The following is a 119816-nucleotide window of genomic DNA, read 5'->3' as shown; positions in this document are numbered from 1 at the left end:
AGCAAATATTTGATAGTGATATCGACTCAATCCTTTTGCACATTTCGAACAGTGAGACAAAATATTCACTTATCTTTTACAAATTTTTTTTTGTGAATGAGGATAAAATGGCGTCACCATCCTTATGTTCAAAGGGTAAGTAAAACGATGGCATATTTGATAAATGAAATGTTTTAAAACTGCACTTAGTGTCAAAACAGAGTGTTGTAAGTATTTTTGTCTAAAGACAAACTCCTTTCTTCAGATAAAAGATTTGAAATATTTTTAAAATACTTGTATCTCTGCAATGTACTGGTAAAAAAACTTAGTAGTATTGCTGGTTTACATTAAAGTTAGTAATACAATAATAACCTTATCTAGATATTATTTTCATTCTAAAAATTGGCTTAAATATAAACTTATTATAAGTATTAATTGTTCTTTTGATCAATGTTAAAAAATGGGAAATAGCCGAATATGACCAGTAAATGAGTTATAGAAACCCTATTGGCTTTATCAAATAGCCCAGTAAAGTGGCATAACAGCATAAAGTCATCAATAAATGGTAACATATTTGAGAACAATAAAGTTGGAAAGCAAAATGGGGTTATACGTGACGTTAAATCAATACTGTCTTATCTAATAATTCAAGTACATGCACATTGAAAGAATCATATATCCTTTATTGGTCGTTGAAACTAATTTGAAGGCGCGTTTGCACAAATGATATACCCAAACACATAACATTCATCTCTTTGCGACATGTTATCAAGACAAGATGTCATATTTCATATACAATAGTTTTCAATTTCTATAAAGGATTTTATTGTTTATTTCTCGGTTCTATTTTTTATTTAAAAACTAGTTATTTCTAGAAGCATATATAGAATAAAGAACACAAAACAAACGTTCAACATAGTCAATAAACATTAATAAGACAAACATTCCTATTTTTTCCTTTTGTTGGGAATTCTGTAATACTTCAATTTAAGAGCATGGAATGAATGTTTTCTTAGTCTAGTGGAAGTTAATATCACATGTTGACGAAGTGTTGTCTTTAAACAGTAAAGTGTAGCAAATGCAATGGCCAGAAGTCCACAATAGCGTTATTTGTTTGTTTTATTACATTTGGCAATATTACTTAAAACGTTTTTTGAGTTTTTCCAATTACAGTGTGATTTTAATTGTTTATTAAATCCATCTGATATAACATCCTCAACGAAAAATGGCACACATGCAGTCATCTGGAGACCTTATATATAAAAGTGCTACATATTTGCAATATTTACTGCCTACGCATGTTTCGAAGAAAGCTTCCATTTTATTAACTGTCAAATTTAGTTTTGGCAGTCACATATCTGAATGAGTTCATGCTTATGACATTTTCCTGAAGCGTATCCTTTAAAGTAATATATCCGGAACTATATGCATCTACAGTTATACAAAATGCATCCACCAACAGTTTGTGAAACTTACCTAAATGATCATTAATCATGATTGGTCATTGATACTTAAAGTAATATGCTTAACAATATGAATATCTTACGTAGTATTAAAAGTATTTACGTCTTATTAATAACATGTTTTGTAGGCTTTTAAGAGGTATACATGTGTGTATTGTGTCGCCATTTTTAATACAATGTTAGGCTTCATGGGTCTATGCCATTTTGGTTAATAACTGTTCAGTTCTGTTTAAGATGAAGCAAAGGAACAGAATGAACAAGAAATACGAGCAGAAAGTAAGAAACTACTCGAAACAGTGATCCAATACCGCAAACTTGAAAGCAGAAGAAAACCCGAGACAATTCTACTGATTGGGCTTCCGGGCTCAGGGAAAACATCCGTCATTAACACTATTTACCAGGAACTTACTGGGTTAGACGGATCTTTCGCTGCGACAGGTTCTGGAAGTACCCAGACAAAAACTCTGGCGTTCAAATGGTATGTTTTGCAACCTCTTACATAACTGCTTTTTTTAAACAATTTTTAGTTTCAATCTATATGTCCGCTATACAATAATAGTCATTAGATATGAAAAGGAACACAGATATAATTTGTATCAATACTTTATCAATACTTGATTGTCTCATAACAAACAATACCATGAGGATATCAATGTAAAGTTTAAAACAGTATTTGAACCCAAAAGTTCGAAAATCAAACAAGCACGAACTTACATTCGTTTAGAAACTTTCTGAAATACAATTTGCCTGTCATATAAGATTTATTTTGAGCTTTCGCGCTTGGTATTAAATTCATATTTCCAAATAAAAATGAAGATAATTTGCCCGATACTGGTGTCATACTCAAAATAAAGGTATAGATAGGTCAGCCTTTACCGGTGACATACTCAGAATCAAGGTGTAGATAGGTTAGCCTTTACCGGTGTCATACTCAGAATCAAGGTGTTTATAATCGCCCATGACTGGTGACACATTCAGAATCAATGGTAGAGAATTCGCCATGTACTGGTGCCAAACACAAACTCAAGGGGACGCCCAGTTTTGGTGACATATTCAGAATCAATAGTAGAATAGTCACCCACTACTGTCGACATACACAGAATCAATGTGTAGATTGTCGCCCAATACGAAGAATCGAGGTGAAGATATGTTGCCCACTATTGGTGACATAATCAGAATCAAGGTGTAAATAAGTCTTCCAATATTGGTTACATATTCAGAATGAAGGTGTTGATACGTCGCCCAATACTGGTAACATATGCAGAATCAAGATGAAGAAGGTGTAGTTAAGTCGCCGACTACTGGTGATATACTTAGAATGAATCAAGTCAAAATCAAGGGGTAGATAAGTCGCCCACTTCTAGTGACTAACTAAGATTTAAGGTGTATATAATGCTCCTACAAATAGTGAAAAACTCAGAATTAAGTTGAAGATTAGTCGCCCACGACATGTGACATGCACAGAATCAAGGTGTAGATTAGACGCCCACTACTGTTGACATACTCAGAATCAAGGGGAAGATAAGTCGTCAACTACTTGGGATATACTGAAAATCAAGGTATACATAAGTCGCCAACTACTCAACATAGAATCAAGGTGTATACAACTCACCAACCACTGGTGATATACTTAGAATGAAGGTGTAGATAAGTCGCCCACCACTGGTAATATACTGTCAAATAATCATGGTGAAGATAATCACCGACGACAGTGGCATACTCAGAATCAAGGTGTAAATAAGTCGCCAACTACTGGTGACATACTCAGAATCATGCTGTAGATAATCAATGACGACTGGAAACATAATTAGAATCAAAGTGTATAAGGTCGCCTTCTACTGGTGACATCCTTAGCATCAGGGTGTAGATAAGTCGCCAACTAATGGTGACATACTCAGAACCATGCTGTAGATAATCAATGACGGCTGAAGACATAATCAGAATCAAAGTGTATAAGGTCGCCCACTACTGGTGACATACTAGAATCGACGTGTATATAATTACCTTGTAATGGTAGTATGTTCACTACCAAGGTGTATATGGAACATCAACTATTGTTGACAAACTCAGAACCAAGATGTACATTATCGCCCACTAAGAGTTACATACCACTATAGTACTTGGTTGTTTGTAAGTTGTCTTTTAAGACTGCGTTAGTTAACAACACGTCGTGGCGGGTTCGATACTTTTACTCAACTATCATATATACAAAACAATGGAAGTGACGTCGACGTTAAGTCATAACGCCGCGACGTCACGTTACGTAAGTTCGCGCGTAATTCTATACAAATACAATTCATGACACTCCGGGGCGGCGAATGAAATAGTCTCTTGCACTGTCAGTGCCACACAGCACTTCTAGCGAATACAGCTTTACGATAGGGTGGGAAGTGAGATGTTCATTTTGTGTCCGAATCCGCGCTGCACGAACCAACCCACCATTTCCGGTAATAGTCTCCTCCACAACTGCTAGTTTCTATGAGGTCCTCGGTGTCTTGTTATGGACCTGGACAACGTCGCCAACCTTGATTGTCTGCTGGGTTTTGCCGGAAACACGGTGGTGCTCCCTTAAAGCGCTTAGATATTCAGTCTTCCATCGTACGAGGATATTGTCAATTAACTTTTTCTGGGTCCTCGCTTGCCTCGTCATGTTTTCAAAATTACTCGCACGGGGTCCCGGACGTTCAATGTCTTCGAATAAGGCAACTTTGTAAGTCGTCTTCCATACAGCAAGTGCGATGGCGTCCATAGCTCCGTTTCGACCTGTCCGGAAGTGACGTAAGTTAGTGGACGGTCATTGATAACGGCATCCACTTCTTTGATGATAGTGAATAACGTCTCTAAGTCCACATACGATCGACCGAGTTCCTTCTTAACGGCAGTTTTGGACAACCCAATCAGGCGCTCCCACCATCCTCCGTTCCACGGAGCACGTTTTACGATAGAGCACCATTCTGTTCCTTTGTTGTTGAGCTCTTCCTATAATGCATTTGATTGCATGAGTTGCCGTTAACTCGGCTGCATATAACGCAGGCCTGTAACACAGACTGCATGCAACATCGGATAACCGGTATCCAGTATGTCTGTCTGAGGTAAGTAATGGTTGAACTTGACCCAGAATGAAGTAACCTTTCGTGGGCATTTATTACAACCAGACGTGTGAATGTGTGTTTCGGAGATAGTTAGTATGGACATTGTTGTTTTCTGATAGCGGCGCATTGTGAATACACCAACCACAACGAACGAAGCCGGTGGCATCAAGGAACAGTCTCAAATGCTTAACCAATGGAAGGCGATTTTATATTTGAACTCAGATTCTTGATTTCTTTTTAAGCTCGCTGTCAGGTCTTCAAGTCTTCTTGCTGAAAGTTTTGTGCAAACCGTAATACGTAGGCGGTGTCGCGTAGCAGCTTCCCGAGAGTGTTGTGTCTGGTCACATCTATGATATGGATTCCAGCAATGGTGTTTCTCGAAGATTCTGACGATGACTGTGGCTCAGGCTCAGGCTCGTCACAGTGGTGTGTTCCTGTAATGCACACGGTAGTTGACTGGTAATCCCATGTCGGCCACTTGTTTGTTTCGGCGATACATTGTGTTCCTTTAAACCACAGTGTGTTGTCACTGAACTGTACAACCGATATACCACGTGTTATTAAGACCGCTGGCTTTTCTTTTGTAGGACAATACGTCCACTTCCGGTTGCCCGTCATTTGATGGATTTCTTCTACACGATTTCTCACAAAACTTGGTAATGACTTCATTGTTTGTAACCAATGTTATGTGATTTGGCTGTCTGACCACATTTCCATCTTGGCAATGTTGAGTTGTTGTTGCACGTGTCTACCAAGTCGTGCACCGATCACTGCGGCCATTAACTATTACCAAGGTAGGAAAAGTTTCTCCAATGGTGCAACACGGGTATTAGCCATTACTAGCACTGATTGGTTGACTCTGCAGATGTATACAGCTGCGCCATATGACGTCATTCTAGCGTCTTAAAACACGTGCAATATTGTTTCATCTACTGCGTTGACGGTATCGTCTGTTTCAAAGTTGAATATGCATCTGTTGAATAAACAGGATGAAGCACTATTCGTGCCTCGCGCTATTTCATGCCATTTCTGTTGTAGCTCGCGTTGAAGTGGTGAGTCCCAGGCATATTTTTCACCAACAATGCTTGTAATATGATCTTAGCACGAATGGTGACTGGGATGAGGAGTCCAAGCGGATCATAAATTCTGGATATGTGCTGCACAATGGCACGCTTTGTAGCAATCTAAGCCACAAGAATCAAACCCTCTGGAAACAATATAGTGTCCTTGACTGCGTCCCATCGAATCCCAAGAATTTTCGAAGATTCATCGTTGTCAAGTACATGGTCAAATTTGACCATTTCACGCACGATACTGCTGTTGGAATTCCAGGAGCATTGTTTTAAATTGGCGGCAGTCATCAACGCACGTGTATCGCTGAAGAAGTCAACGACGTCTCGTTCCTGCAAAAAGCTAGATATTATGTTATCAACATATCTCTCAGTAAATGGTAACTCACCCAGTTGCCACTGTTCTTTTATAGATGCTGCATGATGGTTGCGCACAGGATGAATGGAGAACACGTAGCCCCAAACAGCATGGCCTTGAACCTGTATGTGGTCAACGAGGAGTCGGGGTCACTTGGGTCACTCAGCCATAATAATCTCGTGACGTCCCGGTCATTCTCATCCATCGAAACGGAAGAAATGCCTTCTCGATGTCTGTGGTAATCGCATATATATTCAACCGGAAACGCATAAGTATACCGGCTAAGTCGTTCAGTTCCTGGTGCTGTTGATTGTAGGCAGTCATTTTGGCTAGGCTTATCAGCAGATTGGCGACAACTACAATCGTACACAATAAGTACTGGAGTGGTGATTGAGTCATTTTTTACTCCATGGTGGGAAATAAAGTGAATGGGATGATCGTTTTTGACGTTTGTGTCCACTTCTTCAATAAATCCCCGATCTCTTTGTTCACGAATAATTTCACTGTATTTTTACAATATGAATGATTCTTATCGCAACCGCCTGATCAAATTTTCTGTACGTCTTTCGCTAACGTCATAATTGGTCGGTAACGGCAAATGGTCATCTTTCCATGGGAGCTTGCCGATGTAGTGACCCTCGTCGTATGATATGGTAGATTCCATGCAAGTCTTCAGGTTACCGTCTCCTTTCGGTGTGATTCCAATGGACTCAAGCTTCCGAAAGCGCTCCAAGTCCAGGGTCGTCGGCGGAGTTGTGATGACATTCAACATGAACTGAGCGGATGGTTGTGTTTTGCCTGGTAACGGACAGGAAAGCAGATATCCAATTTTCGACTTCATGGCAGTAGGTGCGTTGCCCGTTGATTCTACACTATTTTCTAGTATGAATTCGCAACAATCATTAATGAAATGTCAAAACTTTTAGCGTTAGTCACTGGGTGTGCCAACTTAAGTCCCCGGAGATAACTCAATGACGTCACTTCCTTTTGAATGTTTGATAACGCCAATGCAATAGTTGGTACTATTAAAACATCGATTTCGATTTTTTTTATGTCTATCTGTATGTAGATTCACTGTCGCCGTCGCCATTTGTCGCACGTTCTGTGTGCTGTCGCCGAATGGAAACTAAGGGGATTGTCTCAATTCAAGTCTGTCTTAGCTGAGTTGGGTTACCAATTTTTCAGTAATAAATTACCTCTGTGCCCCTTCGTCAAACAAAATGTTGGCATCTTGTATATTGTTCGGAAATCACGCTAGCAATGGCAGTTTTGAGAAGAACATTTGGAAGGTGTCGTGTCGTTGATTGCAGTATGGCATGGTCCGGTTGCCTGTCTGTCTTTGACTGACACAGCACCGCTGCTTCGGGGTTCAGTTTGCCAATGGTCTTCTGCTGTTCGCATGTTGTGTCTGTTTACGGAGTGTCGGCATTTTCAATTTATCGTCGATAGAGTATTCCTCACCCTCAACAAGCTCCGACTCCAAGTCAGCAATGTTTCCATGACTGACGATTTATTCTCACTTAAGGTTTTGATGGTTTCGGCCTTCCCCGCTAGCATTTCCAGCAACTTGATATGCTTGAAATTAGGTAATTCCTCCTCAAACTTTAAAAGTAGGTTTTCGACAACTTTCCTGTAGCATTGAAGTTAGCTTTGTTAGATGCATGTTGGCTTTTCGCATAAGTATTTGTCATGGCACCAAAATTTCTTTGTAAGACTGAGTAATTAAACAACACGTCATATCGGGTTCGATCCTTTTACTCAACTATCATATATACAAAACAACGGAAGTGACGTCGACAGTAAGTCATAACGCCGCGACGTCACGTTACGTAAGTTCGTGCGTAATACTATACAAATACAATTCATGACATAAGTATTTCAATGGCAGAACATATGTTCCACCCCTTTTGAATCAGTTTTAATTCAAAGTTTGAGTATGTGTAGTTAAGTAAAATCAGTATGCTATACTTAACGCTTGAAAATATGTATTCAAAATAAATAAATGTAGTGATGCTTTCAGTGTTCTATTTTTGTTTTCAGTGTTGTGATTAGCATTCCAAGTGTTTTAGTATTATGTTTTTATCTCAAAGGTACAAAAATTGTGGCATCGTCAAGGCTAACATTGTTGACCCAGATCTTCGACGGAAAATTGGCCCAATCGTTAACAAGCTTCCAAACATCATTGACTGTGCTGGAAAGGGTGATGTAAATGATGAAGACTCAAAAGAAATTTTGCGACTTACATTGGAAGGTACAATTAAAAATAAATACCTACTGCATTTCATTCGTTATCTGCAAAACATCACTTAATATTTCCCGTTCATCTTCATCCTGTTTGTGTTATTACATTTCATTTCTAATTTTAAAAAGTCATTTATATACCATATTGGAACGATTGTCTTGTAAAGGAATCCTTTTTATGTGTTTTGATATATAGCATATGCAACATTACCGATAATTATAAGCATTACATTTATCTTTATTTTGACAATGTGTAAAATGTGGTTGATTTGTTTTCGTTAATGTAAAATAATTTGAAAATACAACTAACGTTAATGCAACTAACGTTCATACGCATTGATTCAATAAAACAACGGAAATTACGCAGACAGGCCCAGTAGCATCAACCTGAATGGAAATATTGTTTGATGGAACAAGTACCAAGGCCCTAATCCTATATTAATATGATGTAACACTTAAGCTAGAGTTATGTTTTGACGAAATGAAGCACAAAAACAAATATATCTAATAAAAAAGGAAATGATATCATTATATGATTTTCGAATTCTATATTAATTAGTTTTTGAAAGCACAAGGGAAATTGTTTCCAGGACAGAGTCCACCTGATACAAAAATTAGCGATACCTTAAAGGGAAAAGGGAAGCCTAATCGAGATTGGATGGTAACAAAGATCATATTTGTCCAGCCAACAAACGTTAGGATTCCAGAGCAATTGCTTGAGATGCTGAATGAAGTGCTAAAGGAAACGAACACATATGGACAAATGAAATGTAAATAATCTTCAAATATATATGTAAATATAGTTTATATATGGATTACTACAGTCAAAACGGAATTTGTAAGATGTTATAAAGTTCATTATTAATTGTATTAAGGTATTGATTGTATAAATACAATGTATTAATCCTTAGATCAGCAGGTCAAATGAATGTTGCATTTATCTCACAAATTGTGCGTCATTTAGAATGCAAATCGAATACTGGACCTAAATTCACTGTCTTGAGTCTGTTTTTAACGTAGCAACCATTATTTTGTATAATATTTTTTTTATAAAGTATCTGCTGATAGCAGTTTAACTTGTTAACTTTAGCATTTACAGCATTGTTTTCATCAGCAATGGTTTAGAAAATTTAGAGCCAATTTATAGGAAACTACATATTTTAGTTGTATGTCTGAAATTCTGACTCCGAACGTTAGAAGTATACTGGCCCTGAAATGTATTGCAATTGTGAGTGGACTTTTTTTTGATAGATGCAACAACCGTGTTCACGTTATTTTCCAAGTTCGATCGTGTTGAAACCGGAGTTGTCACAGAAGAAGAGTTTGGAAAGAAAAGAATGAAGTTAGCAAAACTTTTGTGTATTGAAAATAATCTTAAAGAAAATTCCATACCATGGAAAAACTACTGCGACACAATTTCTAGACCATCGTTGACAATTCAAAACTCTGTCTTGAAATTAATTAAACAAATTCAATGCCCCCAGCCGCAGACAGAGTCCATGTCAGATTCAAATTATCTTGGAATATGCGCTCAATGTGCTTGTTTTTTTTGCGTTCGTAAGCTTGCTGATACCGATTTGGATGGCGATGGAAGGATATCGTAGGACTTATTATTAAGGTATTATAAAAAGATAATTTAAGATACCAGTCCTGTGCCTTGTGAAATTAATTCACAGTTGAATTAAAAGGCAAATTGAATAAAAAGCCCTGTTTTTCGTTCTTGCACATTGTCGTTGTCTAATTTCCTCGTCAAGTAGTGATTTGTGCATATTATTTCACGATGGTATGTAGCCAGTTACTTTATCTTGGAATTTTTTTATTTGTAATTGTAAGTTGTAGGAGTGTTATTGGTATTAATAACCTTTGAATAGTTTTACAAGCCAGACAACAAGGTTGCCACTAGAAGGAGACAGCGTTTAGTTATTTAATGGGAAATACCATCTTTGCATTCTCCACTTCCAGTTAATTGTCATTGTCGCTGTGCCACATTTTAACTTTTAAAAATGCACTCTTACTCCCAAATACGATTTACCACAATCAAAATTAATAATATTGTTTTAGTGTTCAAAATATGATGAATAAATGTCAAAAACAGTGGTTCTTATGAAGAATACCGATTTAATTTGAAGGAAATACGCATAAAATACGGTATTTCTACCTTATGAGTCTAAAGTAGACTACAGTAAATCTTTTAGCATTCACCAATCATTTAATATTGTTGTGCTTTCTGCTATTAATACACGATTACAATCTTGTTATCAGTAATCATTTATTCCATAAATGCATTATCAAGTAAGTACTTAAAGGTTGATCAGTCAAAATGTATATCTGTTATACATGTGTATGTATTGATTTTGAATAAGAGTTTCACTTTAAAAAAAATATGAAAACCTCATCGTAATTTCTCCGCTCCCTTTAAAATGTCATACGATTCAAACAATGTTCCTTCTATCGACAGCTGTTGAGAGTTCGACCTAAACATTGTCAATCTATAATAGGACATTTCTACATTCTTCGTATAACCTTTTTCAGTTTGAATGCTATGAACATTTCGAATATGCTTATGTACCAATGAGTAAACTAAGCAATACACGTACATTATCATGTCTCTTAGAAATGCATTTAAAACTGGGAAACTTGAATTGTTATTCATACTTATATGTCTTAAGAAGAATAACAAATGTTAATCTACTATCTATCCACATAAATGAAATATTCATATCGGTCTTATTTGTTCATACTTATTTTGAGAAAAATGACAATTCTTGGGCATGCCTGATCTTGAATTGTATGCCTTGTTGGTCGTTGAAAATGACAAAATTATCTCCCGACTTGCACACGAGTTATATGATTTATATGTATGACCGATTATCTTCTTCCCACTACGTAAACCAAATATTTAAGGCATGTCAAACTAAAGACTAAAATATCATTTCACCTTTCCCGTATAAAAGCAAACATATCTTGCACTTTTGAAACTAGTAACAAGACTGATTTTGATGCAAAGCATTAAAGACGGCGCGAGTGTTTTTGGAAAATGAAGCAAATGCAGTTTTCCAGCATACCCAGTTTGAGGTACAAGCATTTTTAAGTATTTGAACGAAATCGGATTTTCATATCAAGGTCACCACGACCTTGACCTTTAACGAACTGACGAGGTCAAAATAGAAAGGGTACTATTCAAGTTAAGGAGACCGCTACCATGTAAGAGGTCAAAGCGTTTCCAATGATCGATAGGAAACTGCCTTTTTTCAACTTATGGTCACAACGACCTTGACCTTTGACCTAGTGACCTCAAAAGCAAACGGGTTCATTTGCTGATTAATCTGCATACAATTTTTGAGGTCCCTGGTTCATAGAGAAATTTAGATATTGATTCGAAACCGATTTTCAGCTTAAAGTCGCCACCAACTTGATCTTTGATCCACTAACCTCACAATGTATGCTTCATCTGCTGTCATGACCAATCATACTACCAAGTTTAAGGTGCCTGTACCTAAACGTTCTTCTTGAATATAAACCGATTTTCAACTGAAGGTCACCAAATCCTTGACCTTTGGCCCACTTACCACGAACCAATAGAGTGCACAGTATGGTCATGACCTACATACACAGACAGTTTAAGATCCCTGAGCCTAAGCGTTTTTAATACATTCATCGGAATACGATATTCAGCTGAAGTTAATTTTAAGGTCACCACGACATTGACCTTTGACCAACTGAATTCCACATCTAAAGGCTTTATCTGCTGGCCATGACCAATCTGCCTCCAAGATTAAGATTAAGTGTTCGTCAGATATTGATCGGAAACCGTGGGGATAGACAAATGGACGGACAGACGATCAGATAACTATTGTCACATTAATACATTAAAAGCCTACTTGCTGTACTACTAACACTTTTACAAAAACAAAACTTCTGGTTTAATGCGTTTAGTTATAAGTTAAGTGTGACACAAGCTTTTGATCGACAAAGGGAAATTCTATGCGCTTTAAGCTTATAATGGGGTATGATTATAAAAATAGGTTAAATGGTATTTCTTAACAAAAATAAGAAGTAATGATATTTAAATAAAATTCTTATGATTGTGTACAATCAGCAGAAATAAAATGACCTTTATACACAAGCTGTATTTTATTGATGGGGAATGTTAGAAGTACAACAAGGGCCATATTACAGGAGCATCTTGAGTCAATTTGGATATGTTCAATTTATAATAAAAATAAAAGAAATAATATATTATAAATTTCTGAACCAAATTACAACTTCAAGATGTTAAAACTGCTTTAGCCAAAAAATAAATAGGAACAGTAATTTATTTATCTATAATTAGCCACAAATAAACTTTATGTTTAAGGTCCCTGCCCCAGTATCTTTTAGTAATATTAACCTATCGAAATGTTAATAAAACCAAACGATTTATCTTAACCTTTTTGACATTTTAATCCTCAGCTTGAAAACAAATGCATTCAGCGCAATAACAAAGAGGCCTTAAAAATCGAGTTATGTCTAAAATTTGACGCCCACAAGGTCACTACGAAATTTGCATATCACATGACTTTCTTTATGAAAACAATAAAATATAATGTCGGCTGTTCTATTTTGATCATTTGATCCTCAATGGTACAACATTGAAACCTATTCAAAATTGACGTCGCGTTTTTCATATGTCATTAAAATTGCTGTTTTGCAAGAATGCCACGATGGCACAACGAAACATTCGTAACGCTACCAAGAAACAGCTCATAACAGCAGCGTACCATTTGGCTGGCTCAGAAGTGTATTATCGAGAACAGCAATGCTAGCTACAGCTGTAAATTTATAGCTACAGCTGTATTCGAGCATAGCTATAGCTGTATAAGTTAAAGTACAGCTGCAGCTATGAATACAATACTGCAACAGGCATGCATTGCACTTTATCAATAATTCTAGCACACGCTATAATTTGTTCCCTGTTTAATATGTGTAATATACATGAAGAAATATCAAATAGCACATCTGTAAACAATTGTATTGGAAACAATATTAGCCTTATTAGTACTATCCCAGCAAGTCATACGTTTATTTCTTATTCTGTTGGTATGATTTAGATTTATTTGAATAAAGGAGTGTTTTTTTTTTCATTTAAACAAAAAAAAAGAACGTGATATTTCCTCTTGAAATAACAAACAAAATTCTTAAAACCTTAAAACCTATGTATGCAGACATAAAATTACGTCATGGACAATATTGAAAGATTAAGACTTTATCTGACCAGTTAAAAGCAAGCAAATTCCGTTTAAAAGTAGAGTGTTTATGTTGAGATTCACGCTGGATATATTCACAGAGGTCATTCGGCTTATAGCCAGAATGAAAAATATATACATTTGTGGTAAAAATATTTTTTGGTACTACTTTCTACCCGGAAAATTGTTTAGTCAGTGTGTGGTATTAGGCTAATCTTAAGCGCAGTTGAAACGGTATGGTCTTTGCTGTTTTCTTTATTACCGGAAAATGAAATGTAATAACTAATACTCCACAATTTCATGCAATTCGTCTAAAAAATATGAAAGGCTCGTTAACTTACAAATTGCATGAACTTGTTAAATAAAATTGTGTATTATATGACAACTCGTGACAGATCCTATATGTAACTATAGCTATAAATATGTGGATGGGAACGCGATTTTGATCATTGTGGCGCTAACGTGAATAACGAGAAAAAGCGAGAATCAAATCGCGCACTCTTTTCCCCTTGATGTTTCATGGTATTTTCGAGCTTAAAACTTAGTTATTTGTTGTCAACATAAAAAACACGTCAATTTCAGCAATAAACCCTCTGCAACACTATTTATTGACGTTTAGTTGATCATAACCTTTTAACGTGTGTTTAATATACCGAAAGAGTTGGTCAGCTGTTCAGCTTTTGGACTTTGGTAACTACGTCTGTATGACGGTAAGGTGCAAACATTTCTGGTCGATGATGTGAGACGTTTTTGAAATAAAAACAGTATTATTTTATTTTTTTGAAACGAAAGAACATTGATCAGAATATGCTTGATCATGAAATGGTTGTTTATAACCGATATTTGTTCACATTCTGACAAACAACGCAGTAACCGAGACACCGTTTCCCAGTTATCACGAGGAACATCCGGTGTTAAACTTCAACGTTTCTGGGTTCAAATTGTGGAATTACAAGTGGTAAGTGCAAATAAAATGTTATTTAATCATTTATTGATTATGTTTAATCAGTATAACACAATTTGTAAGCTTGATAATGCAATTTGACAGTACTTTCACATGGCAATCAAAGTGATTGACAAAACCCGGAAGTGAATTCTGCGACACCTATTGGAAAATATTTTTTGTTGTTAGCAACCGATAATGACCGCCAAGGTTAAATGTTAAATAAACTATGAGTCAGTTCACGTTGTCACAGGCCTCGACGGTACCTTATGATATAGAATATATTCAAAATGATGATCCAGATTTTGCAAATGAACTACTTAAACTTGACAATCTTTATTTCAATGAACTTGTGCAGTCATCTCAAAGTCAAAATATAAAAGATTCAGATGAAAGGTCAATTTTATCATGTTTTATAAATAATGATGATTCTGATTGTGAAATAAACAATGAACAAGAGTCTGATAGTGAACATGATGTTTCTGAAACTAGTTTCAACGATGATGTACTTACTCTGTCAAATGATTATGATGGTACTTCAAGACCTGAAGATGTCAAAGAGATTCATAATGTAAACAAACTGCGAGCAGAAACATGTGGATGTAAAGGATTATATAATGGGAAACCATGCTCATCAGTAGTTGATTTTGAAAAACTGTTAGCTTACAGACAAAACTGCATGGACCTTTCAAATGATGAAAGAGAACTTGTTATTAAGAGTCTTTTGCTTGCCCATAGAGTTACCACTGGCAACATATTGTGCAATAAGAAATCACAAAAGACCCGTGTGAAACCATCGCAGATGTATTATTTTATGGGACACAAAATCTGTAAAACCACATTTATTTTTGCACATGCAACATCTTACTGCAGTTTGCAAAGAATGGCAAAATCACTGGATTCTGAGGGGATAAAGCCCAGAATTCATGGGAATAAGCACAAGGCCCCAGCTAACGCCCTTAGCTTTACAGACCGAAGCAGGTTGAAAACCTTTATTGAAAATTATGCAACAGACAATGCTTTGCCATTGCCAGGTCGGCTCCCTAATTGCCCAAATCAGACTGTTCTTTTATTGCCATCTGATGTTAACATTTCTGAAATTCATGAAATATATCAGGAAAGTGCTGTTGAGACTGGCTATAGACAAGTGTGTCTTAAAACATTTCGAAACATTTGGAATGAACTTTGCCCTCACATAGCCTTGGCAAAGCCAACGACAGACCTTTGTTTTAAATGCCAAAAATTTGGTGTAAAATTGGGAAAGTCGGGTCAGCTAAGTGATGAAGATAAAAATGAACTTGTAAGTGAGTACGAGGCTCATCTAAGCACTGCAAAAAAAACAAAGAGAGCAGTACAAGGAGTTAACTGCTGCAAGCAAAGATGTTCATAGCAGTGAAATTCTTTCACAAGGTTAGAGCCATTCCAAAACCAAAATAAGATTTATATGTTATTATATTGATCAAAAATATTTGTTCTGAGTACACTTGTCTGTGCCACAATTAATTATTATTTACCCTAACATTTTCTGATACAGTGTATATTACTATCATTTGAAAGTTACTGAATAGCGGTCGAATCACCTGTTTTCATAAATTACAATACTATTTGATTTTTTTTAAATGCTATAATTATTGTCTTAAAGGTGCTGAACCATGTAGCCAAGATGTGCACTACCACTACTCATGGGATTTTGCCCAGCAAGTTCACTATCCACATCATGCACAACAAGTTGGGCCGATATATTTCGCCACCCCACGAAAGTGTCAAGTGTTTGGCATGTGCGCCGAATGTTCAGGTAAATTTTTATGGTTAGATGTCACTTGGAATTAAACAAGGAGTAACAGAATAAGACAGTTAAAACTAACTGAAGTACTACATAGTTTACAAATAATTTATTTTTCACAGTTTTTCCGTATTTTCCCATTAAGAAAGATTACTAGGTATACCTAGTAGAATTCATTTTTATGCGTGATTGGCTTGTCGATGTTATCACGTGATATTACCAAGTTGGGTATGTAGCTTAAATGTTCCAAAGGTTTAGAGTAAGCCTTCGTAGCACAGTGAATACAACACTGGACTGCAATTTTGGCAACTACGGATCGAACATTAACATTTTGGTATTTTTTTTTACAATTTTGATATCAAAAAGTAAAACATTTTATTAAATAATTGTCCTGAGATTCATTACAGAAAAAACATTTTTTGATGCCAATCTGGTGTAAAGTCCCTTTAACAATTAATATTTATTAACAGGAAAACAGACATTTTATCTTGTGGACGAGGCCGAATTGCCAGGGAAAGGAAGCGACAGTGTCGTGAGCATGGCCCACCACTACTTTCAGCACTTTGGCGTTGGTGAAAAACATGCTGAGGTATTTAGTGCTTCAAAACGATTACCCATTAAAATTATCTATAGAATAAATATGGATTAAAGGTTCTAACAGCCTATGCAAAGTTCATCCTTATTGCTGAGAAGAGATTATGAGAATCAATAGTGAATATAATAGATGATGAAACTTAACATATAGTACACCATGAAACACATTCTTACTCAGATTTTTTTCCATTTCACATTCGATGCTTGATAACAATTGGATATTTAGTTTCAACTATGGCTTATGAAATATGTCCCTCATTGTAACATTGTACTGCATAAATCTCAAATATGAAAAAAGATTGTATTAAATTTTCCAGGTTCATTTTGATAATGCCGTTGGCCAAAACAAGAACCACACTGTGCTTTGGTATGCCATGTGGCGTGTTATGACAGGTCAGTTTTCTAATCTGTTAATAATTGTTTGTCCGTTTTTTAAGGACGTGTGCATTGAGCTGTCTTTTGAAATCAAGCACATCATTGATACCTGCAAGCAGTGCTCTAATTTAATAGAATGCTGAACTGGATGAAGTTAAAGCATAGTTGGCAGTAATTTTATATAAGGGATATGTTATAACTAAATAAACATATATGTAAACACTCCATTATTGTAAGATGTATATGTCTTATTATACCATAGCTAAAATAATATCCTTAGTTTTATTTTTTTTTGAATATAGATACGTTTTATTTACACTAAACAGATCTTCCTACAATTTTCAGGACTGCATGAGAGTGTAACACTAAACACTATGTTGGCTGGGCACACCAAATTTGCTCCTGACTGTCACTTCGGCATCTGGAAGGTCAAGTGGCGATGCTGTAATGCCGAGAATCTTCAAGAAATTGCCCACACAGTATCCGCCTCTTCAAAGTCTGACCACAACACCCCACAGCTGGTTAATGACCCTCAGCAGCCAGTCACATTTCACAGTTGGAAATCATTCCGAAATACATATTTCAAAACTCTAAAGAATATCACCAAATACCACCATTTCTATGTATCAAAACAGAAACCAGGTGTTGTAGTTTGCAAAGAGTTTGTAGATTCATCAGAAAGTGAATTTAATCTTTTGAGGATGAATCCAGAATGTGGTATTTTGCCTGAACTAAAGCACGCACCGTGCCTAGATGCTGCACGTCAATGGTACCTTCACGATTCCATAGGTCCATTCTTTAGATCTGAGTCATCAAGATCTGCAGTATGCCCTAAACCAACTATGGGGAAAGTCAAAGTTGATATTGGCAAAAATGACACACCGAAAGGCAGTAAACGCAAACATAGCCTTCTGTGTTAATTTAATGTGGACTGGTTAAATGTAGTGCTGCATAGATATGTTTGTCAAACCAGCCAGGAAGTATACTTATGTCATAAATGGCATTTTAAGCAAGTGTAATTAATTGTAACATGACATCATAATAATGAATAGTGTTGAAAATGTGAACGCTTTGTAGTATCGATGTGTTTAGGACTTTAAATACTCACATTAGTAGGTTTGATATGAATATGAGAGGAAATGAAAAATAACTTATTGGATTGTTTACTTAGATTGTTATAGGCTTGCAAAGTCCCTTTATATTCGTTGGACAGAAAACACTTGTTTAATCAACTTTGTATTGAACAACTTGAGAAATATCCTCTACATCTAAAGACTAACGCAATTAAGTTATATGTATCTCTGCCATTTGAAGCACGAGAAAGAATATTTGCTTTTTTTTGTGTATTACTAATATCATTGGTTGGTTGCATTGCATTGTGGAAGTGTTTTTTTATTACAAAATCATTGCAAACTACAACTCTGTTTTTTTGCAAATGAAAGAGAATGTGCAGATTTTTCCTTAATCACTTGCTAGGCCTTTAGCATTAATTACAGAAATGTGACTTGACAATTTAAGAAGATGCATTTTTTAGAATTAATACTTCAGTTGAAAATGACATCTCAATGAATTAAGTATTGTCATTTACTCATTTGTTGATGAAATTTTGATTGTAGATCAAATGTTTGTGGCAAATGTGAAAAAATGATCAAAAAATGGCATTATCACATGTAACCATAGCAACAGACTGTTGTTTCCATAGTTCTTTTTGTCATTTTGTACATAAATGAGCAATGTGTACTCTTTGTCTCTATGAATTAGTTAATGTGTTAGCTATAACATACAGTAAAGTTAGTATTTCGACATTGATAGTGCATTTAAAGTAAGAACATTTTTAATGGACATTGTTTTCAAACTGTTTATCAATGTGTAACAGAATGATCCATATCTTTTGATTTCTTTGTACAAAAATGACTTAAACTAAAGGTTTTTATATCTTACAGACTTGGTATCATTTAGATGCCAAGAACTTAAAAGGCATTGTATATTAGGAACACATCTTTTTGTGGCAGACTTCAAAAATGATTGGAATTAGCATTTTCATTAGTAACCATAGCAACAGATTTTTGCTTTGACCGTTGTGGCCAATTTCTATGTCATTATGGACATTAGCAATGTGTACTTGCTATTTTAATTTTGAAGTTTATGTAACACTAGTAAAGATAAGTTAAAAATTTAAATATCTTGACATGGATATTGTATTCAAAATTAGAACAGTTTTGTTAAAATTGTTTTTTTAGCGCTGTGTTTCAAAATGTTTCATATGTTGTTTGAACTTTTGTGAAATTTAACTTGAAACTTCAGTTTTAATTTCTGAAAATACTTAGTATCATAAAGAAGTCAATAACTATAAATAATTTAACTAAGATATAATTCTTTGTTATGCAGACTTTCAAAAATGATTGGTAATAGCATTTTCATAAGTAACCATAGCAACTGAATTTTGCTATGACGTTTGTTGTAAGTTTCTTTAACACTATGGACATTAGCGATGTATACTTGTTATTTTCCTTTTGCAGTTTATGTGATTCTAGTAAAGATACATAGTTTTATATTTTAATATTTTGACTTTTATACTTCATTCAAAATAAGAACAGATTTAGCCAACATTTAGTTCAAATTGTGTTTAATCCCTCTGTTACAAAATGTTCTATATCCATTGTTTTTTTTAATATTTGACTTGCAACTTCAGATTTTATTTCTGCAATTGCTTGGTATCATAAAAAAGTCAATTACTTAAAACACAACTTTATGAATAACATTATTTTTTGGTAAACATGTAGAAAATGAGTGAAAATGGCTTTATCAATAGTTACCATAGCAACCAAATGCAGTTTTGAACTTTTTATTAACTTTTGTAATCAAACAATGAGTGCTTATTATTTCTATGATAAAACTTATATGTAACATGTTAATAGTCCTTGACATGATATTAATGTGACATGGATATTTCATTCTAAATAAACACATTAGACCATACATTTTGTTCATTTCAATTTCTACACCCGTGTTACGAAAAGTACTATATTTTTTTAGGTTTTGTGAATTTTGTCTTGAAACTTTGGATTTTTGTTCTAGAAATACTTGGCATCATAAAGGTTACAATATCTCAAAATGTCATTTTTGGGCCAGAATGATCATATTCCCGTTCCCATCCACATATAAAGCTGGTTATTTGACGCCAAATTTATAGCTACAGCTGAATTTTATAGTTGAAGCTGTCTCGCTAACTACGGCTGTAGCTATAAAAGACAGTAACAGCTATGAACAGTAACAGCTATGCATATTAAGCTGCAGATATATCTGACTCTTATCGTATTCTTTAAACTCAACTCAACTTTATTTAGTACATAAAGGCATCCGGCCCAAAATAAATACTGTTATATATACATCATTAATTACAATTCAGTGGTGTCATTGGTTAAAACAAATTGTATACAAATTTCAATATTAATCCACCATTTTTAACATGTAAAAAATAAATATTGCCACTTTTCTAATAACAAAACTATTATCTGACTGCAGGAGTCTGTAAAAGGAATGTAGGTCAGATCGACCGATGTACCAGCTATAAAAAAACTAATTTCCATACAGAAGAGAACTTCGGGCATATGAAAAACCCATGAAATTCATCTTCTAATAAAAGCCTGGTCTCGTTGATTAAGCAGGACGCGCATATTCTGTCATTTCTTCCTATATTAAATGGCGGCAAACTTCGATATTTAACCTATAACTTGAAAACCTAAATCGTGCGAGCGCACTAACACATTTATGTGACAAGTTGATGGAAAGATATTTTTCCGGATTGAGTAAGGATTTTACATGTTTATAGAGATCGCATCTTGAAGATGTATTTATAGTGTCGTGCCGTCCCTGAGTCATACTATCGATAAAGCGATGTTTAAAATTTGCATTTCTGTTGTAAGTCAGATTTTGTCATATACCACAGAAATGGAATTTACTATCGTTGAAAGCTGCACAATTTCCAGAATTTGCGGGTGGGGTAAGATTTTCACATCATATGTAGATTTCCTGGTCGGTTATTTTACCAGTGTATTATACAGAGTGATGGAACTTTATGGGCGAGTGATTGGGTGAGGTCGGTTGTTGGCGGACTATTGATATGATACTGAAACATTATTTGTGTGATATTTCAGAATTGAAAAGAAGTCCGTTTTCGCGGTCACATGACCAACTGACTTTAGAATGCCTTCTCTCATCAAACAAGTGAACAGTTTTGGGTGAACTTACGAATCAAATGCCTTTTTACAGTCGACAAACAATACTTAAAACCTCCCAATAGGCTTTGATTTATATTTTGTTATCATTGACTGCAAACAGAAAATATTATCTATAGTAGAATACCCGCGCAAAAACTCGCCCGCTCAACGTCAATTACGTCGAACTTCTCCGCCCAACGTGTAAGCCGATAATTGATTATACCAGAAAATATTTTGGTTATGACATGAGAGAAATGTCCCTATAATTAGATGGATCGTTTCTCGAGCCTGACTTAAACAAGAGCTGTCACAGAGACAGCGCGCTCAACTATTTCGCCGCTTTTCAGTGTAAGGATTGAAAGGTTTTTTTAACCAGAATTTCTAAGTCTAATAATAAAGGGCCATTATTTGCAAAATACAGTTATCTAACTTGGTTATTCATTTAGGATGGGTGGTTAATACCATTGTATAAAGTCTCAATGCAATACATCAAGTAGTTGCTGAGATAGTATCCTATGTGTGCTAACATGCAAGACCGTAACCAAAAATTTTAAGCCGCATTCTAAAGGGGCAAAAATTATATAATATGAAAGATAGAGTTATATTACTTGATAAAATAAGAAGGCTAAATGATTGGGAGCCTGTGTGTAAAGTTTCAATACAATACATGATGTATTCGCTGAGGTATTGACTTAAAGTGGTTACATGCAAAACCTTAACCAGAACGTCTATGCCGAATAAAAAAGCCATTATTTGAATTTAATGCAAAATAGAGTTATCTTACTTTGTTATTTAGGCAGATTGGATGGTTGAGTACGATTGTATAAAGTCTCAATGCAATATATCAAGTAGTTGCTGAGATATTAACCTATATGTGCTTACATGCAAAACCTTAACCAGAATTTCAAAGTCAAATAATAAAGGCCCATAATTTGCATTATATTCAAAAAAGTGTTATCTTACTTCATTAATTTAGTAGGTTTGATAGTTGGGAATACATATCCAAAGTTTCAATGCAATAAATGATGTATTTACTGAGATAATGACTTAAATGTGCTTACATGCAAATCCTTTACCAAGGTGTGACGCCGACGCCGACGCCACCGCCGCCGACGCCGACGCCAGAATGAGTAGTATAGCTCTTCTTATTCTTTGAATAGTCGAGCAAAAAATCACGAAAATGCTTTCTCACCAAGCATCTGGGAATGACCCTGTATCTAAAACATTATTAAAAAGTATCAATAATATGGGTGCTATTTGGCAACACGTGTGCTTATAAAACCCTATTCCATTAGCGCCACATGCATTGTCCGTTTTAAGATTACCGATACTCCGAAACACTTTTTTTGTTAGTAATGGGACAATTCAATACTGAATCCATGTCATGGTTAGGTATACCATCCGTGATTAAACTGACCATCTTTAAAAAAATAGGTCTTTAAAATACCTAAACCACTCTTCATTTTTAATATTGCAAGGAATTGAATTAGTTTGGCGTGCGCTAGACTACAATAATGACCCAAACTGTTTTGGATTATTGCTAGCTCGTAACAGGACATTTTTACGGTCAATTCGATGCAAAATCGGATTAGATCTGCAAAGTGATTTAAACCTGTTACGACTTGCTTTATATGTAGTCAAGTCCTGCTCATTATCTGTATACCTAAAGCGACGTAAAAGTGAATACGTGTTGCACTTCATCCGTTATTCCACCAAACGGGCTGTAATTGCATAGTAGACTTGAATTCTTGATTGAGCGTATATTAAATGCAGACGATTTATAAACATGTGATATGAGCGCGACCGCCTCGTTTACGTTTTCGTCAATATCAGTTTGAATACGTTCGAGGCTTAACTCAAGGTGTATGCCAAATAAGTTTAAAAAAAACAACCTCATAGTCGACACATTTTGTATTCATTTATAAGTATCGTATGTTATATTCGTGTGTTGGGCCTGATTGTTCTGCGCCCGGTATGGAACATCGCTTCGTGCATCGTGGTACCTTATATGAGAGACGATGGGAAAGTGGTCCGATTCTTTTCGATTCATGACGCCAAAGTATGAAATATACGGAAACAGTTCTGAGGCAACACTATGATAGTCAACAACACTCTGTCCATCATTTGCTAAACATGTTATATCACCTGAAGTATCATCATGTAACCTACCATTTAACAAATTTACATTGTGAATACAACATAAATTAATTAATGACCTACCAAAATTATTTACTCGACCAAGATCTTTATTTTTACGCTGTTGTTCAAACGTATCGCCAACGCAATCTTCATGATATCCATACACATGATCTAAGTTATCTGAAGAGATGTAGTCCCGCAAATCCTTAGTTTTGCGTTAAAGTCGCCCGCTATATAAATGTAGCAATCTTAAAATTGATTATTAATTAATTTTAACCTTATTTCTAGCAATATATTGCCATTTTTATCAATGTATATATCATATAAAGGTGAACTTTCTGGCGAAACATATACAATGTAGAGAATCACGTCTTTCATTAAATCATACATGCTTGATTTTATATTGAGAACTACACAATCTTCAAAATCACTACATATTTGACCCGAATCAACTAAGCCCGATTGAACAAAAACACTATTGCCCCCATTATCTCGAAAACAATTAGATTGATTTGTTCTGATATGGTCAAAGTGACAATAATTGTGCAGAATATATCAGATTCACTTTTAAAATTACTCGATGTTTCAACTAATCCTATTATGTCACAGCTGTGTAAATATTAATGAATTTCACGGTCCTTGGTGAATTTATGTAATCCACATATATTCCATGTACAAAAAGACAAGATTGTATCGTCATTTGTTGTCACTTGGCTTCGGCCGCGTCCCTTGTTTATTGATTCACCCCCGATGGACCCAAGAGTGGTTTCATCCGATGATTCATCGTCGTCCCGCGAAGTTCGACTCCCATCTCGGTATCGTGGCTCGTCGCCTCTAATTTTAATCGGTCGTGTATCCGGAGCCCGGTTTATCGGCCGCCCACGAACAGCGCCGATGCGCACTATTTGCTTACTTCCTCGTCATATGTATAAACGCTGTCACCAACGATCAGTTTGTTTAAAGCTAAGCCTTGCGAACCAAACTTCATTGCGCTCAGATACCTAACCTTTTGAAAGTTCTCGCCTTTGGCGCATCACACGTTCTTTTAAGTCATCGTGCACAGCGTATCCTGAAAATCGGTTGAGTTAAATTCTGGCCTTGTATAAAATGATATCTTTGTCCTTGTACTTTCCGAACTTCACAATAATACTGCACTTATTTCTATCCATCCCTTTGACCATATGAGCCCTTTCAATCTCAGCAGTTTTAGCTCAGGCAAAGATAAATCATTTTTGTTAAAGTTTCTGACTTTGCCTCTGCTTTTATGGTACATAGAAAATACATTACATCCTCATTATCATTTCACGCCTTGGCCTGACGGGCCTTGTGCGCTTTTCCTTACCCCAAATACCAAATACCAGATAACAGCGGCATAAACGAGTAAATGCATAGTTACATTTATCCGTCTACGTTGAATGATCCCCATAAAAACCCTGATAATCCATATATTAAAAGATCCATTGTATTTTAAACAATAGGCCTCTAGGGAGAAACTAAAAGGAAATGTGGTAATTTAAGTTCAAGGGTGTTGATTAAACTGTTCTTTAAGATATATTCTCACCTTTATCAGTAATATCGAAACAGGCCATAAATTGTGTGGAATACCACCTACGAGCCTTTTAAAGCGAATAATGAAGGATATATAAAAAGAAAATGGTAGTTTTGAAGTTATTTTAGGATTGCTCATCCGGCATATAGTCCATCAAGGATCATTATTCTTAACCTGCAATTCATTTCATAAACAAGTATTTATTATTTGATGTAGAGAGACAAAGAGATAGAGAGTTATCAGTCAAAATGAATAGATATAAACAAGGAAGTTTATTGTCTGATTCATAATACTTTCGATTTGCATATCCAAGCAAGAGGTGAAATGGATATTAAGGAGCAGTCTTAAACTGAGAATATTATACAAGTAAGTGCTATCACCTCATTGAGATTAATGGATTTATTCCATGCATTGTGTCAATGTCATTAGGTACAAATTTTCCAAATTGTGTTGAGGCTTCTTTTTTTCTATTATTCAGTTGTTTCCTTTAAGTACAAATATTTCAGTTTGATTGCAAATTCTAAAATTAAGATTCATACTTTTTAATGCAATATATATATGCACATTAAATTAAGTTTGACATATCAATAGTGATTTATCATGTACATAATGTATATATATAAACTTGCAAATGCACGCCTACTAAACGTAAGCTCAACCCCTTATCGGTCGTGCAATAAAAATAAGCAAGCTATGAACACGATGTTCCTTTTATTTATTTATAGAACTAGCGCCACAATATTGATCAATATTTTAAGAGAAGTTGGTAAGTTATAATGCGTGCCGGTGTTACTACTATGCATATCAATTTCATTTTCATCCGCTAGAATGTTTTTACATTTGTCTGTTCACCGAAGAATAGTTCAAAGCTAGCTAGCAGTCAAAATCGGAAGAAAAGCTCCTGACAACACATATTGAAACAAAATCGTAACCAACTAGTTCTAAAAGTATTTTTGCACGCTACCACATTCTCCGATTTCCCAAATATTTTGTTTTCAGAAAAGCATTAGATATAATACTCAAATGTGTACAAATAAATGAAAGATACAGCTGCAGCACGAAAGTGTCAGCAACTCATTTATATGTGCACCACTGATGGCGTTTCATATGCGTGTAATGCGTATTTATGGAATATTTTGTGTTCGTATTAGATTGACGACTGAAACAAAATCAGCCAGGAAAACGTGGCAAATTGCAAGCAAAGGTTGTTCATAATGTCAGCTGTTTTGGGAATCATGTAAGTATTGCTACGATGATTTGTTTTCCCTATCATAAAATGCGCCATACTGGTATGTAAACTGGACTATTTTTTGTTTAAATTTGACTATGTCTCATTGTTTGGAAAGTAGCATCTTTGTTGAGAATTAGGGGTGGTATTCAATATTGATCTTAAATGGATCTAAGAACGATGTAGCTAATCCGATTACTTGTTATTTATAACTGACCAATAGAGTGAATGAAGTCAATCATGTATGACCATAAGATTTACTTAAGTTGAATATTGAATACCACCCCAGGGAATTTTAATTGATTGTCAATATGCTGAAAACTAGTGATTATGTGTTATTGTGTTTACATCTTTGTGAAAGTGTTTGAATTAATAGGTTCTTATGCAAAAACTTATAACGTCATTTAATTAGATGATTAGTGTACATACCAATACATTTTTTTCGATGGTGTGATCAATGGCGATATTTAATTTTTGCGGATTTGTAAATGTTTATTTTAATGAATACACAACAGTAAGGCAGTTCTTCGTTCATGATTTTGTTTGGTGCACTTTTCATTGTCGTTTGCATTGTTCGTTTTACGATTCAACGGGGAAAAATTGTGTGTGTGTTTTACTTATTGTAATTCAACCTTTTTAAGATTGACGATGAGAGGGATTACTTACCTGAACAGATATGTATGTAACCAAATGAAGTACAAGTAAGCCAAGCTCTGATTGATTTCAATAGAAAATGTTTTTGTTTCAGACTGATGTCAGCCGCTATTGTTTTTGTTGCGGTTCTTTTGCAGTTTCGGTTCGAGTCGCAGTATACTGATATTCAAAAACAATTTAACGAACTTAAAGATACAGTTGATAAACTATCTGTTCATATACAGCTGATTGGTAATGATACCGAAGCTCTTAAATCTGACTTCCATAATAGCCTCGTAAAGATCAATAGTTTTCAAGAGTCATTAGACAAAGTTGGTGAAAATGTGCAAGATGTAAGCAATATTGCTGAAAAGGCGAAAGAGATGAATGATCACTCCATCGCTACACTAAAACTCCTGGAACAAAATATATATAACAAAAGTAGTATGATGACAAATGAAAGATCAGAAATACTTGCAATTGTCGCAAATAATACAGGTGATATTGCGATGTTATCCGGACATGTTAAGCAGATGGATGCGGAAACAATTGATCTCAAATCAAAATTTCACGAGCATGAAGGTAAAGTGAAGGCAATGGAAGAATCTTTGGGAAAAGTAGATGGGAAGTTTAAAGAGGTTAAAAACATTGCGGCGATAGCTCAAAACATGAATGATCAATCAACAGTGAAACTGAAGCTCGTGGAAGGATATCTGTTTAACAAAGGTACTGTCGTTCTTTTGAAATCTTTATTTCAATACGTAGCTAACAAAAATGTTCAGTAAATTTCCTATGTTTATGTGAATAGATTAAAACAAGTCAGGGCAAGTCTAATTAAATGTTAGTTGTAAACAAAGACCTCCGGCCCAAAATTCAACATATACGTAACAAAATCATACCGTCTTTAGAGCTGTATTTCTTATTGACAGTTATTCGTCGTTTTCGATTTGTTTTATGATAACATTTACCAAGAATGCTTTATCTTTTTTTCTGTCATCGTTTAGACTTTTCATACGAAAATGAAGTTTTGGAAGTGTTGACGAAAAGATAAGCGATTGCCATTCTTGTCTGAGTTGGTTACATTGAAAGAACACATGAAATTCATCTTCTAATATAAAACTTTATTAAGCAATATCTACACACTAGATTTTCCCTTCAAATACCCAAATGTCGATCAGTTATGAAAAGGAGTTCATGGCTCGAATATCGAAATCACGCTGACGGTTAAACTGGTTAATAAATACAGAATAATTCTTTGGGTTTAACAATGTTTTTAAAATGATTGTATGTGTCATATCGTGTTGTGTTTTTCACATTTTCAAGCAAGTTTTGTCTTTACAATCAACTAACCATAACATAAGTACAAATCTACTGATGGGTCTGTGCAGCTGGTTTTGATTTTGCCATTGTCCGTGGTAATTCAGGTGTGAATATAAGTCCCATGTACTTATGTACTGATGGGACATTTACCGAGATGCCATTTTAAAGATCGATACTCGTATTACTGCAGAAGCTCTGTAATTTCTTTTTCTCCTGAGTAATAGTCATGCCAGTGTTTTCATCAAATACAAAACATAATTGATTTTGTTTTAAATTGTAATCGTACTTTAAAAGCAGTTTCAGCGCAGTTAGTCATGTCATCTGTTAAAAGAATGCATATGATATTCGCGATTTTCTGTAATTACAAAATTCGTGTATCAATTTGACCGTTGGGAGGAGAATTACTCATTAAAATATAGATAATCAAGTATTGTTCTGATAACGTCCTCGTATCTCGTGCCAATGTTATAACTAAGTCGTCGCCAGCACGCACACATTCGCGTATAGACGATAATACACTGGACAGCTTTCATTGAACACATATTTTATGCAAATTAGCCTAGACGTTCTGGTTCATCAATTCGTCGTACACCTATTTGAAAAATCGACGTAAAATACATACAGTCTTCCCCCGGGCTTTCTGATATATTTCTTAGCAATATATATGCAAAAAGCTTAGCGAAGTAAACGAATTATCAGTTGTCAAATAACCATTCGGATAACCAGCCTGTGCCTCATGAATTTTGTCAAACTATTTTGCCAAAGTACATAATCTATCATGTTTTATATTTGAAATTATTTTTACCCGTTTTCAAAACCCTATTAAATAATTGACGTAGGAAAATTATGTTATGGTTTGTCTTATAAAATTAAGCTCACTTCCATCAGGTCCATGATATTTACCCTTCTTAAAGTTTGAAATACTTGCCCGTCAACCTCCACGTCAAGAATGTCATCATTTAAGTAAGCGAACGTTTTGATCACTTTAAATAATCGTGAAAATGTATATATAAAAGGTTTGGTTTATTATTATTAAACATTTTTCCTCGAAAATAGTTCTGCCATGTAACAGAGTCCACGCGCAGAGGTTTTGCAATAACGTTTTGATAAAAAGGAACTTTTGTAACACGTAATTCAAAAAGTCTACGTATTGATATAAAGTTTTGAAAGTCTAATAACCCACAAGTACATCAAAATCGTTGCAATGTAGCGCAGATAATTTGTTTAGCAAAAACACCATCTCGGTCAAACCAAGAATGATTATAGTTTGTGTCATCCCGATGTGTTTTCTTAACGTTATTTAAGTGCATGAAAGCAGCTGGCTCCCGATAAAGTCCAATTATTTTCTCAACCACGCCATTTATTTGTACAGGTGTATGTATTTCAAGTGCAGTATGAGCGGCGAGCGAATTGTACTTATGAACAAATAACGTTTAAGAGTTCACCTATGCACGCGTTTCCCTTTTAAACTTTTCAAAACGTGCAAAACGTTCGTCGTTTTGTGAACCCGCTATATTTACATAAGTATGTTCTTTTTATGTAGGAAGCTTGTCAGTTTAAAACAACCTTGTAAATGATCTAACTCATCGCGAAATGCGAAATTTGAAAAAGTTAATGTGAGAAAAAACTCAGAAGACATGATATAATAATCGGCAACACAGGCACCATTGTATGTTTTACATGTTAAATTTCCGAAACCGTCGTCATAAATACAGCCATTTGATATATGCATGTTGTGAGTACAACAAAGCTCAATATGACATTTCTCAAATTTATAAAATCATCCTTAGTCTTCTTATTTGCGAGGCTGAATAATATTTAACTCCAGTATTAAAATGTTATGTTATGCAGATTGGAATATAATCTTACATCCTTTTGTGCGGGCATTAAAATCCCCAGCTAGATAAAATATGCACCAGGATACCTATTTTGTAATATCGAATTATTATTAACAATATATTTAATTTCAATTTTTATTATCTCTATTGTTATAAATGATCGAGCCCTCGCGTGAGAAATAAGCAACATATTATTTTATATCGTGCATAGAACGAAATACAGTACTGTCGATATAAAACACATCGCAACCCGTATAATAATGACTTACTAGTAAAACAGTGATAAAATCATTTTCATACAATCATTCTTAATGTAAAGAGCTATTCTTCCACTATAACATAAGAAGTTTTAGAATTTAAATCTTATATGATCAAAATATGTTCACTTATCAAGCAGGTGCTTAAATTCAATGTTTCGAGTTCCAGCCTGGGAGCATGTGAGTTTAGTTTGTGACCACCAAGCCAGACAAGTTGGTTTCTTCCGGGTACTCCGGTTTCCCCCACAACAGACCACACTCTCGCGTAAACTCGTGCCTACGAGATTATTATACTGTTGTAATAACTTGTTTTAGAATCGTTGTAAAATAAATAAGTTTAAACAAACTAAATTCATTATTAAAATCACTCCACGTTTCGATCAAACCAATAATGTCAAACGGTTGTATAAAGTGTGTAACATGATTAACATATTGATTTGCGTGCTTTTCATTTTTGTGGTATTTTTCAGATGCGCTGACAGCTACTATCCTGATTTTATTCTTTTTGATAATGGGACTGTGGATATACGTGCTAAAAATTAAGTAGAAGCGCTGAAAAAGGTCGTTAATCTATATCAAATGAAACTCCAAACCAAGGAGATAATTCCAAGTTTTTGTGTGCTCAATAAATATACGTACTCTAGAGGCCTTGGACGGTAAAAGTTGCTTGCCCCACGAACATTTTCATTTCGATTTCACCGACTATTTTTTCAGCGTAGTCGCATAATCTGATGCCGTTGCTGTGTATGTGACGGCGGAAAAACTTTCATTTGCATTTTTTATTCAATTTACAGTTGAGAACATACATCCTTAAATGTTTATTTTATTGTACTATTATGAATAGTTAACGGTATATATTTGTTTATAAAATCCACTGTATCTCTTGAGACTTTTTATAATAATGGCTATATTTATTTTATAGTATTGCATGAAATGAACGTTTGAGTCGGTCATATATTTTTAACTGGCATTAAGCCGGCGCAAACGATGGACAATCTGCAATATTTAGAAATTCACCCGCTGTTAACGACCAACATTTTGTTTCAGGCTCAATTTCAATCGTTGACTTCAATTTATAAACAGCCTGTCCAACATGAAAATAATCAATCACAAACAAAAGTCTCGATAAATGATCTCATTTGTGAAAACATTTACACCTAGCAGATCAATTAAAATCTTTATCAACCAGTATACGTTGTTGTTTTTATTTTACTACTTAGCAATCAACACTTTTCTCAGATCAAATCAATTAGTTTAAATTTAAACAAAATCAGTACATCAAAGTCAAATCACTGATATGAAATAACCACTGCTATTTTTACTTTTTGTTAATGATTTGCATAGTGTTTTTTTAAATTGTAATATAGTAATTTTGTCAAAACATAATAATGTAGTACGTTTAATTTCTTTATTTAAATTGTTTGCATTGCTATATGCTGATAATACCGTTTATTTGTCAGAATCATATTTAGATTTGCAAAATGCTCTTCATATAGATGGCAACTTTTGTAATATATAGCAACTAACTGGGAACACTACAAAAACAAAGATTCTAATATTTCTAACGAAAACCATATGAAATATGAATTCTTTTTATGCAGCGGTAGATAACATGTATTTAACGAATATAAATATTAATGTGTTTATTTACTAGAAGAAGTGGTTCGTTTTTTCTAAAGCAAAAGAGCATATTGCAAAACAAACTATGTTTTGTTTGTTGAAAAAAGCAAGATTATAAGTATCTTCCATGGCCGAGAGTGTAAGGTTCATTCCGACCCGAGCGTACGGTGTTTTGCGGAAACGAGGTTTACCGAGCGAGCGGCTATGGTAGATGCTTTTTCTTCCACCTCAGTTAAACAAAATTAAGTAAAAATGTATTTTTTGCCGGAACTCTTTTGTGCTTAGTGAAAATAATTGCGTACGGATATGCAATAATTCGTGGTTGTCATGGATATTCGCGCAGTGATTCAGAGTATGTAAATGGTCTGATCGGTCTTTAAATAGTTCTTAGAAGAGTGAAGCATTATTTCTTGAAAGGTGCGTTAAAACTGTTTTCTGGTGACATTTGAAGCGAGAAATAATTAACTCGCGTTCTAAGTATTGCCACCAGGCAAGGTTTCCATTATGCGCTACAGACGACAGTCTTCAACAAGGGAGGTAATTACAATGTGGTGACCATTAAAAGAAGTTCCATACGGGCAATTTATCTTCGCCCATGGGCAAGATATATAGGATCTGACACGAGTTGTCATTTAATACAAGATTTTATTAAACGAGTTCATGAAATTTGTGAGTAAGCGAGCCTCTGGCGAGCTTACTAACAACTTTCATGGACGAGTTTAATAAAATTCTTGAATTAAATGACAACGAGTGTCAGATCTGTTTTATCACATGCTTACAACAGTGTTTTTATTACCAATTAAGTTCCACTTTCTGAACCGATTATTTGACAGCCAAAGTACTCAGAGTAGAATGTCAACGATGCGCCATATAAATAGTTCAAAATTAAAATGACAAAAGTAACTAGCAGTTATCAAGTTTTAAAATCTGATAAAGCGCTTAACAAGTCACAAATATAAAAATTTGGGAGTAAAATATCCAACAACATGAATAACGAACGATTTTAACCAAAAAAAAAACAATAAGTACACAATTTGGTGACGTCACACTCAGAGTACATGCATTTACGCAGTTTATGTGACCTACGTCGGTCTGTCAAGTTTTACCGTGTGCACGGATTTAAAAGTTATTCGCTGTCGCTTTCTACGATGATTTTGCAGCGTTTTCTTGGTGTACATGGTGTTTCACAACATGCAGATGATAACGGCGAAGCCTTACTCTGTACTGTATGGATGTTGATGTTGAAAAAGTTCATTTCCACCAGGAATGTTTCCAGAGAACATGATGTTCTAGCCGCCATGGGATGTGTCATGAGATGTCTGTGCTGCGGAATTCGTATTTTTGTTTTCGGTAACCGACAGCTAATTAAATCGGCAAGCAATTGGCATTGATTGCATATTGCTTGTGTTGGTCAAGATGGAGATGTTTGAAATGTTCTTGTGGTGTTTGTCACTAGTGTGGCTGTATTTGTTGACTGACTGGATATTTCTGTGACTAGTAATCTGCATTATCTGGTTGGCGGAACATTGTTATCAGAAAGTTTTTGTACAAGATGCTTTCTGGCACTATGATTCGTTAGCCATTTTTCTCCCGGAAGTCTTACAGCTTCACACACACACACACACACATTCACTTTTTATTTTGTCACGGTAACATATCGTTACAACAGACATGTAATAATATATACAAGCAATTGGGTAAACAACATGACGGAAAATAACAATTGAGGCAATTTTACCACCGGGTACAGTGACAAATCGCTAACAGGCATGATTAAGGAAATCAATGTAATACAAAGTTGTACAGCTTAAAATTTGGCATGTATACTAACAGATCTGTTGTAAAAACAAGTCCCTTAAACTCGGGATATTTTATGAATGGAAATTCGCCTAGTTTCGTTGGCTAACGGTACAAAAAGCACGTGCAGAAAATTATCAATGGTGTAAGTGGTCTTGGACTACAAATTTAATATAAGATTATTTAGATTTAACTAGTTATGAATAATGGACTTAGTAGAGATAATGATCATTCATTATTACGATAAGTATTTGTTGGCATTTAAACCATTTTGTTTACAAACAATGCGGAGGGATATCTAGGTTACGCGTGATTAGTCTGACCAATAGAAATGGCTGATAGGTTATCTTACACATGTGTAAGATAAAAATATTCGTAATGGGTATATTACACGGAAAACCAAGGTAAGCATGTGATAAAAGAATTTCTAGCATGGTTAAATTAATGGATCTACTTATCTGAGGTGGGAGAAATCACTATCTTTCTATCGATGTACAAATATATTTATCAGACAAGGTTGTTTAACTTATTTGTTATATGGTTGTTAAAATGTACAATTGTTATATTACTTTGGTCATTGCAGTCACGCAACACCTAATTTATCTCAGGCCAGATTAAACTTTTTATAGATAATCTTCCGGGTTTTTAGAAAGTTGGTGCGTTGCTTTACATACAATTTCTGCACACATTTTAAAATTAGTTTCCAAACACTCAATTAATAGGCATGGGACAGAGGCTTTTGGATAGGGACGGGCGAGTTAATAATTTAACAGAATAAGTGGCCTTACTCTCTAACAACTCAACTGCACAGAGCTTTTGAACTTAGAGGTTTGGACCTTGGTCTTTAATGCCACGGACTATTTTGATGCGGTTGAAACTAGTGCAAAGTTATTTTAAAACCTGTTTATGCATCATGCAATTATTGATTATTGGATAGGAATTGCGAAGAAAAGACTGATTGACGGACAAACAGTCGAGCAATCATATAGTCCACAAAGCAACAATGATCTTCTAATAATTGAGATCAACCATTTTTTGCCAAACGGACTTCAAGATTTGGACCACTTATGACATTATACTTTGAACAATAACCTTGTGAAAAATGTAATATCAGTATCAAAAGATAATCACGATATCGAGATGTTAAAAATATACATTTTTATCCCATGTGACCCTGACCTCTGATTAAATGGCCTTATATTCTATATTGACCATTTTTTCAATACGATCTATCATCCTGTGAAATATTCGGACTCTATCGGATAGAGCGACACAATATGCCCTTCTGATCTATCTGATAGGCAAAATATGTTGTTTAGAATGAGTGACGTATTCGTATGAAAAATATCTTACAAGGTTTTTTCTTTCTTTTTTTTTGATATGTGAATTTAATAGTTTTTGCTTTAAGGCTTCATCCCGATTTTTATGGTGATGTTTTAAAGAAAATTCGTAAAATTACAATGTTTCCAGCAGGTCGTTGGGCAGATAGACTTAATGAATTACTTGGATTTTATTTAAACCGTGGATATAAAGGCAAAATTCTGAAGAGCACTTGCCGTCTTGTTTTTGAAGATGAATACCTGAAACAAAATATTGCGTTGACTATAGCATCCTTTAATAACTAAACTTTAAGTGCTTTGATTTTTATGAAGAATTTGCTAATTCTTGTTATCTTTAAAACCTTTTTTGGCGAACACGTGTTGGCTGACTCCGAGTGTTTTGGCTGTGACCTCATTTTCTTCAAATATTTTACGTTTTCAAATCATTTGGAAGGAGAGAATAGCAAATACAAGTCGCTTTAATTTTTAATAATGTTTTTCTTTATTTGTTCCCAGTTTTAATACAATGATGCTTTTTATTATGAAACTCTATGATCACACAGTTTTAAACCTTATATTTTATGAGGCAGACTGTGTGTGATGTTTTTAGTTTCTAACGATGACTGCATCGTATTTTTGAAAAGTATTTGCATAAGGTGCTCTGAATTGTTTCCCTCTGTCTGCAGATAGAGTTGGGATCTCTAATCATAGAAGTACTTGGGATTTACCTTTTCTCTTATAATTATTTGTTTTATTGATAAGTTTCCTCCAGTTAATGCATGCTTTGATAAGATTTACCTTTTGCGTTTTATCTTTATTAAGGATTGTTGGGATAAGAGTGTGGTTTGTGCACATAAACTGGTTTAAACCCCCCAGTAAATTTACATTTTACTATGGCCAAAAAAAATACCTGTGTTTCCGGTGACATGGCGAAAAAAAATAGGGTCGGTCGGTCGGTTTTTTTTTTTTTTTTTTTTTTTTACAGTTTCCATATCATGCAATCTTCTGTTGAATTATAACAATTATGTTATATCTAAGCGTTTCATAATTAACAAAAAAGTCACAGAAAAACACCTTCGACTACCGTATTATCCCGCCAATTTTGCCAATGAAATCTGGTGTTTTTTGTATACAATAATCGTTTATAAGTCGCGATCGGTTTTTAGAAAACAAATCCAGCACTTTCATTTCTACAGATCTGTGATAATGTTCTACCCAAACAGTCAATTATCAACTAATTTGTTAATTTGCATGAGGAAAATCGCCGATTTTCTTGTCAACTGTGAGCTCCTTAAACTAGGCCTTGAAGTGGAGGTAGGTTAAAAATAGAACAATTAAACGCGGATATGGATTTATTTTACTTATCTTATTTTCGTACAATCAAAGTTTATTCATATTTATAGTGAATTTAAACATTTCGGTCATTGTTATAAGATTCCCAGACGACGATTATTGATTATAATTTTTCCGATCGTATGGTATTTTTTACCAGCCTAGGCGAAATCTTGGCAATCAAATGGGATCGTACGGTATCCGACTGACCGAATTAAATACAAACCATAGCGACGCGCCTTTGATATTATCATCGCTCGTGCACTGACGTCACAAATAGTACCGTTTGATCTGCAGCCGACACATTCCAACAAATGTGTCGTTAACTTTCGAAGGTTTTTAATTGGATTTCAGTTGATGGGACTTATTTTTAATAAGGCGAAATAAATAACCATTGATAATTGCGGATAAATTAATGTAACGATTAGTGAAATGTGTATTGGAACCTGGCAAGTAGCCTGCATTAGATGGAGCAAAGCTTAATCGTAAGAAGCTTGCATGACATACGCAATGCCTAATCGTTAACAGAAATTTTTATTTTGGACATGAATAAATAACACCGCGAGCTATAATCCTAAATATTTTCATTTTAAAGACTGCAAAATATGTCTCTTGTGATTAACCATGTGTTTGGACCGTAAACATGCGTTTGCCAATTTGAAGATATCGCCGCCCTCCGCCATTTTGTATTCCTGTTGACATAGCGTCTCGGTAATACATAAAAAGGAATTAAAGTTTATTGTCCGGGTACATAGAAATACAAAAAACGAAAATAATGACGATATATTTAAAAAAAAAATAAGGATAGATTTTTTTTTTTACTTTTATGTCTAAAAAAAGATTAGGGTCGGCGAGGAAAAAATAGGGAAGGTCGGGTCACCGGAAACACAGGTGTTTTTTTTTGGGGGGGGGGCTGACCGTTCCAAGGCGGTACCTAACAATTCTTGATAAACATACCAATTATTTATATATATATATATATATATATATATAGTATTTATGCACTGTACTGTTTGTAGAGTTTTGTGCTGTTCTATGCTTCTTGTTTGTGATTTTGTGTTCTATGTCTTTGGCGTTTGCCCATTGCCACTAAACCGGGTTTATGTTTAAACGTTTTGCTACTGAGCATGTTTCTGTAGCTTTTTGCATAAATATTCATTTTTTTTTAATTTTACTTAACCGCTTTCTACCAAACGTCCAAATTTGGAATGGCTTGCACGTATAAATATATAACGTACTTTTATGCATTAAAGGGAGGCTACTCCAGCGAACAAGGCAGAAGGTACAGAATTCACTTTATTGAGCACAATAAAAAGAAACTGTTTTATAATTAAGCAAAATAAAAACTGTATATACGAAAACAATTATTAATTGTCACAGCACAAACAAATAACAAACATACACGGTACTTATTTTAAGAGAATAAACAAATCGTCAATTTCTAGAGATGTAACGCGGCCATTTTAACAAAAGTGAATGTTCGGACGATTTTTTGACGATCATTATATGCAGAATTGAGGGAAGTTCGTGAGTCAATCGCTATTATTATCGATGACTCGAATCACCGTCTAAATGTTACAATTGATGAGCTTTGAATCAGCAAACAACTGTTTGTCCAGATAGATCGGAAGTGCTCTCTACTTGTTGCTTATGCATATGTTTCTTTGAATACTATGTTTTTGGATATTTACATTCTACTGGTGGAGAAAAAAATCAGGTAATGTTATGTATCTAAAATTTGACAGGTTTTATCAGTTGTTGTTGTTACGCTATATTAAAGCAGTTTCTATATTACACATCATCCTAGCATGATATGGAAAAAGAAAACGACAGTACAATGATACAGATTTTTCATTATAGTGTGCTGTATTTTTTACTGTTGGATATGGAAAATAAAATTGATAAGCCTATAATAAAGTGTACTACATTTATGTGTATATGGAATCCAATTTAAAGTTGTTTTTAAACTAAATAACCATAAATACACATTCTTATTGGATCCAATTTTGAGCCAATACATTGTCTTGTTTTATTCTATGTCTGGAGCACAAAAAGTACAGACATCCTAAATTATGCTTGAAAGGTGAGTTTGTTCTAAATTCCATATGTTTTGAACATTTATTTTTGCTTAATTGATTCCCAGATGTGTGTATCATTTGCTAGGTCATTTTTCAAGTATTGACGGGCTGACCTAACTATTGATTAATGATTGCATTAACTAGTTCTATTGCATTGAGAAGAAAACTATACACAATTTAAAGCAGCAGCTCGAACATCTGGGTTTCGCCGTATCGAGCCGGTACACAGCAGTGGAAATCTTCGACAGCCAGTACTGAGCATTATATTGCTGAGGCAAGTATTTCAGGTATATTCATTAAAACATTACTTCTATCTGTAAATTGAAGAAGAATTACTAGAAATATAGAGACAAATTATCAATATTTGTAGTTTAAAGTACATGTTACCAACAGGGACATGTGACGACACATTAAAACACGGTGAACCCCATTTATTTTGTTGTTATTTTGTTGAACCTTTATCATGCTTATACAGACGATTCCATGTCTCTTAATGCAATAACACACCAAAGTTCAAAGGGTCCAGTACCCTCTGCTTAAGACAGAACGGTCAATGTCTGCCAACAAAGCCGTTGCTGCCTTGTTAGCGTTTACCGTTAGTGTTAACGTAAACTAACGGCATCAGCGTTATCCTGTTGTAGCAATATATTGGCGTAAGCGTTAGCTAACACTGATGTAACGCTTACGTGTTGGCGTTAACAACAGCGTTAAGCTCACTTTCAAGATTAAATGAATAATGATATAAAAAAATAAGGATGCGTTTTATTTGTAAACCAACCGTTATACGTAAAGGTATATATAACATGATATATATACACTGGTATATCTATGTATATTAAAACTGCTTCTTAAAATCCGTTTTTTTGTTTTTTTCATGAATGTCAAGGCCATGTTTTAAGCACAACGAAACAAATTGGGTAAAAAATCATTTGAGGTTACTTCCCACTAAATATTCCTGTTTACTGAATTATTTGCCCTTAACTAGGAAATCAGTGGAGCTTTTTTAATATCGTTCATTTATTGAAAAAATGTACGAGTATAAGAATCTAGTTAACTTTATGTTCACTAATCAGCTGTAGAATGGATTGATACTTTAATTTAATCTGCGTGATAGGAATAAACACTTAAATAGTTTTCCTTATCATTATATAAACCAAACAGGGGATTTAAGACCTAACTTGTGCACCCATGTGCAATATTTATGCCACAAAGGGCAGCTTAAAAAACTAAATTTGTAATATATGTCAGCATTGGAGCAAAAACATGCCTAACTTATATAAACAGAATATAATATAAAAATTGAGATCACAACAGAAATGGAAAATATTAGGCTTTGAAAAGGTATGGGGATTTTTAACTGGAACCTCCTTGAATATAATTTTGCAATACTTTCGTGTTGCATTTTCAAAGTTATGTTGTTTAAAACTGGTGATTATTATGCAATATTTATGCTTATTTGTATTTTGAGATAAACAGTTAACCTGTTAATTGATGTGAAACAGGTTGATCAATAAATGGGGCGATTTATCATTGGGGTGAAGCGTCCGATCGTTTCTAACTTACCGTCTTATCTGTGTGGAAACTTCAAGCTTTCAAGTGATGTTAACAGTGGAAGAAAATAATTTTATTTAGATAATTCTAATCTAAAACTGTACTTGTAGTGGCTTCTTCTGCTTATGGTTAACTAACGATATGGAAATAGGAATGTGAATGGTCTTCAAACTTGTTAAATTGGCAGTGCATTTGGGGAACCCATTCAGTCACATGGAGATATTTCACACCAGGGCCATTTATGCAGGTCAATATTATGCAGTTATTTGGTAAACATTTTTTTAAGCAAAGCATCAACTGTGTCAGCCATTTATAATGTCGACTGACTATTCAACTTTGACTCTAACGTTGGTCCAGACCAACGTAAGTAGAGTCTTTAAGTTAACGTTAAATCTTTAACGAGAGTTTTGAACAACTAGGCCATACTATATGTTATTTTGTGTATGCACTATTTACTGTACTGTTTTGAATATACTAGTATATGAACTAGAGCTCTTCTTCATCCGTAATTAAGGGCTATTATACAAATGATAGCAGAATTTCGTATGATGTAACATCTCGGTAATAAATATATCTATGTGGAAATCCCTTATCAGACTATCTATACGAAACAAAACGTAGATGGCCAAACGGTATTGCCATTTATCTCACCTTCTACATGCATGATGCACTCCGAATGATCTAGAGCAATCACAAATGGAGGGTGTATTACCCATAGCCCCCTTGTAAGTGTGTACCCCATAACACAAAAAAACATGGCGACCAGCATAATTCAATATCCACATCTTCTTTTTTGTCGACAATTCTATAAGAGAGCTAACTTATGTCCGCTAATGTATTATCTGTTTATTACAAACAATCAGTTTAGTGTAACCAACGGGTGTTTTGGTTGAGTCATTGCCTCTTTAAAATTTATTGAGATATCGAATTTTATTTGCACAGACATGCTTTTTATTCAAACTGTCTACACGAATTCTAAGGGTGAATATTGATAACTTATTTGCGTATTAAACTTAGGAAATTTACGGTGGGGAAAAGGTGGAATAATAAGAGTAACAACTTGAACATAATGACAGCTTGTGGGTGCATCATGTAAGTATTATGGCGATCTTTTGTTTTCAGTGTCATTTAATAACCAATACTGATATAATATGAACTCGACAAATATATATTTAAAAATTCATTATAATAAGAAATTTATCTAGTTTTAATGATTTATCAATGTGTTTTTCAGAGTTTAGATTTTAGAATGTACAATCAGAGAATTAAGGTTTATATGTATAACACATTACATATTATACAATGTTGCTTTCAATTTAAAAGCTTGTAAAATGGCATATAACTTTAAATGCAGCGTTAAACTAGCTGTACCATATTACCTTGAGCGCAACTTATAGTGCGCCCCAATTCCGACGAAACAAAAGAACAGGCATTACATTTTAAGTGTGTGGGAAGCCTCATGCAGAGTGTGCTTACTTGTTGCACAAAATTTAAGGGTCAAAATGTGGGTGGGGTTGGTCTACAATACGACACATGTACATGTTGTTTGCAACTCACAGTATGAAGTATCATACTATTTGCAGTATATATCTGTTATATTAATAATGTAACATGATGTCCCTGGGTGCCCCTGGCTTACCTCTATATTGTTAATAAACGTTCGTCATAGTCAACCGCTGCAGTAATCTGTGGAGCCTTCCTTTTCCTCATCACACTTATGCTATTCTGAAACAATCTCAAATGATTTACGACAGCTTCAAATCTCACAAAACCTTGCATGAATGCATAATCTTTTTATGTGGTCGATTAAAAAAGAAAGGCTGTATTTTTAGTGAAATCTAGGTCAAAGCCATTTTAAATGAGTTTTTGTGATCTCTATCTTGCTGGTAATATTTCCTGTTTGACATGATTGTTAGTTGCCTCAAATTCTGTTTATTTTATTCCGCCTGGTACAAAGGTGTCGAGAAAATGATTCTGATTAGGTTTGCTGTGTGTGTTTTCCAAAGTGCCATTGTTTATCTGTTATATGGGAGCGTATGTGAATAATCATTGAACCTGAACACATATGCATGTAGTATATGTCATAAAGCCAAAACACCAAATTCAAAGCTTGATTATCACAGGAAATAACACATCTTGTTTCAGATTGATGCAAATCTTCATTGTCGTTGTTGCGGTTTTTGGGCAGTTTCTGTTCTACAAACAAGGTACGGATATTCAAAATGACATAAAGACTCGGCAGTTTAAATCCGACTCGCAAGATACTGATATTCAGCAACAAATAAACAAACTGATAGGAACAAATAAACTACTTTCTCAGCGTGTAAATCAGACAAGTGCAGAAGTAGATGAACTTAAGTCAGACTTTCATATTAATTTTGACAATTTCAATAGCACTCAAGAGTCTTTAAACAAAGTAGTTGGAAAGCTACAAGGTATAAGTGTTATTGCAGAAAAGGCACAGGCAACGAATGAGCAATTAAACGCTAAACTGAAACTCCTTGAAAAACACCATTTAAACAAAAGTACGATCTTGAAAAAGGATTTGTCTGATATACGTGCAACTGTTTCAAACACAACAAATGCTATTGCGCTGTTGTCTAAACATGTTCAGCATATTGGTACGGAAACAAATGAGCTGAAATTGCTTCTTAACGAAAATGAAGATAAATTCAAGGAAATGCGAGAGTTATTGAGAGAGGTGGACGGAAGGGTACAAGTTGTTAGAAGCATTGCAGCAAAAGCACAAGAAATGAATGATCAATCAAACACTAAGCTGAAACTGATGGAAGAACATCTATTTAACAAAGGTATGATTGTTCCTGTTTTATGTTCACTTCAATATGTAGTCTTAGCTACCGTTAAATGGTCACGATTATATTAAGTTATAATTCTTTAAACTACATATATACTGACTTATATATTGACATCCATACGCTTCATTTCGTTGATATTTTTTCAGATGCACTGACAGCTGCTATCCTGATTTTATTCTCTTTAATAATTGGACTCTTGATGTACATGTTGAATCTAAGATCTGCTGTAGAACAGATGCGGGAAAACACAAATTATTTGTATCCCAAATGAATCAGCCACAAATCATTTGTTTCTAAAATTTGGCAAACTACTATCGAATTATATTACATTTTGCGAGAAAACATGATATCTTTCAAAAAAGAAGGAACATATTATACTTTAGTACATACACATTTGATGCCATAAAATATCACTGTGTCATTACTTCAAATAATCTAATGTCAAATACCTTTCAATTGCACACTGTTTAACATGTAGATGATGAAATGACACTGCATGGAGAAAATGTATATACATGTAGTAAGTGATGTCTGTGGTGATTATTGCATTGTTTCTGTGTGTTGTGTTATGTGTTATCTGATAGAGGTACATATATTTAACACTATATGTGAACTCATTGCGTTGACCATGAATGTTAAACATACGTACTTATGTATGAGACAGATGCATCTTATAATTGATTCCAAAATGATTTTTACACCACTCGTACCTTTCCCGTTTTTATTCCAAAGCTAGACAATTGATTATGTATGATAACTAGTAACTGAAGTGTTTTAAATCATGAACCAATTTCAAAGCTTTTCTCAAAAAATAAACAAATCAAATACTTACAATCACTAAAGTACTTGAATTCTGCTTCCCTAGTACGAGGTAAAATGCTTATTATCATTTTATTGATTTTACAGATATTTCCTTTATGAACGATTTTACACTTTTAACACTTGTTTTATTAACAGGTTTTAGTGTTTTGTTTATTCAATTGTATGTTTTGTGAAGTCTTATACAAACCTGGCATATATATGTATTATAAATAAACTTCAATCATCACTTTAAATGTACGTATTGGTTTGTAATACAGGTGAGTCAGCTGGCCAAAAGTGGGATATACTGTTCGAAATCGTGTATTGTAAGAAAAAGCACTAGCAGTTAAACATCAACGTTATGTTTAACGGATTACACGGTCTCAATCGGTCAAACATTTTTGAACAGCGTCTACAACCACTTCTTACAAATCCTTGATAGTTTTCATCAGACATGTACATTCAACAAATCATCTAGAAATCGCTACAACACAGAGATATGATTTTACTTTTAATTATCAATAAGCAATCATTTAAATTCTAATACTTTTTTCAATTTAAACAAAATTACAATTTAATGACCAAAAAACGACGTCCATATTGATTAAAATGTTTTAATCCTTTATATAAGCAAATGACGGGACGCAAGTGCTTGTTTTATGTTGTTTTGCATTTTGCATCTTTTCTTGTTTTAAAATGTTTTTTTGTAAATTCATGTTTCTTCAGTAATAGCGTTTTGCTTTTTTATCAGTTGTGCTTGAAATGTGTTAGCGTATTTTTTTTTATTTATTGCCAATAAATATTCATATCGCGAGTATTGTAAATGCCGCGTCAATAAAAACTGTTTGAAAATGAACTTGGACTTGAAGTTGTCTTTATATTGCGTGCTATAAACAAGGATTTTATCTTATTTATACTCCTATTTATATTGTTTTTCTTTAATACACGTTTGGGTTTCTTATCATGTTAACTGTTCATCAATAAAATTCTACAATACGTTATACCGTGTTTTAAACATAATCACATGCAGATGTGTGATTTTATTTCAGTACTGACCTATTTGGTTTCTCAAGAGCATACATCGAAGGAAGTGAGCTTTCCATTACCAAATGTGCTTATCATCGTTTTACAATATTCACGCAGACAACTCGGTCAACGTGCATCGCTTTATTTTGATAATAAAGAAACTAACAACCGCCCTCGAACAAACAAAATGCATTCAATATACATTCATTAACATGCCAAATGACATTAGCTTCGACAGGACTTATCTGGATTGCTGATATTGGTTATCGGTTGTTATAAAATCATTAAGAGTGAAACTATTCATTAGAATTAAAATCTTTAACATCGTATTCCTCCGAAAAGTATCTATATGTGTACGAAGTGTTGAAGAACTTAATCTCACAGATCAAAGAGTATTCTAGATTGCCAGGCTAGTGATCATGGTTGGTGGTACACCTTCTTTGCAAGCTAGGGGCCCGGGCTATATCTCATAATTGGCCGCATACTTTTCTGAGCCTGTGACAATTGGCGCCCAATGTCGAATCATGGCTTATGCAAAGAAGGTTGTATATGTTCCATATCAGAAAATCGAGGACCAACACCAGCAAAGAGAAGATAAATATAGAAATATCGCTGTGTTGACACAACTTGGTTGTCTTATGTTTAAACTTTTGACTACTGAGCTTGTTTCTGTAGTTGTTCACATAAATATTGTTCCGATTGTATGTGAGTTATTAGGGTAGGATGGCTTAGTTTGTAGAACACCTGATTTGCAAGAAGGGCCGCGGGTTCGATCTCTGGACAGGCATCATTGTAATATATCTGTTTAAAAGTAAATACAAGTTTTGTTATATGCGTTATTTTACTATTAGTCATAAGCTTCTAACAGAGTAACAAATAAAATGGTAATAACCTATAGCGATTCGCAAACGCACAACTTCATTTTCATTTGTCATAAATAATAAGTTCGATTGGGCGCAGTGTTATCCTAAGATTTATACAATGTACAAATTAAGCTGCTTAAACAAGAGACATTCAGTTTACTTTCACTTTAGAGCCTTCGGCTCACCCGGTAACTTTCTCCGCCTTGCCAGATAAATTCCCTCCCTCCACGGTATTAACCTAGTATTCTATATATATGACATGTATATCTTTTGAATGACTATATATTACCTTAGAAATATCAAATACCTTATAAAATAAGGGGACAACTGATCGCTTATCACCTGATGATGTCGGTACACTCATTTTTTTTTCAATACGTTTAAAGTCAAAATAATTGCATTTGAATACGTCAAAATCAATTCAAAACATAAAAAGCTTTTAAAAGATGCAAAACTTTGATCAGTCACCATATTATCTTATCATGTAACAATTTTTCCGCTGTCAGACTGTTCACAGGTCATGGTGCAAGAATGTTTACAAACAATCGCCACATGTTAATTGGATTTAATTCATTTTGATATTAAAGGATAAAGTGTTGGGTGTTTAGCACTGTACCGGCAATGAGATAATTAATTTCTGTTGTAAGTGAGATTTTGCCATTCACCACAGACATGGGATTAATTGTCGTTGAATGCTGAACAGTATTCAGCATGTGCGGCTGGGGTAACGCTAAGTGTACATGTGGATTTTCTAGCCGTTTTTTTTTTGCCAGTGTAATTAGTATGCAAAGTGTTTGGCGGACTATTGTTAAGATACTGAAACATTATTTGTGTTTTTCCTTTGACATTGCATGATAGAAAAAAGTCCATCTTCGCGGTCACATGACCAACTGACTGTAAATAAACACCACGTTGTCTACTATCCTCATAAACTAAAATTTACACGGCACTTTGTTATTGGACCAATTCTATTTGCAAGTGACAGGATAAAAGAGATATTTTGTTATGCTTGTTAATAGTCCATTGTCAAAACATATATAAACATTTCAGTTATAAATGTCATTTTACTCCAAACAGAGAAATAATATCGTGTTTCGACAATACTTTAAACTTAACCACGATTGCACCAAAGAACGGTCGGAATAAAGATGGAAATAGCGCAAACTCAACAGACTCAGAACATTATCAAGTGGATCCTAACGAAAGTAGTAATGGGGAAGGTATTAATTTGGAGGAGCAACCAAACGGTCAAGGCAAACCTGTCAACTTAACTGGACAGAATCCTTCAACACCACCTAACATTTAAAATACACCAAATTCATCGGTACAGACTAATGGTATCAACAGGAAACTATATATTATAAATTGACAAGTATTTCAAGGAAGTGTTTATTATAAGTCAAAACCGACTTAAACATGCTCACACAAACAAATGGAGTATTCCCTATAGCAGCTCATAGCGATATTACAACGCTCAAAGACGATTTAATTGTTTGCTAAAACATTTTTGTTTTTTTATTGTTTGTTTTATTTTTGTCATAAAGTAAACAAGTCGCTTGTATGCATGGGATCGTTAAGATATATACAAAAGAAACGCAAACAAAAATATTTGAACAAGAGACAGCCCGCTTTTATCACTCTTTGATCCTTTCATCAGAGTTTAAGACATTTTTGAGTTATTGATCACGTTGATTGTTTAAGTATTTGAAAATAAATAAAGAAAGAATGCTATAATCTGATAAGCTGTTTTAAAATCACATGTATAAGTAATTGGGCGCCCTTGCGTCAGTAAACAAAAGCGCGCGTTATTAAGTGAAATGTTCAAGACATGTGTGTTATCCTTAATATTATATAGTTTGGAAGAAAAAGTAGGCAAGAAAATAAATCAATCATCTGATTTCGGCATGATTGAATCATCCGTCCCTTGTGCACGCTGCGTTGCAAACTTCGTAGCCGAGTTTCGCAGTATGATCGGTCCCGAGCTTTCTATTTGAACTGAGAGTTATATTCTGTATCTGAGAACTTATTTGAAATGTAAAGGGAGGTTGTGTATAGTGTTATTGTATAGAAAAGGGTTAATTAGGTTTTGAACATAGACAGGTGGTGACCGGAAGAGGTTTGGTATTTAATCATCTCTCTGAACAGCGAATAGGTTAAATGTGAACATATCTACAGAGGCGAGCTATGTATATAAGTCAGCTACGATACTATGTATGCTTAAAGAAAACTTCAAAGTTGTAAACAATATACTTGATTCAGGCCGCAATTTCTCGAACACATCAAAATAAGTTCACTTTTTTAATTTGATATATACAGTGTCACAAATGTAAAGAGTTTGAGACTACGAAATAATAAGTACAATGCATATTTAAGATTATCGCAATAAACTATTTGGGGGGGGGGGGTTACAAAAAAGTTTAAGTATTTCATAAAGCTAGACAAAATAATAGTATTAGAATTGACTTTTAATCCTTAATTGATATAATGTACGGGAAGGTAGCGCTTTTAAACAAGACAATGACGAAACATCACATATTCCCAAGCATATACATTTCTCGAGATCTATAGACAGATATATTTGAGTTGTGTTGGCACTAATTATTTGATCTGATCTTTTAAATTTTAACGTTTTTGCAGTAGGTAAACTTTTTGTGTCGGCAACGGTAGATAACATAACTTTTCTTAATATTTGAGTTGGTTTTCTTGACTTATGTGATGGACACCAAATCACCATTGTGTTGGGTTCAAATCTTAATAAAGTTGACCATAAATCGTTTAGAAATAAAATGAACCTATTCCCGTATAAACCATCTTGAGCATAAATATAGTAATATTCTAAAAATAGTTCACTCCATTTTCCAAAAATTCCCTACTTTCGATTTCAATTTGAAAATGTCGGAATTCAGTGATTGCGTAGGGTAAGCCATAATAGCTTGCAAATATGTTTTACAAATTATAAATTTCAGTGATCTGTTTTTGAACAAGGACTAGCGATACGGTTTTAGAACTGCAAGCACTTGCAAAGTCTGCGAAAGAAATGGTTGATCAAGCAAATGCAAAACTGAAAATCATGGAACAACATCTGATAAACAAGGGTACGACTTTGGTCATGTTTTATTTATGTTTCCCTTTGTTATTGATCTTAATAAAAAAATGGCAATGCTATATTTGTTCGTGTATTTGTGCAAAGTGCTTACGTTTATTATTCAATAAGGTTGGTATTGTTAATCAGTGTAATATTGTTGTTCTGAAACCCTCAGTACTCTATTCTCTTTCAGATGCCTTGAGCGCTGCCATCTTAATTCTATCATTTTTTGATAATTGGACTCATGCTTTACGTTTTAAAATTAAAGTCTTTGTTAGAACCATCCTTAGCTGGTTGATCAACATCTCGATCTTTGAATGACTAAATGGGTCCTTGTTCGGTATGTGTATATTTTAAAGTATTCTTGGACACTTGTGTATTCTTTTTCTGATAAAAACACTCGACATATGAAAGCAAAATGGTTATATCCCCTTCAGTGTTTTATCTTCAACATGACGGTTTGAGCATTTTTATCTATATATTTCCTTTTTATAATAAATTGTTACGTTATACTCCAGGGGAGCAAGGAAATGGATGTTATCCTTCAGAAAATGCCTAGCAAACCTACCCTACACTTGACAATGCTGCTTGCATTGTAAGTTTTGATGCAAGCAATTCGGCTGAGTGAATGAACATGTGGAATACTATCAAATTGTTGTTATGCCTCACTTAGAATGGTCATGAATGTGTTGATTTGAAATCTATATGAAATTAAATGAGAAAAAAAGTTTATAGTTGAGTAAAGCAACCGCAAGTATGTGTGTGTGTGTGTGTGTGTGTGTGCGTGTGCGTGTGCGTGTGCGTGTGCGTGTGTGTGAGCTTATTTATACTCGCACTCGGGCATTGCCCATTCAGCGAGTGCTCCGTTAAGATTGTTAGTCATTTTATGTTTTTTGGAGCATAGTGCACAGACGGAATGTAACCCTATATAACTAGTTAGAGCTACCCTAGGTTTTTAACGGCCTTCAATGTGTAGCATTGTCACAGGGCCCCCATTTAACGTCCCTCCTGAAAACAATTAGTATTTTTTATAGTGATGCGACGGGGAATCGAACCTGCGACCCCTGGATTGATAGTCAAGAATGTTACAACTAGACAACGGATCCGCCACACCGCAAGCATAACACAAACTTTTACTTATATTGCTAACGCAAACAGTAAAATAACAAAATCATCCTTAGCCCAACATCGAAAGGTACGTATGTCATATGTCGGTGCGTTTCGTTCGACGTGTGCATGAGTGCGCTTAAATTAACTGTGGAATAGCATATAATTTATATCATACATTACTTAGAAATGCAATCTTTGGTGGTCAGTCGTAACAAAGAAGTGAAAGACATGCTTTGGTTTGGTGCCTGCGTGAGGCCCGTCATGTGGCAGTCAAACCAAAACTAAAAAAAGCATACAGCAGTCCATTTGTAATCAAGAGCATGCTATCGAGCGAGGGTTAACTTTATTGTCCAGCTAGACAAAAGAGGGGAAAAATAAAGTATATTTTCATGACAAACTGAAGTCCCACCAGGGAAGGTCACCCCCTAAGTGGGCGGTTAATCACAAAAGGGAACTCAAACAGCCGTGTTAAATGTTTGATCAAATGAAAATGTTCATACTTAGCAAAGGTTTTGTATTTAACGATTTAAAAATACCAATGTACATTATAAATGTGTGTCATAAGGAATAATAAATAAACATAAACCAAATACATAGGAAAAACAATGGTAAACGGTAATTCCCGGGCTTCGAGCTTTGTAGAAAGTAACAGAAAACAACATCTTTGTTGTAAATAGTTCTAAGCGAAGGAACGCAATAACGCTTATGACACAGAAATGGTATAACCGAGTGCTAACTATGCGTATGCCCAGTAAGATCATACTGGTAAGCGTTACCAGGTTGTGGCCATATTCTGGAAACCCATATCCCAATAAAGAGGGTTCGTTTGCACGCGGTGCTTCTTCATGTGTCAGGACCGGGGAATATTATGGTGCCATACTAAGGGTTACAGGGGGCACCTAAACGAAGTTCGGAAGCTTGGGCAAACGAGGGACCTCAAGGACATTAGAGCTATGTTGCATAAGTAGTATACCTTTTCAAGACGGCTGCCATTAATTTACATTTTTTTGTGGCGGTCGTATGCCATCATTTTGGTTGACACTGCCAACATTTTGGGTGGCATTTCCATCATTTTCCAAGAATGCAGCGTTTTGCCAACCAAACGGTTGCTGTGCGAGTATAAAAATTACCACGTTTTTTTCTTGGCAGTCGGTCTGAGTCAGCCAATTGTTAACAGCAAAACCACGTTACGTTTGATAAAGCTAATTTTAACAAAACATAACGATAGTTACATCATATTACGGCTTGATATTATTAATACTTAGAAAGCATATAACTTAAGTGAACTTGCATAATTTTAATACATGTTTTACAAACGTTCAATTTTGATAAATTGATGTACATTATTAACAGAACATACATGTATTGACGATAACAAGTTCAGATAACTATTTTGAGCGAGTAGTTGACTTGTATGTGTTGTCTCGCTTATAAATATTGTCATACCAGAACAATATTAAAATCGCTTTATACTGCATGAAATAACATCGCGAGATTCATGATTAATAGAAGAAATATATTATATATCATATAACACGGTATTTACGGAACGTGCGCACCAGGGTGTATTTTTTAAGGTCGCTGCTCATATTTTACGCATTGTCGTGGTTTTCCCGAATGATTTGGCAAACGGCGATATTTTATAGAGAAATAAATACAATTAAATTGCAATCAACAATACATAAGGTCATCTTGCAACTGCCCTTGTGAATAATAAAAAGATATTTCTAGGTTATTGCTTTAAAGATTCTTAAATTTACCTTTGTTCTTGTTTTGCACAATAAACGGGTTCACCAAAAACATCATTATTTACACAAAAAACCAGGAATTGAGCACGTTGGACCTGCGGTGCCAAAATTATTACTTGCACTAATTACCTTTACAATATGAATACTGAAATACTACCGTAAGTGTAGTTATGCATTTCATGTACACAATATGTGGCAGCGGTAGATAACTGATAACATGAAAACACTTATTTTAATATTGGAGTTGATCTTCCTTACTTCAATGACCGACGCAAATTTAGTCTTTCAAACGGTTGAAAAAAACGATAAAAATCGTTTTGTATAGAATTCAACATGCATTGTTTAGATTTTAATGACACGCTCGGTGCTTTTTAATCTTGAACTACTTTTTACCATGTTTACATATTCTAATTATAGTGCACTCTATTTTCCAAAAATGTACTTTCGATTTACGTGTGTTTGCAAATGGCGGATTTTGATGCGGGAGTAGGTAATAAACTTAATTTTGACTGTGATGGAAATGTTCTCATAAATTTTCGCCTGGTTATAAACTATACGTATCAATTTGTCTATTATAAAGCTTTATGCATAATGAACAGATACATGCATATTAATGTGATTATCACTTTCAGTCGATTTTATAAAAAATGAGTATTAAGATATAACGTCCTGTTTTCTATATTTCCGATTATAACCTGATACATAAGCATCAGAGATGCACATTCGTTTTTTTCTCAAAGAAATTAATCGTTTTATTTTGTAAAGACAAAAAAACTACACGATTTATGTTTTCAAAACGTAGTCGCTGTTTACTTTTCTATGTTCTAAGTAAAACCTTAGTTAGACAAATATTTATATATACATAACTTTAACTTATCACACATCTTGTGTGTGTGTTTTTTTTTCGATTTACTAAAGGTCTTAGTTAGCTATATATGTAATGATGATAAGGCTATACGTTGTTATAGCTCATATCAGTTACTGATTATTTGTTAATTTGCTAAACACTTATCACTCAGATAGCTAAGTTAAGTCTGTTTCATTAACATTCCGTATGAATATTGGACAATCCTTTTACTTTTAATGATGCCATCAAATAAAGATTAAACGAAGGATGTAGAAGGTAAACCCGAAGATGAAACGTTCTACACATAGTCAAGATAATCCTGTTAAAGACTTGGAATGGATAACAAGGAAAATATGAAAGATGATGGTGCAGAAGACGCGTTGTTACAGGCCAAAAGCAAAAAAGGGTAAAGTAATATTATCTATTGAAACTTATATAGATTCTAAAAAAAATGCATACTGACACGATAGGTTTTTGTTGTCTATTATTATTCCAAGATAGGAATATTATATCACAACGAGAACAACAGGTACTACCCATGTAAGAATAAAATGAATGAAATCTCTGTTAAAAAATAAGGTGAAACTCTAATTTCCAATAAAAAGAAGCATTCAGAGTCACTAGGAAGCAAACATGAGTATACCTATCTTTCATACGTCTTTGGTTTTTAAAACTTGTAAACTGTTCACCAATAAAATTCTTCAAAAAGTTATAACCTGTTTACATACGTAATCGCTTTGCAGAGATGTGATTATATGGGCGTCGCCTTTATTGATTATAAAGAAACTCACACCCACTCTTGAACAAAAAATTGATAAACGTTCCAAATGACATCGACATTTCAGAAAAACATAATCTATAATAATACGCCAATATAATGTTATTCTCGTTATTGTTTTACACCGTTCCATGGATAATTTAACTGATTGTCATGTATAACTTCTGCATTATTTCGTCTGCTTCTGTGTACTTGCCGGAGTGCCCTTACTTAAGTGTCATGTGGAGGTGTGACTTGCAATATGTTTGGTGTCAATTTCAGTACAGTGTCATCAAAGGGCGGTCAAAATGCAAATGAATTTGGTGAGAACACTGCTGGTTTAACACAAGCAAAAGCCGAAGAGCATGATAAAAATCAAAAAAGAGGTGAGCAAAGTAATATAGAGGAAGGACAGCCAAACGGCCAAGGTGAAGCAGTCGTATTACCTTCAACAACTGCTGACAGTGATATAAAGGAATCGGATCCGAGTAAAAGCAACAACAGGTACATTAAAACATATCAATTTAAAAATGAAAGCAAGTTTTTATATACATATATATTTGTTTTAATATTTGTCATAATCTTATGACAGAGTAACAAAAACAAATGATATTAATCCTTTAAATTCCTTTAAAGAAAGCCTGTGTATGCTGTGAAACTTTCGTTCCATTTCTCATAAGTAATAAGTGCGATTGAAAGCAGGGTTGATTTATATGAAGTAAACACGACATTATCTTGTAAAACAGGAGACAATCGGTTTACGTTAATTTGGCACAACAATGTTCCAGTTAAAAAATAATAATTGTAAACAGCTTTATAGTATTACCCTATTATATAAAAGATTATGTTAATTAAATGGCTTTAAAATAATTATGACTTTTTGTTTTGTTTGTGGAGTCTATGGCCCGTTTTCTTGTGAAAGAAGTTCTTGCATTTTTTTGTGAAATTCATTTTAGATTGATATCTGTTTCTACCATTCTGTCTTGTTCTCAAACATGGTGGACAAATACAACTTAAACCTCATTTGACAAGGATATCACCTGAAAATTAATTTATACCAAGACTTACCTGGTACACACCGACGATAATCTGTGCGAGTAGGTTTTGGTGTTTATAACACGAATACAACTTCCTGAATCGTTTATCGGGCTTAGCTCGCGCGCACTCAACACTCCTATTTTTATTAATTTTTCAAAACAATGGAGACCATTTTATAGTTCATCATGAACTCCAATTTTTTATCTACGTAAGCGCTGTTGGTAGAACACATGGATTGCATGGAAGGGTTTCCAAACTCGATCACCGACCTACCCGCATACCTTTAAGAACCTACGGCAACTGGCGCCCAACGATGGCCTGTGGTTTATGCCCAGTGCATTAATTCACAGTGGTTATACAGAAAGAAAAATAGATCGTCTATTTGGATTAAGCATATTGTGCATCAGAAAATGCAAGACCTACCAATGCCGGATAGCCAATTTGGTAGATCACATTATTTGCAAGCAGTGCCCCAGGTTCGATCCCTGCACTGGCTACATACTTTTCTGAGAAATGATATCAGCTTATGGTTTTGTTTGGTTTGCTGTGTCATATAAATTGTTAGCAGGTTATGCTTGTTTATAGTTTATTGTCAAAAACGTATACCAATATTTTAGTTATAAATGTCATTCTTCAGTATAAGGAGAAAAAGATTAAGGTGTCAGTCATTTTTTTAACTACAGCACGATTGCAACAAAGAACAGTCAGGATAATGATGGGAAAAGTGCTGAGACAAGTATTAATGAAGGAGATTTTGAAGAAGAACAACATACAAATGGTCAACGCAAATCCGTCAACTCAGCTGGACAAAAATATTCAACCTCACCTAATAGTGACAAAGACAGTACACCAAATCTATCGGAACCGACCAATGGCAACAACAGGTTATGTGAATGTTTTAAATTTACACGAATTTCAAGTACTTTCTGTAAGTCAGAACCTGCTTAACGAGGGACACACAAACATATGACGAGTAATCCACATGACTGCTTAAAGCTATATTCCAATGCACAGCGTCGAGTTCCTTTGTTGCTTTTATGCGGGAATGACAATTATTTGAACACCATTTTTTAGAATAAAACCTATGTTTACAGTCCATGGGTTTGCAGAAAGGCAATACTTAATTTAAAACTAGGGTTTTTTGTCTTTATGGAATCGCAAAATGGTGAAACTTTTATTCATAAAATCAACTACAAGTCATGAGCAGGATAACTATCTAACAAAAAGATTATGATATACAACCATTTCATCTTTAAACATTGTATATGTACGATATAAATATAACTTTTTTAACAGATTATTCTGAGTTTATTTTTAATTTTATAATGAATTTATTGAGAAAAGGACAGCGAATTCCTTTAGTTTTATATTGTGCTTGAATAATCAAACGATCGACATATAATAATGCACATAAGTTAATACGGCGGGCCAATCCAGTGTTTCAATAGGTGCCCTAAACAATGTCAAATATTTCCTAAAATAATTGACGAAATACTGTACGTTTTACACAGCCGGAAATGTAAAGCACCAAGCTACAAGAAAAAATGTCAACTTTATGATTGTTCTTGATACAATTCAAACATAATCAGAGTAAATGCGCAGACTCAACCCTGAAAACGCTAATTACAAAACAATGAAGAGGTTAATAAACTACGAAATTCCCCCCCCCCCTCAAACACGTTAAATACAGACTGAAATGCAAACTGTGTGCATGTAAAGAGTAACTTGAATTATTTTACCTACCGTTGAGAACTCCTTAAGTAAGACGCGTATTTATTTAAATCGAACGTCTTTTGTTGCTGTATTTCTACTTTCACTTTCATTCACCATCTTACATTTTTTAACTTGGCCGCGCACTCGGCTATATCGTAAATGCAAGGAGCGTTTTCATTGGACGGCTATCATAATTAATGACGTAATTAGAAAAGCCTTAAAATGTTGTCCAAAAGTGAAAGGAGAAATACCGGAACACAAAAACGTTATTTTTGAATAAATACGCGTCTTACTCAAGGAGTTTGCTCAAATATTTCATGGACAATTTGAATACAATTCTGAATTTATATAAGGACTAATGTAAAATTCTTTCATAGCATGCTTAATAAATACAAACTAGCCAAATCTACGATGAATACCTGTTTCACCTGCTCTAATGATTAGCCGAATACATCAAGGCGATGTCATTTCCCTCGCTACATGCCTTGCAGATATGTTGTACCCAAAATCATTTTTAAACAACAGATACATCCGATAGTTTTAATAATATGTAAAAGAAGAATGCTTAGACAGCTGATATCCATAGGATTTAAAAAAAAAAAAAAAAAAAAAAAAAAAAAAAAAAAAAAAAAAAACACTAAACGTTTAACAAAGTATGATTCCGTTTAAATCATGACGTCATACGTCATATCCATTTAGAGACAGTCATTATTTGAAATATGTTGATGACGTTATTTTCTTTTCAAACACTATGTAATGAACAGCTTTATAAATGTTTTCCGAAATCTAGACGAACTTTAGCGTTTTCCTCTTAAGCTTTCAGATGGGAATGTGCTACAATTTTGAATAGTTTTCATGATCAACAAAAACTGAGAAATTAATGTAAGACTTGCTAAAGTATTGCCAATTCAAAAATTATATTTGCCTATTATTTTGTTTCAAACATGCGAAGTAGTTTACTTCCTTATCAATAGAAAAATAGCGATGTTATATTACAAACATGCAATACAGAAAAATACTTGATTTCTATATTAAACCGAGAACAAGGTTAAGCATGTGATACAAATGTTTTAGCACTAAGATGGACACAGACGGTGCCAAGAGTGGATCGAAAACAGTATGGGGACTACGATTGGACCTCTTGTAAGTATGATTGTAATGTAATATTGATTCTCAAATAAGGTTAAACTGTATTTAATCGTATCCACTTACAGTGTCACTTAGACTTTATTTCGAAATATATATTATCTTCCCGAAATTAAACGCACGCTTTGTGCTTCAAGATTAGGTTGACCATGGTATTTGGTTGATAAATGCTCCAGTTGAAAGAATAATTGCCCGAGGGCTATTAATGTTCACTGGAGCACTTATTAACCGTAAGTCATGATCGACATGCCTTATAATGTATAACACATATCTGGCTTTGATAAGTATATTGGAAAGTAAATTGAGGATTAATACAGGATTTGATAAACAGAAGGAAAGCTAAGCAGATAATACATTTGGTCTTGAATGGCATTAGTTTTTTAAAACAATAACTAGTGATTGGAAATATTATAGCATACACCTAACTTGCTTAGGAATTAGGCGGCAATATTTCCACTTTACAAATAGTTCTTGTTTTATCATCGGCTGAATTGACCATTTCAATATAAATATGTTAGCAAAGCTAGGGTCGATCAAGCCTATAAGCAGTTTCATAAGAGCCTTAAATTTAATGAATCTAGCCATTTTGTTGGAAAAATTTACATTTCTCAGCAGAAAAAGTAAAACAAAAACTTCTTTGTCTCACTGAAACTCGGAAGGGGTCATTAACTTTAAAACTTATTTTACTTTCCTTGCCCCAAAAGTTTCATTTAAATTTCTTTGAAAGCTTTGCTTGTGTATTTCTTTGTGTAATGAAAATGGATCAGACTTCGACCTAGGATTTCTGCATTTCCTATGCTGGCTTGTTGTATATTAGTTGATGACATGTTTACCTTGAAAATCTGTGCTATGATATATGAATCGATAATTTTATTAATGCAACTAAAACGAAACAATGTTGTGTTTTGTATCAGATTGCTGACAATTGGCGATGTTATTGCTGCGGTTATATTGAGGCTTCCGCTCGGCGCACAACAAGTGGCGATAGAAAATCCAGCTATTCAAAAACAATTGAGGGACCTTGAAAACCAATTTAACAGACAATTTAATAAAGTTAAAAGCAAAATGGAAGATCTGAAATCTGAGGTAAACAAGAATTCGTATAAAAACATCGAACAATCAACCAAGCTGCATAACATAGATAATGGCATCATCAAAATAAATGACATTCTGATTACTTCTGATCCAAATGACATCTTGTATCCTGATATAAAGACTAAAGCCAGGGCAATTATAAAAGACATTGCCGATGTTACAAACGACCATAATGTTTTAAAAAATGCAGTGGACTTCATACAAAGTGATCTTGTAGACGTCAAAGATAAACAGGAACAACGCGATTCTAACTTGTCAAAAGATATAAGAAGCTTTCGTAAAACAGTTACCGATACCAGCGATGCAAATTACGCTCTCTCTATTATTGTATCACATATTGAAAATGATTTAAAAGAACTATAATCAAACTATACTAAAACTACTTCCAAGGTCGAAGCAATCAACGAGGAAATGAAAAAGGCGAACAATACGGTTTTAGAAGTAAGAGAAAGTTCTAAAACTGCGGAAGAAAAGGTTGATCAAACAAATGCAAATCTGAAAATCGTACACCAACATCTGTTTAACAAGGGTACGACTTTAGCAATGTTTGTTTATGTTTCCATCGAGTATTATTGATGACAAATATGTCAATACTAAGTTTATGTTTCAATCTGTTATTAATTTAAAGAATAAGTATGTCAATACTACATTTGTTTGTTCATGTATGTATTCAAGGTACATGCGTTATTACTTTATATATTTAATACGGTTGGTATTTCTTATCAGTGTAATGTTGTTGTTCAGATAATCTCAGTACTCTATACTTTTTCAGATGCCTTGACAGCTGCCATCTTAATTTTATTCTTTTTGATAATTTGACTCATGCTTTACGTTTTGAAATTAAAGTCTTCGGTAGAACCAGCTTTAGCTGGTGGATCATCATCTCGACCTTTGAAGGTAAACTCTATTGGGCATTGTTCGGTACGTGTATAATTAAAAGTATACTTGGACCCTAGTGTAGTTTTTTTTCGGATAAAAATATGTCGACATGTCAAAGCAAAAATATTCAAATTGCTTTTTATGTCACTGAACTGTTTCATTTTTACCCCTTGCATTGCATAGATCTTAGAGACCCTTGATTTGTTTGATTAATTAACAACGACTCTAATCTTCGTGGTATGAGCAATTTTATCTAAAGATTTCCAATGATAATTATTTCTAATTTTATCCTCCAGGGGAGCAGGGAAATGGAAGTTAACCTTCAGAAAATGCCTAGCAAACCAACGCTAAAAAACGCCGTTTGTATTATAAGTTTTGATTCGAGCAATTTGGATGAGTACAGCGGAATAATCAAGGAGACGGTCAGTCAAATTGGAGGGGTTTCTTTCCGCACACATGTCATCAGAAAGCACAAGGATATACCTAAACTTCCGCAATGCAAACTGTACATAATGTGTGTGGAGTTCACAGAAAGGTGAAACACGACTCATATTAACATACGCTTTAGCAATAAAGACACATAAATAATATTATTTGTTAAGTTTTGACTTACCTTGAAGAATATGTTTCACCCTTTATGTTTTCTTTCTTAATATTATAGTCAAATACATGGTCAATTTCGACACACAACAACGTTGCATACGACTAAATAAAAATTGAAATTGCTTAAAAGACATTCAAAACTTATTTCCTGAGATGTTGACACACAATACATTTATGTTAGTTACAATCAGAATACTCTTCATACCTGTTTTTGCGAATTTACAATGTAATGTACATGTTGTGTGTTTTTTTTACAAAAAGGCACGTGATAATAGAGGAACAAGGTTTGGGACTTGGCGACCTAAAGCTAACTTCATATCGGGGTGTTAGGAAGTTAGGAGGTAATGTGGTATTGTTGTTATTTTCGAGTTAACACTTACAATATGTTTAATTATAGTTACCGCTGTAACGATTCGATTCTTTGATGGGATTATTGTACCTTTATTTTGAAAAAAAAAATTTAATGCGTTCAGGATGGGCGATGCTTCAAATGCAACAGTTTCTGTTTTATTGACAATTTGCCTACTTCCGACGCCCCATTAGCCTCATACATCCCCTTCTTAATCAGCACCGGCTCATGTGTATAACATTTTTAAGACTCGTTTGCTCATCTGCAATAATCCTTACCGTCTAGAAAATATAACTTCGTTGATTCGATTGTATTGTAAAGATGAAACATTAGAGGAATCATTCAAGTGAACCTATTTTCACATATTATTAATTCAGTTTTAAATATTTCTAGAATTTTTTTCTAAATTGATGATATTCACACACATCTTCAAAAAACATTTTGTTATTCAGGAGCTTTGGTGATATTGTACATACATGACCCCGGCTCGAGGCGCCTAACAGACGACCAGCTATACAGTGATGGTTTTTATTGTGTGAAGAAACAACAAGAACTGAAGGAATTATGTGAACTAGATCGGTTCATAAGTGCACACAAGAAATTAAACACAGCACAAAAGAAGGCTTTGGAAACTGCTATAACTGATGAGCTTAATTTACAGGCCGCGAGGTAGATATTGATGTATAAACAGTTGAATATGTCGCGTGTCTTCTGGCTTCTCGCATGACATTGACATTTATATATTCTTAGAAGTGACTTTTTGTAATAGCAATGAAAATGAATGAATAGTTTTCGGTTTTACCTTGATTTGGTTGTATTGAAGTTTTAAGTAACTGGTAAAAATAATTTAATAAGTGGTAGCGTTCATGTCAACAATTTTTTTGAATCACAAAGCGATTTTGGCATAATTCATTCTATAGTTTCTTACAAAACTTCATAACAAATGATGTGTAATTCGTAGTAAAGCGTCATTCATTTTAAAAAAGAATATAACATGAAATTGTAGACTTTTTTCTTAAGACAATTATTTCGACTAGAATTTATTGTTGTACGTGTGTTATTTGTCTGCGCATTTTCTTCGACGTTTGCCTATGTGCGTGTGTATGTGCGTGCTAAAATAAACTTGTAGAAATGCATAGACTGGTTATCATACCTTACTTAGAAATGTTTATGCGTGTGTTGATTTAAACTCTTGATTGTAAAAACGCCAAAGCAAACATTCGGGCCTGTTTATCGCGGTCTTCATTCTGACACTCGATACTTTTGAAGTATGATTGATATCTTGGGTCAAAGATTATGATAGGCGCAGCTCCATCCGTATTCTTAATATCATTCATCGACAAACTCAGCTTTGCTAGGAAGATAATCGAGAAGTCGAAAACCACTGACGGTATGTCAACGTGTGGACGCTTTTTGGAGTTCTCCGACATTTATGTTTGTGAGGTATAAACGTTTAAAGCCTCACACGTGTGCAGACGGGATTGAAATTATCAAATCTACACTAAACATAAGACCTCCGTTTGTAATACAGACAACATTTATAGCCAATGAAGTTGCAGATTGGTAATCATTAGGTTATATGCTTAATCACAAGGAATTCAAACTTTTGCGGCTGTTTTAAGTTTCGTATTCTGCCACTCATCCCATAAACAGTACCTGCGTCAGATTTTGTGATGACGATGTGTCAGCCAATAAAGTAGTACTCTAAGACAGTTGTATGACCTAAAGTTATATTCGCAACGAATAAAAGTAGAAAATCCCGATGAATATGTTACAGTGAATGTTAGTTTCCCTAAACGTTCAGCCATTGATTCGCATATCATTTTAAGTTTGGCATAACTTTTAATGGTAGTTATCTATCGCGGATTCAAGTCACTAAACCGCGGGATCTTCATTTCACATAATAAACCGGGACATATATAACTTACTTAACATTGGTACGTACCCCGATTTATTCAACACAAATCAATCATCCATTCATGTCTTTTCACTCGCACCTCACTTACTGACCGTAGCTGCCAGCCAATCAAAACCAAAAACAAGCCATAGTAACCATACTAAATATATTTTGCATACGTATCTTGCATATCCCGGATAAATAATCTAAACCATGTGTCTTATTGATTTCTGCTATCATTATTGCAATGAATTGTATTCGTTAGTGACTTACAAAGCTTATGAATCACATTCCAAGCTGCGGTATATCTCTACTTCTAACATGGTAAAATTTATGCGTTAATTGCACCAATATATTGGGAAGGCCAATAATGAAAAAAAAACTTTTTTTATTTAGCTGAAGGTATTTTAATTATTTCTTCAGAGTAAAGCTTATTCTTCAAACTTTTTTCAAACTTCTATCAATATATGCCTTACCTTCAACGGAATGTGATTAATAGTTTTGTTTATGTATTCGTGCATATTTCTTAAAAAAATCAATTACTTAACCAATTGTAACATGTGTACCTGTTTCACAAATCAATATCAAGGTTCTGTTTATCGGATTATGCTCACAAAAGGTGCCGCTGCGATGTTTTTTGTGGAATGGGCTCGTACTTAATGTTACTTTGAGCAAATTCCGACAGTTTAGTAATAATGCAATGTACACTGCTTAACATGGCCAGCATATCTGAAAGCCCACTTTTTTCAAAAAGGTTTGAAATTAATGGTTTATAAGATACCAGATATAAAGGAAATCCGCTGAAGCCTGATTAATATCTAACGGGTTCTGAGCGTTGTGGCGGACGCACTTGCGCCACGCGACTTCTCTTAAAATTGCTCTAGTAAAGAATGCATACATAACGCCAAAATGCACCATTTTCTTCTTAATTATTTTCAAGAATTCCTGGAGGATAAAACCTAAAGCCCTCTTGCCACATTAAGAGCCGTAAAGAGCGCCTTTCAAACGTCAAAATCTGGAACTGCCTCTGTTTAAAATTGGTATCGTAGCATTATTTCTACGTTAAATCCTAGATGAGTTGTTACAATAATTACCCTTAAATGATGCTTCCAATTATGTACTTTTTATTAAATGCAAACAAATGTGTTATGTCCTTCATACGTTCGATACCCTCATTTGTATAAGAATGCGATATATATTATCATTTAATAAACGTGCGGTTTACTCCACAAAGCCATATCGCCACTAAGAAAGAGAGTGTAGTTTAACAGACATCATACAAATACAGCATTTGAAGTGTTTAAATAAACAAAGATTTATTGGTCTACTCTTTTCAGTTGCAAACTAAATACAATTAAAAGCAATTAGCGCAAGCGGATAAAATAATATTGAAAGCAGTTAAAGTAGATCATACCTTAGCAGAAAAGGCTAAGACATTAAGTACAAAGTAAAACCTTGAGAACAAAGTTTACAATGAAAACTTCAAAGAAAGAAGAAAGAATCACCAAAAGTATGACACAGTAAGAAGAGTGAGAGACAGGTTGAAAAAGCAACAGTACGGAAATAAAAAAGACCAAAAAGCCAACAATTCTAAAAATGCAAAGGCAAAAGAATCACCAGATACAAAAAAGAAAAAGGCGAAGAAAGACAAACCTTGGTCAAACACGGTAGGAAAACAAGCCCCAAAAAACAAAGATATCTTTACCTGAACATTCTGTGGAACGGGCTAATACGCTGAATCACTTACTTTAAAATGCAGCACTAAAGAGAAAGTAGATTTTCAACTTGAACTGATATTCAAGAGAGTCCAAAGAAGAAAGTAAGAATCCGTAAGATTGAATGACATGTTCGGAGTAAAGCAAGAAACGGAAATACCAAGAAACTCGATCAAAAGCGTCATGTCTTTTATCATCAATGGAATACTAAAAGCTTAGGCCAATTCAACAGAAGTTATACAACAAAAGTGAAACGGCTGAGTAAGGTAGAAGTCTTATAAAGAGGTGGCAACATATAATGGATTTATTCGTATACGATCATTCAAGGATCAGGTCAAACAAGAAGGAAACAATATTGGTAGAAGGAATTTCAGTAGGAAAAAGACACCTACTGATGCCAAGAATAGAACTCTACACGCGATTGAAAGAAAAGAATCAAACATACAATCGAAAGTTCAACAAATTCACAAGACAGATTTTCAAACATTATCGAACATTGAACTTGGAATACAAATAAGTGTGTATTTGTGTCCCAAGTAATCGGAAAATATCAAAAATAAGTTGCCAGTGAAAACTTCTATATTTTTATATATGTTGATATATTGTTATGAAACTTGGCACATTTCATGAGGTTTTCAAAATGTAGAAATGTACGACTAGAAATGACAACTTATCTTATTAAACTTCAAGTGGTAAAAGTATAAAATCTGACCTTTAATGTACAAGTATTTTGTATTTGACACTTTCTTTCTTTTATGAGTTGACTGTTCACTGTTTAAATGGTGTTTATAGCTAAAACAGCTGTAAGCCTGTCATTTAAAAAATTATCAAAGTATAAAACCCAATTTCAAGTATTTTTTGGTATTTCTTGCTATCTGTGCCAATGAAAAAACTAACTCATCATGTGTTTATAATATTTACCCCTTATTCACTCACAGGCTTCATTTATTTTCACCCATATGCTAAAATGTGTGCACATCACAGGACCATGACGTCATATGTAAATAGTAATGATACCAGTATTTCTCCGTCTCGTTATCAAAACATTCAGAAATAAACCATGTTTCGAGGGCCCAAACGATACTTAACGAGATACGCACATGTGCAAAGACAACAAGGCCCACAAACGCATCGGTATAGCTTGATAAGAACGGTCAGTGGAACAGAGTTCGAGACTAAAAACTAGCATGCCTCAACGTTCAGCCGGAGCAACCCTCCAGGGTATATTTAACGACACATCACTAACACGTCCCTTCTAGTATAAACGAAAGACTGAATCCATATCAATAATTTAATTTCAATGTATGGTTTGTATGGTATTTGCTGATTTAAGGCAAGCTGAATTAAACTATCTACACCTGATAAACTTGGCATCTCCATCAGATTGCGGTAATCTTAACATTTATTTTAATGCAGTCAGTGACATTCAACACTAAATCACGCATATTAGGATTGTCTCATTGAATATGTATTGTTTCAAACTATTTGTAAAAAGGCCAAAGAAAAGATTGAGCCTATTTTCCGCAGTCATCAAACTGCTATAAGATACTATTTATTGCTTGCAACTAGTTGAACATGCGGCCAGTGCATGTATGTTGTATTGAGATTAGGTTTAATATGGTAATCTGTGTGAGTTACCGTGTGGGTTGCGCATTTTTCTGTGTCTATATTGCCCAATATAGTACATGTGACAATCATCGTCTGCACGTAATCTCAATGACATGATAGCATGGACTCATTTCTTCCTTGTTACAGGTGAGATTTACAAATAAATTTATATAGAAATGTTTTTGATAAACATTCAAATTTGCAGACTTGTCGCGATATTGAATAAAGTGATTACAAAATTTGTCCGCGAGCAATCTCCAAAACTGCTGAAGGGATTTTGATGACACTTCACAGGAATAATAACAATTTTTGAGCATATTTAAGCATCGTCAAGGGCACCTTATACTACTGTCACATTTTAGAAAATACATATTCACACCTACATTCGTGATTTGTTTTCAACGCATCGCATAATTAAACGTTGCGGCTTTTGTCGTGGTTTGATTCATTTGTTCGAGCGTAAAAAATAATATGAACTTTCAAGAAGTAACAAGAACCCAGGCAAAAAGAAACACAGTAAATAAAGGTATTCCTGTCTGTAGCAGGATCCGTTAGTGGGTTCTTTTTATCTGTATTCCCAGCTGTTAGCCAGGATTCACATCCGACGTAGCTCTTAGCGCTGGACCGCATCAGGCGCATCTGTTAGCGCTTGATTATGATTACAGCTCTCGGCACTTGATCACATCAGGTGCAGCTCTTGACACTTGAAACAGTAAGCGCAACTTTTAAGGCAAGCGCAGCTTATATTGCCATATATTGGCAATTCTATCTGTAAGCGCTGGTGATCGAAAGTCAGAGCTATTAAGAGGAAAATCGAGACAGGCGCAGCTGTTAGCGCATGATAACAGCAGGCACAGCAGTAGGTACTTGATCGCGACTCATCGCATCCATTAATTCTTAATCACAGCAGGCGCATCTCTTATCGCATGATCACGACAAAGCGCAGATTTTAGCGCTTGATCAAAGCTGGTGCAGCTCTCAGCGCTATATAACAGCCGACGCAGCTCTTAGCGCTTGTTCGCGACAGGCGCAGCCATTAGTGCTTTATCATAGCAGCCGCAGCTCTTAGCGTTTGATCACGACAGGCGCAGCACTTAGTGCTTTATCATAGCAGCCGCAGCTCTTAGCGCTTGATTACGACAGGCGCAGCAGACTTATATTTATTATCATTTATGTAGGTAAACTGTTATTATGACATCGCTATTATTAAGTTGACATGTTTTGCCTACACTAGATTAATAAAACGTTTTCAAAAGGCTTTATTCAACAAGTTAACAAGGTGTTTACTTCCACATGTACTCCACTTAATACGCCAATTTTTAGAAGGGCCTTTAAAGTGAAACACTAGGATTACTTTTGAGTCGGGACAGTTTGTTTCGCCTTAAGCTTGTTGGAAACAATTGAGACCCAATAACCGACAAGTATGCAAATAAGACAAAACCAATTAACGAAACATCTCTGAATATAATTTATTTGAAAACAATGATAAATGTCATTTAAATAAAACAAAGTTAAGAATTAAATAACACGTTACAAACATATCTTTAAGACTTCATGTCATAAATGCTTTTAAAGGAAACTATTACGAATAATATTCATACAAAAAAGCTTCATACAATTAAATAACACAAAACAGTTTATTCATTAAAAACAAATCAATTATGTGGACCGACAACAACGTAACCTGTGCTAAAGGCATACTTGTAAAAAGAAAGTGTCTTAGAGATACATGCTAATTAAGTATATAAATATACAAAAGTCTATCCATCACAGTGTGTCATTAGTATCATACCATTGATTTGATCGACTTCAGTGATCAAATCATTTGCGAACTTAAGACATAAACTTTTTTATGTACAGGGTTAAGTACTGAGATTAAAAACATAGATGCAATAAAAACATTTGTTCCAATCAAATTGAAGTTAAATATAAGCTGCTTCGTAAAAACCGTCACTATTGTGTTTTAAAAGATCAAAGATTAATAATCAAAACAGAAATTAAATGAAATAAGAACGTCGAATCAATCGTTTAAGATAAGAGGACAACCCGTATATTTTATATTTGGATAACGATCTGGACTCAAGTCCGTAGAGATGGTTTTTCTCACGACTCGTATGAATTACAATAGTATCCGTGTTTGGGCTTTCACGCATTTGCGGCACAGCTCAAGTGTTACTGCGTTCCTGTAGAAGTGTTTTTCCCGCATGCTTGATTTACAATAGAACTTGAATTTGGGCTTTGATGCACTTTGGCAAAACTCAAGTGTTAGTGCTTTCCTGTTGAATTGGTTTTCTCACTAGTTGCATGATTTTCAATATAACCTGCATTTGGGCTTTCACGCACTTGTGCAATGAGCCATATAAAGGTTATAACTAGAGTACAGATACAAAATATGAGAATGTAAGTCCGACATAAAGGATTGGTACAAAACGCATTTAGATTCAGTTTCAAACGTTTAAATAAAGTTATCCTTGGCAAAGGCACGCCTGTAAGCTCTACAAGCTTTGGACATTGTATTTGCCGAAGTAGCTTCAAAACGGAGTTTCGGACCTTCGGAGACGGCATACGGACAATACGACCTTTAACCCAAACTATTTTGTCAATTATTTGATTCTTTTGTTGGCTCAATATTGAATTATGCCTGTAAATTTTGGGTTTTAGTCAGTAAAAAATAGAACGTTTACATTTGAATTTTTGTAAGCGAGTGTTGCAAGATAAAATAAACACCTGTAATGCTACAGTGAGAACTAGGTAGATATTCTCTTTACATTAATAGATATGTTTGAATTATTTGATGACGGTAATAAATGGATTGTAAAGTTAAAAACATGTTAAATTAGTTTTTCATATGTATTTAATGAATCAAATATTGCCCATGTTAATGTATTCATAAACGAATTTAAACATTTTCATCCTAAATAACGGCTGTCACATGAAGTAAAATGGTCTTAAGAAAGCCTGTTTTCTGCCATGAACTTTACCTATACTACACAACTTCATTTTTATGTTGTTAGTTTTGCAGAACTTGTTTTATTGTTTAAAGTAACTGTAAGTTAAAAACATTTACATGTAGATAAATTATATTTATATATTAAGTATATGCAATACATCATATCTCGATGTGCATTTTTGTTGGGCACTTTTCTAAGAGTACGGAGGGTAATATAAATTGCCCTGGCATATATTTAAAGTATGATAGACGCAACATGCAAGGGATTTACCCTTGAAATCATTCCAACTCATTGATTTAATTTCGCAATAATTAAAAATAACTATTTGACGTTGCTTCACGTAAAACTTGAAAACAACAACAATTGAATTATTTATTTTTTTTCAATGAAGTGTGCCGTCAGTTGGGTTGTTACGGTAAACACTCAGATCATGTTTTACCGAGCGTCACGCGCAATAGAAGTGTTTTACATGTTTTCGATGTTGGTCGGGAATATAATATACATGCAAAGTTAACAAATCAGTTGTTTCTCAATTGTTGACAAATAGCGGCATTTTGAATATTGAACATCCCCTTGGTGCATTCATACCGTCAAAAGTCCAGATGTGTAAGCCGTTAAGTATTGATAGCTTATGCTTGTTATGAATACTTTCGATATTCAGGTGGTGTCGGTGCGCGGATTTTTGCAATGAACAAATAATCTGAATGATGAAACTGCACACTTACATTTCGTTTGTAAACTTTCGTCGTGTTCTGAAAGAACGTCATGCAACATGTCTAGCAGATGTTCTGGAATAGAGTCCGCTGCTGATTGTACAAATATGATCTTTGTGACCGTCCATTCAGGATTGCACGGAGGAAGCACGACATTTAAGCAACAAACGCCATTTTTGTTCTGCAAACCCTCCACAGCAGCTATGCTTGTACCTGGTAGGATGCGACCTGAAGTTGTATTTAAAATGAATCTAATGTTAAGAAATTAATTAAAAGAGTCTATTAAGTATTATAATAACCGCAGTAAAAATGTACTATATTAGGCCATCCTTCAATCTTGTTATTTCATTTCCTATAAAATCAATATTAATGTGCAAATGAATATCAAACAGTACAGCACCTGTGAGTGTATGCCTCAATATCTTTTTGGTTTGTTCGTCGTTAACGTTGCCCTTCCCTGCGCAGTCAATGATATTCGGCAGATTGCCAACGATTGGGCCAATTCTTGATTGAAGATCATGATCGATTATATTTTTTAATTGACAATATCAAGGAGGTATCCTATCCGTTGTTATTTCATTGTTATTGCATTGTGTTTATTGTATGTTTTATGTTATTGTTATTCAAATGTATTCCGTTGTTATTTCATTGTTATTACATCGCTATTTAATTGTTATTTCATCTTTAGTACATTGTTATTTCATTGTTATTCGAACTGATTTCAAACAGTATAGCACCTGCGAGGGTATCATTTTGGTTTGTTCGCCGTTAACGTTTCTGAGCAGTCAATGGTGTTTAGACGCTTGCCGACGATTGAACCGAACCTTAATTGAAGGTCAGGATCGCTTGTATTGTTCTTGTGAATCGAATAATTAACATACGAATGAGACAGATTATGTAATAGGGTAGATGACATGAAGTAAACATTGATATTTAGGAAAGTTGATATTCAAGAGTGGGCGGAGTGATCGCAGCGAACGCCCAATTCTTAATCATTAAGATCATTACTTCATTGTTATTTCGTTGTTTTTTCTTTGTTTTTTTTTCATTGTTATTCTTTTTTTATTCCACTTTAATTATCATTTCATTGCTATTATGTTATCAATCCGTTGTTATTTTATTGTTAATCCATCATTTTTTCAGATCTACTTGATATTAATCCGGTTTTATTTCACTGTTATATCAATGCTTTTCACTAAATGTCAAGGTACACAATCTAACATAAAGTATCAAATAACATCGTATGTTTATCACAAACAAATACGACTCATTTTAAACATTTATATGATGATACCTTCAACAAGTGTTCTAATCCGTTTCTTAAAAGCGTATAGGTGACCTTTCTTTCTCAAAGAAGAAAATATTCGAAAAACTATATACATTCTATGAATTTCTAATTTCATGTTTAATTTACATCTAAACCATTTAAATTACAATGTATTAAAACTACACAAAAGGAAAAATAAAGCTTACGCACCCTTGAAATCAAGTGTTTTAGACTGGGTGCTGCCAGAGCCAGTCTGTGAAGCTGACTCAGTTATACCAGTCAACTCATTGTAGATCGTGTTAACGATCGAGGTCTTTCCCGAACCAGATAGTCCAAAGAGTGTTTCCGGTTTCTTTCGGGTTTCAAGGCTGCTGTACTGAACAACCGTTTCAAACAACTGCACATTTTCGTCATGTATGCTGTAGTCGTCGGAATCGTTCGGTCCTCTATCTAAATTGGAATTGGATTAATAAACGAAATTAGTGTTGATAGGAACATTATAAAGATGTTATAATCAAATACAAATATTCGTGCCGTCGTGCATTTTGTATCCACAAGATTAGCATAGCTCTGCATCAGTTGTATTAGCATTAATGTTGTGAAAACATCACTGGACTAAGTCCGTAACCCATCTAAAAAGCATTAATTAGCAAACTGAGATTTAATAGGATGATAATAAAAGTAGTAACAAACCATAACTCATATTTCAACGTGTGGACCATTTGAGCGTCCTATGCCATTTATGTATGTGAGGTATGAATGATTTAAGCGTCACACGTGTGCAAACGATATTCAGTTTATCATATCTACACTCAAAATACAGCCTCTATTTAGAAGATTACAGCCTACATTTACAGCCGATGAAATTGCAGATATGAAACATGAAGCACTAGGAAGGAATTCTAACTTTTGCGACTGTTTTAAGTTCCGCCTACTACCACTCACTCATAAACAATCCCTTCGTAAGATTTTGCGTTGACGATGTGCCAGCCAATAAGGTAGTACTCAGACAGTTAAATGACCTTAAGCAATATTTTAATGATAAAAAAGTCTCGTTCGCTACTCTCATTTCGCCTAGTCTGGATTATCAAAATTGAACTACATCCAACTACTACTTGCAAACGATGTTAAAAATAAAGAAAGTACACAGTATGACAGTTTGCCTGCACGTTAAACCATTGATTCGCATTTTTTCTTTTATCATAAAAATGCACTCTTACTCCCCAAAAATATACCAAACAATATAAAATATGTTTATATGTAGAATAGCCTTGAATCCTGTAAGTTCGTGCCTGTTAATGTTTGGACTTTCGCATGCGCATTAATCATTGAAGAATATAATAAACAATTTAATAAAATTATTATTCAACATCTTTTGCATCAAATTACAAAACAATTTTTGCAAAAAATATGTCAATAATGTACGTATGACCTCAAAATAGATTATACCTGTTATACTCTTGATCATGTAGACGCTGTCCTATAAGTTCGTGGCCTTGAATCTATGACGTCATAGCGGAGGCCCCTCACAGATACAATTTTAAATATTGTTTCACTTGTCATCTACTGGCTCTTTTGTTTATATATTTAAAATTTAGGGGTTATTTATGAATCATTAACGTACTTTAAGAAGGAAAAAAAGGTAACTGCTTATTAAAAACTGATTTTTTTTCTGCAGAACATCTGCAAATTAAAAAATATTTTAAAAATAGCGGATTCAGGGGGTAAGGGGATTTGGGCGCACCTTCCGCCATCCCCTCATATGTCAATATGGTAAAGACATAATGCATAAATAACACAGAATGTACCATTTTGCATCATGTTTTCCTAATAGAACACCTTAACTCTCTTTCCACACACCAAGGGTGCCTCCTGAAATGTCAAATCCAGCAACTCAGATCATAATCGTCTGTTATTAAAAGTGGTTCGAACAATGTAGGTATTGATTCTACGTTAAGTCCGAGCTGAGCTGTTGCAATTATTAACCCTCATTTGTGCACGATGGCTTCATAGTATGTACATTCGATTTAATGCAGACATATGTTACGTGTCTTTTATATATTCGATGCACTCATAAATATTTGTATAAGAATTGCGATAAGTATGTTCTTATAATCAATGTGAGGTTTATGCTACAAAGCCATATCGCCACTAAGAAAAAGAGCGTAGTTTTACAGACATCAATCAGAAACAGCATAACAAGTTTTCAAATAATCAAATATAAAATACCTACCTATTTCAGTGTCCATTTCAACCAAACTACACTAAGCAAAATAAATCGTGCGCCGATCAATATATTTTTGTATCCGTCCGCATTAAAACATTCATCAAACGGTCAAAGGGAGATAAGATCAACACTTTATTGCTGAATTATAGTTTTGTTACAGAAACCCATTCTTAAGATTACAAACATGTACATTCAGAGCTTAAACCAGTTTGATCACTTGGCGTAAGACCACAGTTAGTTTTACTAAACATTTCATATAGGCACTAATCTTTAAACTTTAAAACAGTCCTACTTGAAAAATAGGTAACTGGATGCTGTAGAACAATCCAAGAAGCAAACCTTAATGATTTTTCCAATAATTAGATACAGACAGTTTACTTTTACTTTAGAGCCTTCGGCTCACCGAATAATTGTCTCTGCTTTGCCAGAAAAAAATCCTCCATCCACAGCATTAACCTTGTATTCTATATATATGACATATTTATGTATCAAAACGCTATGAACTACCTTAAAAATATCAAGTATATTCAAACAACTGTATTTTCTCTGATGACGTCGGCACCCTCGGTATCCATGTTTAAATGCGACCCCGCAATAGTTCTCAAAACATTTACTTTTAAAAACGTTTATAGTCAATGTAAATGCATTCGAATACGATATTGAAAAATCTAAAATGACAACTACTGGTAAATGAACTGTCAGAATTGTGGTTAACAATGCGTATGCACATCATTAATAAAAAGTGAAAACAAAATATATATCTCCAACATAGAAAGATGATTTATTTGTCTTTGTGTGTTTACCTAAAGTATTCAAAGTAATTGTTTATAAGCATACTTTGAAATATTATGATAACTACTTGGCATCTCGAAGTTTCTGTTTTCATGAGACAGTTGTATTTCGGTGTCGTCACGCTAGGATGAAATTTTGGTGTCCGGCATGCATGTGCTCAATATGGTTTATGAACAGAAAAATACTGGTTCCATCTTTTTTACGTCTTTAATTCAGGCTCATAGTGGTAGCACTATGTGTTGTTCTTAAACAATGTTTAGGATGTACATGTTTATTTATCACCGTTTAAGTAATCTCTCATATATTAGCTGGTTATATTACTTTCATTAGACAAGTTCTTTGTCAGAAGAGGTTGTCCCCTTAAAAGTCTGTGTGGGAGTCTTCGAACACTAATGCTATTTCAAGGAAGTCCTTGTACACCGTTTCTCAAGTTGTATACACAAGCTGGATAACCAACATTTATATACAACACAAAATGAATAGACCACAGATATTACGTAAACACGATTCTCTAAGGAGGTCCTAACCATATGGCTGTCAATTCTAGACTGCTAAAAACAAGTAACAAGTAAGAGAAGAAAGCTATAGAACAAACAAGGCATTACCAAAGTGCATTTTTCTGTGACAACATATTCTTAGACATTTCCAAGGTGTATGCATACGAGTTATTGGTTTCAATTTAAAAGGAATCTAACACAGAATTTCGTAAAAGAATAAAGAAAGATTAAGCACGAAGGCTTAAAAAAGAACTTACTTATTTTACAATAGGCTTTCCGTATTCAATTCAATTCAATTCAACATTTTATTGCATTAAACATATCAGACATGTTTATAGCAAATATAAAATACATATATGTGCAAGGCATGGATTTAGACACAAATTGTTTTAACAGAAGAACAAAACATTTGTTTATGGATACAAACAACAACATACTTATTAGTTTCTTAAGATGTTTGCATAGTATATAAATTTTGATAGATTAATTAGAGATTTATATGAATTGTTTGATAAACGTTTGCTTTGTTGGCCACGTGTAGCAATATCTTTTAATATATTTGGCTCTTAAGTCTGCGTATTTCGGACATATTAGTAAAAAGTGATATTCATTTTCATTCTTTGGTTGCAGTAGATGCATAATCTTTGAGATCTAGGTGTATTAACGTATCTACCACGCTCAATTTGAAGATCATGTGATGAAACTCTAAATTTTGACATTGATTTTGAATCTTTTACATCATAAAGGTAATTTTCTATCCGAAATGTATGTTTAAAATGACAATATGTTTCAAGACGTCCTGAGTTATTTATAGATGAATACCAGCTTTGGTGATAATTATCTAGTATACGCTGTTTTATAACACTTAAATCGATAAACATATTAAACTGGTTCTCCATGAAATAGCCAAGCCCGTGTTCATAGAGAAGCTGTTTAACTCTGAATGCCCAGTTACATCCCTTATAGTTAAGTTCGTTATTAGTATCGTTTTTAGCATATTATATGTTGTATATATTAAGAAGTTCTCGTTTAAAATAATTAATATTATCCAGTACTTTATTAGTAGTATTTTTCTATGTATTGACATCGGTATTCGACCAAGTTCACCATACAGAGCTTCGCGATTGGTAGAGCGTCTCACACCTAATATTTTCCGACAAAATTTCAAGTGCAAAATTTCTACATCCGGTCCCTCATGATAGCCCCATACTTCTGCCCCATAATTTAGTGTTGATAAAACAAGCGAGTCGAACAATTCAACCCTATTACTAACTGGAAGGTCCAGATTATTGTAAACGACGAATAAATTATGGAGTGAAAACGATGCATGTTTGGCGACTCTTTGTTGAGTGCGATCCCAGTTTCCATTTTTAAAAAGATGTACACCCAAATATTTGAATGAAGAGACAACATCGATCTTAGAGTTATATAAATAAAAGTCATATAACGTATGGCGACCATTTTCAAAAATCATAACTTTTGTTTTATTAACATTAAGACGCAAACCCCACGTGTTACAGTATCTGTCGATGTCATCTAACATTGATTGTAAGGTTTTAGGATCACTTGCAAAAACTACCGCGTCATCAGCGAATAATAGCATGAATATTTTCAGGTCATCAATTTTTATATGCCATTTAAGTTGCTATTTATACTTTCTAAGATATCGTTTAGAAAGAAGAGACACAAAATGCTACAAGCCGGGTCCCCTTGTTTGATGCCTATGTTAGAATTAATTGGAGGACCTTTCATTTCTGTATCTTATGTATGATTTGACAACAGAATACATAGATTGTAGGTTTTTACAAATTTTGTACTTATATTTGAAGACAAGAGTTTTCTCCATAATAAAACCCTATCAATCCGGTCAAACATTTTCTCCCAGTCTAAAAATGCAACATATAATTTATTCTTATTCGCAAGAGATTTTGTGATAAGGGCGTGTAATACAAATATGCAGTCAATTGTCGATTTATTTTTTTGGAAACCGAACTGGTTGTCATTAAGTGTATTATGTTTATCCGACCATTTTATTAGTCGATTTACAAGTAATTTTGAGTATATTTTCGATAATATGTTATTGAGAGCAATACCTCGAAAATTCTTAGCCTCATGAGCCCCGCCTTTAAATATTGGGATTATAATACCTTCTGTCCAATTCACGGGGAATACACCATCATTGAATAATTTATTATAGAAACTTACTTAAAATAGCAAAATTATGTAAAAAGAGTTTTTAAATATTTCGGCAATAAGTAAATCACTTTCGGGACTTTTTGAATTACTCTGTGCAAAGACAGAGTGCTTTACTTCTGATTCTGTAAACTCAATATCTAAATCATCATCGTAAATAGTTGCATTTGTAGACGTCGTATGATTAGTATTATTGGTTGCATGAACCCCATAAAAAGTATCAAAATGACCATACATATTATCTAGTGTGAAACAAGTTGGGTCACTATCCTTTGGTTTATATTGCTTTTTAATATTTTTTCCAAAATGATTTTTAATCTTTCTTTGCAAGTTTACTGATACGATTACCCTCAGTGCGCATAAATTGCCTTTTTTGTTTACGTTTGATATTATTATATGTTCCTTTTTTATTCAGATATTCCATTTTATTTTCATCATTCCGATTTTGTAAAAACTTATTTCTAGATATATTAAATTCTTTGCGCGCCTCATAGCACTCCTTATTAAACCATAGTTTCTTTTTGATATTTTTGTACTCAAATTTGAGTGTTTATGAACATTTTTTGGTTTTCCAAATACATCAAGAGCACTTCCTTGCATAGGTACGGTAAATGACGTAACCGTTTCATCAATGGACCGATTATGTACATTAGCAGTCACCTGGTCAAGTACTGGCCTTTTACCCAATAATTGGTCCCGAAATACATCGACGCGTGAATTATCCCATTTGATAGTAATTTCGGGGGCGGAGTTATTATTTTGATGATTTAATACGATTGGCGGTTTACGTACGAGATGGAAATTGATCGGTGAGTGATCTGACAACTCATTAGGGATCAGTATTTCAAACAATTTAACTATTTCGAAATCAGATTGATTCAATATTAAGTAATCTACCAAACTTGAACCATTAGTGTTGATAAATGTAAATTCGCCAATATCAGATTCTTTATGTAATCGACCATTAGCGATTAAAAGATTTGTTGATTTACATAATTGTAAAAGTCTTTTGCCATTCGTATCTAACACGTGGTCCTTGTATTTTCTAGGTTTATTATAAATATTAGATTGTAAATCTAGGTCATTATCGAGAAATCTGTCAGAAACAATATAATCCAATTCATTTGAGGTCCTACTATTTAAATCTCCAGTTATAAAAATCTTTCCCTGTGATTTATATTTTTCTATACCTACTTCTATTTCTTCAAACATATCAATATCACTATTTTTAACACTTTAGAATCATGCGGTGGAATATAAATACAACAAACATAAACATCAACTTTTAAATGAAAAACAGACTTACAAATTTTTATCCAGACTCTTCCACTTTGTTGTTTTTCTATAAAACTAACTGTCTCACTTAGTTCCGATTTATAGTAAACCGATATTTTTTAGTATTTGGTGACTTATTACCAAATGAATGATCAACACAGTAACCTTAAATATTCACATTAAAATTATTTTTAGGTGATAACCAAGTTTCAGTGAGTATGCAAATATCATGTGATTTTATAATATCCACAAAGTCCGGGTCCGCTAGTTTTCTACATAGTCCGTTAATGTTCCATGAGATAATATCTAAAGGCTCTTCCTGGCCCCCTTATTGGGGAGTTGTTTGGGATGGGGTGTACACTTTGTTATTAATGAAAAGTTTGTCTCCAACAAATAGTACTCGGTGTCCTTTCTGTTTTTTCTGCGCGAAGAATAGGGTAGAGTTTCTGCCGTGCGTCGCGCCACTCCTAGGGTAGTTGGATCCCGATTCCAAGTCCACGCTTATTCAGGTCGTCCCTTGCTGTAGCCGCCGCCTGGCGGACATGGTCATGGTAATAGTGGAACTTGATAATGATTGGGCGGGGTTTCTTTGATCTTTCAATGTTACCCAACCTGTGTGCCCTGTCAAATAAAATGTTAGAGGCGTCAATGGTCAAGACGTCTTTGATGACGTTTTTTTTTACAAGCTGGCTGCATTCGAGACTTTCTTTGTCCATATGCTCATGGGATCGGACTTCCGGTTTCTGCAGGGCTCCACCCTCTACTTCACCTTGTTGTGAACGCGCTATATTTTCAGGGATGGGTATTAATTCAGGCTTCATACGATTAGGTTCTGCGAATTCATGCAGGCTCAATTGCGAGGTTCACATTTCATTAATCGTTACATTAATTTATTCGCAGTTAGCAATGATTATTTATTTCGCCTAATTTAAGTCCCATCAACTGAAATCCAAACAAAAACCTTATAATAACACATTTATAGAAATGTATCGGCTGCGGATCAAACGGTACAATTTTTGACGTCTGAGCACGAGCGGTAATAAGATCAAAGGCGCGTGGCTATGGTTTGTATGTAAACTGGTCAGTCGGATACCGTTTGATACCATTTGATTTCCAGGATTGCACGGGCAACGTTTCTTATTGGTAATGGCCGGTTACACAATGATAACGGCGATTTTACATTTCATTAACTAAATGGCTCGAGCATAGTGGATTATTTTTTATTAGATAAAGTGACTTTAAGGTATTAGAACCGAATGAATTCTCGGACCATAATGTAATTAAAATACATTTACAACGTTATATTAACCAGCAGCCTGTGACTAATTTTAAAAAATGCTGAACGATTTATTAAATGGGATGAGTCTAAGATAAATGATTTCCATGATCTTCTTTTAAATAGAAAAATGTCGAATCTATGCAAACTCTTTCAGAGCGTATTGAAAACTACACTCCAGACGAAAATTTAGATAATACTGTTATACAGTTTACTGATCTCTTGCAAGAAAATGCATTGAATATTTTCGGTAAAACTCGTCGAAATATTTATTCGCCATGTTACCGGAAGCACAGGTTTTGGGGTTTTTTTTGCCTAAGAGGATGAGCGCTAATTGTCTAATCTGTATTTTAAATGTTAACGTATTTGCAGTAGCTAAACTTTTTATGTGGCAGCGGTAGATAACTGATATTGTACGAACGCTTCTCTTAATATTTGAGTTGATCTTCCTAACGTGAATGATTGACACTAAGTCATTTTTTGTTGTATGAAACACTTTTAAAATAACAAGGTTAAAAACCTAATTATGTTGAGCATGCGTCGTAAAGAAATAAGATGTACTTGTTCCGATATTAGCTTTTGTGGATACGAACTACTTTAAAGGATGAATAAGGTAATATTCTTAAAATAGTTCACTCTATTTTCCAAAAATTCCCTACTTTCGATTTCATTTAGAACATGTCGGAATTTAGTGATTGTGAAGGGTAAGCCTAAATAACATTGATTTATACATGATATTGTGTGTTTTTTTTTTTTATTGTACACATAGTAATTTTCAAAGATCTGTTTTTGTACAAAGACAAGCATTCAGATCATGTTGCATTTACGTTAAATAACATCTATGACTAACCGTCTACCGCTTACATTTAAACATGTACACTCCATGCATCATTGACTACATAGACTGTGTCTAGCAACGTTAGACCATATCAATAATGGTTAGATTGTGTATCATTTCTGTATAATTCAAGTGATGCTATGGAAAGTCTAAACCTGACATTATTATATTATCAATTTTGCTTATGTAATGCACCAGTCAATGGTAGCCACGGGCTCGGTCCGGGGGTATACCGGGGATAGCCGGGTTTTTACCTTCCAGGTGGCCCCGCAGTGCCGGCGAAAAGTGGTGGTTTTGTCGTCGCGCCAAATTAGCGGGGAATGAGCCTTACTTAGGAGTCCCTATGGTGCGCGGTTATTTGGCGGAGATTTTACCAGCAGTTCGTCTCCATTAGATGGGGGATTTTATCCTACCTTGGCTTGACCGTAGGTCAAAGTACCCGCTATTCCCCGGCCGTGGTTACAGTTGACTTGTGCATAATTGCTTTACTTTTCATTCAGTTCTCATGCTGTAAAAAATATAAAGTGTAGAATCATATAATGCATCAGTCAATTGTAATCACCCCCCACCACCACCACCACCACCACCTGGTCCGGTGAACAGCGGGGACTTTGACTTTCGGTTCAGCTGAGGTCGGGTTAAATTGACTGTTTCATAAACATGATATATTTATAGATTGATACATGGTTGGTCATGACTTTTGGTTGATAATTGCCTCAGTGGGAAGAATAATTGCCCGAAGGCTTTAGCCCGAAGGTAATTATTTTTACTTGTGCAATTATCGACCAAAAGCCATAGTCAACCATGTTTTATCCTCTGCAATACATTTTGTTTTGTCATTTGTCAACAAGTTGCATTGGTTTTAAACATTATTTTATGGATAGTAAATGATTTGTTTAGCATGAAGTCTGTAGGTTAAAAAAATGAGATATAATAAATTGGTTTTGAATGGCATTAGCTGTGATAAATAACTAGTGACTGGAAATTATATTAGCAAACCTTATCATACGTGTTTTCATAATAAAGACTGCAATATTTCCATTCTTAAATATTTCCTGTTTTTACATCGGCTGATTTTGATGTTCATTTCAATAAGTGAGCACAGCTAGGGTCGATCAGGAGCAGTTTCATTAGAATCTCGGCTTGGATGACGCTAGCCATTTCGCTGGAGTAATTAACATTTCTCAGCGGATAAACTTTTCAACAAAACATTTTCTTGTCTCACTGCTTTATGACCATCACCGAATGTAAACATCCGGTACTGTTCCAGGTAGTACTCGTTTCAAAAGCACGGAAAGTGTCATTAATGGTTTAACTTATTTAACTTTTCTTGCAACGATAGTTCCGTTTAAATCCCTTTAAAGCTTTTCTTATTTAAATGTTTGCCTACCAGATATTCGTCGGCCATTTTTATTTTCATGAAAATGACTCATATAAAACAAATTATGCCATAATCGTCCTCATTTGCCGTGAAAATCACACGGGTAGAAACGATAATCATTTTTGCGGGAAAGGAATTCCTATAGTATAATGTTACTATACATACAGTCGAACCCCGTTGGCTCGAACTCGTTAGGCTCGAATTACTCGTTGGCTCGAACTGGATGTTAAGAACTCATTTCATTAAACTGAAGGTAAGAATTCCCGCTTGGTTCGAATTTTCCGAGGCTCGAGGTATTTTCGCCGGTCCCTAGGAGTTCGAGTCAACGAGGTTGAGCTGGAGTAACATATGTATTATGTGTTGTCCTTTAAATGTTCGTTTAGGATGTACATGTATATATATCACTGTTTTAAAGATCTTGGTTTGTTGTTGTGGATTTTTAAAGTATGTAATCTTTATTTTTTATAAGTTGTATTTTTTGTTGGTTATTTAAATATTAAAAAAAGTTATAGAGCTTAGCGATTCTGGGGTTTTAAGTTTTTTTTCTTTTTTGATATCTCTGTACTTCAAATACCCATAACCCATGTATTGCACCAGTCTACAGAGATGTTTACACAATCTGTCATTTATTTTACAGAATCCCTGACGATTACCGTTCGGGCGAGATTCCAAAGCCTTGGGCAAAAATTACAGGTAGGAAAGGAAGAGCAAATGAGGACAAGAATGCAGGGGAACACGTACCACAACCGGAAGGGTATAAAAAAGAGATCGCTGAAAGAGATGTTGCTGGCGGCAAAAATAAGCGGCACCTGCAGCCACTACACGCCAGGTAATCATTGGAGCCATAATATTTTGTTATGTGTTGAAAATGCTCCAACGCGTCTTCCGTTATAGTGCCAATGAGTGGAATATTGATGTAAACAGTGAGTATGGTTTCTTATTTTTCATTTTTTGAGGTTTATAAGAGTAAATTTAAAAAAATGGAGAATGTAGTTCCACATAGGAATGGCCATGAGTTGTTCTAAAGGTAAAAGTTCTGAATAAAATTTAGTATCTGGTCGTCTAGAACTTGCATAACTTGCTAGACGTTAGTGTTGACAACGTAAAAATCTGGATTTTCATGAGAATTGTTCATTTTCTTTACATGTGTGTGGCTTTTTATTGACAAAAGGTTGCCGCGTTACAAATTTTAGAAGTTTATTTGTTATTCTTGCCGCACTATGCTCGATTTTCTGAACGTTGTGGTGCCAATGAATAGGTTGTGGTGCTCATGAATAGTAATTTAGTAGGAAAAGAATTGTGAAAAAACTGTAGCAATTTCATAACATGCAAATTAACAATTAACTGAATTAATATAATTTCTGATCTTTTTAAAGTATACTGCTTCGCAGACTTTAAGGTTCATTTTGTGTCTTATAAATTAATACTTAAAAGCAAATGGAAACTCACTGAAATGTATGTTAAGTAGTTATTGGGTTTTAAAAGTTATGATATATTATATTTGACATAATGCAATCATAAGACATGCCTACTGGTCATTAAAATATGCAACGCGATGATATAAAGATTCATAAGTAATACGTGTAACACTCACCATGTTTCCAATTCGTATAAGAAAAATTGGATTCGTCGTATGCTACACAAACTTATCCGAATAGTTCAGAAAATTTTATTAAGCTAGCGTTTTGCAAATTAAATACAATTGTGAATTCATATGATGGCGATTCTTCCATCGTATGCTTCTCCAGTTAAAATAACAAAAAAAACAGTCTACGGTGAGTAAATGTGTCACCTGCTCAAATGATTAGCCGAATACGACAAAGCAATGTCATTTCACGCGCTACATGCATTGCATAAATGTAGTACCCGGAATCAGTTAAAGCCACAGTTACATCCGATCGTTTAAATTATGTTTATAAGTAAAATGCATACAATATTATCAAGTAGAATTTCAACAAAAACACTATGTCTTTGAAGTCGTGCCGGCATATCCATTAAAATGAAGTCATAATTTGTAATAAGTTGATGTCGTCGTTTTCTTCTCAAACACTAAGTATTGATCGTTCTAAAAAAAATTACACAAAATCAAATCGAAAAGACACGCTTTCCTCTTAAGCTTTTAAATGGAATCAAACAGATCTTTATGATATAGACAAAATGAGAATTAACGTATGAAATTATTTTCTCCCAATAAATTCATTTACGAACATGCAGGGTACTATGTATTTTATTACAAATAAGTAATACAGAATGTCTATATAACACCAAAATAAATGGTACAGCATGTGATAACTTTTTTAGCACTAATAACGATACAGAAGAGGCCCAGAACCGATCGAACGAGAAAGTTGCGGGAACAGGATGTACACACTTCAAAACCGTATGGGGACTACGTTTGGACATCTTGTAAGTATGATGCTATTAAAATGTAATCTTCTCTTTTATGGGGTTAAACTGTATTTAAATACATCCACTTACAGTGCCACGTTGATCTTTTTATCGACATGTTTTATGCTGTATATCACATATATTTTGTCATTTGTCAATAATTGGAACCGGTTTTGAAAACTGTATTGAAAAATATGATAAGCAGGAAGAAAGGTAAGAAGATGAGACAAACAAATTTGTTTTGAATGACAAAAAAAAGTAATTTAAAATTAGAGTAGCATACCTTTTCTCACGTGTTTTCGGAATTAGACATTAATAATTCCATTCTTCAAATAGTTTCTGTCCCATAATCGCCCTCATGTGCTGTGATAATTTAATGGGTAGAAACGATAATCATAATTGCAGGCAGTGATTTCTTAAGTAAAATTTTTCTGTATAAATAGTAACATGTGTTTCATCTTCAAGTAAACAGTTTCGCTTCAATAATGACAACCTAAAAATGGATCAGCCTTCGACCTAGGATTTCTGCTTACCTAGGTTGGCTAGCTGTATATTAGTCGCTGACATGTTTACATTGAAGCTTGGTTTTTCGATTTATAAATCGATCATTGACTGCCGCAATATTACTGATGCAACACACACCATAAAAAGTTTTTTTAGACTGCTGACAATCGTAGGTATTGCTGCGGTTGTATTCAAGATTCCTCTCGGCGCACAGCAAAAGGTGACAGAAAATCCAGCTATTCATCAATCGAGTGATGTTGTAGAGCAATTAAACGCAGTAAGAAGCACAATGGAATTTTTGAAATCAGCGGTAAAAGAAATTTCGGAAAAACATCTCAAACAAGCATCTAAGCTGAATGAAATAGATACTAACATCAACAAGATAAATGACATTCTGAATCCTTTTGATCCAAATGAAATGTCGTATCCTGAGATAAAGATTAAAGTCGGCCAAATTGGAGAAAGCATTGCTAAAAGTCATACAGACAGTGTTGGCACAAAAGACGCTGTTGAAAAGTATCATACCGCTTTAAAGGGTTCAATGGAGGATATACAACGTCATATTTCAACATCCATTACCAAACAGGAAGAACTTAATTTAAATTTGACTAAAAATATAAGCAACATTCGTGAAGATGTGATTACAAACATCGATGCGAACTTCTCCTGTTCGCATCGATGGTGTTGAATTAACTGCCGAAACGTTTAAATCAGACTATAAAACTACTTATTCCAAGGTCGAAGATATCGAAAGGGATTTAAAAGAAGCAGACGTTTCAGAAATACTAAAATATGCAAAACATACGAAAGAAATGGTTGATCAAGCACATGTTAAACTGAAAATCGTGGAAAAACATCTGTTTAACAAAGGTACGATTTTGGTAAGGCTACGGTTAAGTTTCCGTTTGTGAATAGTTTTAAAAGAAGTTTCAATACTATTTTTGCTTGTTCATGTTTGTGTTCAAAATACATACTATGTATTACTTTAAATTCAATAAGGTTGGTATTGTTTACCAGTGCAATAATATTGTTCATATACCCTCGGTACTCTTTCTTTCTAGATGCCTTGACAGCTGCCATCCTTATTCTATTCTTTTTGATAATCGGACTCATGCTTTACGTTTTGAAATTAAAGTCTTCATTAGAACCATCTTTAGCTGGTGGATCAACATCTCGACCTTTGAAGGTAACCTCTATGGGGCATTGTTCGTGTATTATTTAAAGTATAATTTGACCCTAGTGTATTTTTATCGGATAAATACCAATCGACAGGTGACAACGAAAAGATTTTAACTGCTTTTATGTCACTTAGAAAGTTTTTCTTTCACCCCTTGCATTGCATAGATCTTTAAGACCATTGATTTGTTTGATTTGTTTACACCGTGTTATTTACTTTATATACCGCCAACACATTTATTTTTACTTTGATGTTTGTGATAAGAGCTATTTTATCAATAGATTTCCTTTAAGAATTATTTCTATTTGTATCCTTCAGGAGAGCAGGGAAATGGAAGTTGTCCTTCAGAAAATGCCAAGCAAACCTACACTTGACAACGCCGTTTGTATTGTAAGTTCTGATGCAAGCTACTCAGATGAGTACAAGCGAAAAATCAAAGAGACTGTCGGTCAATTTAGAGGGGTTTCTTTCCGCACTCATGTCGTCAGAAAGCACGCGGATATTACTGAACTTCCCCATTGCAGAATGTACATAATGTGTGTGGAGTTCACAAAAAGGTGAAAGTCGGCACGTTTGAATATGTCTTTTTGTAAACAACATACTTACATACGATTAAGAAATCAAGACGCATAATTAAAACTGAATTGTAAAGTTTTGACTGACAGCGATGATATCATTGGCAAAGTCTGTTTTTTTTAATATAACAGACAAATACAAGGGTCAATTTAGAAGTTTAGAAAGTTCACTACATATATGGATATGTCTAAATTCAAAATTGTTTAAAAAACATTTAAAGTTTATTTTCTGAGATGTTGGCACACAGCACATTTATATAAGTTACAAATAGAATAATTTTCATACGTGTAATTGCGAATATACAATTTTATTTCTTATATTTGTCTTTTCAAATAGGCACGTGTTAATAGAAGTACAAGGTTTTGGACTTGGCGATTTGAATCTCACTTTATATCGGGGTGTTAGAAAGCTAGTAGGTAAGAAGTTTATTCATCCAGCTGCTTTATATCGATTTTACATATTATTGTGGTTTTTTTGTGGCATGGTCATACTTCCAATAGTGAATATTTACCGCCTCATCGATTCACTTATTTGAGGTAAATGTGGTTCTTTAAACTTGGAAGAAACCATCAATACGTTTTGGAAGGTTGATCCTTCGGAGGTATAAACAACATACAAAAGTATCGTTTCATAGACAGCAAAGAACAATGCAATAATGTCAAGTATGAACGCCCCTGGCACCAGTTTAAGTCGCACTATATTTTTAAGAGTGATTTGAAGTTCTGCAATGATCCCTAAGGACAAGAAAACATAAAACTACTCTGTTGTTAAGTTAAATAAAAAAAATATAGAATGGAAATATTACAGGAATAATTATTATAATTAATAAGTGTTATTATCGTAATATGGAAAACAAATTCAATATAAAATATTTTCATATTCTTTTATTTTCAATTAATTATAATCGGTTTGCATATATATTTTTTGAAAATTGTTTATTTCAGGGGCTTTGTTTATATGTTACGTATATGACCCCGATTCCAGAAACTTGTCAGAACACCAGTTATACAGTGATGGTATTTATTGTGTTAAACAACAACAGGAACTGAAGGAATTATGTGAATTAGATCGATTCATAAGTGTGCACAATGAATTAAACACAGCTCAAACGAAGGCATTAGAAACTGCTATAAGTGATGTGCTTAACATACAGGCCGCGAGGTATTAACTGATGAATAAACAGTGTAATATCTCGTGTGCCATCTGATTTCTCGAATGCCATTGACATTTGTGTATTTTTAGAAGTGACTTTTAATGGTTGTGTATTTTAAGTTTAATGATTAGCTTCAATTTCGGTTGGAATGCAGTTTAAAGTGAGTTGAAATTATTCTTATTGCTTTAAAGCGTATAAAAACAATGTAACTAAACCTTCTGTAAGACAAATTTCCTTTAAGCATAACTAATGAAAACGGGGAATTGAAACCAATTAATGTTATAACATAATGTTAGACTGCTAAAGAAATAATGCGAGATTAATGTTTGCGTTCTTGTCTATATACCTTGCACAGATCGTTTGACAACTCTTTCGAAGTTGTCTAACAAAACAACCTCAATATAAGGTGTATTGCTCAGTACAGTCATTCATGACAATAGTAAAATTAATCATATGAATTATAAAACTTATTTTAATTCTCAAGACAATACATTAGACAAGTATTAAATTATTTACATGTGTTTTATGTATTTTGATTTGTTTGCGCGCGCCCGTGTGTGTGTGTGTGTGTGTGCGTGCGTGTGTGTGTGTGTGTGTGTGTGTGTGTGTGTGCGATTAGAATTTTATATGAAAAGAGATGAGATTAAACGTTCGACGTATGTCTGAGTGCATGAGTATATGTGCGCTTAAATAAACTGTAGAATAACATAGACTTGTTATCATACCTTACTTATAGTTATGCATGTGTTGATTTGAACTCTTGAATCTGAGAAATAAATGAGACAAAAGTTCTATAGTTGAATAAAGCAACAGCAAAAATAACACTTAATGCTCTGATATCGCTGATCTAATCAGTAATAGACTAAAACCGTCCTAAGTCCAACACCAAAAGGTAGAGATATTTAATTGAATGGTATTGGTAAATAAAGAAGCCGTATCATGTCTGGGTCAATAGAAAAATGACATTGTAACTTGTATACGGTATATGATGGTCTAATGGTGGTGTATATAATTTCCAATTTTTCAAGTCCTCAAGAATTCAACGAAACTGGTCTAAACGTCCAAAAAAACCAGTGACTCATTTTGGAGTTTTCGTACAGAAGCTCAATTGGCAACCTGAAAATACATGGACATGCTCATCAGCCTACTTGAAACCTTGAACGTACCATTCAACAGCAAACAGGGCGACAACTATTACACCTAATATGCTCGCCATCAGACGTGACATCAAATTACCAGCAGATGTTGTGTTTCCACTATTCCATGTTAAGATAAGCAACACAGACCTTCATCAGACCAGTAATCATCTTAAAATGTGAGGAAACTCAAGGACCAGATTTTGCATTCACCTTGCGTCGTACGCGATCATTTTTTGTGGTACAACGTCGGTGATTTGGTTTGGTGCTTGCGTGAGGCCCGTCATGTGGGAGTTAAGCCAAAACTAGAAAAGGCCTACAGCGGTACATTTGTAACGAAGAGGAAACCATCGAGCGAACTTTATTGTCCAGGTAGACTAAAGAGTTGAAAATAAAGTATTTCCTCACGATAAACTGAAGGCGTACCAGGGAAGGTCATCCCCTAAGTGGGCGGTAAACCTCAAAAACTCAACAGCAGTGTTAAATGTTTGGTCAAATGAAATTGATCATTCATTAGCAAAGGTTTTGTGTTTAACGCTTAAAAAATGTTTAATATTGCTGTAAATTAATACAAGTGTATATTGCAAATATGTTATGTACATTAAAAAATAATAAATAAATAACAAATAGATAAATAGGTAAAGCAATGGTAAACTGTAATTCCTGGGCGGCTAAAAGAAAAACAACATCTTTGTTGTGAAAATCGTCAGGGAAGGGACAAAATAATGCGTATGACCCAGAAAGGATATAACTGAGTGCTAACTATGCGTATGCCCAGTTAGTAAGCGCGACCAGGTTGTGGCCATATACTTAAAACCTATATCCCAATAGATATTTGCACGCGGTGAAGGACCGGGAAAAGTTATGGAGTTATACTAAGGGGTACAGGGGGCACCTAAACGAGGTTCGAAAGATTGGGAAAAAACGGACATTAGAATTATGTTGCATCAGTAGCATACTTTTTCAAGATGGCTACCATTAGTTTCTTAAAATGTTTTGTTTGTTTGTGGCGTGCCATCATTTTGGTTGACACTGCGAACAATTTGGGTGCCATTTCCATCATTTTTTATAGCAGTAGCGTTTGTGCAGTATAAAAGCACCACGTTTTTCTTTGGCAGTTGGTCTGAGGCAGGCAATTGTTAAAAGCAAAACCACGTGACGTTTGATAAAGTTATACAACTAATTCTTACAAATCCATAACGATAGTTACATCAAAGTACGGCTTGATATAATAAATACTTAGAAAGCATATAACTCAAGTGAACTTGCATAACTTATACGTTTATACATAATTTTACAAATGTAGAAATTTGATAAATCGACATATATTTACAAAACATAAATGTATTGACGATACCAAGTTCAGATAACTATAGTGAGCGAGTAGTATGACTTGTGTGTGTGATCTCGCTTATATTGCCATACCAGAACAATATTTAAATCGAGTTAAACTGCATGAAATAACAACGCGAGATTCATGATTAATATAAAAATATATTATATATAATATAACATGGTGTTTACGAAACGTGCGCACCAGCGAAGGACGCAGTTTTAGGGACCTCTAATACATATTATGATTAAAATGCATACTATTACTGTATGAATAATTGCACTCAGTCCGAATGTTGTTGTGCTTAATATTATAACTTTATAACTTACAAGCTGTCTTCAAGGAGTTAGATTTGGTACAGACTACATAGATGTCTAGTTAAGATTGGAGTTGAGTCGGTCACCTGAGATCCTAATTGAACTTGTCTGCAGAGCTCACAAGGAGTGGAAACTGAACATTTTGTTATAGCTGGTGTCAAAATATATTTGTGTCAAGTACATTTCACAAGATTGAAACTAGGGAAGCCTCTACAATATTCGTTTGTTTTATTTGACCTTTGGTTTTGTTTTGCACAATACACAGGTTCACCCAAACATCGTAATTTACACCACTTCAAAAACCAGGAATTGAATACTTTGTGCCAAAAGAATTACCTGCACTTATTACCATTACAATATGAATACTGAAATACTACCGTAAGTGTTGTTTTGCCTTTTATGTACACAATATGTGGAGGCAGTTGATAACTGACAACATGAAAACACTAATTTTAATATAAGAGTTCCTTACTTTAATGACCAACGCAAAAACAGCATTATGTCTCTCAAACGGTTTAAAACAACAACAATAATAAAACACATTTTTGTATAGAATTTTACATGCATTGTTTAGATTTTAATGACAAGCTCGGTGCTTTTTAATCATGAAATACTTTTGACCATGTTTATATATTTTAATTATAGTGCACTTTACTTTCCAAAAATGTACTATCGTTTTACTTGTGTTTGCAAATGGCGGATTTTGAGGCGAGATTAAGTAATAGACCTAATTTGAACTGTGATGTAAATGTACCCATAATTATATAAGTATCTTTTATTGCCATGAACTACACGTATGAATTTGTCTTGTATAAAGCTTAAAGCATAATGAATAGATACATTAATGTGATTATCATGTTCGTTCGATTGTATAAAAAATGTGTATTAAGATATAACGTCCTGTTTTTTTTAAATTATCGATTTTAACCATATTCATTATTATCAGAGCGAACTACCTAGGCACATTTGTTTTCTTTTCAAATAAATTAAACATTGTTTTCATATAACGACAAAAAATACAAGTCTTATGTTCAAAACCTTATGCTTTTGATATAATAAATGTTGTTTCGACTTAAACTATTTTTCTTTGAAAACAAAGTTACTTAGTTAGACGGATATAATCGGATGTGACTTCATAATATAACACATTTTTTGTCGATTTACTGAAGAACAAAATTTTTATGTGTGTAATGAGGTATGTGTAGGTTATGCGGTTTGCTCATATCAGTCACTGACTAGTTAATTGAGTTATGGTTAATCGTCCAAACACATATTATTCCAGGTATTTAAGTAAAGTCGGTTACTTTTACAGAATCCCGTAGGAATTTCGGACAATCATTTGACTTTGCATGTTGCCACCATAAAAGATAAAACTAAGAGTGGAAACAGTGCTAACAAACCCGAAACGCACGATAAAAGGCTAAATGGTAACGAGCAAGGTAATAAAGGAGAAGAACAACCAAACGGCAAAGGTGAAGATGTCAACACAATTCCTTCAACAACAGCTAACAGTGACAATCTAAAGGATTCGGTTCCGAGTAATGGTAACAGTAGGTACATTTTAATATATATGTTTAAATGTTAAGAAAGGTTTTGAAATATGTTTTATTTTACTATAAGTCATAACCTTCGACCAGAGTAAGAAATACATGAATAGTTTTAACCCCTTAAACACTTTTTAGCTATACGACCGTATGTGTTGTAAAACTTCCTTTTCATTTGTGTCATAAAAAATGAGTTCGATTGGACGCAGTGTTACCCTTAGATTCGTACAGTGTTAATAGAAAATAAACTTGTTAATCAAGAGACAGTCGGTTGACGTTTACTGCGCACAACTATGCGCCAGTTTAAAAAATAATGGTATACTTATAAACAGCTTCGAAAAAAAAATATAGTATTATGCATTATATATTCTTTTTAAAGAAATCTAAGGACTATATAATAATTAAATGATTATGACCTTTTGTTTTGTTTATGGAGACTATGGCCCGTAACACTCTGAATGGAGGACTCATACACTGTTGTAAACATTATTTTAGATTGAAAATATGTGTTTGTACAATTCTGTCTTGTTCTCAAATATAAGACGAGCCTTTTTTGTGGTTAAATGCCATCCAACGAAAACCTCATTTGACAAAAACCATCACTAAAAGATTAATGAATAACAAGACTTACCTGGTATACACCGAAGATCATCTATGCGTGTACGTTAAGATGTGTATAACTTACTGATAAGATTATCGGGCTTAGCTCACACTTTTTTTCCAAACAATCGAGACAAAGAATAGTATTAAATACTTTATGATGAATTCCAATTTTAAATCAATGTATGCGCAGTTGTTACACAACACATGGGTTGCATGCAGGGGATCTAAAGCTCGATCCCCGGCCTATCCGCATACTTTTCAGAGCCTATGACAACTGGCACCCAACGTGGGTCCGTGGTTTATGCCCAGGTCATGAGCTTCCATAAAAAAATATCATAAAACAAACTCAATCAGAAAAAAAATCCATAGTAAGACAGAGTAACGTAGTTAAGGAATAGTAGGTGTATGTGCATTCTAATTTTAATAAGGTAAAAGTATGATCCATGTCGGAAATTTGAGGACAAATTCTAGCAGAGAGGACATTTGTCACGATATTAGTATACATTCGACAGGATATGCATGGCTTACCAAGGTCGGAAAGCCCATGTAGTAGAACACCTTATTTGCAAGCAGTGTCCCCCGTTCGATCCCTTGACTGGCTACATACTTTTCATAGGCTATGATATCAGCTTTAGGTTTTGTATTTTTTGCTGTGTCATACCAATCAAGATAAGGTTATGCTTGTTTATACTTCATTGTCAAAACATATATCAGTTGAGTTATAAATGTCATTTTTCTGTAAAAAGAGAGAGTATAAGGTTCTTTTAGGAATGTTAAGACGCCAAATGACAGTCCGGGCAACATCGCTATTGGGAATTTAGAGTCGATGACAAACGGTGTCAATATATTTGATGCAATTATGCAGGAGGTAGTGAATTAGTTTTGCCTTCGTTGATAGAGACACCAATGCCCGTAATTCTCTGAATGGAAGACTTATAATACAGAGACATTGATCTTAGATTTGAAAATGTCCTCATACCATTCTTTAAAAAAACTTAATCGTGTGTACGTTTATTTCTCAAAGCATTAAACAGCAGTGCATGTCCGGTAAAATATCGTCCGACATCAACATCATATGTAGATAAAACACCTGAATATGTACGAGTATTTAAAAGAAGTGCTAATTTCTCACCGAATGCCCGGCTTCTCCGATAAGAATCCCCCTCGCCAATTATACGAAATTATGTATGTATATTGTTCCATAGGTGTGATTTTATGATCACATTTAATATTTTTAACGTTTGACAATATTTTCTAGTGAATGAAAATTATGAACGCTTAATTTTATCTCTTTTGTCTTACAAATAAAACTAAATATTAAAAAGTTAACCGTTTTAATTACATGATTAGTATAGTTAAATATTTTGCGCTAGATATGTAACATCAACGATTTTATAACATTGATTTTGCCAAAAAAGGTTAAGATTCGTTTGTTCCAATTGCTTTAATATTAGCTTTTGACATTGTTCAGTTTCTTTCTCCCAGTTACAGTTTATGCATTTAGTTTAGTTGTTTCCAAAATAAAGGATTTTATATATTCTGACGTGAAATTGATATTGTACTTTTATTTATGTTTTTTAACTACCTATTTATAGACCTTGTTTTCTAAGTCTGTTGAGCTTCATCCCGGAAAAATTGCCGGTTGTACCATATCTCAAGAGCTAAGCTGAATCTTTAGAATTTTTCAAATTCGCGGTTGTTTAAAGGTCCGCCTTCCGGCACTTATCCGATACACACTCCCTGTGTCAGATAATGCACAATCTCTGTGTCAGATAATGCACAATCCCTGTGTCAGATAATGCACAATTTCTGTGTCAGATAATGCACAATCCCTGTGTCAGATAATGCACACTTCCTGTGTCAGATAACGCACAATTCCTGTGTCAGATAACGCACAATCCCTGTGTCAGATAACGCACAATTCCTGTGTCAGATAACGCACAATCCCTGTGTCAGATAATGCACACTCCCTGTGTCAGATAATGCACAATCCTTGTGTCAGATAATGCACACTCCCTGTGCCAGATAATGCACAATCCCTGTGTCAGATATCGCGTTGACAATGTCGCTTAGCTCACTCCGTCCAATGTTAAATATCATGAGTTTACTTCATGTCACCAAACTTTTCCTTAAATCAGTTCATGTTTCAGTAGAATTCTAACACAACATGATATAGTTCGTGGTTAAATATCTGAATAACTGCCCAATTAGATGTTATATAATAAATCCGATTTTATCATTTTACCGTTTCCAACAAGGATATAAATATGAAAGACACTTTGGATGATAAGGTGTTAAGCGATAATTATATGATCTGTATAACAAAATTTAACGTAATTTCAATAGCTGAACTGTTAGTGTGACAACGGTAGATAACTGATAGTGTACAGACGCTTCTCTTATTATTTGAGTTGATCTTCCTGACGTAAATGATTGACACCAAGTCATTATTTTGTTGTATTAAACACTTAAAATAATAGGGTTCAAAACTTCATTATGTTGAGCATGCATCGAAAAGAAGTAAAATGTACTAATTCAGACATTACCTTTCTTAGATACGAACTACTTTAAACGATAAATAAAGTGATATTCTAAAAATAGTTCACTCTATTTTCCAAAAATTCCCTACTTTCGATTCCATTTAGAACATGTCGGAATTCAGTGATTGCGAAGGGTAAGCCTAAATATCTTGAATTATATTTTATACATTGTAAATTTCAATGATCTGTTTTTTGTACAAAGACTAGCATTTTGATCATGTGGCATTTACGTTAAATAACATCTATGACTAACCGTCTACCGCTTACATTTAGCATGTACACTCAATGCATCATTGACTATATAGACTTTGCCTAGCAACGTTAGACCATAACAATAAAGATTAGAATGTGTATCATTTTTGAACAATTCAACCGATGTAATGGAAAGTCTAAACCTGAAATAATTGTATTATCAATTTTCATTATGTAATTGTCTTAACTTTCATTTATACTTTTCTTTAGTTGTAAACATGATAAATGTGTAGTTTAGATACATATAAACATGATATATTTGTAGAATAATACATGGTTGGCCATGGGCTTTTGATTGATAATTGCCCGAGGGTAATTATTTTCACTGGGTCATTTCGTAATGATTTGAACTGGTTTTAAACATTTTCTTGTGGAATAATAACAGATTTATTTAACATGAACTCTCTAGGTTTAAAAATTGGGACATGGAAAATGGTTTTGAATACTATTTGCTGTAAATGTAACAAGCGACTGGAAATTAAAATAGCAAACGCTTTCATAGTTGTTTTCCGAAATAGACTGCAATTCGTCCATTCTTTAAATATATATATATATATATATATATATATATATATATATATATATATATATATATATATAAACATGTGTACATACATATTGCTGTATACATTAATTAAAATGTATGTCTCTACAACTTTGTTTGACTAATAAAAGATCTCTGTATTGGACATTGAACATTTATGTTTCATGTTTATCCTACACAATGCCATGTATGTTCCTTAGGTAATGTTTACCTTATACCACTCATCTTGTTTTGTCATAGATGCACTAAGTGATAACTGTGATATAACTTGCATCTTGAACCTTAGCTTTGTATGTTCTTTAACCTTGCTGTTTTCATAGATCCATAAATTCGGAATATATATATATATATATATATAAATATAATGCATTTATAACAGACACTTACTTAAATATACATTGTTGACTTTTAAGTATATATACTACTTATATCAATATATGTCTGATATAGGCTTTTATACATAAACATTACATGTTTATGCATTATCAACCTGACAATCTCTGTATTCATATGTTTGTGTAGTTTAACTCTCTAAAATCTTAGCCTTGTAAACTCTTCTTCTCATGTTTAAAGATATGTATGCCTTTGTCCAGATTAACATGATAGCTTGTTCATGTACAGCTTTTGTTTTGCATAATGACCACTTATCTTAAAAAACTCATTAACCATTAATATTGACCACCAAACAAAACCCTTTTTTCCCATAAATTATGTTAAATATTTTTTGACCATTTATTAAAAGATAAAAATATCATTTTAGATAAGTCTGGCATAATGTTATTAACACTTTTTTTTGTCACTAAATTTTGTACAGGTCAAATGACACCAAAGCAGGGGCTCGTTCCCACCAAATCACTGTGCTTTTTTAACATGATTAAGTAAGTATTGAAATTAACACACAGTAATATACCTACCTAAATTAATCCTTCATGTATCATTCTGCAATTCTTCCAAGCTGCTAGCACTATACACCAAGAACATTTTTCATCAATACACTTACGTTTCAAACAATGAATTTATATAGAAATAAATCACCTTAATTGCACATCACACCAATTTCCACTCAAATGACTGAATTCATCTTATTTTTTCTATCATCGTCCATTGTACTGAGTATGTCATTACACTTCTAAAACACTTTACAAATAAAATAAATAATTAATTCACTTTTATTCCAAATGACCACATATTCCACTTTTAAAACAGTAGGCACCTAGTAGTTATGTCCTTAAAGAGATTAAATCGCGTCAAATAATCCGTATGCATCAGCGAAGACTCTCATTGATAAAATTATATGTAGGTCGATCTAACGTAATTGTGAACCTCGCCTGCCAGGAGAAATGCGTCCACACCTGTCGACACATTAGAGGCACATACTCGCATTCAATAATTTGCAATTTAAATAGTCAGATAACAAACAGAAAACATGGAATTTACTCTAAGTAGCTGTGAACCTTAATACGTTTCTATATAGCTTTTCAGACGTTACCCGTAGTTTAACTATCATGTTCGCCTTCGCGTTACACATTTTATATCTACGAAAACACTTGATAAAATTGACCCAACCCCTAACTATTTAAGGTAACTTTCAATTATAAGTGCTAGTAATGTTACACTAGTACTTTCCGTATACTTCTTTTCTTCACTCTTTCTATCCCCTATTTTCCCATGGTACAGGTCAGGCAGTATGTAGATATCCCTCATTCAGAGAGCTTTTTGATCCCGGTATAACATGCTTTTAAATGTCTATTGAAATAGGCACATATCGAATAAGGGTCGGTTTGTTCTGTTATTATCAAGCTCAGGCAAAAGGTACTAAATATTTAACTCATTTTGAATTAATTTGTTGGTTATTTATGCTTTTACTCCTTTCTGGTGATGTTCATGAAAATCCCGGTCCTATATCATCTCTGTCGACCTCCTTTTCCGAAGCCTCTAGTGCGGTTCATGGCAGTTTAAGTGTAGTACATTTCAATGCGCACAGTTTTTACGGCAAAAAAAGACATTTTGTATGCTTACTTACATAACTTTAATATCTTAGCTTTTACTGAAACATGGCTTACTCATAACGTTGAATTTCCCTGCTTTCCAAACACCATTTATAATAGATAGATCTACTGACCCACATTGAGGTGTCAATGTCTTCATTAAATCTGACATTTGTATTAGAGCGACGTGATCTTCCAGCTAATGTCTTTGGCTCGAATTACGCATTAAAACTAAACGTCTTCTTTTGGGTACATTTTACAGACCTTCTAATTCCATTTTATATGTTCTTAAATCCTTTACCAACTCAATATTCACTGGCGGTTGGTACTGGTATTAAATACATAGTCATTACAGAAGATTTCAATCTTGATAGGAATAAATCATTATCTTGACAAAATATTATCTTTATAAAATACGTATACCGTCAAAATTTAGTACGATTCGCAGGACCCACCCTGGTTTCATAATGAATTTTTAAAGTTAATCCGTCAAAGACAAAGAGCATATAGAAAAGCCAGCGTCTCGAACAATTAACACCGCTTCCGGTCTTATAGGATGATACGCAATCAAGCAAACCGTATTTTAAGAACTGCCTAGCAAACACATTATGAAAAATTTGCTTCGATACTACGGGATAATACCCTCTCCTAAACATACTTTTGGAAAGCTATTAAACAATTTACTAGTCCTACGTCGGTATCCCAACACACTCCCCCTCTCATCCAAAATGGCACGGTCTACGAATCAAACATTGACAAGGCAAATTTTCTGAACATTTTTCAACCACAGACCTTTCTTACTATTCCAAAAAAAAACTCTTCCCATTGTCTCTGATGCCCTTTCCCTGCAGGATTTTGATATTTCCAATGAAGATGTTCTTGACTCAATAAAGGTTCTGAAGACTGGCAAGGCAACAGTATCGGAAATAGCTATGATCTGAGGGAGATAGCATCCGAAATTGCTCAGCCCCTTCGAGAATTTTTTAATTACTATCTTCGTTCTGGTAAGGTACCTAGCCAGTGGGATCTGGCTCATGTCTGTGCGATTTAAAAAAAAATATATCCCAAAGAAGTCAGTAATTACCGTCCAATATCCCTGTTGAGTGTTACAAGTAAGGTTCTAGGAAGAATTTTGCATAAATTCATGTTCAACTTTTTCCGTCATAACGACTTCCTAACACCATTTCAGTCAAGTTTTGTTCCTAACGACTCCACTATTATTCAGCTCGTAACTATTTATCACTTATTCTGTCTCGCTCTAGATGAGGGTAAAGAAGCACGAGCAGTATTCTGCGACATCTGAAAAGCCTTTGATCGCGTATTGCATGAAGTTCTTATTTTCAAACTTCCAGTGGTATTTCCGATTCCCTCTTATAATGGCTTAATAATTATCACAGTGATAGAAAACAGTCGGTTGTCAGATACGGTTTCAATATCTGCCGTAGTTCCGCAAGGTTCAATCCTTGGACCCTTACTCTTTCTTGTCTCCATAAATGATATCGTTCGTGAAAAAGATTCAACCATGATATTACCATGTATATCATTGTCGATGACCCCTTGTTTGCTGCTCAGCAATTAAATAGTGACATGGCAGAGATCCATATGTGGGCAGAAAGGTGGCTTGTATCATTCAACCAGATCAAAAAACAAAAAGACAGGCACATCCACCCATCTTTATGGATAATTTTCAAATAGTGGAAGCCCCTCACATAATCATTTGAGCCTCACACTCTCCAATAACTGCTCATGGCATGAACATATTCATTCCGTCAAGGCCTGGCAACGTATTTACCACATGCGATCATTAAAATTTTGTCCTTGATCGCAAATCGCTAGAAGTACTATATAAAACATTTATTCGGCCAATTTTAGAACATGCAGATGTGGTTTAGGACAATCTTACGCAAACTGATGAAGAAGACTTAATGAAGGTTAAGCATGAGGCAGCGCGAATCATCTCCGGACAAACACGACTTGTTTCCATTTCTAAGGAGGAAACATTATCTCACACTTTTTTACAAGATGTTTCATCTCCTTATGCCAGCCTATCTCACTTCACTTATTCCGTCCAGAGTTGGTGATACAACCTCTTTACAATCTTCAGAATTCTGTTACCTTTCGTAATATTTCTTGTAAAACTCAATTGTTATCAAATTCATGTCTACCAACTACAATATCGTCGTGGAAAGCACTTCTGAAAACAGTTCGTTCCTCTCCATCATTGTCCTCCTTCAAGCTCAACCTTAACAGGAATACACAAACAGTTCCTCAATTTACTTTGAGGGTGAACGCAAATTGAGGGTCACACATGCAAGGCTTCAGATGCACTCTAGTAGTCTTAATAAACATTTGTTCTCTAAAAACATTATCAATAGCCCAAGTTGCCAATGTGGTGAAACAGAGGACACCTACCATTTCTTCTTCAGCTGTCCCCTATATCATGCATCACACCTTTTCGACCTATTGCCTGCTTTTAGGCCTATGTCACTTCAAGTTCTATTGTTTGGATTCAAAAACGCCACGGACCAGACAAACTCAAGGATATTTTATCACGTTCAGTACTTCATTTGCCAAAAAAGACAAAGCATAAATGTAGTACCCGGAATCAGTAAAAGCCACAGTTACATCCGAACGTTAAACGATCCCGCAAATATGTTTATAAATATAATGCATACAAGATTATCCAGTAGAATTTCAACAAAAACACTTTGTCTTTGAAGTCGTGCCGGCATATCCATTAAAATGATGTCATCATTTGTTATAAGTTTATGTCGTCATTTTCTTTTCAAACACTAAGTATTGATCGTCTTTAAAAATGTTGTCACGAAATCAAATCGAAAAAAACACGATTTCCTTTAAGCTTTTGAATGAAATCAAACAGATCGTTATGATAAAGACAAAATGAGAATTAACTTATGACTTGCTACAATATTGCAATTTTAGAAATTATTTTTTCCAATTAATTTGTTGACGAACATGTGGAGTACTATGTTTTTATGACAAATGCGTAATACGAAAAAATACGTAATGTCTATATTAAACCCCCAAAATGGTACAGCATGTGATAACATTTTATAGCCCTAAAAAAGACACGGGCGGTGCCGAGAGCGGATCGAAAGAGAAAGTTGAGGGAACAGGGTGTACACACTATAAAACCGTATGGGGACTACGATTGGACCTCTTGTAAGTATGATGTTAATGTAATCTTCTCTTTTATGAGGTTTAACTGTATTCAAGTGCATCCACTTACAGTGTCACGTAGATCTTTTTTTCGACATGCCTTATGCTGTATTACATATATTTTGTAATTCATCAATAATTGGAACCGGTTTTTAAAATTATATTGAAAATAATATTGAGGGACAATATAGGATTTGATAAGCAGGAAGAAAGGTAAGAAGATGAGACATAACAAATTTGTTTTGAATGACATTGGCTTTTCAAAATAACGAGTAATTTGAAATAAGAGTAGCATACCTTATCTCACGTGTTTTCGGAATTAGACGTCAATACTTCCATTCTTCAAATAGTTCCTGTCCCATAATCGCCCTCATGTGCTGAATAACATGGGTGGAAACGATGATCATATTTGTAGGCAGGGATTACATTAATAAAGATATACTGAATATATAGTAACATGTGTTTCATCTTCAAGTTTTGCTTCAATAATGCATCACAATAATGAAAACCTAAAAATGAATCAGACTTCGACCTAGGATTTCTGCATTTCCTAGGTTGGCTGGCTGTATAATGTATATTAGTCTCTGACATGTTTACATTGAAGCTCTGTCTTATGAGATTTGAATCGGTAATTGACTGCCGCAGTTTTACTGATGCAACACAAACGGTTAACAATCTTGTGTTTGTTTTTATCAGACTGCTGACAATCGTAATAGCTTATGCTGCGATTGAATTCAAGACTCCGCTCGGCGCACAGCAAGTGGCGATAGAAACTCCGGCTAGTCAACAACAAATGAGAGACCTTGCAGTGCAATGTAGACTGCAATGTAACGAAGTTAAAAAAGAAATGAAAACTTTGAAATCTGAGGTAAACAAAAATTCGGATGAAAACACCGAACAATCAACGAAGCTGCTTACCATACTTAATGACATCATCAAGATAAATGGCATTCTGAGTCCTTCTGATCCAGATGGCATTTTGACTAAAGTCAGGGCAATTATAGCAGACATTGCCGATGTTAAAAACGAACATAAAGTTTTACAAAGGGATCTTGTAGAAGTCAAAGGAAAACAGGAACGAAGTGATACTTACGTGTCAACAAGTAAAACAAACATTCGTAAAAGTGTTACCGAAAACAGCGATGCAAATTCCGCTCTCTCTAAAAAATTATCTGCTGTTGAAGAAGATTTAAATGTTCATAAATTAAAATTCGATACTACTACTTCCAATGTCGATGCTATCAACGAGAAAATGAAAAAAGCGAACGATACGGTTTCAGAAGTTGAAGAAATTGCAAAAACTGCGACAGAAATGGTTGATCAAGCAAATGCAAAACTGAAAATCATGGAACGTCATCTGTTTAACAAGGGTACGACTTAAGTCATGTTATGTTTTTTGTTTCTATCGATAATTATTTAAAACAAAATATGTCAATACAACAATTGCTTGTTTATGTATGTGTTCAAAGCGCATGGGTTTATTACTTTATATTCAATAAGGATGGTATTGTTTATCAGTGTAATAATGTTGTTCAGATACTATCGGTACTCTTTTTTTAGGTGCCTTAACAGCTGCCATCCTAATTCTATTCTTTTTGATAATTGGACTCATGCTTTACGTTTTGAAATTGAAGTCTTCGTTAGAATCAGCTTTAGCTGGTGGATCATCATCTCGACCTTTGAAGGAAAAATCTATGGAGCATTGCTCGGTATTCGTGTATTATTAAAGTATACTTGGACCCTAGTGTATTTTTTCGGATATATAAATACCAGTCGACAGGTGAAAGCAAAAATATTCAAACTGCTTTTTATGTCACTTAGAAAATTTCACTTTCACTCATTATGTCACTTAGAAAATTTCACTTTCAACCATTCCATCACATAGAACTTAAATTTATAACGTGTTAATTTCTTAATATATCAAAAACAAAACATCTTTATTTAAGACTTTAATTTTTGCTGAAAGAGCAATTCAATCCATAGAACAATTAACATACATATATTATGTTATCCTCCAGGGGAGCAGGGAAATGACAGTTGTCCTTCATAAAATGCCAAGCAGACCTACACTTGACAACGCCGTGTGCATTGTATGTTTTGATGCAAGCAACACGGATGAGTACAAGCGAATGATCAAAGAGACTGTCGGTCAATTGGGAAGAGTTTCTTTCCGCACTCATGTCATCAGAAAGCACGCGGATATTGCTGAACTTCCCCACTGCAGACTGTACATTATGTGTGTGGAGTTCACAGAAAGGTGAAAGACGGCACGTTTTAACATTCTTACACACGATGAAACAATCAAGACAAATAATTTATTTTACTTGTAAAGTTTTGACTTACCGTGAAAACTATTTTCACCCTGTCTGTTTTTAAATAGTATAGACAAATGCAAGGGACATTAAAAGTTAATTTTCTGAGATGTTGGCACACAATACATTTATAATAGTTACAATTAGAATACTCTTCCTACCTGTAATTGAGAACATACATTGTAATGCTCCTGTTTTTCTTTACAAAAAGCCACGTGATAATAGAGGAACAAGGTTTGGGACTTGGTGATCTAAAGCTCACTTCATATCGGGGTGTTAGAAAGCTAGGAGGTAATGTGGTGTTGTTGTTGTTTTCGAGGTTATACTTTCAATATTTATGCCCCCATACCTTCGAAGAAGAGGGGGAATATTGTAGTGCTTTGCACATGTCGGTAGGTCGGTCCGTCGGTAGACCAACGCTTGTCCGAGTGATAACTCAACAATTCCTGGACCTGTTGTCATCAAACTTGGCATGAAGGCTGGGCCTGACAAGTAGATGAACACTTTGGATTTGAGGGGTCATCGGGTTAAAGGTCAAGGTCACAGTAACCTTCAATGGGGAAAAATTGTCAAGCTGGTCCGAGTGATAACTCAACAATGCCAGGACCTATGGCCATCAGACATTGAGCCTGACCAGTAGATGAGCCCTTTGATTTTAAGGCGATATCAGAAAAAAGGTCAAGGTCACAGTAGCCTTGCATGCTAAAGGGTTTTCCGAGTGATAAATCGACAATGCCTGCACCAACGGCCCTTTAACTTGACTTGGAGGTTGGGTCTGACCAGTAGATGACCCTTATTGAGGTCAGGGGTCAAGGGTCAATGTCACAGTGACCTTGAACACAAACTTTGAAATTCCTGTGACCTTTGACCTATGGTCACTAAACTTGACATGAAGGTTGGGCCAGACCAGTCGATGATTTTAGGGGTCGAAGGTCAAGGTCACAGTGACCTTAAATGTGAAAAGGTTTTCAGAGTGATAACTTGACATTGCCTGCACCCATGGCCCTCAAACATGAATTTGAGGTTTGGCCAGAACTATAAATGACCCCTATAGATTTAAAGTGTCTTCGGGTCTAAGGTCAAGGTCACTGTGACCTTGAACGCAAAAGCCTGTCTGTGTGATACCTTGATGATGCCTACACCCATGGCACTCAAACTTTACATTTAGGTTGGAGGTTACAAGTAAATGAGCCTTATGGATTTTGAGGTCGTATGGTCAAAGGTTAAGGTCACAACTCATGTTGGTCATTCAAATCGCATCATATTTACTTATTCCCTGTTGCTAAGAGGACACATGTTTATCTGCAAATATCAGTCATCATCTAAACATGATTAAAAACTCTACTTACGGTCCCCAGATTTTGAATGATTATATTCTTAAAACTTTTCCAAAGTCATTTAATGTCATTTCGGTCCATGCATAATTTATTCAATTACCAAATATTCTTGACAACATGTGGGCATAATGTTTGACAAACATATACTGTTTAATTATATGTACCGGTTTATCGATTTGAATCTTTGTACATCTGCAATGATCCTTACCATCTAGAAAATATGACTACATTGTTTTATTGTATGTGGTATGGAAATATTATAGAAATCATTCGAATAAATAAGTGTCATTATTGCACCATATAAGTAATTCAAGTTCGAATATTTCAAGAAACTTGTTTTAAATAGATGATGATCGTTTTTGATCGTATTATGTTTTAACAGGGGCTTTGGTGATACTGTACATACATGACCCCGGCTCGAGGAACCTAACAGACGACCAGCTATACAGTGATGGTGTTTATTGTGTGAAGAAACAACAAGAACTGAAGGAATTATGTGAAATAGATCGGTTCATAAGTGCACACAAGAATTTAAACACAGCACAAAAGAAGGCTTTGGAAACTGCTATAACTGATGAGCTTAAGATACAGGCCGCGAGGTAGATATTGATGTATAAACAATGTTTTATCTCGCGTGCCTTCTGGTTTCTCGCATGACATTGACATTTATATATTCTTAGAAGTGACTTTTTGTAATAGCACTGACAATGAAATTGTAGTAGAATTGTTTATTTTTATTTCGTTGTATTGCAATTTTAAGTAACTCGTATATTGAATTTCATATGTACGTAAGCGCGTAAGAAAACGTAAAGAAATCTTACAGCTTAGCGGCGAATTACGATCGCGCAGGTTACTTTACGGCATAAACGTTCAAAACGTGGAATTGGAACCTAGAAATAATTTCGTTAAGTTCAAAAGCTTACATATCCGTTAGAGCTTTACAATTGTACAACATTATTTTATGGGATCACATGACGATTTTTGGCATAATTGATTCTAAGGTTTCTTACAAAACTTCTTAAAAAATGACGTGTAATTCGTAGTAAAGCGTCATTCATGTTAAAAAGAATATAAAATGAAATTTAAAACATATTTTGTTTTTCTTAATACAATTATTTCGACTAGTCTTTAGTTGTACGTGTGTTATGTGTCTATTTGTTTTTTATCGAAGTTTGCCTGCGTGCGTGTGTATGTGTGCGCTAAAATCAACTTGTAGAATAGCATAGAGTTGTTACCATACATTACTTGGAAATGATTATGTATGCGTTGATTTGAACTCTTGATTGTGAGAAATAAACGAGAAAAATTATTCTATTGTTGAATAAAGTAACTGCAAAAGTAGCACTAACTGATATTTTATCAAAGCCGTAATAGACTAAATTTGACACAATTCAAAGCGTTCATACGATAGCACAACGGGTAACTTGGAAATACATGGACAAGCTCCTCAGCCTGGTTAGAGTCGCAAGACTCAATGTTAAAACACATGATATGAGTATACATTTTCTAACATATTATCTTTGATTAATTGTTTATATCACAATACTTATTTATAAACTAATTTATAATTAAAATCGTGGCTACATTCACATTGTGTGCACATCACTTGGCAATGACATCATATGTAAATTAAACTAATGCAAGTAATTGTCCGTCTCATTATTTCATAATGCAATGTAGACTACTGGGGCAAGCTCAGCATTAAAACATTCAGTAATAAACTATGTTTTGAGGGTCCAAACGATACTGAACGAGATACACACACTTGCAAATACAACCAGGCCCACACACTCATCGGTATAGCTTGATAAGAACGGTCAGTGGAACATGAGTTCGAGACTTAAAACAAGCATGCCTTAACGTTCAGCCGGAGCAACCCACCACTTGTCTCACTGAATATGTATTGTATCAAACTATTTGTAAAAAAGCCAAAGAAAAAAATGAGCCCGTTTACCGCAGTCCTCATACTGAAATATTTACACCTCAACTTCCATTCTAAAATGAACTGTCTTTCGGCAATTGCGTTCATCGAACGCAACATCTTCGGATATGTTCGGATCGTAATTCATAGCATAACAATATACATGAAAGCTATTGATCTTGTTATTGGTTGTATTGTGTCAGCAGGTCCCGTAAAATATAGATCAACATTTTAGAAAGTGTTAGTTTATTATATTTTAAATATATTGGTGCCAGAAGTGTTTCAATTTTTACGTTTGAAAGTGATTTCAAGTGGTTGATCTTTTCCCGCGTTATTGTGACGTCATTTGAAAAAAATGTTTCCGGTTATGGTCGGGTCGTTCTATTTACAGAATCTGTAAGAAGGGATTCATAAAAGGTTTTCTTAAATGAAATGAAGTAGTTTTTTAACAACTCTTGAATGAAATAATGAACTATTGGTGTAAATATAAGGAATGAAATGCGGGGTTGATGTCATTATCGGGGATATGAACGCAATTGGGTTGGTCAAAGTACGCGTGGAGTCCTTCGGACTCCACACACATTGACCAACCCAATTGCGTTCATACCCCGATAATGACATAAACCCCGCAATTGATTCCTGAAATAAGATACTGTTATTTGCTTGCAACTAGTTGAACATCCGTCCAGTGCATGAATGTTCATTGAGATTAGGTTTAATATGGTAATCTGTATGAGTTGCCGTGTGGGCTACGCATTTTTCTGTGTCTATGTGTGCTCGTTACAAACTAGGTTTATTATACCAGTGTTTTGAACAAAATAATAATACACATTTAACGGTGATTATTATATCTACCTTTTTAGGGGACGGAGTCAAATTCTTATTGTTTTGACCATTTTTGTATGTATGTTTATCTGCAAGAAAACTCCAAAACTATTTTGATAAAACATTACAGGAATGATACAAGTCAAGAAGTGCAGAAACATCAGCATGCTCTTCTCGGTTACTTGTTCACGGAGCACTAATACTTATATATAGTACATGTGGCTATCCTTGTCTACACGTAATCTCAGTGACATGATAGCATGGAGTCATCTTCCTTGTTACAGGTGCGATTTACGAATAACTTTATATAGAAATGTGTTCGGTAAACATTCGAATTTGCAGACTTGTCGCCGTATTGAATAATGTTATTACAAAATTTGTCCGCGAGAAATCTCAAAACTGCTAAAGGGATTTTGATGACACTTCAGAGGAATAATAACAATTTTCAAGCATATTTGTGCATCATCAAGGTCACCTTATACTACTGTCACATTTTAAAATAATACATATGCACACCTACATTCGTGATCTGTTTTCAATTCATCGCATAATTAAACGGTTGTTCGGCTATTGTCGTGGTTTGATTCATTCGTTCGTGCGTAAAATTAATATGAATTTTCAAGAAATAACGATAACCAAGGCAAAAAGACACACAGTAAATAAAGGTATCCCCGTCTGTAGCAGGATCCGATAGCGGGCTTTTTTATCTTTATTCGCAGCTGTTAGCCAGGATTCACATCCAACGTAGCTCTTAGCGCTGGACCGCATCAGGCGAAGCTGTTAGCGCTTGATTATGATTACAGCTCTCAGCACTTGATCACATCAGGTGCAGCTCTTGTGCAAGCTTGTATCGCTTGTATTCAACTTAGCCCGATTTAACAAAAACACTAACGTCCCCATTATTTCGAAAACAATTAGATTGATTTGTTCTGATAAGGTCAAAGTGATAAAAATTGTGCAAAAAAACATCAAATTCACTTTTAAAATTACTCCTTGTTCAACTAAACACATTATGTCAAAGCTTTGTAAATATTTATGGATTTCATGGTTATTGGTATATTTATGTAATCCACATATATTCCATGTACAAATAGACAAGTTTGTATCGTCATTTGTTGTCACTGGGCTTCGGCCGCGTCCCTAGTCAATTCTTCCACACCCGATGGCACTAAGAGTGGTTTCATCCGATGATTTATCGTCGTCCCGCGAAGTTCGACTCCCATTATGGTATCGTGGCTCGTCGCCTCTAATATTAAACGGTCGTGTATCTGGAGTCCGGTTTACCGGCCGTCAACGAGCAGCGCCGATGCGCACTAATTGCTTACTTCCCTCGTCATATTTATACACGCTGTCAACAACGATCAATTTATCGAAGCTTAGCCTTGCGAGCCGCCCATCATTGCGCTCAGCAACCAAACGTTTTGAAAGTTCTCGCCTATGGCGCATTACACGTTCTGTATAGTCCTCGTGCACAGCGTATCTAGAATCTCGGTTGAGTAAAGTTCTGGCCTTGTTCAAAACGATATATTTATCCGTGTACTTTCCGAACTTCACAATAATACTGCACTTATTTCTATTCTTCCCTTTGATCCTATGAGCCCTTTCAATCTCAGCATTTTCTAGCTTAGACAATGATAAATCATTCTTGATAAAGTTTCTGATTCTGATTTCGCTCGTTTCCCAATTTTTATTCATTTCGCCATCAATACCAATAAAACGTAGATTATTCCTACGTGAGGCCCCTTCAACGTTATCAACTGTTATTGTCAAGTTCTTCAAACTTGATTTCATTTCTAAATTTTCCGTTTTCAGGAATTCATTTTCCTTCTGTAGATTACTGATAGTGCTATTTATATTGTCGATATTACTGTTTATAGACATTAAATCATCACTTCTCACCCCTGTTTTCATGGTACGTAAGAAAGACATAATATCCTCATTATCATTTCCCGCCTTGGCCTGACGGGCCTTGCACGCTGGATCCTAACCCCGACCCCTCGGCGGAATGAGGTCATAATCCTGGCTACCGGCTATGGATGCGAACGAGCGTGTACTCTGTCGAGTAGCCCGCTGTGACCCTGGGGCAGGCCCTGGTGTAGGTCTCTGATTGAGTTCCACGTCTCCACACACCATAATAAGTATTGTCATCGCCAAAACAAGTCTTTATAATCCACTTTATGCACTTCTAGTCACAATAATACCCTTGATTTTACACCTTACTTTATACGGCATCACAAAACATCCACCCACTATAATTATTAAATTAAATAGTGAATAACTTCTATGATTTTTCGAATAGCGGATCAAACAATTGATTGCGATATTTTTAAGTTTATCACATCTACGGTTTGTTTACATTTTCGTCTGTTTCTTCCTTCTTTTGAAGAGTAAATCGTAGATCAGATCTAGTTCGTACGAAGTTTTTAATAAAACTGGCCCTAAGAGTGTATATGTGTAAAGAGGTATGTGTAGGCTATACGTTACGATAGCTCATATCAGTAGCTGGCTAGTTGTTAATTGTCCAAACACATATAATTTCAGATATTCAATATAAGTGAGTTACTTTTACAGAATCCCGTTTGAATTTCGGACTATACTAAGACTTTTAATGATGCCATCAAAGGAAGATAAAACGAAGGATAGCAGGTGATAACAAAGGTGTCTCGTTAGAACAAACACCACATATGTAAGTGTAACCTGTAAACATCGAAGAAAAGGTTAATTAAGGAAATGTTGAAGGAACGGAGCAAGATTTTGGTCAAGGTCAAGCTGGCAACACAACAGAGGAGGAACGTTCAACTAATACGGGCATTTGTAGTGCAAACGATGCATCGTTAGAGAACGATAGTCATGTAAACGATTATTATTTATTGTGTTTCTTTTTTCTTTCATTTTTAAGCGATAAATAGGTTTTTTGTTGACTATTGATTTTACAGATAATATTAATTAATATAATAATGGAATGAAAACAGAAGGGGCAAACCCAGAATTGAAGTACTGAACCAAAACTCTGACGAGGAGTTAGGTAAAGCCCTAGGTTTTAAATGACGGGAGGCACAAAACGTCACAGGACAACATAGACATACGTCACATGCATCAGTATACCATTCTTTAATACACGTTTGGGTTACTTATCATGTTAACTGTTTAACCAATAAAATTTAACAATACGTGATAACGTGTTTTTAAACATAACCACTTTGCAGATGTGTGATTTTATTTCAGTACTGACCTATTTGGTTTCTCAAGAGCGTGAATCGAAGGGAGTGAGCTATCTATTACCGAATGTGCTTGTAATTGTTTGCAATAATACGCGACATCTCGGTCAACGTGCATCGCTTTATTTTGATGATAAAGAAACTAACAACCGAACTCGAACAAACACTATATCGAAATTTATTGAAAACCAAAAGGGTTACTTTTATGAATCAAAATAGAAAAACAAGTTCATTCATTTCTGTATCAAAACCAATTAATAACATCTGACTATCTTGTTAACTTTTCGAGAGATAACCGGTCAAGAGAGGTAGGGGTTAAAATCAAAAATCCAAAACCTCAGAAAGGTGTTATTGAATGTTTAGAGATGGAATTTCAATAAGAAATGTGGCACATCCAGTAAATCTCGTTATTACCGAGTGTGGCCACCATTTGCATGAATGCATGCAATGATCCTACGCCGCATCGACGTAACGTAACGCAATACCAGTGCGTTCCTCCATTCCTGTTGTAACGCCCGTGTATGATCGCGAACATTGTCAATCTGATGGTTAGCTCGTGCTTTGCGGCCCAGCTGATCCCATATGTGCTCTATGGGGTTTAGATCCGGGGAAACCGCGGGCCATGGCATGATGTTGACTTTGTTTTGCTGCAAGAATTGAGTGGTGACCCTGGCTACATGAGGGCGGGCATTGTCATGCATCAATGTTACACCAGGACCATGCTGACAAATAAATGGTAAGGCATAATCATTTAGCACGTCTGCAACATAACGCTGTGCAATAATGTTGCCCTGTACAACAACCAAATATGTCGTCCGGTTTCCTATGATCCCACCCCAGACCATCACGCTCCCTCCCCCAAACCTGCTCTTCTCAACAATGCAACAATCGGCGAATCTTTCATTTTTACGTATATATACCCGTATATATACCCGTAATCTTCCGTCAGCATGACTAACTGTGAACTGAGATTCATCGGTGAACAAAACTCGGTTCCAGTCAGCCCTTCTCCAAATCAGATGACGTCGCGCCCATAACAGCCTGGCAGCACGGTGACGTTGGGTCATTATCTGACCAGTGTACGGGCGGCGTGCCCTGATTGGTTGGGCGTTACGACGCAACCGGTTGCGAATGGTCTGCCCTGAGACACCGTTTTGCCTAGCAGTGAATGTGGCTGCCAATTGACGTTGACGTTAGTGCATCAACGTAATGAAACGATCTGCTCTAGCCGTCGGTACACGAGGCCTACCAGGTCGCTGCCGGTCGTGAACAGCCCCAGTCTGCTGGTACCGGGATGCAAGACGATTAATCGTCTTCCGACAGCACCCGAACCGAGGCGCGACTACCCTGGCGGACATCCAACCCGCAAGCATCCCAATTGCCTGATTTCGCTCGTTTTCGGAAAGCCGTGGCATATCGAAAACAGTGAAAAAATAAAGAAAAATTTTAATTTTAAGAATAGCCCCTATCGCATGAATGGTATGTATTCAATACCTATCTGAGATTTTCTCATCCTTATCTTAATTTGAAATCTTAAATCGGTCCTTAGATTGAAAATGTGAACTAAGATCGAAATCTAAGTCTTAGAACCACTCTCATATTCGTCACCAAGCACGCGGTTCTAAATATAGATATTCTGTAGTTTCCCAGCGTTAAAAATAGTAACAAAAATGCGCGGACGTTGTAGAAGTTATGCAGACGATGTAAACAAAGATGGCCGCGAATAACGAGAAAAAGAGAAATCTAAGCTTTTCAAAAAAAGAATTTTTGTTAATTTGCAAGCTCATGGGGGAGGAGAGTTGCCACGGCATGTCAAAACACGCCTTATATAAGAAAGGCTATACTTCAAGTAAGTACATCTTGTTATTTGCCAAGTAATTGAAAACTAAAGATAAAATTATCCTTGAAATGAAGAAAAAAATGATCATTCATAACCAATATCTCGCTTTCCCATTGATATTCATTTTACTTTGAACATATTATAAATAAAAGAGAACGATAGATTTATTATATATGCAAATCATTTATTTGGAACAAAAATTTTGCCTAGTTGTAGTAATCCAGTTGCAGGTTTTCCCGTGCGACCCCACACCCCCCTCCCTAAACCCAACACACACAAACACTGTTGCCCGGAAATTATAGGCATTTTAAAATAATTTCTGTGTCAATATTATTTGTAAATGAAAAATAGATAACCATGCAATTATTTTATGCTCCTGAAACTTCCTCCTTCTCCCCCAGTTATGGATTCATGACATTTGGATTTATTGATAATTAATAATGAAAAATTATGAAAAATCATGCATGTACCGTATATTCTTTTTTTTAAAAACAAATTGTCCTTAAGGAATCACCTCAGAGACGAAATGAAAAATGTGGGAGACTTTTGAGAGAAGCTTCAATGTCCAATCTACAGGAATACATAGAACTGTAGACCTTCTAACTAAGAAGTGGGACAACTTGACCCTAGTCCACTGCCCTGAGTTCATGGACTACAAAAGACAGTTTCAGCTGACAGGTTCATATGTTTCTCATCTTACATATATTTCTGAAATTAAATAAAAAGTTAAATCAATTAATGTTATTTATTAAATAAGGTAATCAATTAGGATCACAACTATACTTGCAGTTTCAAAAGTAATTGTAATATTATAACTGCATACTGATTCCCTTTTTTAGACATATTAATAAATTTAAATAGTGAATTTTGACACTTTCACATACTAATTATGTACATAAATATTTTGTTTATGAACTCTTGATTACATTAAGAATTAATTGAAATGAAATGTAATGACTCAACTCAACTCTCAACTTGTCTTTATTTCCATCACACTTGGTGATATTCATATTATATACACACAGTTATTAAAAATAGAAATGACAATACTGTACAAAAGTCACAAATAATTTATCAAAAATTAATGGAAGCAAAACATTATTTTCTTCAGGAAATGGCCAAAATACAGCCTCCTTGTCAGAATTGACAAATGCTGGCATTGATGTTATTGGCAGGGATGGCTGTGCCATGGATGGAATCGGTGGATCAGAAGAATTTGATTCAACATGTATACAGGAAAGGTATCAATAGATGGAATATCTTACAAACCAAATTTGAGATCTTCAACAATAATGCATAATGCCAATGAACTTCACCTTGCTATATTGTCATTGAAATAAATAACCAAATGGGTCAATAGGTGAACATAAGTGTACTGATTAGATGGTGGAAAATGATATTTTATAAGGCTTATGTTATCCTACCATATACAGAAATGAGTTGATGTTTGAATTTTCTCAAATAAACAATAATCATTATAATCTTTATTTTTCAGCCGAAGCAGATCAGATGTTGGTCTCAATTCACAGCCTGTATATCAGTTTGTAAATGATTACACGTAAGTATCTCTCACAGTCACTTGTTGTATAACATTTTCGTCAAGCTGTTGATGTCATCTTTGTTATAAAAAGTATTCTTAGCTATTACTAACATATCCATATCTTTTAAACATTCATAACAATAACATCTGAATTCAACCAAAACACTTTTAACTTTAAAATATTCACACATTGCCATTAACTTACACATTCACATGACTGAGACAATCATATCACTAAGACATTTATATGAATAAGACATTCATATCACTGTCAGATTCACATCACTAACACATCCATATCACCACCACATTCTTATCACTAAGACAATAATATCATATCACTTAGACAATTATATGACTTACATCACTCAGACAATCATATCACAAAGACATTGATATCACTAAGACATTCATATCACTAAGACATTTATATATAACAGGGTGAGATAACACTACACTGCACATTGATATAAAATAACATGAACACAAAAAATGATTTCAGATGTATACCGACATGTACATGTAAATATCTAAGGACTTAAGTAAAACATAGCACACATTCATTGATTTTTGGTGCAATTTACTGCCTTAGAGCTGTTTCCTCTTGCCAAAAAATCCCCATAAAATTATATTTTCCAAAATAATTAATAAGATTTCCAGTGAATACAGCAATGAATTGCTTAAAAAAGATAACAACATCTTTATAAGACTACCCGGTAGCCATTTTAGATTAAATGCATAAAAAGGTAGAAAAAGGTATATTTTATATTATACTTTCCATTCAAACATAACTTTGTATTTTTCCCAAAGTCTGGAAAGTCCCAATTTGGTACCAGGTTCAATTCCAAAATATATCACATACATTCTCGGGTATGATCAAGTTGGGAAAATGACTCTCACATTCTAAACAAGTCAGCATAGTGACTTTTTTGCAAGATTTGCAAAACATTGATACCACATTTTAGAATTAGAGTTTGTAATTTCAGGACATATCAGCCCGTGTTGGAGACAGAGGAGGTTCCTGCCACGTTTCATCTTTCAAGACCTGAGGCTTGCACGACTTCCAAATTGTTCACAACCTCAACATCATGCAATCAATGTTGCTGTCAGGAGTGTAAAGCAATCAGGCAGCTGCAAAATAGAAAATTAGAATAAGAAGTGGCTATTTTAGCAAAGCAATTAAAAAAAGAACAATAAAGATCAATATTCACATTGAGTGCTGATGCCAAATTTCATTAAAGTTACAAATATTTAAGTTAAATCGTGTGGCATTGACAGGTTAAATTTGGAAAGAGATTACAGTAAAGGACCTCTAACTACATTCTTAATATCCGATATATGTTTGTTGCCAATTATCAGCACATTTAAGTACACATTTATTATAGAACATAGTTATGTATGTTGGTACTCTTTAAAGTCTTTGATTAAAACTACTGTTAACTTGCAGGTACCGAGTATTTGGTAATCCACCTTGTTGTTCATTGATGGCATTTCAGAAATTATGCAACTTGTGTTCTGCACAACAGTGTTTTACCCATACCTAAAGTTATGTTTCAAGAGTAAGGCTCCAAATTTGATAAGTCTATGTACATTATACTCAAGGGATATCCATTTTTAACTTATATGGGGGAAAGCACTTTAAACTACATGTAATACCACTCCCCTACAGAATCAAATTTACCCTATTGGGGTCCAAATTAGCAAAAAGACACCCGCGAACATTTACTGAAAAATATATTTGCCTTTCCCCATGTGGGTTATATATTCAACCGAAAAAGCCATAAGAATAAGTATTCATGAGCAGAATTGGTATTTTGTTCAATAGTATTTTGAGTTGAAAACAAATTCTTAAATACATTATTGAATGTGCCATTGATACTTTATTTACTATTACTTTTAACAAAAGAATACATTTTATAAACATTGCCATAACATGACAAAAGATGCTAAAGCATACTTGGTAATGTTAATGTTGAAATAAAATTATTTTACCAAAGTATAATGTTGAAACAAAGTGGTCTCTGTATCTTAGCCCAATAAGATTGTTAGCTTGAGGCTGCACCCTGCCATCATCACCATTTTCACCATCATTGTTGTCTGCTATAGCTGCCATGGGAATGGCTCGCTGCTTGCAAATGTTGTGCAAAACACAACAAGCAATGACTAGCCTTTTAAATAGAATTTATACATGTATAATATATATAAATCTCGTATATATATATATATATGATTTATAACAAACATAAGAATTTTAAGAAATTAGCTTCATGATTTTTAAGTGCAATTCCTTTCCTCCTTTGATGTGTATAGTATCACCTGCGTGACCGTTTGAATCTTAATACAAAATTTATTATGAATGTTAACTGAAACTCTACACAACTTAACCAACAATATTGAATTCCGTATTGAATTAACATTCATAAAAAATCTTGTTGCTGTTATAATTCATTGCTGTACATGAGTAAAGTACTAAGAGTTACAATTAATTATTTAATGTAATTGTATTCTATATTCTGTAACATATTATTATTGTGATAGTTTAATTTGAAGTTAAATTTCAAATAAATTATGTTAGTCTTAAATTGTTCATCTTATATTATAATTCACCTGCACACTTTAACTGGAGGATTGCTTCCCTATGAAGAATGCCAAATCTCCTCTTCAACTGACCTATCCCTCTCTCAACCAAAGCTCGAGTGACTTTGTGGCTCCTGTAATAAATATTCAACAACAAACATTGAGGTGCTAATGTAATGTTTATCTAAAAGTTGCATCAATCTTTTTTTTGATTCCAATTACATCCAGCAGATAAGACAACAGAATATAATAATTTGGGCTCTCAATTTAATTTGTTTGAAATTTCCTCAACCACAATGTAACAAGATCAATACATGTAGGGCTATGCATTTTAGATTATGCAGAGTTAAATTAATTTTGAATCATACCTGTTATAGGCTTGTTCGGCCTGGGTTTGCGGAGCTAGGAAAGGGGTAAGCAGCCACCTTTTGGCTGGATAGCCGCTGTCCCAAAGCAGATGGAAACCGTGTGGCATGTGGCCATTCTCAAAAAGGTTGTTTAATGAGCTTTCTCGTAAAACTCTTCTGTCATGCACGGATCCAGGCCAGCGTGCAACAACATCAATTATAGTGTACCATCCGTCAAAAACAACTTGAACATTTATACTATGTTTTCCTTTTCTGTTTACATAAATTTCTTCATGTTGATTGGGTGAGGCAATGTTAATATGGGTTCCGTCTATGGCCCCAATGACTTTCGGAAACCTTGCAATCCCCTGCATTTGCACAGCATTCTGTCTGAATTCTTCAACACTACCTGGAAACTTAATAAATTGCCTTATCAACGCAGGTGATGACAGAGCATTAATAACTTCAGTCAACACACGTGACACTGTTGGCTGACTGACGCCATGTATGTCCGCATCATTTAACTGTATCAAGCCAGTTGCTAAATATCGTAATTTAATCAAGATTTTTTGTTCAGGATATAAGGCGTTATTTCTGGCTGCTTTAGGTGAAATGTTAGCCCCGATCAGCTGTGTTAAATAATTGATTCCAGCTCTGTCAAATCTGTATCTATTTATAATATCCATTTCCAGTAGAGTATCAAGATTCGGGGCACGATCCATGATCTGAAATAATAGTCTGACATGTTATTTAATCATCATTTGAATTAAAAGATAACATCATGACAAATACTTTGAAAAATTATCAATTTTGGCCGATAGTTTGCATTAAACTTACTTGTAGCTTTTTAGTAAAGAAGTACTCATATGACCTGGTTGCAGCTGCACATTTTTATGAGAAGTATTAACATTCATAAAATTACCATAGAAATAACTTTCAATACATTGACTTGTCAAATCTTTTCTTTACACAATTTTAAAGATTTCTTTACAAAGCTTTGATGAAATTTGATGGGGCAACATGACAATACATGGATTATGATTCTATTTTTTATAGTAAATATATATGCTATCTCAGTTCACATGAATGGTTTCCTTTTAATTTATAAGAGATGTATTCTTATGAATCCAATCATTGATATTTTCACTATCATTACTTACAGTTGACTTTATTTCAGTAATATTTTCAACATTGTTTCTTCCTGTTCTGAGATTAAACTTTGGAGAACCAGAAGATATTGAAGGGGGTAACATATGACAAGAATTGGATTGTGATATTAACAACACAAAACAAGACCCTCTTTAAATCACGCACTTCAAATTGGAATCCAATCTCAATTACATCCAGATAATGATTTGTTTGCATGTTATGATTATAATTCGAGGTAACATTCTCCTTTCGAATTCTAAACATGTCTGACTGCTTTAACTATTTTATCACTGACAGTTGACAGTTGAACATAACACACAGTCAAACAAATAAATTGACATAATTGTTTATTAACATGTGTCTAAGGTGGTAAACGAATATCTTTCATGTTATTAATCATCAAATGCCACATAAGAAAATGGTTATCGACATGACATAAAAAATACCCATTGAAGAAATGTGAAACGGTTGAAATGAAAACATTTCCGGAATATCGCGCAATTATATGATGTAGTTAAGGCGTTCGCTAATGTAATATGCATTAATTTTGCTGTTGGTAGCGAATCAATCAACACCAAAGAATGACAAATCAGACGAATAATACTGTAATAATTCCATGGTTTTTACAAGTCTAGCATGTGTTTTTAGGCGAGATATTTGTTCGACCTTTACATTTACATGTGGCCACCATTTGCATGAATGCATGCAATGATCCTACGCCGCATCGACGTAACGTAACGCAATACAAGTGCGTTCCTCCATTCCTGTTGTAACGCCCGTGTAAGATCGCGAACATTGTCAATCTGATGGTTAGCTCGTGCTTTGCGGCCCAGCTGATCCCATATGTGCTCAATGGGGTTGAGATCCGGGGAAACCGCGGGCCATGGCATGACGTTGACATTGTTTTGCTGCAAGAATTGAGTGGTGACCCTATCTACATGAGGGCGGGCATTGTCATGCATCAATGTTAAACCAGGACCATGCTGACGAATAGATGGTAAGGCATATGCATTTAGCACGTCTACAACATAACGCTGTGCAATAATGTTGCCCTGTACAACAACCAAATCTGTCGTCCGGTTTCCCATGATCCCACCTCAGACCATTACGCTCCCTCCCCCAAACCTGTTCTTCTCAACAATGCAACAATCGGCGAATCTTTCATTTTTACGCCTGTTACCCGTAATCTTCCGTCAGCATGACTAACTGTGAACCGAGATTCATCGGTGAACAAAACTCGGTTCCAGTCAGCCCTTCTCCAAATCAGATGACGTCGCGCCCATAACAGCCTGGCAGCACGGTGACGTTGGGTCATTATCTGACCAGTGTACGGGCGGCGTGCCCTGATTGATTGGGCGTTACGACGCAACCGGTTGCGAATGGTCTGCCCTGAGACACCGTATTGCCTAGCAGTAAATGTGGCTGCCAATTGACGTTGACGTTAGTGCATCAACGTAATGAAACGATCTGCTCTAGCCGTCATAACACGAGGCCTACCAGGTCGCTGCCGGTCGTGAACAGCCCCAGTCTGCTGGTACCGGGATGCAAGACGATTAATCGTCTTCCGACAGCACCCGAACCGAGGCGCGACTACCCTGGCGGACATCACACCCGCAAGCATCCCAATTGCCTGATTTCGCTCGTTTTCGGAAAGCCGTGGCATATCGAAAACAGTGAAAAATTAAAGAAATAGCCCCTATCGCATGATTGGTACGACATGAACTGAATCAACATATGGATGGCATGTAGAGCGTACACGTGCAATACGTACAAATGACTGTTGCGGTTACTGGCCGATATGTAAACCGTTGCGTATCGGGTAAACTGTACACGATCGTATTCTGGACATCGCCAGGGTTTAAAATACATGAACATTGAACATGTAGCAACTACACAGACAAAGCTTCACCGGCTATAAAACAGGGACGTTTGTAGTTTTCCTGAGTAGCTTTGTGATTGCGTAGGGTAAGCCTTAATCACTTGCTTTATGTTTTACAAATTATAAATTTCAGTGATCTGTTTTTGAACAAAGACTAGCATTTTGTTAATATGGCATTTACGTTAAATCATGTCTATGACTAACCCTATACCGCATATATTTATACATGCACATTCAATGCATCATTGACTTCATAGTCAGTGCATAGTAATGTTAGATCATAACAATACAGATTAGATTGTGTTACATTTCTGTTCAGTTCAATTATGCTAAGGAAGGTCTAAACTTGACATAATTAAATTATCAATGTTACATATGTCATTGCTTTAAATTCCGTTTGTTTAAAATATATAGTGTAGACTCATGTAAAAATGATCTATATGTTATTCTTTAGCCTTGTTTAGGATGTACAAGTTTGTTTATCACCGTTTAAGTGAACTCGTTTTGTTGTTGTGGATTTTTGTAAATAATATGTATCTTTTATTTGTGTGTGTAGTAGTTTTAGTTGGTTATTGGACTATAGAAAGAAATCGTAAAAGTTATGTTAGAGAGCTGGTAAATCTACTAAGGGAATCACCAGCGGATTTAGAGGGGCGCATCCGGCGCGCGCCCCCTGTTAATCGTCCAATTTTACTTATTTGTCATTATCGGTAAACAGGTTAATAAAATACGCTTATAATGCACCTTTCCCGTATACAAATTACACTTATTCTTCATGGAGTAACCCCAAATCCTCATGCAAACAGTTTATGGCACGTACTTTCGGTTTTGATTGAGGGGCGCATGCCAAAAGGTTGCGCCCTTAAGATGCGCCCCTTCTAACGTCAATCCTGGATCTGCTCCTGGGAATCAAAGGTTTTCTGTTGTTGCTTTTTCAATATCTCTGTGCGTCAAATACCCAATACGCAATCAATGTACACAGTCATGGGTACAGACATGTTATCTTGCATTTGTTTTTATCGAAGCCATACCGATTCCTTTGCGGACTACATCCCAAGCAAGTTGACAAAAGGTAAACATATGGAAGGAAGCGATAATAAAGGCAAGAAAGCATTGGAGCCCGTAA

General features: G+C 34.6%; 7 protein-coding genes and 1 pseudogene across 8 annotated transcripts; 7 read left to right on the top strand and 1 right to left on the bottom strand.

The window, feature by feature from the left end:
* The first annotated feature begins 15181 nt into the window (after positions 1-15181).
* Positions 15182-18257, top strand: LOC128234447 (uncharacterized; annotated as a pseudogene).
* A 6856-nt stretch (positions 18258-25113) lies between these two features.
* LOC128234452 (uncharacterized) lies at positions 25114-31496 on the top strand. Its single transcript, XM_052948701.1, has 4 exons — positions 25114-25397; positions 26183-26268; positions 27008-27618; positions 30778-31496. The coding sequence occupies exons 2-4, from the start codon at positions 26246-26248 to the stop codon at positions 30852-30854; spliced, it is 711 nt and encodes a 236-aa protein (XP_052804661.1). The 5' UTR covers positions 25114-25397; positions 26183-26245; the 3' UTR covers positions 30855-31496.
* A 9481-nt stretch (positions 31497-40977) lies between these two features.
* LOC128234451 (cingulin-like) lies at positions 40978-44465 on the top strand. The gene is made up of 3 exons (XM_052948700.1): positions 40978-41096; positions 42150-42814; positions 42967-44465. Exons 1-3 carry the CDS (start codon positions 41074-41076, stop codon positions 43089-43091), a joined length of 813 nt encoding a protein of 270 aa, XP_052804660.1. The 5' UTR covers positions 40978-41073; the 3' UTR covers positions 43092-44465.
* Positions 44466-51884: 7419 nt separating this feature from the next.
* Positions 51885-58936, top strand: LOC128234449 (uncharacterized). 2 transcript variants are annotated; one of them, XM_052948696.1, is made up of 8 exons: positions 51885-51943; positions 52556-52706; positions 53340-53561; positions 54779-54979; positions 56883-56951; positions 57869-58040; positions 58440-58578; positions 58822-58936. In XM_052948696.1, exons 2-8 carry the CDS (start codon positions 52636-52638, stop codon positions 58866-58868), a joined length of 921 nt encoding a protein of 306 aa, XP_052804656.1. In that variant the 5' UTR covers positions 51885-51943; positions 52556-52635; the 3' UTR covers positions 58869-58936. The 2 variants fall into 2 exon arrangements, with proteins under 2 accessions (XP_052804656.1, XP_052804657.1); XM_052948697.1 differs by lacking the exon at positions 54779-54979.
* A 292-nt stretch (positions 58937-59228) lies between these two features.
* LOC128234455 (uncharacterized) lies at positions 59229-61014 on the top strand. The gene is made up of 3 exons (XM_052948705.1): positions 59229-59463; positions 59793-59872; positions 60333-61014. Exons 1-3 carry the CDS (start codon positions 59237-59239, stop codon positions 60551-60553), a joined length of 528 nt encoding a protein of 175 aa, XP_052804665.1. The 5' UTR covers positions 59229-59236; the 3' UTR covers positions 60554-61014.
* Positions 61015-78957: 17943 nt separating this feature from the next.
* LOC128234450 (uncharacterized) lies at positions 78958-104703 on the top strand. Its single transcript, XM_052948698.1, has 7 exons — positions 78958-78995; positions 81148-81339; positions 82812-82916; positions 84464-84588; positions 101764-102002; positions 102269-102348; positions 103777-104703. The coding sequence occupies exons 2-7, from the start codon at positions 81222-81224 to the stop codon at positions 103995-103997; spliced, it is 888 nt and encodes a 295-aa protein (XP_052804658.1). The 5' UTR covers positions 78958-78995; positions 81148-81221; the 3' UTR covers positions 103998-104703.
* LOC128234454 (uncharacterized) lies at positions 84902-87090 on the top strand. Its single transcript, XM_052948704.1, has 3 exons — positions 84902-85136; positions 85492-85571; positions 86100-87090. Exons 1-3 carry the CDS (start codon positions 84910-84912, stop codon positions 86321-86323), a joined length of 531 nt encoding a protein of 176 aa, XP_052804664.1. The 5' UTR covers positions 84902-84909; the 3' UTR covers positions 86324-87090.
* A 10631-nt stretch (positions 104704-115334) lies between the features above and the next one.
* On the bottom strand, positions 115335-117899 carry LOC128235485 (putative nuclease HARBI1). The gene is made up of 3 exons (XM_052950301.1): positions 117558-117899; positions 115684-116387; positions 115335-115449 (listed from the first exon to the last, which is right to left on the bottom strand). Exons 1-3 carry the CDS (start codon positions 117897-117899, stop codon positions 115335-115337), a joined length of 1161 nt encoding a protein of 386 aa, XP_052806261.1.
* Positions 117900-119816: the final 1917 nt, after the last annotated feature.

The sequence above is a fragment of the Mya arenaria genome, chromosome 5 (assembly GCF_026914265.1).
Source record: "Mya arenaria isolate MELC-2E11 chromosome 5, ASM2691426v1".
In the NCBI taxonomy this organism is placed as follows: Eukaryota; Metazoa; Mollusca; class Bivalvia; order Myida; family Myidae; genus Mya; species Mya arenaria.
The sequence above is the reverse complement of the archived record's forward strand: the minus strand, read 5'-3'. Positions and strand labels throughout refer to the sequence as shown.

Coding starts and splice junctions, on each gene's coding strand:
- LOC128234454 (XM_052948704.1), top strand. CDS start 84,910: ATGGAAGTTGTCCTTCAGAAAATGCCAAGCAAACCTACACTTGACAAC. Junction 85,137..85,491: donor TGTGTGGAGTTCACAAAAAG/GTGAAAGTCGGC, acceptor CTTTTCAAATAG/GCACGTGTTAATAGAAGTAC. Junction 85,572..86,099: donor GGGTGTTAGAAAGCTAGTAG/GTAAGAAGTTTA, acceptor TGTTTATTTCAG/GGGCTTTGTTTATATGTTAC.
- LOC128235485 (XM_052950301.1), bottom strand. CDS start 117,899: ATGGGAAACCGGACGACAGATTTGGTTGTTGTACAGGGCAACATTATT. Junction 116,388..117,557: donor AGGAATGGAGGAACGCACTT/GTATTGCGTTAC, acceptor CTATTATTTCAG/ATCATGGATCGTGCCCCGAA. Junction 115,450..115,683: donor GCCGAACAAGCCTATAACAG/GTATGATTCAAA, acceptor TATTTATTACAG/GAGCCACAAAGTCACTCGAG.
- LOC128234451 (XM_052948700.1), top strand. CDS start 41,074: ATGACAGCTTGTGGGTGCATCAT. Junction 41,097..42,149: donor ACAGCTTGTGGGTGCATCAT/GTAAGTATTATG, acceptor ATCTTGTTTCAG/ATTGATGCAAATCTTCATTG. Junction 42,815..42,966: donor AGAACATCTATTTAACAAAG/GTATGATTGTTC, acceptor ATATTTTTTCAG/ATGCACTGACAGCTGCTATC.
- LOC128234452 (XM_052948701.1), top strand. CDS start 26,246: ATGTCAGCTGTTTTGGGAATCAT. Junction 26,269..27,007: donor TCAGCTGTTTTGGGAATCAT/GTAAGTATTGCT, acceptor TTTTTGTTTCAG/ACTGATGTCAGCCGCTATTG. Junction 27,619..30,777: donor AGGATATCTGTTTAACAAAG/GTACTGTCGTTC, acceptor GGTATTTTTCAG/ATGCGCTGACAGCTACTATC.
- LOC128234449 (XM_052948696.1), top strand. CDS start 52,636: ATGGATAACAAGGAAAATATGAAAGATGATGGTGCAGAAGACGCGTTG. Junction 52,707..53,339: donor CAGGCCAAAAGCAAAAAAGG/GTAAAGTAATAT, acceptor TGTCAATTTCAG/TACAGTGTCATCAAAGGGCG. Junction 56,952..57,868: donor GGACTACGATTGGACCTCTT/GTAAGTATGATT, acceptor GTTTTGTATCAG/ATTGCTGACAATTGGCGATG.
- LOC128234455 (XM_052948705.1), top strand. CDS start 59,237: ATGGAAGTTAACCTTCAGAAAATGCCTAGCAAACCAACGCTAAAAAAC. Junction 59,464..59,792: donor TGTGTGGAGTTCACAGAAAG/GTGAAACACGAC, acceptor TTTTACAAAAAG/GCACGTGATAATAGAGGAAC. Junction 59,873..60,332: donor GGGTGTTAGGAAGTTAGGAG/GTAATGTGGTAT, acceptor TTTGTTATTCAG/GAGCTTTGGTGATATTGTAC.
- LOC128234450 (XM_052948698.1), top strand. CDS start 81,222: ATGAGGACAAGAATGCAGGGGAACACGTACCACAACCGGAAGGGTATA. Junction 81,340..82,811: donor CTGCAGCCACTACACGCCAG/GTAATCATTGGA, acceptor TAACTTTTTTAG/CACTAATAACGATACAGAAG. Junction 82,917..84,463: donor GGACTACGTTTGGACATCTT/GTAAGTATGATG, acceptor CTTTCTTTCTAG/ATGCCTTGACAGCTGCCATC.